Raw genomic sequence first — 144,179 nt, forward strand, 5'->3', positions numbered from 1 at the left:
ATATAGCCAATGAACTGGCCTCAAGTGTGGCAGAGAATTCCAGAGATTCACCACTCTCCGTGTGAAAAATGTTTTTCTCATCTCAGTCCTAAAAGATTTCCCCCTTATCCTTAAACTGTAACCCCTTGTTCTGGACTTCCCCAACATCGGGAACAATATTCCTGCATCTAGCCTGCCCAACCCCTTAAGAATTTTGTGAGTTTCTATAAGATCCCCCCTCAATCTTCTAAATTCTAGCGAGTACAAGCCGAGTCTATCCAGTCTTTCTTCATATGAAAGTCCTGACATCCCAGGAATCAGTCTGGTGAACCTTCTCTGTACTCCATGACAAGAATGTCTTTCCTCAGCCTTACAACGCTATGTACGATAGTGATCGCAACTTCTACTGAAGTGTGGCCGTTGGCTCGCTAGGAGCTCATCCGCCCTTTGACAGGTCTTGTTTTTGGTCCTGCTGGGAGTCCACAGACACCGCCTCACCTGGAAAACCAGGTGGGGGAGACGGTTTAGTCGCCAACTATCCTTCAACTATCAGGTTCTTGAACTGACTTGCACCACCCTCAACCCACCTGGATAATGGAACATTATAGACCACCTCTTGCACTGCTTTGGTCTTGTTTTCTAGTTTAGTTTACATTAGTTTAGAGATACAGCAACAAAACAGGCCCTTTGGCCCACCGAGTCCACGCCGACCAGCAATCCCCGCACACTAACGCTGTCCTACACACACAATTTACAATTATACCAAGCCAATTACCCTACAGACCTGTACAGTACTGTTTGGAGTGTGGGAGGAAACCGGGGCACCCGGAGAAAACCCACGCAGGTCACTGGCCCAACGTACAAACAGCACCCGTTGTCAGGATCGAACCCAGATCTCTGGCGCTGTGTGGCAGCAACTCTACTTCTGCACCACCGTGCCCTAATTGTGTTTTGCACTGTCTATTTTGTTTTTCTTTTAACTGTCTTGTAGAACTTATGATTTATGTGCAAGTTAAATGATGTGTGTTTGTCTGAGTCTGTGTGTCTGTGATGCTGCTGCTGCAAGCAAGATTTTCATTGTAATCGCACCTCGCTGTACTTGTGCATTTGACAATGGGATCGATTTGACTAGACCTTGACTTGTTTCTTCAAGGTTCTGTCTGTTATAACTGACTTCAATTCAACTTTGATGAAAGATATTGAGTCACACATCGTAACCCACAAAAGTAATGCAAAGTTATCAACAGCAATTGTCAGGAGCTATGATGGATGAAGATTGTGCCAAACATCACGTTACGAGAAAAATTAAGTTATTGACCTTCAAATCTCCAGGGAAGAACAGAGGCTAAAGTAACCATTGACATTTGCAAGTTGATTTTTTATTCTGGAAATTCTTTTGAGACACAATAATGGTAGTTATTACAAAGAGAGACACAAAATGCTGGAGTAACTCAGTGGAACAGGCAGCATCTCTGGATAGAAGGAATGGGTGATGTTTCGGGTCATGACCCTTCTTCAGACTGAGAGTCAGGGGAGAGGGAGACACAAGATAAGGAAGGGTAAGGTGTAAGAACGAGACATCAAAAGAGATGAGGATCAAAGGAAATGTAGAATAGATAAATGTCAGCTGGGAGAAGGTGACAACGAAGCAAACAGATAAAATTTAATTGGGACAGTCAACTAGTCGGAGAATAGGAAAAGGGAGGGATGGAGAGCAAGGGTTACATGAAGTTAGAGAAGTCAATATTCATACCACTGGGGTGTAAGCTGCCTCCAAGCTCCAGAGACCTGGTTCAGTCCTGGCCTCCGAACACATCTGTGTCGAGTTATGCGAGTCTTCTCTGTGATCGCATAGGTTTGCCCGTGTGATCTCATTTCCTTCCACATCTCAGAGATGTGTGGATCGCTGAGTTCATTGGCCACTCTAGATTGCCCCTAATGTCTCACTCTTCCTAGCATTCCATCCCATAATGCCCAAAGAACTCAGTGCCACCCTCCACATCCCAGCTGGAAGCTCTTTGTTCTTCTGGAAACCAAAAGCAAATGTTAACAATTGAGTTTAATTATGCAATCAAAACTCATTCCCTTCGGCCCTGAGCAATTCGATAGAGCAGCTACCTGTCCACAAGGTAATCTTTTCTTCAGTGCTAACACATTCAGCTCCCTTTTAAAAGAACTCATCAAGTCTGCATTTGCTGTGTCTCCTGGATTAGTCCTTTGTCAGCAATAACCTTTTACTATTACTATGACAAAACTACCTATAAAAACATGCCTGAAAAATGTTCCCCAATTGGTAGCACTAAACATACGGTGTAATAGCACTAGCATGTTGTATTCCTCATATCAATTTGATTTAATTGACTTCAACTAAATGAACTCCGGAGACTGAATACAAAGTGCTGATATGTTTAACATTACTGACTAGGCATGAATTTCAAGGCAACACAATCTAGTCCTTTCTTTATCTTCAAAACATTAGAAATTTACAGCCACCTTTTTACAATCTCAGTTCAGTTTAGTTTATTGTCACGTGTACCGAGATACAGTGAAAATCTTTTGTAGCGTGCTAACCAGTCAGCAGAAAGACAATACATGATTACAATCGATCCATTTACAGTGTATAGATACATGATAAGGGATTAATGGTTTGTGCAAGGTAAAGCCAGCAAAGTCCGATCAAGGATAGTCCGAGAGTCACCAAAGAGGTAGATGGTAGTTCAGCACTGCTCTGTGGTTGTGGTGGAATGATTGAACAGCCTGATTAGTGGGCCACAGGTCTCGTCGGTCGCGCTAGGCCTCGCTGCTCGGGTCCTCGCCGCACCAGGAGTCGATGTGGTTGGTCTTCGGGTGCCAGGAGTCGAAGTAAGGACAGAGCTGAAAGGAGTTTAAGAAGATCATTGTTAAAGTAAGAAACGTTGCTGTAGGAATGGGTGGCACGGTGGTGCAGCGGTAAATTTGCTGCCTTACAGCACTTGCAGAGCCAGAGGCCTGGATTTTATCCCGACTACGGGTGCTGTCTGTACGTAGTTTGTATGTTCTCCCCATGACCGCGTGGGTTTTCTCCAAGATCTCCTAGGTTTTCCTCCCACACGCCAAAGACGTACAGGTTTCTAGGTTAATTGGCTTCGGTTTGTATACTTGGTATAAGTGTAAATTGTCCCTAGTATGTGTAGGATAGTGTTAGTATGCGGGATCGCTTGTTGGTGCTGACTCGGTGGGCCGTGCTGACTCTCTAGACTAAACTAAAAGAGATTTAAAGGTGTGGAGCGATTGGAATATGAGTTTGTAGATCTGCCTCTGTGGCTAGTACACAAATAGTCGCCTAGGTTGGGCTCCATCTTGGTGCTCAACCTCCTAATTACATCATATTTGACAAATAATAAATAAATTAATGATAGCATTTTAAATAATTGTCTATCTAAAGTCACAGAACAGAGGGCCGCAGTTACTGTATATTATTTATAATGGTATCTGGATATGAGTTCAATCCTTTTTTATTATTATAATTTACCAAAAGTTATTCAGGGATTATAAAGTTGGGAACACTCACAGAATAAATTCCATACATAATAACCCTCTGATGCATATTATCTATATATTCCATCATTCTAAGCCATAATTTAAAATCAGTCAAATATGTCCCAACATTATGTGAGTAATTCTCTCGCTATGCCAACTGTCTATGCCCCATTTACAGACTATAATATAGCTAAATTACTAAAAGAGATGAACTGCTGCAGTTACACGATGAATTAGAACATGAATCAGTCTCGTTGTCGAATTAATGTTATCGGGGACAGTTTCCTTCTGACTGAGTTGCAGCAGCTGAACTCAAATTAACATCTTGGATTACAGTTGAGTTTTCTTTACCAAGATTTTACAGATGACTATTCCATATCGGGATCCAGAGGATATAAGTTTAAGGTGAAGTGGGGAAAGATTTAATAGGAAACTGAGGAAACAATTCAGTGGTGGACCTGTAATGGACTTCAAGGAAGAACCGAGAGGCCGGTAACAGATTATCAGAAATTTGAATTACTACATTTTGGTTGGAAGAATGGAAAGCTGCAAAATAAACTTGAGGACACCGTTCCAATAGAAGTGCAAGGCCAGAGGATAATGGGGTGTGTATGTGCCCAGGTCATTGAAGGTGCGGGTTGAGAAGATGGTTACAAAACATCCTGATCCACTGGTATGACTGCAGGAGTCTTGGTAAAACAATGGCTCAGCCACAACACTGTACTTTAGGAAATAAGTGAAGATTTTGGAGAGATACAGAATACATTTAGCAAGATGGGATACTTTAGTGAAGTGGATAGATTTGAATTGTTCCCCTTTATCACAGAAAATATTGCAAGGAGATCTGATAGAGGAAATGATACAAAGAACGAGGAAACTGCTCAGTGGCAGATGTATCAGTATTATGGTGACGTGGAATGAAGGGGATAGGAAATCAAACCACAAGTTACAAGTCCAGAACCAGGGGTCACAGTGTAAGAATAAGGGGTACGCCATTTAGTACTGAGATGAGGAAAAACCTTTACACCCAGGAAGTTGTGAAGTTGTGGAATTCTCTGCCACAGAAGGCAGTGGAGGCCGATTCACTGGATGGTTTCAAGAGAGAGTTAGATACAGCTCTTAGGGCTAACAAAATCAAGGGATATGGGGAGAAAGCAGGAACGGGGTACTGATTTTGGATGATCAGCCATGATCATATTGAATGGCGAGACTGGCTCAAAGGGCCAAATGGCCTACTCCTGCGCCTATTTTCGATGTTTCTATATTTTTTTAATATGTTTCTAAAACATTTTTACAAAGTGATTGGCTAGGGTCTGGAATGTGGGGCCAGAGGTAGATTCAATTGAATTGAATTGAATTGAATTGAATCCTTTATTTGTCATTCAGACCTTTCGGTCTGAACGAAATGCTGGAAATTGTAGTGTTTAAAGGAGTAATGGACTGAGGGGAGAGAGTGGGTGTGCTGGGACTGTTTGGATAGCTCCTACACGGAGCTGGTAACTATCTAATGGGCCATAGAGTTAGCTTCCTTGCTTTCACTGTTCTTTCTGTGGGCCTATCGAAAATTTCATTCAAATGATCCCTTCCACAGCACCACGATGAATCATCAGGCAAAATGAAGTCCTTGTGTGGGAGTTAAAACCGTAATTTCCTGTTATTGAATTCCATATTGAATTAATATTTTTGTAAAAGGGGTGAATTATGTTTGTCTTCCAGCCTCTTTCATGAAATAGCCTTGGCTAATTGATGAAGTCTTCAAATCGACAGAGGACTGAAATTGCCATTGATCTTATCCCTTCCATCTCCATTGAAGCTGCAATCTCTTTTCTGTAATGTGCATTCAACAGTAAAAATAAAAGACATCTTTTATGGTAAGTTCTACTGACTCTTTGATGGTATGAAAGGATATTTCTTTCAAGTGTCAATGAGCAATTTTGACACGAGCTCCTTTGGTATGCCAGGCTGTGGATCCTTCAGTACGATTTGTATAAGTGGGGACAGCCCATAACCAGAGCAAGGGAGTTGAAATATCAGCAACTTCCTCACTGGAAAGGCCTGGGTTGTAAATGGCTGCAAGCCCTGATGTATTGTTCCAGACCAGGGGTCACAGTTTAAGATTAAGGGGTAGGCCATTTAGGACTGAGATGAGGAAAAGCCTTTTCACCCAGAGAGTTGTGAATCTGTGGAATTCTCTGCCACAGAAGGCAATGGAGGCCAATTCACTGGATGTTTTCACGAGAGAGTTAGATTTAGCTCTTAAGGCTAAAGGAATCAAGGGATATGGGGAGAAAGCAGGAACGGGGTACTGATTTTAGATGATCAAGCCATGATCATATTGAATGGCAGTGCTGGCTCGAAGGGCTGAACGGCCTACTCCTGCACCTATTTTTCTATGTTTCTATGTTTTTAAGGCCTGATGTATTGTTTAATGTAGGATGGAGCCATGAGTCTTCACATAAAGATCATCAAAGAATTTCTTGATGCGATATGAGCAAAGTGGGTAAGAGTGATCGGAAAGACAGTGGTGTTCAGCTGCTTGGTGAATATGAGGACAAACGCCCACTGGTAACAAAAACTTAAAATGCTGGAAAACCTAGCAGGTCAGCAGCATCTGTGGGAATAGAAACTGTCGCTTTTTGTCTTTCTGACAAAGGATCACAAAACCGAAACTGACTGCTTCTCCTTCCACAGATGCTGCCGAGCCTGATGAATATTTCCTGCATCTTCTGTCTTTGTTTCAGACTTCCAGCAACTGAGAATCTTTTCATTTTCAAATATCCATGTGTGATGCTCCTTCAAAAATAGAAATATTTGTATTGATATAACACTTCTCCCAATCTCAGATCTTAGTGTGGTTGGCTTTCACCCAATGAATTACTTCTGATTATAACTATTGATGTGGCTCTTTAAATAACACCCCGGGAGTTTAGTTTTAATACAGTTCACTCTCGAGATATTGGAAACAGACCCTTTGGCCTGCTGAGTCCACATCTACCAGCAATCACCCGTACACTAGTTCTATCCTACACACAAGGGCAAATATGCAGAAGCCAATTAACCTGCAAAGCGGGACTTCTTTGGAATGTGGGAGGAAAGCAGAGGATTTGGAGAAAACTCATGCAGTCACGGGGCGAATGAACAAGGTTCGTACAGACAGCACCCACAGTCAGGACCGAACTTGGGTCTCCAGTGCTGTAAGGCAGCAACTCTACCGCTGTGCCACCGTGCCACTATACCTTTCAATTTGAAGCGGACCGGACTATGCATGAAGAATGGTTCGAATGAGGTATTAGTCAGGCAAGTAGTGGAAATGGAAATGTATTAGGGTAGGAGAGCACTCTTGGAAAAAATTTGCTGGAAAGCTGTGGAGAAGGAAAATAAATCAATGCTGCAATGCAGAAACTAACTGAAAATGCACAAAAAATACAAGTCCTGACAAGGCAGCTACACTTGACCAGTTTGTTTGAAATGGCCTCGAGATGTGCAATGGGAAGACATTCAACTGACGTATAATGATTTATTACCCTTGAAACTGGAGGGCAACCATTCATCTAGAATGCCAGTAATGTCCGGGACACAATGCTATTCCAAATCATTGAAACAGCTTCTGCATTAGCAGAAACAGAAGGCAGGATGCAGGCTTCCAACCTACAGATGTTGTGCAAATTTTGTGAAATGGTTTGTTCCCAAGAGAATTAAGCTTGTAAAAAAAAATATTCCATCACTCAAGAATTCCAATTTAAAAAAATAAACACTTTACTTTAGACTTTACAGATACAGTACAGAAACTGGCCCTTCGGCCCACCGGGTCTATGTCGACTAGCGATCACCATAAACTAGCACTATCCTCCTACACACCAGGGACACAATTTTAACCAAAGTCAATTAACCTACAAACCTGCACATCCTGAGGGTGTGGGAGGAAACTGGAGGAACCGGAGAAAGCCCATGCGATCACAGGGAGAATGTACAAATTTCATACAGACAGTACCCACAGTTAGGAACAAACCCAGATCTCAGGTGCTGTAAAAGGCAGCACCTCTACCACTGTGCCACTGTGCCATTGTATTTTATAATGATTTAAAAAAACACATCTGTATCTTTGGTATCGAAAAAAAATTAGTTTGCAATTAAATTCAAAGTTATATAAATAAAACATACGCATAATGTAGTCTTTATTCACCAGATGAAGCATTCAAGGCTCTGAGGACCTGATGAGATGCCACGAGCTTCCCCCACATGAAATAGTCATGCCAGCAATGAGGCCAGATTTAATTTCTATCAGAGGGCCATAAGTTTTCAAGACTCTTCCTGAAAGTGAAATGGAAGCAGAATATTCTTCGTGCCACACTGTGATACACAAGAGTGAGGAATATTACTCTGTGTAGACGGGAACATGGAGCTGAGGTAACAACCGTGATCTTACTGAATGGCAGAGCAGGTTCAAAGACCTGCAGGGCGGCACGGTGGCACAGCGGTAGAGTTACTACCTTAAAGCCCTGTCCCATGATACAAGTTCATTCCAAGAGCTCTCCCGAGTTTTTAAAAAATCAAACTCGTGGTAAGCACGGAGAATGAACGTAGCGGGTACGTCGGAGCTCGGGGACGTCTCTTATCGGCTCGTAACGCTAACAGCAGGTACTCGGGAAGACTCGCTAACGGCAGGTAAGCACGGGAAGACTCGTGAAGATTTTTCAACATGCTGAAAAATGTCCACGAGATCCCCGAGTACCGACGAGCGGCCATTACCGTAAATCTCCGAGTTCGAATCAGGGCAAATTCATGAGAGCTCTTGGAATGAACTCGTACCGTGGGACAGGGCTTTTACAGCGCCAGAACCCCGGTTTCTTCCTGACTATGGGCGCTGCTTGTACAGAGGTTGTATGTTCTTCATGTGACCCACGTGGGATTTCTCCGAGATCTCTGGTTTTCTCAAACACTCCAAAGACATACAGATTTATAGGTTAATTGGCTTGGTGTAATTGTAAATTGTTCCTAGAGTGTGTAGAATAGTGTTAGTGTGCAGGAATCGCTGGTTTGTGTGGCAAAGGGCCCATTTCCACGCTTATCTCCAAAACTAAAACCAAAAACCCACATGTTCTTCTCCTCCTTCTCTTTCATGGTGGCTTTGAATATCAAGGAAGTGACAGGGAAGGAAAAGGTTGGGTTGCCATTGGTGTTTGGGTGGTGCCAGTGGTGAATCTGAGCACAATAGAGTTTGGAGTGTTGAAGCCAGGGCATCCTTGGCCTGACTGTTCCTGGATGGCTGACAAACATGGGTCAGGTAAACGGTCATTCAAAATCTGAAGCGCTCTCTTTTCAATCGTAAGCTCCCTATCGAAAAACATGACATGCTCCACCATGCTGTCAGCTCTCATGCTGCACGCCATTAGAATCATCTGAAGATGGCTATCACCTTCTCAATAGAGATTAATCCCTCCAAAGGATGTTGTGGGGACATTACGTATGCAGGCGGCAGGAGGAACTCACGGTGGCGCAGCAGCAGAGTTGCCGCCTTACAGCTCCGGAGACTCGGATTTGATCCTGACGATGGGTGCTGCCTTTATGAAACTTGTATCTTCTCCCTGTGACAATGTGGGTGTTCTCCAGGTGCTCCAGTTTCCCACACTCCAAAGACATAAAGGTTTGTAGGTTAATTGGCTTCTGTAAAAATTGTAAATTGTCCCTAGTGTTAGGATAGTGCTAATGTGCGGGGTGATCGCTGGTCGGCACGGACTCGATGGGGTGAAGGGCCTATTTTCGCGCTGTATCTCTGAACTAAACTAAACTAAACTGCAGATGCTGGAATCTTGAGTAAAACACAATATGCTGGAATAACTCAGTATGTCATGTATCCTGTATCTATGGAGAGAATGGACAGATGATGCTTTGGGTCAAGACCCTTCTTGGAGTCTGAAGAAAGGTCCCAACCTGAAACGTCACTTATCCATTTCCTCCACAGATGCTTCCTGACCTGCTGAGTTACTCCAACACTCTGTGTTTATTATTGAGTAGATGTAAGGGTATGGTGGAAAGCCTAACATGGAGGCCTGTGTGAAGATGGGAGTAAACAGGGTGAATAAGAGTTTTAAATTAAATTGAGCAGCTATCTAAGTTACTTTGACCCGAGTAAAATTTCCCACAGTTAATTAAAAGGGAAGTGTTGGGTGAATATTGTTATAAATTATGATTTCTCACCTACCTCCATCTCCACCTCAAACCTTTAAGCCTCTCTAATTTGATAAGGATAGCCAAGTATAAGACAGTGAACAGGCACACAATGAATTAAAAATCTTCAATAATTCAAAAGAATCTGCCAATCAAAAATATTTCAGCAAATTATAGATAATGTTTTCTTCTAAATGCAGTATATCAGCTCTTCCCTACGGCAACTGTCCAGAAAATATATAAATGACACTCCCTAAGGGTTCTCTACAATATCATTTCCTCCATCATATAATTTAATGTGATTTTTTCAGTTACAGTCATTTCAATTTCCATTAATTTTATACTGCAATTTAATTTATTTTACCCTCATTTCTTTTAACTAATGTTCCCTTTACTCTGAACATCGCTAGGAATAAATAATATTCTTCCATCATAGGCACACTTTGTAGACTTACTGCGGGTAATGTCGTCGCAAATTTGCTGCAATGTATTAAGAGCCGCTCTTCCATCTGAGGTGTGTCTGTCAGTTAAAGGGAATTGTTCAAGAGGCTTAAAATCTTCATTGCTTCAAATGTGCCAACAGGTGATGATGATGGCAAGAATAGACTCCAGTTAACCTTTCAATGTTGCCCCCTACTCATGATGGCTAGTTTAGTTTAGTTTATTGTCACGTGTGCCGAGGTACAGTGACAAGCTTTTGTTGCGAGCCAACCAGTCAGCGGAAAGTCAATACATGATTACAATCAAGCCATTTACAGTGTACAGATACATGATAAGGTTGGTCCATTATCTCCTGGTACCGCATCCCACCCACCATCACATACATACAGTTGTCTCTCCTCCCCACAAATGTGCTTTCAAATCAAGGGAAATTCCTGTCTCGAGCCCTTCAGACAAAGATCACATGGAAAACATGAAATAACTCATGGGTTAGATTGAGTACAACTGTTTCTTCTGACAGGATTTCTTGTAAAGAGGCATCATTGTAAATTAGTTGCCAGACCACTCAAAGGATCTATTTCCAAAATGTGTTAAAAACCTGCTGAGGTAGAGAGTCAATTGAGATGTTCAGAAGTTCATAGTGTTAATGGACATGGAAGCAAGGTGGATAGATGACTGAAACTGAATGGGAGAACAACCTCCAGAGAAGAAACTTTTCTTTGACACCACAAAATATGTTACTGCAATTAAACACTTGACGATAATGTAAAGGTGTCCAGTTTGCAGTGTGGAAGAGAAATAGCCCCAGGCAACGACACAGTTTCTCATTTCTTGAGCTAAGCTTCAAGGAAACATCCTTCCAGTCTATGATCTAGTGAATGGTGAAAGAGGCTCAAGAGACCGATTGGCACAACTAATGTTGCCATCTTCCTCTTAGTTTAGTTTAGTTTAGAGATACAGCGTGGTAACAGGCCCTTCGGCCCACCGAGTCCATGCCGACCAGCGATCTCCCGGCAGTTACACGATTCCACACACACCAGGGACAATTTACAATTTTACAAAGCCAATTAATCTACAAATCGTACGTCTTTGAAGTGTGGGAGGAAACCGGAGATTCTGGAGAAAAGCCGGGCAGGTCACGGGGAGAACGCACAAAACTCCATACAGATAAGCACCCGTAGTCAGGATAGAAGCCAGGTCTCTGGCGTTGTAAGGCAGCAACTCTACTGCTGCACCACCTTGCCGCCCACTTTGTTGTGACTCCATGAACTCCCAAGGCCATCTGTTCTTGGCTGATTGTGTTCACTATTCGTTTCCATTCACATTAATCCTCACTTTGTTTAAAATGCAGTTCACACAGTATTGCATCCCCATACATATATATTTCTTCTCCATAAAATAATTTACAGTGATTCCCATCTGGATTTTGCCTTCATTTTATTCTCAACATAAATTCTGATCATAAACTACTTGGATGAAGTTTCTCCCTGGAGTCACTTCAGCATCGGGTATCTGACCTGAATCTGATGATGAGCACAAAACTAAACTATGGAAACAAATAAATCAAGGCATTTCTCCAGCAAGCATGGTGTTTCTGCAACTTGTAAAGTGGCTCAGCGCCCTGAAGGTTCAAATCGCACTTTATAAACATGAGGGTGTTCTGCCAGACCCAGAAATGAGTATGTATCGCATTCTTTCTCCGTGGTGCCAAATTAATTGCAAACCCTACAGCAGATAATGGGCTCGATCGTACTTTAGCAGACAGTTCAGTAAAGAACTGCTCATCAGCCCCTCAACATGAACTGCCTTCCAACACCCACATCCCTACACTAAGCGCCTTGAATATTAGAAAGGCGCTATATAAATCCCATCCATTATTATTATTACACTAACACACATAAGGGGCTATATTTTCAGTAATTAAGAAGATTTTAGGAAGATATTCATGAGTCAGGCCTGAATTCAGCACAGATTTAAAAGGTAAAATATAAAAAATCTGGTGTTCCATCTGGATCATACTGTTAATATTAATATTTTATGAAACACCAAATTACAATGTAGACAAGGTTTATCAGGCCTGCAGAGTGAAAATACTTACTTTTGTTAGCAATCATTACAATTAGCTGGGCAATGTGTTTCATTGATATTTTGCATGTCAATCCGTAGTTTATGAGGATGTTGCCAGGGTTAGAGAGTCTGAGCTATAGGGTAAGGTTGAGTAGGCTATTATTACTCTATTCCTTGGAGCGCAGGAGGATGAGGGGTGATCTTATAGATCATGAGAAGAATAGATCAGGTACATGCACAGAGTATCTTGCCCAGTAGGTGAATCAAGGAGCAGAGGATATAGGTTTAAGGTGAAGGGTAAAATATTTAATATGAATCTGAGTTTAGTTTAGTTTAGTTTAGTTTAGTTTAGTTTAGTTTAGTTTAGTTTAGTTTAGTTTAGTTTAGTTTAGTTTAGTTTAGTTTAGTTTAGTTTAGTTTAGTTTAGAGATACACGGTGGAAACATGGCCATCTTGCACACCGGGTCTGCCCCGACCAGCGATCCCTGCATGTTAACACTCTTCTACACACACTAGGGCTAATTTTTACATTTACCAAGCCAATTTTCCTTCATACCTGTCCATCTTTGGAGTGAGGGAGGAAACTGAAGATCTTGGAGAAAACCCATGCAGGTCACAGGGAGAACGTACAAACACCGGACAGACAGCGCCCGTAGTAGGGATCGAACCTGAGTCTCCGGCGCTGCAAGCTCTGTAAGGCAGAAACTCTACCGCTGCACCACAGTGCCGCCACAATGTGTGGTGGGTATATGGAACAAGCTGCAAGAGGCGGTAGTTGAGGAAGTGACGATCGCAAGTTTAAGAAAATGTTTAACAGGTACATGGATAGGACAGGTTTGGAGGGATATGGGCCTAAGGCAGGCAGGTGGGACTAGTGTAGCTGGGTCATGCTGGCCGGTGTGGACAAGTTGGGTCAAAGGGCCTATTTCCATTCTGTATCACTCTATGACTCTTTGTTAACTCTTTAAGGGAGTCATACAGTCACTGACTACAGCACAAATGGAGGTAGCTAGTGTAGAGCCACTGCCTCACAGCTCCAGCAACCCTGGTTTAATCCTGACTGGTGCCGTTATTCTCTGTTTTGTCCTAATCTTTAGCCTGTACACTTCCAGAAAAAGCCACGTGTGAGATATCCCGCCATCCCACTTTTTGTTGCTTGTAGTTCTTTCCCTTGAAGAACCAAACAACATCACATTATTAAAGCCGATTTGGTTCAATTCCTGACATGCTTGCTCCTCAGCCAGAAGACCACATGATACCATGTTGGCACTCCAGTTCGAGTGCTACTATTATTCATGTAGTGAGCCCCCATTCCGATGAATCTGGTGAATATAGCTTAGTTTAGTTAGGTTTAGTTTATTATTGGCACGTGCAGAAAATATTACAATCAAGCCATCCACAACGCACTGATACATGATAAAGGGAATAATGTTTAGTGAAGTAAGATAAAGGATAAGGGGCACAACATTTAGTGCAAGATAAAGTCCAAAAAAGTTGAATATTGAATATGCCGATTGGGCAGCAAAGTGCCGCAGTGATGGAGATGCTGCCGTACAGCGCAAGAGACCCGCGTTTGATCCTGACTATGGATGCTTGGCTATACCTAATTTGTACGTTCTCGCCATGACATGCGTGGGTTTTCACCAGGATCTCCGGTTTCATCCCACACTCCAAAGACGTTCAGGTTTGTCGGCCAATTGGCTTGCTATAAATGTAAATTGTCCCTAGTGTGTGTAGGATAGTGTTAATGTGTGGGGATCACTGGTCGGTGGGGACTCGGTGGGCGGAAGGGCATGTTTCCGCATTGTATGGTGGCACAGCAGTAGAGTTGCTGCCTTACTGCGCTTACAGCACCAGAGACCCTGGTTCAATCCTGACTACTGGTGCTGTCTGTATGGAGTTTGTACGTTCTCTCAACGACCACGTGGGTTTTCTCCAAGATCTTCGGTTTCCTCCCATATTGCAAAGACGTACAGGTTTGTAGGTTACTTGGCTTGGTATCATTGTAAATTGCCCCTGGCGTGTGTAGATAGTGTTAATGTGTGGGAATCGCTGGTCTGTGCGGACTTGGTGGACCAAAGGGCCTGTTTCCCCACTGTATCTCTAAACTAAAATAGCTAAACTAAACTAAATTATAATTTAAAGGCCTCCAATGAGATGGGATAAGTTATCCCATCACAATATTAGAAGGTACTGTAAGTGTTGAGCTCATTCTGATACACTGGCACACACTGCAACCTGAAGCAATTGTCAGCTGGCTCCTCATCTCATAGCACAAGTGGATCTTTGTTATGTGCATCATTAGTTTTCATTTGCTGTGAAATGGCTTGGGATCATGTTTTCCCTGATGCTGAATGCGCGAAGAATAAACAGACCTCATCATTGCAAAGTATGCAACTGAGTTCGCAAGCCTAATATTCCAAGGGCCAGAAATCACTTTCTATCTTCCTGCAGACCTTCATCATAATTAAATTTTACCTGGGAAGCGTTGCCCTTTTAACTCCTCTCTGTCCTGTTAACTACTATTCATGTTTCTGAATTTCATCCGACATTGAGGAACTTAGAAAAATACACAAAATCTATTGGTGATCAATTGAACAATTCAAATAGATCATTATTATTGAAAATTTAAACCAAAATCTAAAATATTTGATCCTTTTAAGAAATAAAAATGTGATATTAGACTCAATTAATTAAAAAGACGGGCTGCACAATGGTGCCCCTGGGAGATCTGCTGCTTCACAGAACCAGAGACCTGGATTCAATCCTGACCTGTCTGGAGTTTACATGTTTTCACCGTGACTCCATTGAGGTAGATGATAGGTCAGGACTGCTCTCTAGAGGTCAATTGACCTCTGTAAAATGCCCCTGGTGTAGAATGAGAAAGTCGGGTAACAAAGGACTAGTGTGAATGGGTGATCAATGGTCGGCGTGGATGGGACGAAGGATCTGTTTCCATGCTCTAACTTTTAACTCTCAATTCTACACTGGCCAATTTGTTTGAGGTCTGCCTCTTTGTTCAATCAGTTGGGTAAATGGACTCAAATTTTTCTAGTAAATTCTGTTCTGCCCATTTTTCACAGGTTTGTCCATTTTTCTGAGATATCCCTTGAAGTATGTGCCTCCCCTAAATACATATTGCATCACTATTTACATGTAATGTCTGAGTACATTTTGCTGTTCATATGTTATCATTGGCTCTATCAAGTCATTCATTCTTAAAGCCCTATTATATCTGATTTAGTTGCCTTTCGAGGTGTTTAGATGCCCAATATTATTTGTTGCCACAATTTTTGATTGCTTGCAGTTCAGTACTGACTAGGAATGCTCTAGGTATTTAGTTTTAAGAGTGGCAGAGTGTCACAGCTGACACAGATGCTGCCTCACAGTGCTGCAGACACGGGATAAATCCTACACTCTGGTGCTATCTGTGTGGAGTTTGCACGTTCTTCCTCTGACTGCGTGTATTTCCCTTGGATTGGTTTCCTCCAACATTGGCCACAGCAAATATTCCCTATGTGTCGATAAGTGATAGAATCCAAGGTGTAACAGAATGTAGACAGAAGGGACTCTGTGTGAGTAGGTAGTCAGTGCCGATTCGGTAAGCCAATGGGCATGTGTCTATACTGTGTCTCTCTCTGTGACCCTATGAGTCTCCAAAGGTTGGTGTTATAGAATTCTGAGCGACTCCAACTTAAATTGTTCAAAGTGGATTACAATAAGTTTATGGACATTCTGCTTAATTAGGCTGAAGCCTGTGATCAGAGTTATCTAAGGATTGTCTTGTTTTGTGGCAAATTATTCTTTAACTACTTCGGGAAATCTAATTTGATATGTCCAAACTTCCTTGAATGTAACCTCTCAGGTGTATTGAAAAAGATTGTTATGCCATGGCTTAAATCCACCGCTCTAATCCATTTGGTGACAGGGTTCCAATGTGACATTATAATCACTCAGAACATGCATTTTGGGTGGTGATTGATAATATGCAAGAGGGAAGAGTAAAAATACATTCATTGCCATTTTGCGACTGTTGCAACTGGTCTAAATGAATTCCTCTAGTTATGTCTCTGAATGTGTTCATACTCCCAAATGCCATCCAGTTATCTGCAGTAACACATTGTCCTCCCAGTCTGCACATGAATGTTGCCATGGTTCCGAGAAAAGCTCGACATTTGGCCAGGGCTTTAATTTTCATGTGAAAATCATTGTTGAATTCAAAGTCATTCTTTGTTGATCCTGGATGGATGTTGGGCAATGGCCTTTCCTGACCCCTCAGGGTCAAGGTAATAAATCCAGGAAAACATTGATGATCTGTATTGCCCACCACCTCTATCTCTATGTTTGATTACAGGCTGTCAATGTCCATTGTAAAATGCATAGCATTATCTGTAGATAGTGTACGTGTCCTAGATGAAGCCGGCCGGTGTGTGTCTGTGCCAATGGCTTGAAGGAGATCATTTACTCTGCTATCTACTGGACAATAAGAGTCTCCTGTGAACACCCCTCAAACAATAGGACAGGGGTGTCACCCACAAGGAACCACATGAGTGCTATGGTGCTATGTACCAAACAGAAGAACTAACATTACTATGTATAATACCAATAGTACTGAATATATAGATAGATAGTAAGCATCTATTAAGAGCTTTGCATCGTTTTCTTTTCTGTCTTTTTTTATGAATGAAGTTTATTTTTGCACTGGAAAAGGAAATTAGGACTCACTATCACGAGTCCAATACAATATCCACCCCTGGCTGTAATTCTTCAGGTACCATTAATGTGTCTGGCCTCTTGTGTATTGTGAGGAGGATGTAGAATTGCAAGGCTGAGAATTGTTCCCTGTTTAAGTATTCTCATAGTTGGTACATCTGGTAAATGTGGCTAGAGGTGTTGAGCTGTGTCAAAATGATTTTATTTTCCCTCTGTGCTTCCTAATCGATGGGCCCTGTCAGTATAGTGCTCTCCATTGTTTAATTGCCCATGTGCTTCCAGCAAATACTGTTGCCTGTCCACAATGACAATGTTACTGACGTTATCTAGAATCACAGTTCCATTGACTCTGTCCTCAACCCACAGTCTGAGACCACCCGCTTCTGTGATCCAAATGTGTTGGAAGGAATTGCAGATACTAGTTTACACCGAAGATGGAAAAAAATGTTGGTGTAATGCTGGTAGGCGGCACGGTGGCGCAGCGGTAGAGTTGCTGCCTTACAGTGCTTGCAGTGCCAGAGACCCTTGCAGGTTAATTGGCTTGTTATAAATGTGGATTGATAGTGTGGATGTGCGGGGATCACTGGTCAGTGCGGACTCAGTGGGCCGAAGGGCCTGTATCTGCTCTGTTTCTATAAACCAAACTTAACTCAACAGGTCAGGCAGCATTTCGAGAAAAAAGGAATAGGTAACGTTTCAGACTGAAGAAGGGTCTCGACCCGAAACGTCACCTATTCCTTTTCTCCAGACATGCCGCCCGACCCACTGAGTTCCTCCAGCATTTTGTTTCTATCTTCTATCCACTCTGAGATCCGTTCTGCAACACTAGACTGTGGTGTCCCCTGCCTCTCGTGTTATTTACCTCTGCAGAAGGGTTCACAAGTCCAAGTCAGCTCACCTCAAATGACACGATTCAGAAGGTTAGGACAGATAGACAGACGGCTGCCTTTTGCCATGAACTTGTTCATGTGAACTGAAAGAGCCAGCCCAGCCGGCAGAGAATTACAGTACTTTCCAAGGAATGACCATTTAACCTGTTCAGCCGCAAGGGGCCACAACCTGAGCTAAGATTGCCCACAACAAATCCTTTCACTTCCTCAGGGACAAGGATTATAGCAGCAGACTCAAGCATTCTGCATTCACCGCACAGGTGCATATGACAATAAACTCGCCTTGAATAAGGGGTAAATATCCAATCCTCTAAAAGGATTGGCCATTTAAAAATTGTTTTTTAATACTCTTTGTGCGCTAGTCACAGAAATAGATCAACAATCAAGCATTTCAATCGCTCCACTCTTTTAAATTCCTACTCCGACAGATCTATACACTGTAGATGGCTCAATTGTAGTCATGTATTGTCTTTCCGCTGACTGGATAGCACTCAACAAAAGCTTTTCACTGTACTTCGGTACGCGCGGCAATAAACAAAACTAAACTAAACTAAACCTAAGTTTTAAATTGTTCAAAAATCCGACATACTTACTGACAAAATATTTATTTGGTTGCCTGGGAACAGAGGGAATTGAGGCAGTTTGGTTGCCAATCTGTGGACAGCATAACAAGTGCATTGAAATGTTGAAGCCTAAATTGTAGGCTGAGTTGATGGTTAGGGCTGCTTTATGGTAGAAGCTTTGGCCAGTAGAAATGTCTGAAGAAGGGTCTCGACCTGAAACATCACTTACCCATGTTCTCCCGCTGAGTTACTCCAGCACTTTGCATCCTTTTGCTCAGTTCCTCTAATAGCTTGCTTTTTTGTTCAAGATTCCAGCATCTGAAGTCTTTTGTGTCTCCATTTCCTTTTATTCTCCCATACTAGAGTTTATTAACTATCTGGTTTCTACAGGAGTGTATTTTGTTGAAACCGCAGTTACGCTGAGGAGACAATCTTCTTCTTGCGTATGGCGTGCACAGCCTAAAGTTGTAGGTCAAGGGTAGACATCCAGGCCAGGACAGCATCATTTACTGGGTGGATGGCTTTGATTGCCCCCAGGGAAATGCCTCAGTGGGCAGTCATTCACGATGTGTGGGATGGTCTAGTCTGGATGTCCGCAGTCACAAGCAGGGCTGTCTGTCAACCCCCACTCATGCAGGGGATGGGCTGTTCTTGCATGGAGGGTGCGGATTCTGTTCTGGGTTAGCCATTGCTTGCGATGGAAGACAAAACCCTGTGGTTTCACTATGGGGTATGTGATGATCTCTCCGTTGTTGCTGGCATCCTTTCAGGCTCTATGCCACTCAGTCTTGGAGTCAAAGTCTTCCAGGGATTTAACGGAAGACCAGAAGGGTTTACAATGGGGAGACAATGGGAAGTATAGTCTAAGGTCAAGTGCATAGGCACTAGGTCCGGGGTGAAGTGTTGCCCTATGGTATTGAGTGGTACATTAGTGTTACGGGGTTAGTATCTAATCTTGCTGCATTAGCTTTCTGTCCTACTTTACAACAAATGGGCCTCTGGTCAATGTCCCGTGTCAATATCACCTACATCTTTCCTCTGGCTACACCATTTGCAATTTCAAATAATTTCAAGACCACAACCTGTACATAATCCCCACCCGTTGACTAACTCCAGCACCTTGTGTCATTTATTTTGAATATCCCAGGGTTGGTTTCTATAGGTTCTGGGTCGGGTGCCTTCTGCATTTCCCACTTCAGTTTGAATCATCCTCGGGTGGTGCTGGGCTAGTGTGCCCTGTCTCCCCTCTCTCATCCCCCTGGCTCCACAGTTGCTCCTCGCTGGTTCCCATCCCTGCCCTGCCTCCTGCCTTTCATTCCTTGTGTAGCAGAGCCCTCTGCTGGGGCTTTCCAGCAAAACGCACCCTGAGGAAAGTAATTCCTGTGGTAATCCTGGTGTCTGGTCCTCTCTTTGTGGTTTACAATCCAGTGTCCCTGACCTTCTGTTGGGTTCCTGGATTCGTGGGAAAATAGTTTTTATTTGTTTATAGGGTCGTGTGGTGGCCTCAAGTATGGATCCCACTCTCCCCATATTTTCAACCATGCAAGGTGTAGTCACGTCCATTGTCTCTGAAGTTTCTATTACTTAGCTTGGCAACTGTTTGCCTTCACTGTACCTCGGTACACTTGACAATAAACAAATCAAATCTAAAATTAATGACGCATCATCTCTGCCTCTTGATGCTTTCAAGAGAGAGCTAGATAGGGCTCTTAAAAATAGCGGAGTCAGGGGATATGGGGAGAAGGCAGGAACGGCGTATTGATTGGGGATGATCAGCCATGATCACATTGAATGGCAGTGCTGGCTCAAAGGGCCGAATGGCCTACTCCTGCACCTATTGTCTATTGTCTATATCTCAGGATGAGCTCAACTACCTTCCCCTCTTTTGAAAGCATCTACATGAGGTTATCACGAAGGATAGCAATCTGGACCATGCCCTCTTCCTGCTTTTACCATTCAACAGGAGGTTTAGTTTAGTTTACAGCGCAGAAACAAGCCCTTCGACCCACCGAGTCCGCACCGACCAGCGATCCCCACACATTAACATTATCCCCTACACACACTGGGAACAATTTACACTTATACCAAGCCAATTAACCTATATACCTGTACAGCTTTGGAGTGTGGGAGGAAACCGAAGATCTCGGAGAAAACACACACTGTCACGGGGAGAGAGTACAAACTCCGTACAGCCAAGCACCTGTGGTCCGGGATCGAACCCAGGTCTCTGGCGCTGCAAGCACTGTAAGGCAGCAACTCTACCGCTGCGCCCCCGTGGCCCCCCTTGTATGACTGCAAGATTTTGAGGACCCTCTGTACAAAAGGTGTTATATTTTAATCGCAATAATCAGATGCTGCTATTCTATTTCACATTTAAGAATGTTAGAATTTAGAATCTATTCCGAACGTTACGCGACACTGCCCTCTAGGTGGCACTGCAGTGTTAAAATTGTGGTATTAAAAATCCACAGGCAGTATTAATCCCACCCACTCTGGCCATTCCTATGCAGCCTCTGCTGTCTTGTTCAAGGTCATACAGTGCCTTTCCAGAATGGATAACGTTTTTTTAAACTTTCAGTTTCATTTTCAAGTTTTACATATCTTGAGCGGAATAGATGAATGGACAGAATGAACAGACAATGGGGTGAATGGAAGGAGTCTTTTACCCAGTGTAGGGGAATCAAGAACCAGAGGATGTGGCTTTAAGTTGAGAGGGGAAAGACTTAAGAACGAACCTGAGGGGCAACCTTCTAATACATAGGGTGGTGAAAATATGCAACGAGCTGCCAGTGGAGGTAGCCGAGACAGTTAAATAACAATATTTAAAAGACATTTGGAAAGGTTTAGAGAAATATGGGCCAAACGTAGGCAGTTGGGACTCGCGTAAATTAAGCATCTTGGTCGGCATGGACAAGCTGGGCCCAAGGGTTTCCATGCTGTATGATTCCATGAATCTAATTATGACAGTGATGCCTTAGTCTAGTATTAAATATTCATCCCACTTGTGAGAGACTCTTGTGTTCTTGGTGGTAGGCCCACTCCATTCAAACATTTAATAATCAATATGGTTGCTTTGATGGCTAATCCTTTAACTCATTGTGGGCAGCCACAGTGGCTTAGCAATAGAGTTGCTGCCTTACAGCGCTTGCAACGCCGGAGACCCGGGTTCAATCCCGACTACGGATGCTGCCTGGATGGAGTTTGTACGTTCTGTGGGTTTTCTCCGAGATCTTTGGTTTCCTCCCACACTCCAAAGACGTACAGGTATGTAGGTTAATTGGCTTGGTGCATGTGTAAATTGTCCCTGGTGTGTGTAGGATGGTGTTAATGTGCAGGGATCGCTGGTCGGTGGGGACTCGGTGGGCTGAAGGGCCTGTTTCCACGCTATATCTCCAAACTAATCAAAACTAAACTCTCCCAATACCTAGGTGGTCCCCATTCGCTTTACATATTCACCCAATTAACATAAACACCAGAATTGTCCGCTCATCTTGGGACCTGAACGGTCTCATGTTCTGACTCTCCACATTTTCATCAAATCCTCCCGACTACGCCAGAACGGGGTTTGATTGGAGTCAGGCAGCACCATGTTTGGTACCAGCAGACAAAAGGAAGGCAGCAACAAACTTGCTCTCACATCACAATTACCCTCGAGGAAGAATATTATTCAAAAGCAGCAGTAAACTCCCACGCCAACAGTGATTGGAAAGTTCCAAGCTCTCCGTTCCATCTTGAGATGCATTCTGTTGAATGAGCTTCCGTTTCAATGCCCTCCCTCATGCTACCTCCTATACCATGCTCCTTCACATTCTCCTTTATCGATGCAACTATTAGCAAGTGGACAGCTATCTTTCAGTAACCAGCCAGGAACCAATGATCTACAAATACTTTGGAGATGTGAAGATCATCTAAATTTTACAAAGTAACAGCAAGATTCAAAGCACCAGGTCATCCACACTGCATGTCTTGCTGCTTTGAGAAATGTCAACAATTGACTCATTACTTGGCGAATGTCTCCAGAGGGGAGAGAAAGATCATGGCTTGAAGCTCATCATTGCCATTCTCCAATGTCCATTTCTCCAATGATGCATTTGCGTCAACTTTGTGGAACAGTCAGACTTGAGGGTAGCAATCAGGACATCAGGTCTCTAATTGCACAAAATCAATACGCCAAATGGACTTGGCTTCAATTTCCACTGAGAATAAAAAGCTGAATGTATTTTGACCATTGCCAGCTGTTGCCTAAGTATCCCATTGAATCAGAATGAGATTAAGTGTCCTTCTGATTTTATCGAGTAGTCCTGATTCTCCATATTGTTCTGATTATAAATATCTGGCAGTGTACTTGATTATAAGTGTTGGTAAGTATGCTATGCATGGATTTGCAAAGTTTGTTAATGAAAAGAGCTTCTAACAATGAGAAAATGTCAGCTCCTGAGATTAATTCAAAGCATAGCAGTGTTGACCTTGAAAAGCAGAGTTTTGTAAAAATCATGAATAGCACAGTTTTTCTAAAGTTTCATGATAAAGCCCAAGCCTGGCCAAGCGAATGTCAGTGTATCTCAGTACATGTGACAACATTAAACCTTGAGTTTCTAATGAAAGCCTGTTTACTCGTGTGCATTCTCATGTCACGTGACAGAAAGTTGTTTAGATTTGAGAGCATCTAAACTTGGCTAACTTGGGGCTGCTCCTTGCTTGGATATTTAGTGTTTGAAAAGGTTCTGGGTTCTCAAGCTAATGCTTCAAAGTTTCCTGCTTACCTTGTTTCTTTATCAATGAGTTTTCACTTTATTGCGCTTTTCATTATCAGCCTGTTTGGGACTGTTCGAGATGAGAAGAACTTTTTTCACACAGAGAGTGGTGAATCTCTGGAACTCTCTGCCACAGAGGGTAGTCGAGGCCAGTTCATTGGCTATATTTAAGAGGGAGTTAGATGTGGCCCTTGTGGCTAAGGGGATCAGAGGGTATGGAGAGAAGGCAGGTACGGGATACTGAGTTGGATGATCAGCCATGATCATATTGAATGGCGGTGCAGGCTCGAAGGGCCGAATGGCCTACTCCTGCACCTAATTTCTATGTTTCTATGTTTCTATGTTTCAACAACTACTATTGCCTGTCCCCAATGATATTGCTAACGTTTATCTCCTGGTGGATTGCCTAAGTTGGCTTGGCTTCAATGATGTGGCTTCTTGTTTATCGGACCGGACCAAGCATAGACTCAGCGGCCGTTCGTTGAACACTTGCACTTGGTCGCTAAGGCCAACTGGATCTCTCGTTTGCTAACCATTTTAAATCCTCTTCCCATTCCCACATTGAAACTTTCTGTTCTGGGTTTTCTCCGTTGCTAGAGTGAAGCCGCACGCAAACTGAAGGAACAGGTCCTCATATTTGGGAGCATGGGTAGCTTACAACCAATGGTATGACCATAGAATTCTCCAATTTTAGGTAACGTCTAACAACAACCTCTCCCACATTCTCCCCCGCACCCTTACTTACCCTCCTCCCCTGTGCCCCATCTGAATTTGCACCTATATCTCTCCTCCCCTTTCATTCCTTCCTCCGGCTTCATAATTTGCAACTCTTCAATCAGTCTGTCTCACACCCTCTGCTTTAATCTTTGGCCTTTATTCCAACATGTGCCTATCAAAAGTATCCCTCACCTGTGGTCATGCTTCATCCTGCCTCAACTCTCTCCCAGCTTCCTTCTCTCCCTCCCCAACCCCTCTCCCCCCCCCCCTCCACTACTCCCCCCCCCCCCCCGTTCCCCTCCAACATTCAGTCTGAAAAAGGATCCTGCCCAGAAATGTCACCGATCCATGTTCCCCAGCGATGTTGTCTGACCAGCTGAGTCATTCCAGCACTTTGTGTCCTTTTATATAAACCAGCATCTGCAGTTTTTGTTTCTACTGCTGACCCAAGTTGTGTGAAGCTTGGATATATTCATTTGCACATTCCAAGAGCTTGCGGAAATGACAAAATTGAGTCTCTGGAAAAATATCGGCACTAAAATGTTGTTGTGGAGAGGACTGATTTGAGGACAAGGCACTGGCATCGTGTTGGATTGTCCAGAAATATCAGTCATTGAAATATAATCGATAAAAATGACAAAAAAAACAAGCTGAAACAAGGATGAAGATGCTGGAAACACTCAGCGGGTCACCCCCTAACAGTGGAAAGAGATGCATGTCCCAGACTGAAATATAGCTCTGTTTCACTCCCCACAGACGGCACCTGACCCCCTGAGTACTTCCAGCCCAATTTGAACTGTATTGATTTGAAATAAACTCTTCGGAATCATGAGGATGGTATTATGGATAGGCAACAAGATATTTTCCAGGGATAAAATAACCACAACGTTCAAGTTCAATGTCCATTAGACTGTTTATTCAGTTCAAAGTTACTGGTCAGGAGATGTTCAATTACTGGAGTCCCACCTGTCAATTACTGGCCATTGTCTGAAAAGAAAGACATAAGGAGAGATATTAGGAGTAATTGTAAGATATGCTCAGAACAGCAATTTGCAGCACAAGTTACCTCTACTCAGCTTGGGCCATGATACAGTTGAGGCATTGACCTGAGCTGCTGCCTACAGTCTGGATAAAGGCCTGGATAGAGTGAACGTGGAAATGATGTTTCCAGTGATGGGAGAGTCCAGAACCAGACGGCCCAGGCTCAGAATAAAAGGATGTACATTTAGAATGGAGATGAGGAGGAGTTTCTTTAGCAAGGGAGTGGTGAATCTGTGGAAATCATTTTCACAGACAGCAGTGGAGGCCAAGACATTGGGTATTTTTAAAGCGGAGATCGACAGGTTCTTGATTATTAAAGCATCAAGGTTATGGGGAGAAGGCAGGAGAATGGGGTTGTGCGAGAGAGATGGATCAGACATGACTGAATGGCAGAGTAGACTCGATGGGCCAAATTGCCTCATTCTGCTCCTATGTCCAATGGTCTTATGGGCACCCGAACTTTCATTTCTCTCGGCATCCTCGTGGAAAGAACTAATGGGGATAAATTCATAATCGGCACGGATGTTAAGAGCATATGTGAGTGTCAGCTGGCAAAAAGTATTCACCATTATACCTTTGGATTCAACAAAGTCTGTAGATCTGAATGAGAGGAGATGAGCATAACTGGCAGGCAATCCTTTTGCTAGATACTGTAGAATAATATGTCCCTTTTGAGTGGCAGTTCTCCACAGCAGCAATGCTGGCATTGGAAACCTAGCTTGACCAACGATGCAACTATTGTCTTTTAGCTCCCTATCTTGTTCATCATAATTCTCGTCATGATGTGTCCGCTCCCTGGTGGGATCCAGACGTTCAGACTGGTCTACTTGGACGACGTGCCATTATCATTGTGGATTTGGTGCCTCTGCGTTTATTTGGAACCTCTCTTTTAGGACTTTGCCACCTCTAGTATCTAAGATCATTCTCAAAGAGGCACACTCATGCGCTGTGATTCTACGACTTATCAAGGCAATATCTAGAGGAGCGGACGGGCGGTCACGGTGGCGCAGCGGTAGAGCTGCTGCCTTACTGCGAATGCAGCGCCGGAGACCCGGGTTCGATCCCGACTACGGGTGCTGTCTATACGGAGTTTGTGCGTCTCCCCGTGATCTGCGTGGGTTTTCTCCAAGATCTTCGGTTTCCTCCCACAGGTTTATAGGGTAATTGGCTTGGTAAATGTAAAATTTGACCCTAGTAGGGTGTAGGATAGTGTTAATGTGCGGTGATCGCTGGTCGGCGCGGACCCAGTGGACTGAAGGGCCTGTTTCTCTAAAACTAAAACTAAAACCAAAGCTATTGACGTTGACCAGAAGATACCGAGCATACCAAACATTCTGTTCATTACTAACACAAATTGAGTTATTCACACAATCTTTCTCCCATTGATTCACAAGTGAAATGTGTTAAAATAACCAGATCCCATTTAGTGTTTAAACTCAAATTAATTTGGACAAAAATTGAACAGCAAACAATTTACAGTAAATTTTGTAAATTTGAATAAATGTACAATTCAAATAAATGCTTTAAATTCTACAGTGAATTACAGTATTTTTCAAAACCAATCCAACTCCACAAAAGGAAAGAAAAATCATAATCTAAATGATAAGCTGTTCCAGTTTCATAGCATTACTTATTAAGTATTTCATGCCTCTGTATATTTTTTGGCACTGTGAGACATGTACCCATTAAAAATTATAGTTCTTGGAAGCATGAAACTGTTGTAATGGTTCTGCACTACTAAATATATCGTATAACGTTGTTGTCCAGAATCCAGCTTTTAAACATACTTGGAGATAATTGGGTGTCAACATAAAATTTCAAAAGATTTACACAGGATGAAATTGTCTCATGGAGTCATACAGTGTGGAGACAGGCACTTTGGCCAAGTTTCCCACACCGACCAACATGTCCCATTTACACTAGTCCCACTGGCCTGTGTTTGTCCCATTTCCCTCTAAACCTGTCCTATCCACGCACCTGTCTAACAGCTTCTTAAATGTTGCGATAGTTCTTGCCTCAACTCCCTCCTCTGGCTGCTCGTTCAATACATCCAGCACACTGTGCGTGAAAAAGTTACCCCTCAGCTTCCTATAAAATCGTCCCCCCTTGGCCTACTGGTGCACCTATTGTTTATTGTCTATTGTCTATTAAACCCATGCCCTCTGGTTCTCCATTCACCAACTCTGAGCAAGAGACTCTGTGCATCTACCCGATCGATTCCCCTCCTTCAATCTTTGCCATTTAACATTTGTATTGGATGAAGATTGCTGTGAGATATACAAATCCAAAACGCACAGCACCAGTTTTGCGTGGAATTTTACTTACCGAAGCTATCCAAGAGTTGAAAGCAGACACCCGGGTGAAGACTGTGGGTTTTTGAGGGGTGTTGCAACCTCTACTTGACCCGAAGCTGACTACACCAAAAACGTACCACAATCCTTCAGCGCCTTGGCAATTCAAAGGGCCACCAGAGTCTCCCTAAATTAAATAAAGAATACATTAAGCCAGTAGCAATGCTAAGGATGATTGTTTTTGTCCTTCGGCCAATAGGAGTGAGGGTACACCGTCCATCATGTTCCATCATTCAATATGATCATGGCTGATCTGCCCCTGGTCTCAACTCCTCTCTTCACATTCCCATGCCCCTCAATTCCCCAATCTTTGAAGAATCTACCTATCACCTCTTTCAATGCCTCCAGTGATCCAACCTATACAACTCTTCTGGGTCAGAGAATTCCAGATTTTCACCACCTTCTGTGAGAACATTCCTTCGTCTCAAATAACCACCCCCTGCTTGTAACCACGTTCTCACTTTCAACGTTCTCCCATGAGTGGAAACGTAACCATTTACCCTGCCACGCTCTGCGTAGGATCATGTACGTTTCAGTAAGAGTGCTTGTCTAAAGTTTTAAGAGGATTAGTTTCCCGGATCTGCATAGCATTTTCTCATAAAACACAAAGCATTCAAAGTTGACGTGTGTGCAAGTTACTTACGTTACAGCCAGACTTCTCATACCCTCCGGCACAAACCATGGTAGTTCTCACACTGTTCCCCCACCAGTCAACTTGCTTGCACGTCTGATGGTCAACAATTGGCAGTAGTGCTTGTTGCAACTCTGCTGCAGTGGGGCCACCGGCTATAAAATTGTAGGTGCACAAACATGCATTCATTGGAAGACACAACCTGAGAGAAATAGCAACTCTCACATCACACCAGTTGGTGTGTAAAAGATGTTTCACAGGGTAGGTGAAAAATCCTGTTTCTCAAAAACTAGGGTGCTTCAATTTCAAAATATCATCCTGTGCATATACTAATATTCATCTGTTAAATATGGCACCCAACAATAATTATGCATTAGGCTTAAGATAATATATATTTAACACATAATGTTTGCTGAATGTTAATCGGCCAACCTCTGCACTGAACTTCCAAGTACAGGGAGCAAATGGCAATCAAGCCCCAAATTCCTTTGACCATGTGAGTCTTAGTTGATCTTGTAAGGGGAGCAACTGTTGGGAAGTGGGACACTGCATTTCACATTGGGAATGGGTTTAGTCCGCAGGAGGCATCTTCCCTATAAATAACGGCAATCGAAAACTCAATTGACTTCATTGGGCAAGAAGGTGGAAGACAGCAATGGTGAAAGACGACAAACAGGAAAGAATGACATAAAATTGGAATTTAATGGTCTTTAGATAAATGCAGCGAGATCAGAACAAAGAGGATACAGTTTGTAACCGGTGGGTGGGAAGGGGGGGGGAAGCACCAAGTAGAAGGAGCGACCGGGGGGGGGGGGGGGACCAAGAACATAGAGGAAACCAGCAGGGAGGCCACCAACAATGATGAAGGACAACGTGGCTCTAATGAATAATTTTGTTGCTTTAGCTCAAAAAACAGGGGCAACTTTTTGTATACTTTGTGTATTGTATGCAAAAGCAAAGAAGTTCACTTGAGCCGAGGGACATAAGTATCATTGAATCATTGAATCTTTGAATGTACAGCAGGAACAACCGTTGCATAGCCCTTTCACCAAATAAATCAATGCCAGTGTATCTGCCAAAGGAAGAACCCATGATGGAAGGATCTGTTCCAACAGGTAAAGTAGCACAGAGACTTCAATTGAACTGTGGATTACTTACTGTAGAGTCTGCCCCATCCAGTGACGAAGCAGGGAAAGCCATTTTCAAATATCTCACCGGCTGGAGGAATACAAGCTGGCTTGACCTTGTCACTCAGAGTTGCCGGTTTTGTAAGTTTGATAAGAGCAATGTCATTCCTAAGACAAGACAAGAACGTTTCAGAAAGTTGCCGGGTAATAATTGATAATTTACAATGTCAACGCTTAATTTAAAGCAAGATTCAATTTAATAGATGTAACGGACTGCCCCCTGGTGTTTGGTCCCAATGAGAGAGTCCTCGATTCTTGCCAGTGTTACACCTGCAAAGCGCTTCAACCAATAATGCAGGCACAGCAATTTAAGCATCTTACCCGCAGGCCAGGCAGCTAGGCTCCCACTGAGGGTGAACAAAGATCTTTGCTGCATCTATCACCTCTTCTGGACCTTCATCCATGCTCCTGTTGTACTCACCAAGTACCACACGGTAAGAGCGGCCTGAGCTTTAAAAAAAGATACACAGTTAACGCTTGAAAACATCAATGGGCACAGTGCCTTACAATGCTATGTACGACAGTGATCGCAACTTCAACTGAAGTGTGGATGGCCGTTGGCTCACTAGGAGTTCATCAGCCCTTTGACAGGTCTTGTTTTTGGTCCCGCTGAGGGTCCACAGCCCCCTCCTCACGAGGCAAACCAGGTGAGGGAGACGGTTTAGTCGCCGACTATCTGACCATGGAGCAGGTAGCACGGGATTACATGGTACCCGTGGTGGGAGGAACTGCCCCCCCCCCCTGACTTTTATATGACCTGAATGGAAGCTTGCATTAAACGTGAAAGGGTACTTTTCATCCTCACTTCCCTTGGTGTAGTGAGAATGGCACAGAGAGAGAGAAGTTTGCTACTGTAGAAGGGGCCTCACACATACCTAGATCAGTAGATGTTTCTATTGCCAATAAACTTCATTTATATTGTAACTGAAGTGTGAGCTGTCAGAACAGTAACGTGTTGGTGGCATAGTGTAGCAACTATTGGAGCTCCAGTGAAGTGGGTTCGATAATGACGTCCGGTGCTGGCCGTGTGGAGTTTGCACGCTCTACTTATAACCATGTGGGTTTCCCCCAGTTCCCTCCCACAGTCCAAAATTCTATAGGGCAGTAGTTATTTGGATGCTGCACATTGCCCGAGTGTGCGGTAGAATCTGGGGAAGTTGATTGAAATTTGGGGAGGATAAAATGGATTGGGAAGATTCATGTTAAAAAGGGTACTCGAAGGTTAGCATGGCCTTGATAGGCCAAAGGGCCTGTTCCCATACTGTGTCCCTCTACGACACTGGGAGAAGCCGACAGTGGGAACAGCATTTTGCGATTTTTTATCACTCGAAGTAAGTACTTACCTGATGCAGTGACCTGCAGTTACCACCCAGTTACTGTCAATGAGGCTTCCTCCACAGGTGTGGGAATAATACGTCCCCCTATTCACTTCCAAGGAAACCTAATAACAAAACAGAGCAAGTTATCCTAGAATGGGAGAACGGGAGAGAAGTATTAATAAGCCAACAGACTAATACGAAAGCAAAATATTACAGAGATTGGCAATCTGAATTAAACATGAGGTGCTGTTCCTTCAGCATAACAAAATATAATGAAGACCAACTCTTCCTTTGATTAGGCACACTGCAATCTTCGCCCTCAGTACTGGGTTCAACAACTTCAGACAGTGGCTTGTAAATCCGATTAACACATAAGCAGCAGACAAGGGATTAAACCTTTATGGTTCTTGGAACTGACTGCAATTCAGTGAGGTTGTGGATGATCCTGTGTTTCAAAACCATTTGCCTCTTTGATCACAAATCCTTCCTATGTCCTAAAACCTTATTGTTTCAGCTTTGTATATCTCAATGTTTAAAGATCCAAAGTTTACAGGCATCCTTCTCTGACTTCTCTATGTTCTACCTTCTCGGCCATTTTCTTAACCTGCCTCTGGAGAAAATGGATGGGTGACGTTTCATGTCAGATCCCTTCTTCAGGGTCAGGGTCTGAAGAAGGGTTCCGACCTGAAACGTCACCCGTGCATTTTCTCCAGGGATGCTCCCTGACCCACTGAGTTACTCCAGCACTTTGTGTCTATCTTCGGTATAAACCAGCTTCTGCAGCACCTTCCTACACTTCCTAACCTGTCTGTTCCTTTACAAACTCTTTGGCCTCAGCTCTCACTTTTCCATCTAGTAAGTAAGCATGCAGGTACATCAGGCAGTGAAGAAAGCAAAAGGCATGTTGGCCATTGCAAGAGGATTTGAGTTTAGGAGCAAGGAGGTCCAACTGCAGTTGAACAGGGCCCTGATGAGACCGCACCTGGAGTATCGTGTGCAATTTTGGTCTCCTAATTTGAGTAAGGACATTCTTGCTATTGAGGGAGTGCAGTGTAGGTTCACCAGGTTTATTCCTGGGATGGCGTGACTGACATACAGTATGATGAAAGAATGGGTCGACTGGGCTTGTATTTGCTGGAATTTAGAAGGATGAGAGGATATCTTATAGAAACATATTAAATTCTTAAAGGATTAGACAGGGTAGATGCAGGAAAAATGTTCCTGATGTTCCCAAAATGTTCTGGGGGTGTCCAGAACCAGGGGTCACAGTTTACGAATAAGGGGTAGGCCATTTAGGACTGAGATGAGGAAAAATGTTTTCACCCAAAGAGTTGTGAATTTGTGGAACTCCCTGCCGCAGAAGACAGTGGAGACCAATTCACTGGATGTGTTCAGTAGAGAGTTAGATTTAGCTCTTAGGGCTAAGGGAATCAAGGGATATGGGGAAAAAGCCGGAACGGGGTACTGTTTTTGGATGATCAACCATGATCAGATTGAATGGCGGTGCTGGCGCGAAGGGCCGATTGGCATACTCCTGCACCTATTTTCTATGTTTTTATATTTCTTCAGTCTGAAGGCTCTCGTACTATCAGGCTCAGGGAAATTGTCTGGTTTTATAACCCAGGCACACTCTCTGTGTAAACACGTGCCCTTCTCATCTCCTTTAAAATTTGTGTCTCTCAATTTGATGGGGGATGGACAGTGACTGCTGTATCATTCAACACTTGCAGCTGAGGTTGGATGGTCACATTGAACTTTAGTTTAGTTCAGCTTATTGGCACGTGTACCGAGGGTTTGTTGCGAGCGAACCAGTCAGAGGAAAGACTATACATGATTACAATCGAGCCGTCCACAGTGTACAGATACAGGATAAAGGGAATAACATTTAGTGCAAAATTTTCATTCAGTAAATTCTGATTGAAGATAGTCCAGTGGTCTCCACTGAATAGCAGGGAAGTATGAATGCAGGTCCCAGAGAAAGCTAATATTGGTCTTTTTTTCTATCTGCGATGTGTTCAGTTTGTAACTCACCTGCCAGGGCCAGCTATATGGTCTTGCATTGATTCCATTGACTACCCTGGTGTATGGAAGATAGGTGGGATTTCCACAGGCATTGGCTGAAAAGACAAATGTTTGTCCCTTTAATACCTGACTCTGAAATACATTACTAATTGAAGGACAGTAAGTGACCTTAAATAATTATACAACATATTTTATAAGTCATAGGAGAAGAATTAGGCCATTCGGCCCAATCGAGTGTACTCTGCCATTCAATCATGGCTGATCTATTTTTTAATCATGGCTGATCTCTCAATCCCATTTTTTTGCCTTCTCCCCATAACCTTTGACATCCTTATTAGTCAAGAACCTGTCGATCTGCTTTAAAATGCCCAAAGACTTGGCCTCCACAGCTGTCTGTGGCAAAGAATTCCACAGGTTCACCACCCTCACCAGAACGTTAATTGGTGACATTTCAGGGTAGGGACCATTCTCACTGGATCACACTAGTTCCATGTTATCCCACTTTCTCCTCCCCTCCCTATTCACTAGGGGCAAATTTACAGAAGCCAATTAACCTGAACAAACCTGCATGTCTTTGGGAAGTGGGAAGAAATCAGAGCCCGTAGGAAATCAATGCGGTGACAGGGATCACATGCAAACTCCATACAGACACTACCTAAGGTCAGGATTGAACCCGGATCTCTGGCACTGTGAGGCAACAGCTCTACTAGCTGCGCCACTGTGCTTCCTTAATATACAGTATATATATATATATGGCATATTTAAGAAGATTTACTATCTTGAACATCAATTAACTTACCACCCGCCACAAGCAGGAGGATGAGGAGGGCTTCCATCATCGTACTCAGGCACTGGCGAAACGTGAGCGTTTTGGGCATTTTATATCAACAAAGGCAACGCAAAGTCAATCATTACTTTCCCAGACTTTGAAAACAAGCTTTGAAAATGGGGAGAAGCATTTAATCATCGTATACTTTGACACGATGACACTTCAGATTTGCACCAAGGTTGCACTGTTTTTGAGTAGTGCGTAAAACTCCGAACAAGGTATCTTCGTTCTTTCACTGAACGACTGAAGATGAGCCAAGCTGAGGAAAAAATGCCTCGTTCAAATTGGTCAAAGGATTTGCTTATTTGTGAACTTCTAAAAATGTTAGATTGGTTTAACATTTTAATTTTGTTCAGTTTAGTTTAGTTTATTGTCACGTGTACCGAGGTACAGTGAAAAGCTTTTGTTGCATGCTAACCAGTCAGCGGAAAGACAATACATGATTACACTCGGGCCATCGGCAGTGTACTGATACAAGATAAATGGGATAATGTTTCGTGCAAGATAAAGTCCAGTTAAGTCCGATTAAAGATAGCCTGACGGTCTCCAAGGAGGTAGATAGTAGCTCAGGACTGCTCTCTAGTTGTTACTAGGATGGTGCAGTTGCCTGATAACAGCTGGGAAGAAACTATCCCTGAATCTGGAGGTGTGCGTTTTCCCACATTTATACCTCTTGCCCGATGGGAGAGGGGGGGAAGAGGGAGTGGCCGGGGTGAGACTCGTCCTTGATTGTGCTGGTGGCCTTGCCACTGGAAGGAAGATTGACTTATGTGAGATATGATGATCTTTATATGTTGAGACTAAATTAAAGTTGTATGTGATAATAGTTTTTTTTTTTTTAATTCCAGACCTGGTCACTTTCTCCCAAGTTTTCACTTGAAGGTATTGATACTTTGCAGAGAGGGAGTTCCAAAGCCACTCAGGTTAATATCCTCCGGATGCAAGCCATCAAATAGTTCCTGTTTCTTCCAGGATCATATCATTTACACTAACGGACAGGAGTATTGGATCTAAATATAACATATAACCAAAGATATATACAACAGCAAAGGACACCAAAGGACATAGATTTAAGGTGATGGGGAAAAGATTTAATAGGAACCTGAGGGGTCACTTTTTCACACAAAGGGTGGTGGGTGTATGGAACAAGCTGCCAGAGGAGGTAGTTGAGGCTGGGACTATCCCAATGTTTAAGAAATAGTTAGACAGGTATATGGGTAGGGCAGGTTTGGAGGGATATGGACCAAACACAGGCAGGTGAGACTAGTATAGCTGGGATATGGTGACCTATGTAGGCAATTTGGGCCAAAGGGCCTGTTTTCGTTTTTTTTAGTTTTAGTTTTTTAGTTTTAGAGATACAGTGCGGAAACAGGCCCTTCGGCCCACCAGGTCCGTGCCGACCAGCGATCCCTGCACATTAACACTATCCTACACCCATGAGGGATAATTTTTACATTTATACCAAGCCAATTAACCTGCAAACCTGGACATCTTTGGAGTGTGGGAGGAAACCGAAGATCTCGGAGAAAACCCACGCAAGTCACGGGAAGAATGTACAAACTCCATACAGACAACATCCGTAGGCGGGAGCAAACCCAGGTCTCCGGCGCTGCATTCGCTGTAAGGCAGCAACTCTACCGCTGCGCCGCCGTGACTCTATGACTCTATGAGTACCGATCCCTATCAAATTGCACAGAAGCGTCGGTCTAGTTTGTCCACTCAGGACCAAATCTGTCGCTTTCTGACAGGAGACCCTGATGTAGGGTCTCGACCTGAAACGTCAACCATTCCTTCCCACAGATGCGCAACCTGCAGCAGTTTGTTTTATGTTCCTGATTCCAGTATCTGCAGCATCTTGTGTATCCTGTGAAGAGGCACGATAGCTGTAAGAAACTCAAATCTGAAAGAATAGCTTACAGTATTATGATTATGTAATAACACTGAAAAGCTCCCATTGAAACTTTCCTTCTCACCAAGGTTATTATGTAATGATTAAAAAACACCTCCTATCTAAAGTATACAATTAAATCAAATAAATGTGCAGAGAGACCGCAATGTTGTCAATGAAGGAGAAAAATGTGGGATGGAAAACAACAGAACACACCTGCACATTTAGATTTATCCAAGAAATGTAACAGCTACTTCCTCCACTGATATTCTTACAATGGGAAAAGATTCTGACTAACTATCCTACCTATGCCTCTTATAATTTTGTATACCTCTATCAGCCTTGGATCTTGTTTGCAGTGATCCTCCAGACGAGCCTACTATGCAGGACCTTAGCAAGTGCTTTTCCAAAGTGCTTATGGATGCATCTACCACCCTGCTTTCATCAAATACAGGGGATGAGAGATTACAACCTGCACGTGGTCCACCCTGTTTCGACGAATGCAATCAACCTGGCGTGCACAATGAAATAAGATCAAATGGAACAAGTTTTCTACAACTTTAGACTGTGCACACCATACACAAGAAGAAGAGGTTCAATTACAGGCGGTCAGCAGGCAGTTAACAAAGAGGGGAGAAGCAGGGTGATCTGGCTTTAGAGTGGCACCAGCCTCAGGGCATCCAGATTGGCTGCTGGAACAGCTAGCCAGATCTCCGGAGGCTTTCAACATGACCGCCACTGTCAGTATTTAACCTCAAATCCTTTCCAGGGCCCCACCAACCACACCCACATACATAAGGAGAGATCATGCGTATGATGATGGGATGATGCCTGTCTGTGGTGGGCTTGGCTCTGCATGGCTCCTCATGGACAATCACACTGTGTTAGTCAGGACTGTGCTCTCTCAGATCAAGCAGGAATACCTGTACTCTGGAAGAAGTTCCATTCCATCTGAATCCACCACGGTTCAGCTGATGTTCAGTTAAAGTCGATTCAGCCATTTCCCAAGTCCTAGTGAACTGCTTTAGTTTAGTTTAGTTTAGTTTAGTTTAGTTTAGTTTAGAGATACAGCACGGAAATAGGCCCTTGGGCCCACTGAGTCCGCATCGACCCGCAAAACCCCCACACAAACACTATCCTACACACACTCGGGACAATTTACGATTTTACCGAAGCCAATTAACCTACAAACATATACATCTTTGGAATGTGGGAGGAAACTGCAATTCCCGGAGAAAACCCACATAGGTCACAAGGAGAACGTACAAACTCTGTGCAGAAAGCACCCGTAGTCTGGATTGAACCCAGGTCTCTGGTCGGTAAGGCAGCAACTCTACCGCAGACCACTGTGTCACTCCGAGCTGCTGTAATGCATTCACCCTGTGACAGTGAAATGTGACTACACGTGGCACCCCAGTCGATGGTTGTTAGGAAACAATGGGGAAAGTAAGAGCTCCTTCAAATTTAGCTGAGCCTCTACTCGCTGGAGTTTAGAAGATTGAGGGGGGACCTCATTGAAACTTACAGAATAATGAAAGGCATAAATAGAGTGGATGTGGAAAGGATGTCACCACTGGTGGGAGAGTATAGGACCAGAATTAAAGGGCGCTCTTTTATAAAGGAGGTGAGGAGGAACTTCTTTAGCCAGGGGATGGTAAATCTGTGGAACTCATTGCCACAGGGGGACTGGGGAGGCCAAGTCAGTGGATATTGTGAAGGCAGTGACAGACAAATTCTTGATTAGAATGAGTGTCAAAGGGGTTATGGGGAGAAGGCAGGATAATGGGATTAGGGGATAATGGGGGGATTAGATAAGCTGAATGGCCGAATTCTATTCCTATAACTTGTGAATTTGTGGCACTATGAGAATCACCTGGGGGGAGAGTTGATGGGAATGTGGGAGAGAACTGGTAACAGAAAAATAAGTGGACGAGTGAGATAATTGGAACACAGTGAGACGATAGGGCGACTCAGAGGCACAGCGGTAGAGTTGCTGCTTTATAGCGCCAGAGACCCAGGTTCGATCCTGACCACGGGTGCTGTCTGTACGGGTTTTTGTACCTTCTCCCTGTGACCATGTGGGTTTTCCACGGGCACTCCGGTTTCCTACCACACTCCAAAAACAAACAGGTTTGTAGGTTAATTGGCTCGGCATAATCGAAAATTGTCTCCAGTGTGTGTAGGACAGTGTTAATGTGCGGGGATCGCTGGTCGGCACAGACTCGATGGGCCGTAGGTCCTGTTTCCGAGCTGTATCTCTAAACTAAATTAAACTAAACTTGAAGAGCTGCCATAGTCCAAATGGGCTGATTAGCTTTCCTTCCATGCCGTGTAAAAATATGACAATTTCTTTAAAATAAATTGATATGATCTGCAATTGGATCCTCGACTTCCTCATTCACAGACCAGAATGTTCGAATTGGTAGAAAGGTGTCAGCCTCGATAACAATCAGCACGGGAGCACCTCAAGACTGCGTGCTCAGCTCCCTGCTGTACTCACTCTATACTCATGACTGCGTAGCCGGTCATAGTGCAAACTCCATCATCAAGTTCACTGACGACACCACTGCTGTGGGACGTATCACTGATGGGGACGAGTCAGAGTATAGAAGAGAGATCGACCAACTAACCAAATGGTGCCAGCACAATAACCTGGCCCTCAACATCAGCAAAACCAAGGAACTGATTGTGGACTTTGGAAGAGGTAGAATAGTCCTGTTTATATCAACGGGTCGATGGTGGAAAGGGTCAAGAGCTTCAAATTCCTGGGCGTGCACATCTCTGAAGACCTCTCCAGGTCCGTGAACACTGATGCAATTATAAAGAAAGTACATCAGTGCCTCTACTTCCTGAGAAGATTACAGAGAGTCGGTATGTCAAGGAGGACTCTCTCTAACTTCTACAGGTGCACAATAGAGAGCATGTGGACCGGTTGCATCGTGGCTTGGTTCGGCAACTTGAGCGCCCAGGAGCAGAAAAGACTACAAAAAGTAGTAAACACTGCCCAGTCCGTCATCGGATCTGACCTCCCTACCATCGAGGGGATCTATCATAGTCGCTGCCTCAAAAAGGCTGCCAGCATCATCAAGGACCCACACCATCCTGGCCACACACTCATCTCCCCGCTACCTTCAGGTAGAAGGTACAGGAGCCTGAAGACTACAACGTCCAGGTTCAGGAATAGCCCTCTTCCCCACAGCCATCAGGCTATTAGGGACGACAGATGGCACAATGGGCTAAGTGTTCGGCTGGCAACCAGAAGGTAGCCGGTTCGAATCCCGCTTGGAGTGCATACTGTCGTTGTGTCCTTGGGCAAGACACTTCACCCACCTTTGCCTGTGTGTGAATGTGTGTGAATGTGTGTGAGTGATTGGTGGTGGTCGGAGGGGCCGTAGGCGCAGATTGGCAGCCACGCTTCCATCAGTCTGCCCCAGGGCAGCTGTGGCTACAGAAGTAGCTTACCACCACCGAGTGTGACTGAGAAGTGAATGAATAATGCGATGTAAAGCGCCGAGTATTAGAAAGGCGCTATATAAATCCCATCCATTATTATTATTATTATTAAACTCAACTAAAAAAAAACTCTGAACATTAATAGCCCATTATCTGTTAATTTACACTTTATCTGTTTATTTATTCATGTGTGTATAAATTTATATAATGGTATATGGACACACTGATCTGTTCTGTACTCATGCCTACTATATTCTGTTGTGCTGAAGCAAAGCAAGAATGTCATTGCCCTATCTGGGACACATGACAATAAACTCTCTTGAATCTTGAATCTTGCTATTTGCATGATTACCCACTACATCCGCACACTCACACATACTTCACTCTAATTCAACGGCCATCAATTCTCTCAAGCTGTTGACATTTGAAAACCAAACTATGTGTTTGTTAACCACTACTTCTGAGTAGCTGTTGTTCATCTAATTCACATTGGGGGTTTTGCACAGGAAATGGGGCTCAGACCGAATAAGAGTCATCGTTGTTCAAAATGATACCTTGTAAGGAGAGATCTGTGAATTAAATATAAGAAACGTATTGTGGTGATAACATAAGTTAAGAGGTTTTTTTCCCCCCATTTACTCCTTTCTTCTACCATGAGGGACTATATCAAAATCCATGCAGGCAATGCCAAGAAGTTTACCGAAATGAGAGGCTATTAGCTATAACGAGAGGTTGGACAAACCTGGATACTTCTCTCTGGAGGGGAGACAGACCTGAATGAAGTTTATCAAAATTATGAGAGGCATAGATAGGGTAGACAGTCTGGGGAAAAGATCAAAGACTGGGAGATACAGCATTACGGTTTAAAGATGAGTGGTGTAACTTTTTTTACACAGATAGTGGTGGGTGCCTGCAATGCACTGGCTGGGGTGATGGTGGGAGCAGATAGGAGAGGTATTTCAGAGGCTTTCAGATAGACACGTGGATAATGAGGGTTTGGAGGGATATGGATCTCGAACAGGCAGAGGAGATTAGTTTAACATCAGGTTTGGCACAAAAGGTTTGTTCCTATGCTTCACTGTTCCATGCACCTCTTCTCTTTCAATCTTGATAACATTTGAGACAGTTTGCTTCAATGTCAATAATGTTATTGTTCAGGAATTACAACATTTCAAAGAAACATTTCCACTCTAGTCGAATAAAAATCTGCCAGCATTTACAGAATGACTTAACAAAAAATCGCAAACAGCAAATTTAACTTCAAGATTTTGTTTATTGCTAATTGAACAACAAATTGATAAAGAAGGGTTTCGGCCCGAAACGTTGCCTATTCCCTTCGCTCCATAGATGCTGCCTCATCCGCTGAGTTTCTCCAGCATTTTTGTCTACCAACAAATTGATGAAGATCGTTCTCTTCTTCCATTAGTTGAAGTTCATGACCTGAAAGAAGGGAAATAAAGATTAATTACACTACTTTCCACTAAAATGACAAAATATCTCAACATCCTGCTGCACACTTGGTCTATCGTGTATGATGTACCTAACCTCTGTTACTTTTCCAAATATTGTTACCAAAGTTCACAATACCAATTTTTCTGGGGGGAAATCAATAGCTTTCTTATACCTGTCTCACCTAGAACTCAAGACTATTAAATATTCTCCTAGAACTCAAGACTATTAAGCATTTGGTAAATAAACAAAAATTGGGTATTGAAGAAAAAAAATTGATTCATAAGTTGATAAGTGATAGGAGTAGAATTATGCCATTCACCCCATCAAATCTAATCGTGGCTTATCTATGTGAACCTCATCCTCCTGCCTCGAGAGTATTCAAGAGTAAAGGAAATGAGATGTGAAGATACGGGACAGGAGAAAGAATACACTGACAAAGGTCTCGACCCGAAACGCCACCCATTCCTTCGCTCCAGGGATGCTGCCTGTCCCACTGAGTTACTCCAGCTTTTTGTTTCTATCTTTGACATGGGTACAATAGATGGTTCTTCTCTGACTTTTAGTTGTGTAACAAGAGAGAAGTATTAACATTCAACCTGTAAACGGTATGTACCTGATTAATCCAGTTATTGAAGGCAGAAACCCGGGTGAAGACCGTAGGCTTCCTTATGGTGTTACATCCGGAGGACGACACAAAACTGGCCACTCCATGAACGTACCAAAGGTCATCAGAACCTTTACAGTTCAAAGGTCCACCCGTGTCTCCCTGAATAAAACAAGATCAAACGTTTCAATGTTTTAATTCCTTTCACTATGGTAGTTGTCAACTCACACTCTAGTACAACTCTGCATGAGTTGGATGTTCTCCAAGATACATTGTCAAAATGACCCACTTCACATCGTAGTGGTGCAGCGGTAGAGTTGCTGCCTTACATTGCCAGAGACCCGGGTTTGATCCTGATTATGGGTGCTGTCTCTACGGAGTTTATACATTCTCCCCATGACTGCGTGGGTTTTCCCCAGTTGCTCCGGTTTCCTCCCACACTCCAAAGACGTACAGGTTTATAGGTTAATTGGCTTTGGTAAATATTTGTAAATTGTCCCTACTGTACAGGATAGTCCTTGTGTACGGGGTTTGCTCAGACTCGGTGGGCCGAAGGGCTTGTTTCCACACTGTATCTCTAAACTACACTTAACAAAGTGTACACAAAGATTAAATAAATGTTAGCATGCTATTATTTAATATATGATTATTACAAAAAAGCATTCTTGTCCAAGATTTTAAAGATAGAGGAGTCAGAGGGAGAAGGCAGGAACGGGGTACTGATTGGGGATGATCTGCCATGATCACATTGAATGGCGGTGCTAGTTCGAAGAACCGAATGGCCTACTCCTGCACCTATTGTCTATTTAACGATAACATTTTAATTTTGCAGCATTATGTGGACCGGCACGCCGGCAGCGGACTCCGAATCTTCTCGGTGTACAAGCTTCTGGATGGAGTCTGGGTGCTACAGTTAACTCTGTGGAAGGCCATGTCTTATCTCCAGCTTCAGTAAGCACAAATAAAGCTCTTGAATTATTACGTACATTGCATCCAGACTTTTCACCACCTCCGGCACAAACCATGGTCTTTTTCACAATGCTCCCCCACCAATCTCTGTTGCTGCAGTGGGCATATTCAATGACAGGTACATAGGCTTGCTGCAGCTTAGCTGGGAGTAGTCCATTCGCTATAATGACCGAGACAACCAAAAAAATTCAGTCCTGAAGGTGAATTGTCAGATATACCTGTATCAAAAAAGCAACCATGTAAGTTCGCCTAAGTAAGTTGCATCAGTAGTATGGAGTTTCACTAAACAGCCCAGATACCTCCATTCCTCCCTTTGGCAAAGGGTTGATTCCCACCATGCCTAGAGGGAAAAGGTGGGAATTCCCACCACGCCATTGGAAGTTCTCCGTACGGAAACAGTGTGCTTGACAATCAACGAACATCTACGAGAATTCCCGACTAACAAAGTAAAAAATAAAGCCAGATACAATCGTGGCATTTATTATTTTGGATACGTATGTGGATATTTAGAAAATGGAGGGATATGGATTATGTGCGGGCAGATAAGAGTTGGTCTTGACATCATGTTCGGCACAGACATTGTGGGCTGAAGGGCCCGTTCCTGTGGCGTGCTGTTCTATTTCTATGCACTCTGTGTAAAGAGCAAAGTTCCTCATCGCACCCTCACATATGACAGGACCTTAATCATTTAACTGACATTATTAGTCCAGCTGAATCATATTTAACTTCAGAGGCAGCTGAACACAAAAGTGTTTTTTTTTTAATACCTGTTCATACCAACCTCAGTACCTGATCCAACAATTTTAGGGGCTCGTTCAGCTTCTATCTACTCTCTATACTTCAACTCATAGAGTGATGGAATGATACATTATGGAAACGGGCCCTTCGGCCCAACTTGCCCACACCGGCCAACATGTCTCAGCTACAGTAGTCCCACCTGCCTGTGTTTGATCCATATCCCTCCAAACTTGTCCTATCCATGTACCTGTCTAACATTCACATTTTTGCTGCTTGCCACAGTCAGCTCATCTATTAGCACTGTGCTTCCCAAATTACACTAGTTTTAGTGTAAAATATCTGCGTTTTAGTTAGAAATTCCCTCCATGTGTAATAGCCTCTCTACCATCCTACTACATGCTCCTCAAAGTCTCCATTCACCCTTCTCTGTCCACCTGCATAAAGCTCCCTCCCTTCAACTTACAATCATTTAGGTTTGCTGGAAGACCAGGGGGAAAAAAGAAAAGAAATGGCTGGAAATATTTAGTAGGTCAAGCAGCATCCATGGGGGGAGAAGAATGTTCATGTTTGACATTGCTAACCTTTCACCTGAAAACAGGACTTGAACAGTTTGTGCTGACTTACTGGAAAGTCGACCCCATCCAGTGATGTAGCAATAAGCGTAATTGAGAAGAACAGTGCCGTAAGGTGGAATACAAGCAAGCTGGACATGGTCATTCAAGATGGCATGCTTTGAGAGCTTGATTAGAGCGATGTCGTTCCTGAAAAAGAATGGAAATTCCTGCTTGCAGCAAACAAACACACAGGTATGCTAACCTCATCTTATTCTCCCCACATTCCAATCATCTACCCCAGATTCCACCACACATCTATCCGCTGAGTTCAATTTATAGTCTTTAGTAGTGAAATGGGCCCTTCAGCCCATAGAATCCATGGGCGCCGTGACGCGTAAACGATATCGCGTAAATGACGCGCAAATGACGCTCAAGTGGGACAGGCCCTTTACTGTTCTAAGTAGGAAAGAACTGCAGATGCTGGTTTAAATCGAAGATAGACACAAAATGCTGGAGTAACTCAGCGAAACAGGCAGCATCTCTGGAGAGAAGGATCTCGTTTCGGGTCGAGACCCTTCAGTCTGAAGTTCAGTCTGAAGAAGTGTGTCGACCCAAAACGTCACCCATTCCTTCTCCCCAGAGATGCTGCCTGTCCCGCTGAGTTACTCCTGCATTTTGTGTCTCTGTACTGTTCTATGTTCTATGCATCTACCAAACTCAGATAAGCTAACATTACACTCAATTTCCACACTTCTACCTGTTTCAGGCCTGTATGGGATGTATCTGAGAAGTGTATGTAGCCACTGAGTTACTCCAGCATTTTGTGTATAATTAACCCTTGACTGTATTTTTGCATGCTTCATTACAACAAGCATGAAGACAATGAAATGATTCAGTAATAAGATTCAAACGGTGCCATGACTTACCCGCAGGAAACACAGTTTTCATTCCATTCTGGATGAACAAAGATGCCACTGGGATTTATGATCTGCTCTCCACCCTCATACACATGCCGTTCGTATTCTCCCAGTACCACACGGTAGGTCCATCCAAGGCTGCCAACAGAAAAGTTGCAACAAATATAAACCACATTTGCCCCTGGGATGTTTAATGTAGTTAAGTTTTAAGATACAGCATGGAAACAGGCCCTTCAGCCCATCAAGACCATGCTGACCATCAGTCACCCATTTGCACCTGTTCTTCCCAGTCCCACTTTTTCATCCACTCCTTACAAACTATGGGTAATTTTACTCAAAAAGAGGGCAATTAACCCTACAGACGTGTACATCTTTGGGATGTAGGAGGAAACCAGAGCACCCGGGGGAAACGCACGCAGTCACACAGTGAGAGCGTACAAACTCCACACAGACAGTTCCCAATGTCATGACCCAACCCAGGTCTCTGGTGACGTGAAGCAGCGGCCCCTATAATCAGGTCTTGGGGAAGAAAGGAAAGAAATATATCGATGTTGCCGCCATACTCACGAGATGCAGTGTCCTGCTGTCATAACCCAATTTGAAGAAATCAGCGTTCCACCACAAGTGTGAGAAAATTAATTGCCATATCCAACTTCTAAAGAAATCTAATAGTGAACAAAAGCATACGTTAATCTTTTCTTCTACTTGGGCACCTGGCATCTTCTCAATACAATACAATACAATTTTATTTGTAATTTGAACCTCATTGAGGTTCAAATGAAATGTTGTTTCTGCAGTCATACACACAAGAAAAAGACCCAAGACACAACACAATTTACACAAACATCCATCACAGCGCATCTCCTCCTCGCTGTGACGGAAGGCAAAAACTTATCCCTCCCCTGCACTCCCCATTCTCCTCCCGATGTCAGAGTCAAAGCCCCCGGCGGGCGATGGTAATTGTCCCGCGGCCATTTACGCCGCGCCGGGCGATGCAAGGCCGCACTCCGGGTCTTGGTGTTGGAGCCCCCGGTGGGCGCTAGCAAAGTCCCGCAGCCATTCCAAGCCGCGCGGGGCGGTGATGTAAGGCCCCGCTCCAGGTACTCTTCAACCCCGCAACTCGGGCGGGAGAAGTCGCCGTTGCGGAAGCCCCGAAAAGCGGTCTCCCACCAGGGACCCGCGGGCTCCCGGTATTACTGTCTACCAGACCTGCGGTTGGAGCCTCCGAATCTCCGGGGTCAGGTCGTAGCAGCGCGCCACCACAGCTCCACCCGCTCCGAACTCAGCCAGCTCTACGATGGTGAGTAAAGTCCGCAGTTCCGTGACTGGAGCCCTAGGTCGTTCCTGCTGGAGGCCGCTCCACGTTGCTCAGCCCCAACGATAACGGAGACCCGACAAGGAAAAGGTCGGGTTCTCCGTGCAGGGGAAAGATTTTAAAAGTTTCCCCCCCCCCACACACACACACACACATACCCCGTCAAAAAAAAATAAAAACTACATTGAAACAAGACAAAAAATAATAAAAAGACAGACGGACTGCAGAGGCCGCTGCGACGTGAGTCGCGCCGCCCACCGCCCGCCTCCCATTTCCTGATCAGCCTTTGGCTGTGCCCTGTCTTTGAAAGACATTTGTGAGTCTGTAGCAGAGGAAGCTGGAAATGCTCGGAGGCCTCTCAGCTTCCACAGGTCAACCCTGTTCATTCCACAGATACTGACTGATGTTTTGCATTTCCCAATAAAATGCAAACTGCTGGATAAACTCAGCGGGTCAGGCAGCATCTGTGGAGAGAAATGGACAGACAACGTTCGAGTCATGATCCATCAGAAACTTCCCATTTGTTTCTCCACTGTCAGAGTGAGGCCCAACGCAGATTGGAGGAACACCTCATATTTCGCTTGGGCAGCTTACAACCCAGCGGTATGAACATTGATTTCTCTAACTTCATGTAACTCTTGCTTTACCTCTCTCTCCGTCCCTCCTCCATCCCAGTTCACCGACTAGTTCCAATATCCTCCTGATTAAATATTACTGATTGTATGCCTCGTTGTCACCTTCCCCTCAGCTAACGGCACAGCACAGTGGCACAGCGGTAGAATGGCTGCATTACAGCTCTTGCAGCGCTGGAGACCTGGGTTCGATCCTGACTGCGTTTGCCGTCTGTATAGAGTTTGTACATTCTCCCCGTGACCACGTGGGTTTTCTCCGAGATCTTCGGTTTCCTCTCACGCTCCAAAGACGTACAAGTTTGTAGGTAACTTGCCTTGGTTAAATGTAAAAATTGTCCCAAGTGTGCGTAGGATAGTGTTAATATGCGGGGATCGCTGACTCGGTGGGCCGAAGGGCCTGTTTCCACACTGTATCTCTAAACTAAACACTGTACCATTCTACATTTCCTTGATCACCGTTTCCTTTGATGTGTGTTTTCACATCTTACCCTTTCATATCTCCATGCCTCCCTCTCCCCAGGCGCTCAATCCAAAACGCCACCCGTTCCTCTCTCCAGAGATGCTGCCTGTCCCGCTGAGTTACTCCAGCATTTGGTGCCCGATTGTTCCTACTCTGAATTCCAATATATAAGGTGCTTGTGCGCTTTGTGCTTAAGGGTCAGTACATTCTCACCTGCCAAGGCCAGCTGTATGGCCTTGCATCAATTCCATTGACCACCTTGGAGAAATAAGGAGGGTAACTGCTCTGCCCGCAGGCCGAAGCTGGAATTACAGGAATCAAACTTTAACAGTTAATTCGAAGCAACTCATCACAAGGGGTGGGAGATTGCAACCTTCACGTGGTCCGCCCTGCTTCAACGAATGCAATCAACCTGGCATGCATAATAAAATAAGATCAAATAGAACAAGTTGTCCTACAACTTTAGGCTGTGCACGCCATACGCTAGAATAAGAACATTGCATCATGATAGTCAATTGCAGAATTCAATTAGTTATTCCAATATAGCACTAAAGTGAAGTACAAATCCTTGTCATCTTCGAATGGGCAGCACGATGTGCCAGAAAACTCCTCGACAACAGCAGATATGGGCCAAAAAACAAAACCATCCATAATTCCACAAAGCAGGGTGGTTAGATCAACAGGACAAAGACACAAAAAGCTGCAGTAACTCAGCTGGACAGGCAGCATCTCTGGAGAGAAGGAATGGGTGACAAATCAGGTCGAGACCCTTCTTCATTTTTTTTTTCAGATCAATATTAGACATAAAGGTCAGCTGTGTAAATTTAATTTATTAGGACAATGTTCAGCACTTATTGGAACTTGCAACACATGGATGAACTGAAGTAGACAGTATCGGTTCTTGTGGACATTAAATGGAAAACTCAATTGCACTGTAAGGGAAATCTTAAAGCAAAATAGTGGTATTTATCAAAGCACATTTGCAATGACCCACAATGTTGTTACAATGCCATTAACGAAAGGAAGAAGAGCATTTCTAGGACATTGTTGTTCCCATTTAGTGCTAGTGTGCAGTGACAAAATCATACTGTGTTAACTGATTGGATGGCATCATCTGGAGACTTAGTTATAGAACCATGCAGCACAGAGATAGGCCCTTCGATCCAACTTGCCCATGCCAACCAAGATGCCCACCTGCACCAGTCACACCTCCCTGCATTTGGCCCATATCCCTCTAATCCTTTCAGTTCCATCTGTCCAAAAGTCTTTTAAATGTTTTTATTGTACCTGCCTCTACTACCTCCTCTGCCAACTCGTTCCATACATCCACCACCAGAAAATGTTGCCCCTCAGACTCCTATTAGATCTTTTCCCTCTCACCTTGAAAACCCATGTTCTCTGGTTTTTGATTACCCTTCTCTGGGTAAAAGACTCTGCATTCACCCTATCTATTCCCCTCGTGATCTTACACAACTCTATAATGCCACCCCTCAACCTCTTGCGCTTCAATAAAGTCCTAGCCTGCCCAATCTCTCCCAGGAGCTTAGGCTCCCAAGGCCTGTTAACATCCTCGTAATTCTTCCTTCCACCCTTTCAAGTTTAACAACATCTTTTCCATGGCAGGATGACCGAAACTGAACATGGTCCATGTTCTCCAGAGATGATGCCTGACCTGCTGAGTTACTCCAGCACTTGTGTCCTTTAGTGTATTAACCAGCATCTGCGGTTCCTTGTGTACACAACTGAAGACTTACCGCGCGCTGCAAGCAGTACAATGAGCAGCAGCTGGTACATTTTTCTGCTGTGTTGCCAGTGCAGGAGTTGGTCACTTTATATACTCTGCAGGCAACTATCTTTTGGATGCTTCAGGCATTTTAGTAACGTTGATGGCTGTTCACTTCCCACACAAAATGGAAAGGTAAACAGTTTGAGATTTCAGTGTCAAGGTTGCGCTGTTTATACAGTCCACCACCTGCCACAGGACTGTTTTCTTATACAGGGTCACCTTCCCCATCACCGGTTAGAGGATCGATCTAAATTCAGCAAATTTGTTGATCTCATCTTTGTGCCCCATATGTCGGGACTTTCATATGAAGAAAGACTGGATAAACGCGGCTTGTACTCGCTAGAATTTAGAAGATTGAGGGGGGATCTTATAGAAACGTACAAAATTCTTAAGGGGTTGGACAGGCTAGATGCAGGAAGATTGTTCCCGATGTTGGGGAAGTCCAAAACAAGGGGTCACAGTTTAAGGATAAAGGGGAAATCTTTTAGGACTGAGATGAGAAAAACATTTTTTACACAAAGAGTGGTGAATCTCTGGAATTCACTGCCTCAGAATGTAGTTGAGACCAGTTCATTGGCTATATTTAAGAGGGAGTTAGATGTGGCCCTTGTGGCTAAAGGGATCAGGGGGTATGGAGAGAAAGCAGGTACAGGATACTGAGTTGGATGATCAGCCATGATCATATTGAATGGCGGTGCAGGCTCGAAGGGCCGAATGGCCTACTCCTGCACCTATTTTCTATGTTTCTATATCTGAGGAGGGATGTTTAAGAAGGAACTGCAGATGCTGGAAAATCAAAGGTACACAAAAATGCTGGAGAAACTCAGCGGGTGCAGCAGCATCTATGGAGCGAAGGAAATAGGCAACGTTTCGGGCCGAAACGTTGCCTATTTCCTTCGCTCCATAGATGCTACTGCACCCGCTGAGTTTCTCCAGCATTTTTGTGTACCTTCTGAGGAAGGATGTGCTGGTGTTGGAGAGGGTCCAGAGGAGGTTTACAAGAATGAGCCCGGGGATGATTGGGTTAATGCGTGATGATCGTTTGATGGCACTGGATCTGTACTCGCTGGAGAGAAGGATGAGTGGGCACCGCATTGAAATTTACCGAAAAGTGAAAGGCCTGGATAGAGTGGATGCGGAGGGGATGTTTCCACTAGTGAGAAAGTCTAGGACCAGAGGGCAAAGCCTCAAAAGAAAAAGACGCACCTTTAGAAGAGAGATGAGGAGGGATTTCTTGAGACAGAGTGGTGAATCTGTAAAATTAATTGCCACAGACGGTTGTAGAGGCCAAGTCATTGGGTATTTTTAAGGTGGAGTTTGACAATTTCTTCATTAGTACGGATGAGAGGGGTTACTGGGAGAAGGCAGGAGAATGGGGCTGAGAGGGATAGATCAGCCATGATTGAACAACGGAGTAGACTTGATGGGCCGAATGGCCTAATTTTGCTTCTATGATTTATGAACATAATCAAGGGGATGCTGAGGATGATGTATGACAAGGCATAGTGGAATTTGATGTTAACTTTGAACGATGGTGTGAAATGAGTGTCATAGTCATAGTGACACATTGTGGAAACAGGCCCTTCAGCCCAACTTGCCCACACCGGCCAACATGTCCCAGCTACACTAGTGCCTGCATTTGGTCCATATCCCTCCAAACCTGTCCTATCCACGTACCAGTCTAACAGTTTCTTAAATGTTGGGATAGTCCCAGCCTCAACTACCTCCTCTGGCATCTTGTTTTATACACCCACCACCCTTTGTGTGAAAATGTTACCCCTCAGATTCCTATTAAATCTTTTTCCCTTCACCTTAAACCTATGTACTCTGGTCCTTGATTCACCTACTCTGGGCAAGAGATTCTGTGCGTGTACCCGATCTATTTCTCCCATGATGTTATTGTGAATCAGCATCTCTCTTTGTCGATCTTCCATTGAAGACAATTGAAGTTGACGTGATTGAAAATCAACCTCCGTCCAACAGGTACATCACACATTCCACCAACCATGTGTCCCCTGAAACATCGGTCCCAAACTTGCAACACCCTTGTGTAGGAAGGAACTGCAGATGTTGGTTTACACCGAAGATAGACACAAAATGCTGGAGACACTCAGCATGACAGGCAACATCTCTGGAGTGAAGGAATGGGTGACGTTTCAGGTCGAGACCCTTCTTCGGACTTTTGCCACGACCTTACCAAAAACCTCAGCAACACTTTCATCTGGATGCTGATTCCAGCTACTAATTACAGGTCAGAATGGAATAAATACCAATAAAACACATACTGCTGGAGGAACTCAGGGGTCAGGCGGCATCTGCGGAGGGTAATGGACAGACAACATTTCGGGTCGCGACCCTTCAGACCCTTGTTGTTCCCATTTAGTGCTAGTGGGCAGTGACAAAATCATATCATCTGATTGAGCGGCATTTTTTCGATACTTAGAACCATAGAGTCAAGCAGCACTAAGTCATAGAGATGGCTGATTGTTGCCATCTCTTATCCATGGTATTATTTGCCTGGGTGGCAGGCCAACCAAATTTTCCCACCGTATCTCAGTACCCGTGACAATAATAAACCAAGAACATTGTCAAATTCAAGTTCAAGTTGGCGTTTATTGTCACATGCACCAGTTAAGGTACAGTGAAATTGTAAGAGCTATCCGTTCTATGTTTTGGTATTCCTGTGCACATCTGACATATTTTCAAAAGGCATTGAGGTTAGCAGAGACCGCAGAAAAGGAAGCCATTGGAAGTGACTTAACTTAGATTAGCGCAGATCCAGGTTGCCTGCTCCTCTGTAGGCAGTGGAGCACAGGAAGAAGCCAACAGGACTGCAGACACTTGAACATAGACCATAGAACAGTACAGCACAGGAACAGGCCCTTCAGCCCACAATGTCTGTACCAAACAGGATGCCAAGACCAACTCTTATATTCCTGCACATAATCAATATCCCTCCAAGTCCATATGCCTATCCACTGGTTTAAAATTTTCCAACATTTATTGTGTTTTGGGAAAGTATGGGTAGATAGGAAAATGTTTGCAGTTAATTAATTTATTCCCAGAACCCACTCAAGCTCTGACACTCCTCACTGAGCAGAGAAGTCCAACATGCTGATGGAAAAATTGTTATAAATTTGTTTGGAATCTCCCTGTAATTCATACATTATTGGGAGATCCCCTGTGAGGGGAATCCTACACTCGTGAGAACCACCTAGTCTGTGATGTAAATAAAAAGGAACTGCGAATATGCTAAAGATAGGCACAAAATGCTGGAGTAACCGTTGTGGGCACTTTGATCATCTGTATCGGCTCTGATCTATTCTAAACCTTTTCATACCTCTAGTTTCCCTCTGAAGAAAGGTCTCTCTCGACCCGAAACGTCACCGACACATTTTCTCCAGTTGCTTCCTGGCCCGCACAGCGTTTTGAGTCGATCATGAGTCAGTCTTTAAGTCCAGCTACAGGTCCAATCCCACAATGATTCATGTTTCACGCTACAAATAAAAGTAGATGACAAATTAAAACAGCCCCCCTCCCCCGACAAGATGTTCTTCATATTCGTGCAAATTAAAAAAAATTCCCTTCACGAACAGACTGGGTTAAATTGCCAGAGTTTTATTCCAAGTTGCTGTGTTTTTTATGCATTTTGAAATTAATCCATGCAACTGCTTGCACTGGGTTTTCAAAGCGGTTCCATCGTGATTGTATTTCCCCTTTCTGCAATGGCTGGGTTCCGGATAGGGGTTGGGTTTTATTTTACACAGCGAATCGGAGAGCGGTGGTGGCTGCGGGCTGGCGGCCGAGCAGAGACGGCCAGGGGGAAACTGACAGTGACAGCCGCCCTGGGAACGCGGAAGGGAGAGGAGAGGAGGAGTAAAGCCGGCGACGGGGTAAGGAACGGGCCGGACAGGGCAGGGAGCTGGTGCAGACAGACCCAGCCAGACTGGGACCTGGTGCAAGCGGCACTGACCCAGCATTGGGAGGCGGTGCAGACACCGGGCCTGGACCTGGTGCAAGCGGTGCATGCATAGAAACATGGGTACAGGAAGGGAGTCGGCCATTCGGCCCTTCGAGCCAGCACTGCCATTCAATATGAGCATGGCTGGTCATCCAAAAATCAGTACCCCGTTCCTGCTTTCTCCCCATATCCCTTGATTCCGTTAGCCTTAAGAGCTAAATCTAACTCTCTCCCGGGCTGGGACCCGGTGCAAACCCCGGGCTGGGACCCTCGCAAGCGGTGCAGACCTCGACCCCGGGTCCCAGGGTCTTGCTCGCTGCCCGAGGCGGGTCTCTGTGAGGTCCCAGAGCCAGGGTCACGTAGTGTGGGGGGTGTTGCAAAGACTCCACCCCACCCCATGTAAGAGGGAGACAGTCACGACCAAATCACATTGTAGCAGGCCCCTGGTCTAGCTCAGGCCATTGAGTGTCCATCAATTCTAATCCAATTTACCAGCACTTGATCCATTGCATTGTATGCCGTGGCAATTTAAACACAGGCCCCAGGAGTCTGAAGAGGAGTAACGCAGCATCTGTGGAGAACATGATCAGGTGGCATTCAGGCTGACGAAGGGTCTGAACCCAAAGCGTCACCCATCTCTTTGATGTTGCATAACCCACTGAGTTATCCAGGACTTTGTGTCCAATATCTCCGTGTTGTTTACTGCTCATGTGACATGCCTCGGGGTATGAAAAGCTATATTTCAATGCTAGTTGTTATTCCATGTGTGTAGCCTTCTTCACAGCCTCAAAGCCAGTGCAGTTTGGAACCGATTGTATACTTTCACAGGTCATTATCTGATGTGCAAACAATACAACCAATTTGCATTCAACAAGCTCCTTCAATTATCAGTGTGATTATTTCAAGGTTGTCTGTCCTTTGGTATATTCATACCACTGGGGTGTATCCTCCAATTTGCGTGTGACCTCATTCTGACAGTGGAAGAGGCCCAGGCCAGAAAGGTTAGTACGGGGATGGAAAGGTGAGTTAAAATGTTTTGCAACCGGGAAATCGCATAGGCCAAGGTGAGCTGAGCATTGGAGTTCAGTAGAGTTAAGGGCCTGTCCCGCTTGGCCGTCATTTGCGCGCCATTTTTACGCGACCTGATAACGTGTGGGTAGCGCCGGACGGGCGCATGGAGTGGCGTGGAGGAGTGTGGAGTTGCGCGCGGTATCGCGCAATGTGCCAGGATTTTGTTCTGCACGAAATCTTCGCGCGCCACCGGCCTGTCGCGTAAATGATGGCCAAGTGGGACAGGGTGACGTTTCGGGTCGAACGGGTGACGTTTTGGGTCGAGACCCTTTTTTCAGACTGAAACATCATCCATTCCTTCTCTCCAGAGATGCTGCCAGTCCCGCTGAGTTACTCCTGCATTTTGTGCCTATCGTCAATTTAAACCAGCATCTGCAGTTCCTTCCCACAGATGAATTTGGCCTGCAGCTTGCTACTTTTCATTCACCTCTTTTTTTGAATAGGGGCATTACATCTGCAGTTTTTCCAATTGCTAGCACCACTCAAGAAACTGGAACATTAACCATAATCACCATAAATATCATAAACTGGGTAAATATCATAAATTGGGTATTCAAATGACATCACGCATGATGATACGTGCGACTGTCGCTACCAGCCTGTCCCGTAAATGACAGCCAAGTGGGACAGGCCCTTAAGCCTCAGGAAACCTGCCACAAACATCACTAGGCAAGCCCTGAAATGTAACCCCGAAGGAAAAAGGAAACGAGGTCGCCACAGGAACAGCTGGGGAAGAGGTGTCCAGACAGAAATGTCTGAGAGTGGGCTCACTGGGGAGATCTCGAAAGCACTGCCTACAACCGAGTGAGGTGGAGGACATTTGTCAATGACCTATGCTCCCTGGAGGAGCAAAGGGCTGATAAAGAAGAAGAGTAAGCTTGTGTGAATTAGTTCACGGCTTTGAAGCCTGCTGGCTTTAAGCAGTGATAGTTGGCGGTGGGGAAAAAACCACAAAACAATTGTATGTGTAAGGAGATGCGTAAGATGCTGGTTTAAACCAAAGAGACACAAAAACTGGAGTAACTCAGCGAGTCAGGCAGCTTCTCTGGAGGAAAGGAATAGGTGACGTTTTAGGTTGAGACCCTTCTTCAGACTGAGTCAGGGGAAAGGGAAACGAGAGATATAGACGATAAATAATACAAATGATAAGCAAAAATCAACGATAAGGAAAGGTGGAGTCCACAATATTTGTATATAAATCTTATCTTTTATACTATTTGGGTTACAGCTGGAAAGACGTTTGACCCTGGACTCGGTGTGGGTGGAAAGCATCCTCTGCAAGCATGCCCACTATTGAAGACTTAAACGAGGATGTCCTGATGGTGCTCCTGTTCCATGTCCCTGCGAGAGAATTAGTCCTGACGTGCCGCCTGGTTTGCCGAGCGTGGAAGGTCCTGGTGGATAAAATACACATCTGGAAAAGGAAGTGCCTTCATGAAGGATATTTCAGAAGGGGCTGGGATACATTCCCAGAGAACTGGATGAAATATTATTTCTTCCACCCTTTAATGAGAAATCTGCTTAAAAATCCCTGTGCAGAAGGTGAGTTTATTTTTCACTGGGTCTCTGATGTATGGAATTGGTTGAGTGAGTTGGATGGAGTCATGGGTTTTAGAGAGTCCAGAGGTAATCTCAGATCCGACAAATGCAGGATGAACGGTATGTTTGGAATCGATTCCTTTAAAAAATATATATTGACCATCGCTGCCCTAGTGTCACCAAGTCATATAGCATGGAAGCAGGCCCTTCGGCCCAACTTGCCCACACTGACCAACATGTCCCAACTACACTAGTCCGGACACCCCTTGTAATCTAACAAGATTTATTTAAACCCATAATAATTAGTCCTCAGTATAATAATATTCAGGCTCTGGTAACAATCTCGTCACAGGAGCAATTATGGTTTGCCCATCATAAATGCTCTGTATTTATTTGCTATCCAGTTTCAATGAGTGGATTTGCCTGAGATCAACAGTTAACTTACTAAGGACGAAAATGTACACTTTCCACTGTGTACGGTGGGGCGCAGCGGTAGAGTTGCTGCCTTACTGCGCCAGAGACCCAGGGTTTGATCCTGACTACGGTGTTGTCTGGATGGAGTTTGTACGTTCTCCCTGTGATTGCATGTGTTTCTTCCCACACTCCAAAGACGTGCAGGCTTGTAGGTTAATTGGCTTCTGTAATTTGTCCCTCTTATGTAGGATAGTAGTGACCACTGGTCTAACGTTTTAAAGTCTAAAAAGAAGGGGACTTTTTAAGAAAACAATTTTTTTTTTGGTTGATATTTAGCAGGAGGTTTCTACGGAAACTTGCTGCTTTCACTTCCTGAGGATATTATGGACTAGTTGATTCAGCCCATTATAGTTCCCTCTAGTTTGCAAGGCTAATGTTTTCCTGCAGACACAGTGTTACACTGTCAGAGATATCGTCCCATGAATACGGCGATACATCTGAGCTCTGAATGGCCTTTCATCTCGACGCAAAAGCAGAACATGCAGAAAAATGGATAATGGCCTAGCCCATATCTACCCAAAACTAAAAATCAAATGATATGGTAACTCACCCGTTGCTGCTTCTGGGATCTTGCTATGCACTCATGGCTCCTGGGTTTTCTGGATTACAATAGTAGCTACACTTCAAAATACAATGGGTTAAAATGGTGGAAGGCGCTATGTAAATGCAAGATCCCACTGAGCTATTTCCTTTAGTTTTGCCATAACTTGTTACTGACACTGTGCTATGGGTTTACAAGCAGGAGCGGACTGGCCAGGTGTCAGCTTGCCCGATGGCAAGTGGGCCCCTGATGAAGTGGGCCCCCTTTGTCTCCTGGCAACCAATATTTTTAGACCCAGTCCGCCACTGTTTACAAGACCTGATTTTAGAAGTGCACCTCCTTCCCCAGCTACGTAGTAGAACATTTGCGATGCTATGGGAAGTAAAGCTGGAAAGAGCGCAGGGAAGATTTACGAGGGTGCTGCCAGAACTTAAGAGGAGGTGGGCAGGTTAGGACTTTATTCCTTGAAGCACAGGCCGCTGAGGAGTGATCTTTTAGAGATATATAAAATCATGAGGGGAATCGATAGGGAACATGCACAGAGTCTTCTACCCAGAGTAAAGGAATCAAGAAGCCGACAACATAGGTTTAAGATCAGAGGGGAAAGATTTAATACGAATCCGAGGGGCAGCTTTTTCACAAATTGTGATGGGTGTACGAGCTGCAAGGAGGAGGTAGTTGAGGCAGACAAAAAATGCTGGTGTAACTTGGTGGAACAGGCAGCATCTCTGGAGAGACCCATCTTCAGACCTTCTTCAGGGTAGTTGAGGCAGTTCTATAATAACATTTAAAAGACATTTGGACAGGTACAAGGATAGAAAGGATTTAGTGGGATACGGGCCAAACATGGGCAGGTGGGAGTAGCGTAGATGGGACATCTTAGTTGGGCCAAAGGGCCTGTTGCCATGCTGTGTGACTCCGACTCTGACTCCATTTTGTCCCACATGATCATCAATTGCTCCACGTTCTTCCCCCCACTCACCCATTCTTTATCTACGCTGCTCACGTATGTTAGGGGCAACTTTGAGCACTGATTCAGAAGATCATTTATCACTTTGCATGTCGGAGTGGGAGATTGCAACCTTCACGTGGTCCGCCCTGTTTCGACAAATGCAATCAACCTGGTGTGCACAATCAAATAAGATCAAATAGAACAAGTTGTCCTATAACTTTAGGCTGTGCATGCCATACGCAAGAAGAAGAAGACTTTGCATGTGTGAGGGTCCACTGAGGATATGTTTGGATGTTGTTGAACGAATGAATAATTGGCAATGCAGCAGAAAGTAGAACTTATAAAACCGCTGAATTTCAGGATTGCATACCATCCACTAAAGTGCAAACAAAGATGTGACGTTGCCAACACACTCAATATGAGGCATTATGAACCTCAAGTTCCTGTTTTCATTGCCCATTTTCATTCTCTGTTCACACAGAACGATTTCAGTTTTGGACCCTTGATGACAATGGTGGGGACCATTGGAACATTGAAAACTTGCCAGGGGAACAGTCAGCTAGCTTTCCTGACAGAAATGTAAAACAATATTTTGTGACATCTTATAGGTAAGAACGTCTGTGTCTTCCCTCGCTGCTGATGTTATCATGGTCAATGTCAGTGTGATTCCTGCAACTTCAGTCAGGCCTCTTCAGTAGGTGACATGGTGGCGCAGCGGTAGAGTTGCTGCCTTACAGCGCCAGAGAACCGGGTTCGATCCTGACTACCGGTGCTTGTCTGTACGGAGTTTGTACGTTCTCCCCGTGACCTGCGTGAGATTTCTCTGAGTGCTCCGGTTTCCTCCAACACTCCAAAGATGTACAAGTTTTTTTTGGTTAATTGGCTTGTTATAATTGTAAATTGTCCCCAGTGTGTGTAGGATAGCAATAGTGTGTGTGGGGATCGCTGGTCGGCGCAGACCTATTGGGCCGAAGGGGCCGATTCTGCGCTGAATCTATGAACTAGAGTAGTCGCATCCAAACAGTCTATAACCTTCGAAAAAAAACTTCCCTTGAAATCTCTTTCCTTCTCCTTCATGTACATATCCAATCTTGCCTTCAATTTATCTTCGCAGTTTGCCTCAACCACTCTCTGTGGCAATAAGTTCCACATTCTTACCACATGTTGGGCAAAGTAGACTGGATTCACTATTGACTGACTTGGGGCTGTGAATGGTCCCATAAAAATCCACACACTAAATGGTGTCTCTTTATGCTCTTGTTTTTCTTTGGTAGCCTCTGCCGGAAATCTCAGATCGTTGATCTAATGGAAAATGGATGTTGGAGAAAATTGCTTGATGAAATTCGACCAAAAATTGTAGTGAGAGACTGGTAAGTAAGTAATGGTCCTCCCATTCAGAAATATTGATTAGAAGTTTGAAACTGGAGTGCATAGGGACGGGCCAATGACATTAAATTTTAGCAAACAATCATTGTCCTCATTTATAAATCGAGTAGAATGGATAAAGTTTGGATATGAACATTAATTAATAATAAATTTTTATTTTATTTTTTTTTTTTAATTTTCTCTTCACATTGTGTTTTTGATTTTCTGTTTTTGGATTGAATTCTGTTTTTAATTTGTGTCTCTGTGATGTCTTTATTACTTATTTTATTCCGATTATATGTTTTTATTCCGCTTAATCTATGTAAGGTGTCCTTGAGATGTCTGAAAGGCGCCCATTAAATAAAATTTATTATTATTATTATTATTAATTGAGTGGAGTAATTGTGTTAATAGAATAATTGTATGCAAAAATCTGTAACAACTTTGATAATGGAGTGGAAAATTATCAATGTTCCAAAGAAACTGAAGGATTTAGTACATGAGTGATTCCAAAAGTAGGCTGAATGATCCCAGTGAGTGTGGGAGGACTCCAAAGATTGCAGTGGTTTCTGACCTATTTAATTATTGAAGTGGTTTAGCTAGGAGATTCATAAGAAGAAGTAAGATCTGGGAGGTGGCACTTCAGCGAGTACAGGACCCATGACGTCAAACGCTGAAAATAAGTCTTTGGGACAATCGCAAGGTCCATGTAACTAATCAGGCATTTATGGAGCGGATGCGTATTTTACTGAATGTGAACAAGTTGTGCGGCACGGTGGTGCAGCAGTAGAGCTACTGCCTTACACCCGGGTTCGGTCCTGACTATGGGTGCTGTCTGTAGGGATTTCTACGTTCTCACTTGTGACCTGCGTGGGTTTTCTCCAAGACCTTTGGGTTCCTCCCACGCTCCAAAGACGTCCAGGTTTGTAGGTTAATTGGCTTGGTATATTAAAAATGTAAAAATTGGCCCTAATGCCTGTAGGATAATGTGTAGGGTAGTGTGTGTAGGGTAGTGTTAATGTGCGGTCGGTGGGGACTTTGCTGGGTCGCAGGGCCTGTATCCACGCTGAATCTCTAATCTAAAATAAGCAGGGCTTTTGTTCAATAAGGTTAGGAGCCACTGGGCTTAATGAAACGAGGTTTTGACAATTGGACAGACTTGTCTGTTTCTGTGATGTAAATTCTTTGTAAGCCTGGAGAATTGTTCGGAAGAAGGCTGTGTGTGGCTTACACTGTTGATGCATTGTCTTGCACTATGTTATTGAAGTACCTTTCTGTGTGCCCGTGGCAGGTATGCAGCGAGGAGGGACTGTGGCTGCACTTACAAGTTACATGTGAATCTGCTTTCTGAAAAGAAGGTCCCTCTCCAGAGCTACGAGTCTGACAAGATTACAATCCCCCAGTGGAGTGATGCAACCTGGAATGAGGTAGCTCATTTAATTCGCTTTTTAACCCATTTTTAAATCTAGGAATGTAGAAGTTTTGTGCATCTCTGCATGCTTACTCTAACAAATAGCAAGGTTTGGAGCAAATGTCTTTCCTACTGCTGGTGTCAGAGGTGTGTCAAAACTATTATCTGGGATAAAACTCTTCCATTGCCTCTTTTTCCATTTCCCATTCCATGTATCCTTGCGCCTGTTTCCACATCTCCTTCTTTGCTCTTCACCATCTCTTTCTCCATCCGCCCTTCCCCCCCCCCCCCCCCCCCCCCCCCCCCCACCTCCTCGCCCCGATGTGACAATTGTTCTGGTTTGGGAGTCTACACCTGGCCTTAACCAGCTATTCAACTGTAGAAGATATTTGAGCAAATCTTCTTCCTCCTCGTTGCAGATGTTTTCCAGTAGCATATTTCGCAGTATTGGGAGTCTGACATGCCTCCTCCCATGAATAGTTGTAATTCCCTCTACGGCACCGAGAACAAAGGGACCCGGTGAGGGGGCGCCGAGATCGAACGGGGTTCCAGCAGTGGATGGTGGGCTTGCTGCCACGTGAGGTGACAGGCAGTAGATTTGACTGTTCAGTAAACCTCACTTGTGCACTGCCTAGGTGAGGCCTGCTGTACAATTTTACCAGGTTGTATGCAAAGCAAAGCATTTCACTGTATCTAGGTACACATGACAATACAGTATCATTGAATTGTTGTCCTGCAGTTGGACGGGTTTTGTTAAGTCTGCCCAGACTAGCAATGTGCCTCTTCCCACTTTACTCTGCATGCTTGAGTAACCTTTTTACATGCACACCATCTATCATTTACACAACCATATGTTACATGCACACCACAACACTATCATGCAGAATATATTTTAGAATGTGTTCTTGAGTGCTATGCGATAACTAACAGTGGTACCTTTTCTTTCAGATGGTTCATGTCTTCAAAGACTATGGGCCCGGTGTTCGGTACGTTCACTTTTCACACGAGGGGAAAGACACACAGTTCTGGGCGGGCTGGTATGGAATCCGTGTCACCAACAGCAGCGTTACCATCGAACCGTGAGCTGTAGGGACAGCAGGATATGGCCGGGCATGAAGAGATACGTCAGCAACGAGTTAACAAAATGCAAAGATATCACGTGCTGTAAATCAAAATTAAAAACACCCAACATCCAGCAGGTCAGCAGAATCTGGGAAGCGATCTAGTTTTTGCAGGGTCCCTGACCTGAGATGTTAATTCTGTTTTCCTTTCTCCGCAGATGCGGCCTTGCGTGTTGAGTGTTTCCAGCACTTTCTGACTTTATTAAAAAGCTGATTTGCATTTCTATAGTCAATGCATTAATACCTTGAAGGTTCTTGATATTTGTTTTCTATGTGATTATTGCTTTCATGTGGTTATTTACTCCCTGTATAAGAACTAAGGTGGAGGTCAGTTGTTAATAGGAACAGATCACTTTCATTTCAAACGGCAAATGGTTTACTGAGCACTTCATTCTGAGTATTTCTTTCAGTGAGCTCCTCTAACATTCACGCGGGTTCTGCCCTGAGGGTGATATGCATGATGGCCATGGCATTGCATTGAGGATTTTCCATTGGAATCTCTCAAGGGCCCAGGGACCTCCTCCCAGCTAATGATAGTTGGGGCACTCTGTAACAGAGAGTCTTCGCTGAAGAAGAAAACCATTTCTCAACTTTATTTTTAATGATTCTCTATTTTGTTATATTTGGATATTTTCAGGAGATAATCCCTATTCTTCTAACGTACTCAATGGAATCAAACTAATTGTTGTTGCACAACTGAAATTTCAGTGATCTAGCTCTATTTTCCCTGCCTCTATCATTTACACAAACACAATTGATCCGTAGATGGAGGAAACTGGAGAAATCAACACAAGGATAAAAGTTGGATTTCAGCTTGTGGACTGAATGGGTTCCTCGGGGAACCAGTTTTGGCTAAATAGCCTGAATGAGCTATTTAGCTGAATAAGTTCTAGTACTTGAAGTTCCTACAGAATAATACACAATGGAGACCGTAGGTGGGGTGGAATTGTTCCGTTCTTGACCAAAGCTTCTCAAAATCCCGAATAACCTCAACATTTGTCACTTTTCACTTTATTCTTTAATTCCTTTGGTAAATATAGGTTGGAGAAAAATACTTAATGGAAACAATGTTTGGCTTGTTCAATTAGTCTTCTAACTAAAGCAGATGATGGGGATACCTGTAAGACTCTTCACATTGTGTGTATGATACCATTTTAATAAATGCAGCACGTGAATTTCATGGTCGGATATCCCAAAATAAGTAAAGGTTGTTCAAATATATTTTTCCATGAATCCGGTTCCCCTGGTGACCATATTTATATGGCCATACTTTGTTTTGGGGGTAGATATTCTTCTTGTGTATAGCGTGCACAGCCTAAAGTTGTAGGACAACTTGTTCTATTTGATCTTATTTGATTGTGCACGTCGGGTTGATTGCATTAGTCGAAACAGGGCGGACCATGTGAAGGTTGCAATCTCCCACCCCGGGGGGGTTGTTAAGTTCCTGCCTATACTTTTTTTTGGTTTTGATGCATTAATTCATTTATGTGTGTATGTAAACTCTCAAATTAGTTGGTGAAACTAAAATATGAAACACCAGATATTGCACAAAATGACAAAAGTTTCAGCTGACAGGAATCTCACCATATCTGCTTCCAATGCTATAGCAGACGTGATGGAGACATCTGAGTGTTTATGAGGTGTGCTTGATTTACTTGTGTGAGTCAGGAAGAGGTCAGCACCATAAAATAACCCCTGATAATATCCAAACAAGATAATATCTTCCTTTGTGTTTGGTTGATTGGACGCGCCCATCCAAGCCGTACTTATTAGCTGTGATAGGTATATATTTGCTTGAATCAGACAACAGGTTTGTAAGTTAATTGGCTTGGTGTAAATGTAAAAAAATGTCCCTAGTGTGTAGGGTGGTGTTAATGTGCAGGGATCACTGGCTGGCGCTGAATCTGTGGGCCGAAGGGCCTGATTCCATGCTGTATCTCTAAACTAAACTGAACTAACATGTCAAACGTTACTTTACCGAGAGAACATCCTTATTTGTTCAAATTAAACAAGAAACATTATCTGTCCTCCTAATTACTTTGTATTTATCCCATATTTGGGTAGTTCATATATTCTCCTTCCAAGGCGTATGCTGTGGGCCAGAGGCAGATCAGATTCAGGATGGTTTTGTGGGCTAGGTTCAGGTGCTCAAGTTTGTCTGGACAAGGCTAAACGTTTCCGATGTGGATGATATGAACAGCATAAAATTACCACAAGCCATTTTAAATATGAACATTAATAGCTTTTCCACTGAAACAATTTCATATTTTTGAAGGAGAAATTGCTGTTGGTGATATTGAAAATAATTACCTCGTGTGTTTGAATGAAGAAAATAAATTTGTGTTCATTTTCCTTCCAAGTCCACTGTAAATGGGGACCATCCATATCAGTCTCTGTCTTTGCTCCATTCTGCAAGCTGCTTGTGCAGTCACTTCCATCAATAAATTGCTCTTTAATAACTCAACCAGTTTAAGTGGAGAAGTTCTTTGATAAACGGTGAACATGTGCCATCCATTTGTACGTCTTGTTTGTAACCAATTCGAAGAACCTTTTCAATCAACTGAATGCGACATATTTTTTAAATCGCTTCCTGCCGTTGTTTAAACATTCACCATTAACTTCCCAGAGACATTGTTAATTTGATGCACACATTGCACTCATTGCAGTTAGGCAGTGACGGAATTTGTGCATTTGCATGCTTTCACAGCCAGAAGACAAACCTAACTCAACACCGGACAGGTCACCCAATTATGGAGTGACCACATTGCCTTTTTAGTCCTCCTACCATGGTTAAGACAAACCTGAGGTTAGTCAGTTAAACCTGTCTCTGCAAAACAGCCGGTTAGAAGTTCACCTTCTGGGTCGAAGGGAGAAAGGCCGAGGTTCTCAGCTGAATTGTAACTTCCAGCTCCTGCTGTGTGCTAGACTTGCAGTCTCCTTTGAATGATGACTTCCAATCCTCAGTTTCAAGACAAGTAAAAAGTGCCCTTACTCTGCATGGTCCCCTCAGCATTGAGCGGAGGTATCACCCAGCATGTATCCCAACATTTAGCAGCCTTCCAAGAGGAGAACGTCCTCCTCAATCTAATTAAGTGGTAGATCCCCAGGTCTAATCTATTTGTTTTTAGCTTGTTACTCCAGCATTTTGTTACTCCAGCATTTCAATTTAAACCAGCATGGTTAACATACATTCAAGTAAATCTTTTCTGTACCCTCTCGCAAGCCTCCACATCCTTCCACAAGGGTCGTGGGCTACCAGAATTGCACGCAATACTCCAAACAAGGCCTTGCCAAAATGTAAAATGACTTCCTCTTATACTGAATCGCGCGACCAATGAAGATAAGCATATCATACACCATCTTTACCACTCTATGTACATGTGTTGCCATTTTCGTGGAGCTATGGATACGAACCCCAAGATCCCTCTTGTACAAGGTTATCCAATGAATAGCCTCACATTGCTGCTCAATGTACCACATTTACCAAACATTTCTCAATTCCATTAACCAAGATTCAGTTAAAATTGTTCCCGATGTTGGGGGAGTCCAGAACCAGGGGTCACAGTTTAAGAATAAGAATTTAGGAATGAGATGAGGAAAAACTTTATTACCTAGAGATATGTGAATCTGCAGTTCTCTGCCACAGAAGGCAGTGGAGGCCAAATCACTGGATGTTTTCAAGAGAGAGTTAGGTATAGCTCTTAGGGCTAACGGAATCAAGGGATATGGGGATAAAGCAGGAACGGGGTATTTATTTAGGATGACCAGCCACGATCATAGTGAATGGCGAGGCTGGCTCGAAGGGCTGAATGGCCTACTCCTGCACCTATTTTATATGTTTCTATACAACCTGTCTGCTTCACCAAGACCTTGTGTCCTCTTTAAGACCTACCTTTGTATGTAATTTTGTATCATAGGTTTGCTTGGATATATAATACTTTGACCTGTCATCTAGTCATAAATATATAGATCATAAATAGCTGAAACAGCAAAGGTCAGTGCAATGGCACAGATAGGCGCTATGTTCTGCCACTGTGATGAATTCAGCTTGAGTAAGGAATGTGATACCTTGGAGAATGATCTTTGCACGCTTTGTGTGGAGCCAAATGATCAGTAAAGTAAGCATTCGCGATTTAAAGCACGTCAGGGTTTGTATCTTATGATGTTTATTTTCATCAATTCTGGGTCATATTCAGTCATTATTAGTACAGTATTTGGCAAAATCAGGCATTTTTTGTTATTTACAAAATAATCACTTGAGGCACATTAACTTTCTGTGTAAAGCATAACCACATTGTTCCAGGCTTGCCTTCATTATTTCCTCGACCAGGTCTCCATTTCCTTACAAGTAACCATGAGTACATTTTTGTTTCTTTCGCCTGTGCTTTTACCCACGGCGGTGCTTCAACAGAGTCACACCACTGAGCCATGCATTCCATGGATGCTTGGGGACTGCTCTAACCCACATACCGAATGTCAGGAGAGGAGCCCCTTAAAGCAAAATGAATGAAAATATAAACACTGCATTGCTTATGTTTGTTGTCACTTGCAGAGCAATAATAGAAGCGATCAAGATAAAAGTGATATTCCACATAAGGCTTCAGGGGTGATTATTCTTTTAGGTCTTTGTTGACATCCCCCCCCCCCCCCAAAAAACACAATAATCAAAATTGTTCAAGTATTAAATGAGATTAATTGTAAAATCAAGTATGCGTGTCATAATCAATATGTATCTTAGCTCAAACCATTATTTTGATGGACTGGAAGCACCGCTGCACTGGTCAACTCTGATGGACCGACGTTGGTCAATCTTAAACATCCAGCAATCGGCTCAATTAAAATAGCAGAGATGTACATAACAGTGGTACACATCATCGGTGCCCCTAACCATGGACTATTTGCCCTCCTCCCATCAGGGAGGCGGTACAGGAGCCTCAGGTCTCGCACAAGCAGGCTGAGGAACAGCTTTTTCAATAACACCATTACGCTGCTGAACTCACAGTCCCGACGCTAGCTATCTTTTATACTCTCCTATCTGTATACATTTATTTGCCTATGTACCAGTTTAATTCATCCACATTGCACATATTGTTTAACCAGTATTTTTATTTCTACTATCTTGCACTCTGACCAGACGCTAAACTGCATTTCATTGTATTTGTGCAATGACAATAAAGTTGAATCAAATCAAATCAAAGTATGTGAGAAGTATGGATTGGTTCAGACTTAAAGCTGCAGAATAATATCTCCCTGATTTGTCAGTACGTTCAGTACTCTGAATATCGATACAGCAAGATCGTGTGGAGTTGAATGTGAAATCTTTGGTCAGGTTAAGATGAAATTTGCCACAAAATCCATTTTCCATTGGCATGAGACAGGACACTACGCTCTCTTTCGTTAGTGAAACCGGATGGCAGAGGGCACAGTGTCCAACTTAGATCCTGACATTATAATTCCTCGAGTAAGTGCCCACCACAGCGGGTATCTTTTGGCTTGACCAGCATCAATAAAATAAACAGCATCTTCCCCCCGCACCCTCACGCCTCACATTCGTCTGTGTTCAGCGACACAAACTGCTGAGATCTGCTGGGGAAATGCAGGCGTGTCAGTAGAAATAAAAATGGCGTAAAGTTGGCAGCGAAAGCATCGGGTGAACGGCTTGGAGCCGGGTTATTGCTCCACAGTGACGGTGCTGTTGGTGATTCTGGCTCCATACCATCCTCCCCAAAACTGAGAGTCCTTTCCTCCATGTGTAAACTTCACGTAGCGGATACCAGGCCCATAGCTGGTGAAAGTGTTGGATACCTGCAAATTAAGCAAAGCGGATCATTACTGAATGGTTCATTGAGAGTGGCCACACTCTGGGAAATCCTGCACATTAGAGTCAGCATTCAAGCAGCATGATGTCCCATGATCTAACTTCCAATTTAAGCACAGGTTTCCAATCCATGGGTATGATTCTACATTTGCCCAATGGTTTTAAATCCTGCCTGAATCATACCTCTTTCCATTCTGCATCACTCCACTGTGGGACCTGAATCTCATCAGACTTGTATTCTTGGAGTACACTCATGTCTTCAGACAGAAGTTCGACATGTAGATCATAGAAAAACCCAGAGTCGTGCCTCCCTGCATACCTGTGGATGAAGAGCAAGCCAGTGAAGTTATCTTTCAGGGAGCGACGTAGACATCGAGTAGCGTATTCAATGTAGACGCAAGAGACTGCAGGTGCGGGAATCTTGAGTAAAACAGCAAAGTGCGGGAGTAACTCGGTGGGTCAGGCAGTATCTCTGGCGAACATGGACAGTTGGCATTTCGGTCAAGACGCTTCTTCAGACTCCTACCCGATGGACAGATGACATTTAGTGTCAGGACCCTTCTGTCCATTTCCCTCCACAGATGCTACCTGATCCGCTGAGTTCCTCCACAAGTTTCATAGCACCATGTTCAATGTATCAAGTGACATTAGACATTGCGTCCAAGAGAGGTACAACACGGAAACACGCCCTTCAATCAATCTTCGAACACCCAATGTCAATATTACCCCAATCCATTTCATGCTCCCACATTCACAATGAACTCCCCACAGATTCTACCAGTTAGTGAGCTGATTGTACAGGTCGAACCATAGGCAGCTTTTCAACTTGCTTACCAGTCCTTAACATTGATGGCAGGTTGAAGACTGTCCAGTATCTCAGTGTCAAATCCTTCTGAGAGCAGATTGATTAGTTGAGTTTTTCGACACCATCTAACAAACATAAATACGCAATAACTGAGTTCAATTCTTTAGAGAACTGTTGCACATAGCTAGTATCAGGACGGATTATTGCACCTGGTCTGTGCGGGTCTATTAATGGGATGTTAGTGTAACACTACAAAGGGATGATCATATGGCTGATTGGGTAGTGGAATACTGCTGTTAAAAAAGGCCTCGACACCACTATAAATGAAAGGTTTACCAGGATGTCGCCTGGATTAGAGGGTATTAGCTATAATAAATTTGGGAGAAAATGGATTGTTTTCACTGGAGCGCTGGAGGGCGAGAGGAGATCTAATAGAAATATATAACATTATGAGGCATAGATAGGGTGGATAGAACCTTTTTTCCAAGGGAGGCAATATCAAAGGCTAGGGGGCATAACTTTAAGGTGAAGGGGGAAAAGTTTAAAGAAGATGTGTGGGGCAAATTTCTCACATAGAGAGTGGTGGGCGCCTGGAATGCACAGCCAGTGGTGGTGGGGGAGGCAGATACAATAGTGGCATTGAAGAGGCTTTTAGGTAGGCACAAGCATATGCGGGGGTATGGATAACATGCAGGCAGAGGAGATTAGTCTAACAAGGCATCTTGTTCAGTGCAGACATTGAGGGTTGAAGGGCCTATTCCTGTGCTGTACTGTTATATGGTCTAATGAATGGTTCTGTATTGACATGTGATTGGTTCAAACAAAAACTTTGTGCAGTTCAATCCAAATTCTCTCAGCTCATACCAGGAAACACAGAGGTGGCCCCAGTTAGTTCACACCTCTGGCATGGTATGCCCGCATCTTTGCGGTCAGCTGGCTAAGAAGGCAACAGAAGCAGGCCATAACTCCAAAAGGTGCCCGTGCTGGCTTCTTGAAAGAGTTTCTACTCAGCCCCGAACTGCTGTCCGCTCTCCTTTGCCCGGCTTTGCTTTCAAAAGCTACGATTGAGTGTGGTTCCACTCCCCCTCATGGGCACTGCTCCGGTTCACAGCTCACGTTAAAATCATTCTCATTTTCCCTCTTCTTCTTCAGCTCAGATCCTTAAATTTGTTTTCGCTCGCCCCTGGCCCTCTACCAATGGAAACATTTTCTCCCCTACCTGTCAAAACCCCTTAATAACCCGGAACCATTTTTAGTATTGATCGGTAATCTCAATCAGCACGAGATTTAATAGGAACCTGAGGGGTAACTTTTTTCACACAAAGGGCGGTGGTTGTATGGAACGAGCTGCCAGAGGAGGTCATTGAGGCAGGGAATGTTGCAACGTTTAAGAAACATTTAGACAGATACATGGATAGGATAGGTTTAGAGGTATATGGACCAAATATAGGCAGGTGGGACAAGTGTAGATGGGACATGTTAGTTGGTGTGGGCAAATTGGGCCAAAGGGCCTGTTTCCATGCTGTATAATTCTATGACTCCAAATACAAAATGTTCCCTGATTCAGTTATAGATTGGTTCCAAGTGGTGGATATTGAGGCACATTCTGGGTTTAACAAACAGAACATGTCAGTGCTAGGACTTCTATCTAATCCTCCAGGCTCTGTCTTTGAGTGACCTGCAGTAGAATCCGTTGCTGCCAATGTGCAGGCTGCACAGATCGTAAGGTAAGGCAACGGGCAACGCACGGAACTGGACAAATCAAACCAAGTGACTCCACAGCAAAAGGAGGGACCTCTGCGCGACATTCCTGGAATTCTTACTCAAAAGATGTAACAAAATATTTTTGGATGCTTTGATCAGGGAAGGGTTTTCCACTGTCACCAGGAAGATCTTCCACTTTCCAACCATTCCCATCATTATCTGTAAGTTCCCAGAAGTTGAATTCCTCTGTGAAAATTGAAAGAGACAATTTGTTAATCCAAAGATCATTCAAATGGATGAACAGCATCTCATATTTCATTTGGGCAGCTTATAGCCCAGTGGTATGTGTTGATTTCTCTAACTTCAAGTAGCCTTGGCATTTCCTCTCTCTCTATCCCTCCCCCAACCATGTCGCACCAGCTTCTTGTTTTCACCCAACAAACAGCTTGTTTCCTTAATCATCGTTACATTTTTGCATATCTTTCATTCATTATTCTCTATCTCGATACATCATCGTCGATATATCTCCCATTTCCCTTATCCCTAACCAGTCTGAAGAAGGGTCTCATCCCCAAAGGCCACCCATTCCTTCTATCCAGAGATGCTGCCTGTCCAGATTTTGGTGTCTACCTTCGGTTTAACCCAGCATCTGCAGTTCCTTCCAACACACATCATTCAATTAATTCTGGGTTTGATGGGCAGGAAGTGTGAGTGCCTTCCACCTGAGATATTGTTTCCAGGGCAGGTCTTATCCTTTGCCTCCCTCTGTGGCCATCCTGCGATCAAAGATAGAGGGATACAGTGGACAATAAGCCAGAGGATGCATCAAAACCAGACCACCTTACAAATGAAGTCCACAATTGGCAGATCTTGCAATGGATAGCGGACAGGAGCAGGAATCCTGCAAGTCAGTGGACAGCTTTCTCACTCACTCATTTGTCACAAAGTCAAGGGTTCAAGTCTCACATCAAAGATTTGGTACCATAATCTAATAAATTTGTGAGTTCATAAGTCATAGCAGAAGTAGGCCATTTGGATATTGAGTCTACTCCGCCATTCAAGCATGGCTGATATATCTTTCCCTCTTCTCCTGCCTTCTCCCCGTAACCCCTGACACCCGTACCAATCAAGAATTTGTCAATCTCCACCTTAAAGTAAATCAATAATACAGACACTCTAGTGCGAGGGAGTTCTGCCCCAGTAGAGGTGCTGTTTTGTTTTGGTGAAGGTATTAAGGTGAGGCCCTGTCTGGTCTCAGGGAGATGGGGGAGATGTCTTGGCTTTATTTCAAGGAGGAGAGGTGGAGGAGGAGGGTTCTCGGGAGCGCTGCCTCATATTTACCTCCATCACTAAACCAGATTGCCAGCCATGTGTCTCATTACTCATATCATGCATAGTCGTGCTATTTGGCTGCTCCTTTCACAACAGTGAATGCATGTAACTGGCTGAAAAACACGGTCTGGCGCGTTGGCACAGCGGTAGAGTTACAGCGTTTGCAGCGCCAGAGACCCGGGTTTTATCACGACTTCGGGTGCTGTCTGAATGGAGTTTGTACGTTCTCCCCGTGACCGCTTGGATTTTGTCCGAGATTTTTGGTTTCCGACCACATTCCAAAGACCTACAAGTTTGTAGGTAAATTGGCTTGGTAAAAGTAAAAATTGTTCCTAGGGTGTAGGATGGTGTTAGTTTGCGGAGATCGCCGGTCGGTGTGACATCGGTAGGCTGAAGGACCAGCTTCCACACTGTATCTCTATACTAAACTGTTGGGAGGTTGGGAAGCAAGTGTGCCATCTTTATTACAATTGCACTTGTTGTTGCCAAGAACTATTTTGCTATCATGCAAAATCAGACAATGAAGCATTAAACAAATTGTGGGACATCACGAGATGGACGAGTTTAAATTGATCCAAGAGTTTCGTGGTGCTGGTGCAAAGAAACAGTTTCCCCTGGTGAGGGACTCATAATGTTATAGCCAGAACATTTACCGAGAGAATTAAGAAATCCTTGTTTTGTAGAGAAATTAGGAATGAATGTGGACCAAAAAACTAATTTTACTGGGGCTTTCAATAAAGAAATCAATGGATTTTTATGCACCGAAAGGTAATGAACTAAGGAGGTAAATGTGCTGCTGTGATGTCATTGTGTGGAATAGATATAAATGACTGAAGATAGGTCCCGACCCGAAACGTCACCCATCCTTTTTCTGCAGAGATGCTGCCTGATCTGATGTTACTCCAGCACTTTGTGTCTATCTTCGGGTATATAACAGCATCTGCAGTCCCTTTCTACAGCCATAAAGGGCTGTAAGATTAATCTTAGGTTCCTCTACATATTAATGCCATATTAAGTGAAACTAATGTAAGAGTCTCAACCCATGCCTTCTATCCAGTGATACTGCCTGGCCTGCTGAGAAACTCCAGCAATTTGAGTCTATCTTGGGTGTAAACAAGTATCTGCAGTTCCTTCCTACACTAATTTAATCTTCATAAAATCATAAGAGATTGGAGTAGGATTAGGCCATTCGGCCCATCAAGTCTACTCTGACAATTAATCATGGCTGAACTACTTCTCCCTCCTAACCCCATTCTCCTGCCTTCTCCCCATAACCTCCGACACCCATACTCATCAAGAATCTATCAATCTCTGCCTTAAATATATCCACTGACTTTGCCTCCACAGCCATCTGTGGCAAATAATTCCACAGATTCACCACTCTCTGACTAAAGAAATTCCTCCTTATCTCCTTCGTAAAAGAATGTCTTTTAATTCTGAGTATCACCTCTTGTCCTAGACTCTCCCACTAGTGGAAATATCCTCTCCACATCTTAGTGTATTGCATTTCATTTTTGTGTTTTTTTGTACAGAATTATTGTTGGTATAGTTATTGTTATGTAACTATTAATTGTATTGTTGTTGTTGTTGTACAAGATTTTTGTGAGTCAGCCTTGCCCAACATTAATTGTTGTTTTGGGGACTTATTTTGGTGTAGCGCGGAGGGTCCCCTGGTGGGCAGGTGGGAGACTGCATGTTGAGTTACTTGCTACTGTGATTAAAGAACTCAACTGTAGTCCAGTAATGTGTCGTAAGTCCTTGCAGATGCTGGTTTAAACCGAAGATAGACACAAAATGCTGGAGAACTCAGCGGGACAGGCAGCATCTCTGGAGAGAAGGAATGGGTGATGTTTTGGGTCGAGACCCTTCTTCTTCAGACTGGTTAGGGATAAGGGAAATGAGAGATATAGACGATAATGTGGAGAGGTAAAGAACAATGAATGAAAGATATGCAAAAAAGTATCGATGATAAAGGAAACGGCCATTGTTAGCTGTTTGCTGGGTGAAAACGAGAAGCTAGCATATCTTCATTCATTGTTCTTTATCTCTCTACATCATCGTCTACATATCTCTCGTTTCCCTTATCCCTAACCAGCCTGAAGAAGGGTCTCGACCTGAAGCGTCACCCATTCCTTCTCTTCAGCGATGCTGCCTGTCCTGCTGAGTTACTCCAGCTTTTTGTGTCTATCTGTCGTCCAGTTTTTACACACAGCCCAGAGTGACTGGAGAAATCAAAGCCAAAAATCATAGGGCTACACGAACAAAAGATTGAAAGGAGAAATCAAGCTCATTTTAGTCACAACCAAAAAAGCACTGGCACAAACCTTCACCACATGGATTCTTGATTAGATTGTTTTTCGCAGACGTGCAAAAATAAAATGCATCCCAGTCTTCTGCTCTTATAGTGTGAGTGTCCTTCGGAAAGCCTTCATCGCAAGACTGCGGGTTTAGTTCATCCACAAGCTCCTTCCACTGGGGGCAGACGAGTCTACAGATGAAAACCAACTCTTTCGGAGGGACATAGGACAGGATTTTGAGCAGCAGCTGTTCAGGTAAGGCATCTATGGCAGCCATCTTTCAAAATGGCTTCCCTCCCAATACACCACAGCTGCAAGGAATTGTGTTTAGAGAAACGGATTTAGAGTTTGATTAAAATGTTGGCATTGTGACCTAGAACATCAGAGGAACTTAATTTGAATTGAATTGAATAATTCATTGTCACATGTGACAAGTCACTGTGAAATTCTTTGCTTGCATACCCGAGGTATACAAATAGTCGCCGTGTAAAGGGCGTTTACAATGTTTCAAAGTACCCCGTGCTAAGTACTCCTTAATTCTCATCCCCCCCCCCCCCCCTTATAGGGTTTAACCCACCTTTTGGGTTAAAACTATATACAGAGCATAGAACAAAAAGCACAGAACAGGCCATTCAGCCTAACTAGTCCATGTTGGTACTTGTGCTGTACACAAAACTCTTCCCACCCTTTTGTACACTAGCTCTATCCTGCACATTAGGGACAATTTACAGAAGCCGATTAACCTACAAACCTGCACGAATTTGAATGTGGGAGGAAACTAAAGCACCCAGAGAAAACCCATGCATTCACGGGGAGAACGTGCAATCTCCATACAGACAGCACCGGTAGTCAGGATCGAACCCGGCACTCTGCGTTGTAAGGCAGCAACTCTACCTCTGCACCACTGTGCCTCTCCTGTGCCATTATGCCGTCCGATCTTCAGAACTAACAGAAAACTGTTCAATCTGCAGCATTTACACTTTGGAATCAAGTCAGCGGAACCTCAGTCGCTGAGCTGCCATAGGCAGGTAAGACGAATGTGCTCACACTCGAATGCTGAATTCAAACATCGCTGACTCATTCATTGAATCGGATGAGGGAATCGTACGAGGCAACCTGTAGAACAAAGGTCCCTCTAGAACAAAACTGCCGCCATTGCACCACGCGGCCATTTGATAATAGGCGTTGTCAGCAGGAACCTGGAAACCATGGACCATTTCCTGCACCACTTCTTTACCCAGAGGGTGGTACGTATATGTAACAAACTGCCAGGGGAGATAGTTGAGGCATGTTCTATAACAGCCTTTAAAGGACATTTGGCCAAGTACATGGATAGTATTGTATTGTATTGTATTGTATTCAAATTTATTGTCATTGTCTCAGTTAGAGACAACAAAATGAATTTCCCTTACAGGCAGTGTCATAAAAATAAAAATAAATAAATAATAATAAATAATAAAACATATTTGATAGGAATGGTTTAGCGGAATATGGGCCAAATGCACGCAAATGGGATTAGCATAATTGGGACATCTTGGTCAACATGAACAAGTTGGGCTGAAGGGCCCATTTTCATGCTCTAGGAGTCTATTCCTTATACCTGGGAGGCCACATCTCGAAATTAAACCCTGCTTCCAGTCTGCCAGCATAACCTTTGGTCAATATGAAAAAAAGAGCATTTGAAGTAATTTTGGCCCAGTTTGAGTTTAGTTTATTGTCACATGTACAGTGAAAAGCTTTTGTTGCACGCTAATGGTAAGTCAGCGGAAAGACAATAAATGATTACAATTGAGCATTGTTGGAAACATTATTCACACATTTAACCCGTCTCAAAGGGTTTTAAGGTAATCTTTAGCATGTGATGTTACCACATTCATAGTGACTTCAATTGAATTTGGTCTGTACACCAACACACTCTGTGGAGGAAATAGGTTTAATTGTTGGCAATCTCAGTTCTCCATGTTTTACTGCGCTATGTATGGGCTGCAGAAAATGCTGCTGGTTACACAGTGAAAGGGCTGGAAACGCCTTTATCATTAACCGGATCAATAGATTGAATAAATGTGGCAGATGGATGTCAATTTAAGAGATGTGAGATCACCCATTCTGGACCTCTGGAATGTAGATCGGAATATTTAATAAACTATGAAAATGGAACAATGGGGGATAAAGGATATTTGAGGGGCCAAGTTTTTTTTAATATATTGCAGTTTGATATAACACTAAAAGATCACACACGCTAGTCCCTAAATGCATAGTTGCAAATTCATGAAATATATTTTCCTAAAAGCAAAGTATTATAAGAGCAGAAAAGTGCAGCACAGAAACAGGCTGTTTGACCCATAATTTCAGTGTCAGACATGATGACGAATAAAATAAATCCCTTCTACTTGCATTGATACAGATTCCTCCTTTCACTGCACATTCATGTTCTGTTCTGAAAGTCTCTTTAACGCCATAATTGTATCTGCTTCCACCGCCACCCTGGCCTTTCAGGCAACCAACACCCTCCGCCATAAACCTGGTCCACATATCTCCATTAAACATTCTCCCTCTCAACTCAAAGCTATGTATGCCCTCTGGTATTTGACATTTCCACCTTAGCACAAGGATGCTGACAATCTACTCGATCCAAGACTCTTATAATTTTATATGGCCCCATAGTAGAAGCATTGGATGTCGCGGGGCTGGAAACTGGGAGTATCCTGAGCTAATTCTGCTCCCACCATCATCTATTGCGACGTGATGCTTTCCACTGATTGTCACCGGTAGCTTGTGTCCTTATGAGGATGGACGATGACAGTGAGGTCAACATTTGTAACAAGATGGACGCGAAAAGAAGAAGATAATTTTATATACTTCTAGCAGGTCTCTCCTCAGTCTCTGAACCTCCAGAGAAAACATCCCAGGTTTGTCCAACCTCTCATTATAGATAATAGTTTATGACCTAGGAAATATTTGGGTAAACCACTTCCGCACCCTCTCCAAAGCCTCCATGTCCTACTTGAATATGATGACCAGTTCTGCACACAATTCTCCAAATGCGGTCTAACCAAAGTTTTATGGAGATGTTTAAACATGCATGAGCTCAGATGAACAATCTTGAAAGCTGAAGGTTACATTCTGTCTGCCTCTCTCTCCAAGGATGCTGAGTATTTTGTGAATCTCTAAATACTGCTCTTCCTGGGATTACATGGTACACAACAGAGGCCACACCGTAGATCAGATCTAAACTGCAGTTTGTGATCCACAGAACCCACCACATCACTCTTTTGCTAAATAATTGAGTTACTGTAAAATTACTCTGAATTCGAAAAGCAGTAAGAATGTGAAAAAAAAATGTCACGTCTCGTTTGAAGAGCTGTAGTAATTAAACCGGTGTGGAAGAAAAGCCCAGGCCTGTTACTGCATCTAAAGTGCATTCTCACTGGCAAGACTCCAGGCCAACCTGCATTGCAGTGTTTAAAGATAGTCCAGACACAAAAGCCGTTTCTCAGTCTGATTAAAATGCAATTTATTTATGAAGGCACAATAATCTTGTATGTTGCAAATCTTCAGTTTTTTATTTCCAGCTGGCCAGATAGAAAGATACAAAAATATCCGTCTCCTCAAGCCTGTCCTGCTTCTGAGTTTTGCTTTCTATTTTTTCCTCATCCCAGGGATATAAAACACTAGCCCTTCATTGCCTAATCTCCACATCCTCACCCTCATCCACCCTTCCCCTCCTCTGTTCTTTCCAACTCAGTAATGCACATATCACAACCTTCACCATCTCCTCTTCCTACCTGGTTGAAAGAAACAAACACTTCCTTGCTGTTAACTCTGCTTGTGCGGGAGATCACTCCACATCACACGCTCTGTTACTTACAGTTTCCTGGTATATAGATCCACCCCTGGTCTCTCGGCTGCCACAGAATCAGTGCAGTGAGCAGCACTAAACTGCACATGCTCCTTGCAACATTGATATCCAGTTCCCTTGCACAGTCAGCAACCTTAATAAATGGTGCAAAAAACTCCATCCAGCTACAAGCGACATGAACATTTATTTTGGCTTCTATTGCACACACTTTCTATCTGTTTTAAATTACAGGACAAAAAATTGTAATCGCAGGACAAAAATGTTGCACATGCTTATTGCACTGTGTAGGAGATAGACACAAAAAGCTGGAGTAACTCAGCGAGGCAGGCAGAATCTCTGGAGAAAAGGAATAGGCGATGTTTGAATGAAAGATAATAATAATAATAATAATAATTTTATTTATAGAGCACTTTAAAAACAAACATAGTTGCAACAAAGTGCTGTACATCACTAATCATTGACAAAAAAGTTAATACACACCAATAATAACAGTTAAAAGATGGAGTCAGTAAAGATATTCAAAATAATGAAATATTAAAAACACTACAAGCAGGAGCAAAGTTTCATGCATGGTCAAAAGCCAGGGAGTATAAATGTGTTTTAATACTGCATTTGAAGATGGACAGTGAGGGGGCCTGTCTGACGTGCAATGGCAGAGCGTTCCAGAGTGCCGGAGCAGCAACAGAGAAGGCTCTATCCCCTCTGAGCTTCCGCATATGCAAAACGTAATGATGATCAAGGAAAGGTGGAGCCCACAATGGTCCATTGATGGCTGTGGGATAGGTGATAATGAGTTACACAGACAGGACTACCCGCTGAGTTGCTCCAGCTTTTTATGCTTATTACATTGCATTGCAACATTTAGCTGCACAGTAATGCAGCTGGTAGAGTTGCTGCCTCATAGCGGCATGTTCGATCCTGAATTCGGGTGCTGTCTGAATGGACGCTCTCCCTGTGACCGTGACGGTTTCCTCTTGGTGCTCCGGTTTCCTCCCACATCCCAAAGACGTGTGGGTTGTTGAGGGTAATTGGCCATTGCAAATTGCTTCTAGTGTGTAGGGAATGTATACAAAAGTGTGTGATCGACCTGTGATCGATGAGTGATCGACGGTCACTGTTGACCCGGTGGGCTGAAGGCCTCATTTCCATGTTGTATCTTTCAATTGATCAATTCAATCAAATTAAGCTGTACACTCATGTTCTTAAACATAGAAACATAGACAATAGATGCAGGAGGAGGCCATTTAGCCCTTCGAGCCAGCACTGCCATTCATTGTGATAATGGCTGGTCATCCACAATCAGTAACCCATATCCCTTGGTTCCGCTAGCCCCTAGAGTTCTATCTAACTGTCTTTTAAATTCATCCAGTGAGTTGGCCTCTACTGCCTTATGTGGCAGAGAATTCTTATTCCCGCATTTATATCTTCACAGATTATTTGTATGGGGAGGAACTGCTGGTTTAAACCAAAGATAGACACAAAAAGCTGGAGTAACTCAGCAGGACAGGCAGCATCTCTGGAGAGAAGGAATGGGTGACGTATTGCGTCGAGACCCTTCTTTCTCGACCCAAAACGTCACCCATTCCTTCTCCCCAGAGATGCTGCCGGCCCCTATGAGTTACTCCAGCTTTTAGTGTCTATATTCACAGATTATTTATTCAGTATTAAATATTAACAATGCCTCTTTGAGAATTTACCTTCTTAATTATTTTGGGGCTATTTATCAATCCCCTGTACATGGTAGGTGGAGGAGGGAATTGGAGCATTTGCTCATTTGTGGTGCCTCAGGGAATTGCTTCCAACTGTTGACATTGGCCTCCATCACAATTTGGGAAGCGTGCAACTGCACTTCCAGGCAGCATCACAGGGGGGCGCAGTCAAGGCAAGATGAGGATGGAAAGGTTATAAAAGCAGAGAAAGAGGGAGATGCGGTTGGATGTTGTTGCTGATGTGTTGAGATTCCTTGTGTCCCGTGTATGGGGGCCATAAATTCTCCAAATGCTCATGCTATGATGTTGGAAGAACAAGTTCATATGAGTGTTCACACTAAAACCAGAGAATTGGCATGAAACAAAGTAGAAATAAAGACAGGAAATGTTGGAAATTCTCAGCAGGTCAGGCAGAGTCTGTGGAGAGAGAAGACGGTAAATGTGTAAGGCCAAGGACCTTTCCTGATGGAAGGTCATAGATATGAAACTTTAACCTTGCTTTTCTCCTCTTTTCCCAGCCGTTGCTGCTCATAGCTCAGATTTCCACAATCTGTAGTGTTTTATTTACATGTGGAGCAAAGCAGGATCACACCGAACCTGTGGTTACACTGTACTCAATAACCGGGAAAATCTCCATTTAGCTGACCCTTGATGCCTTTCAGATGCCAGGCTCCTGCTGGAACAACAAGGGACCATTGTGAAATTCAGCCAGTGCTATCAGTCTAGTTCCAGAGGTGAGGAGAGTTTTAGTTTATAGACACAGCATTGAAACAGGCCCTTCAGCCCGCCGAGTCCATGCTGACCACCGACCGCTATGTTAACGCACTTTCTCATCTGCTCCCTACACAGGCTTTCGATGGGCCTGACAAATTAACTTCCGTGCCTGACCTTGTGACATCTCCCAGCTAGAAGAACAAACAAAGGCATCCAGAAACATCATCTCCAAGGGCAGCGCTGTGGTGCAGCGGTAGTGTTGCTGCCTTACAGCGCCGGAGACCCCGGTTCGATCCTGACCGCGGGTGCCGTCTGCACGGAGTTTGTACGTTTTCTCCGTGACCGCGTGGGCTTTTCTCCGGGAGCTCTGGTTTCCTCCCACACTCCAAACAACCTACAGGTTTATAGTTTAATTGGCTTTGGTAAAAAATGTAAATTGTTCCCAGTGTGCAGGGCTGTGCTATTGTACAGGGATCGCTGGTCGGCGTGGACTCGGTCAGCCTGTTCCCGCGCTGTATCTCTAAACTAAACTAAAAGAAACCCCCTACACCCTAAAAAGATTCCCACACCGTACTCAGTGGGAAATATTCAAAGTCTGGGAACTCCCAACCTAGGAACCCCCCTGTGATTGATTCATTCACTCTGCCGATTACAGCAGGAGAGGAGACACACATAAATGACACAGATCTGCTTGTGTTGCATGCATGCATGCTTACAGGTATACATACACACAAATGCATATACACACACATGCTTGTACGCATAAATGCATATATTCTCGAGCTCACACACCATTTATGGGATGAAATTATGACTTCCCTCCAACGCATGAGCTCAATAAAACACTGAGTGATGCAGTTACGGAAAGAGAAGCCACTGCAAATGCATCAGAAGCATAACTCAGTCTAAAGTTAACGTTTCATTTTCTCAGCTGCAGTAACAGATCTGCCCAGTAGATGGTGATGCCAACCAAGATACCAGGTAATGGGTTGTGGAGGAAGGAACTGCAGATACTGGTTTAAACCCAAGATAGACACAAAAAGCTGGAGTAACTCAGCAGGACAGGCAGCATCTCTGGAGAGAAGGAATGGGTGACGTTTCAAGTCAGGACCGTTCCTCAGACTTGAAGACCAGAGTCTGAAGAAGGGTCTCGCACTGAAATGTCACCCATTCCTTCTCTCCAGAGATGCTGCCTGTCCCGCTGAGTTATTCCAGTTGTTTTGCCTATCTTCGGTTTAAACCAGCATCTGCAGTTCTTTCGCACACAAATCTCCTTGACTGATCTCCTCCACTCCCTTGGTACCAGTACACGTACAGGGATTCCTCACTGCAGAATTTCATGCTCTGTTACTCCAGCTTTTTCTGTCTAAGCAGGCAATGGCTTCTCTTCTGAATGCTCTGTGGGACTGGCATGGAAGAGAGCTGAAGCCTGGAACAAATGAGTCAGGATCATATTGAATAGTGGGACAGGTTTGAGGGGCCGAATGGCCTACTCCTGCTCTTATTTCCTTGAACTCTAGCGTTAATAAACATTAACAAGGTCAATAGACAATAGGTGCAGGAGTAGGCCATTCGGCCCTTCGAGCATCTTATGTTTCAATAAGATAACCTCTCATCCTTCTAAATTCCAGTGTATACAAGCCCAGTTACTCCATTCTTTAAACATATGACAATCCCGCCATCCCGGGAATTAACCTCGTGAACCTATGCTGCACTCCCTCAATGGCAAGAATGTCCTTCCTCAAACTTGGAGACCAAAACTGCACACAGTACTCCAGGTGTGGTCTCACTAGGGCCCTGTACAACTGCAGAAGGATCTCTTTGCTCTGACACTCAACTCCTCTTGAAGGCCAACATGCCATTCGCTTTCTTCACTGCCTGCTGTACCTGCATGCTTACTTTCATTGACAGATGAACAAGGACCCCCAGATCCCATTGTACTTCCCCTTTTCCCAACTTGACACTATTTAGATAATAATATGCCTTCCTGTTTTTGCTACCAAAGTAGACAACCTCACATTTATCCATATTAAACTGCATCTGCCATGCATCTGCCCACTCACCCAACCTGTCCACAAGTCACCCTGCATTCTCATAGCATCCTCCTCACAGTTCACACTGCCACCCATCTTTGATTCATCTGCAAATTTGCTAATGTTACTTTTATTTCCTTCATCTAAATCATTGATGTATATTGTAAATAGCTGCAGTCCCAGCACCGAGCCTTGCGGTACCCCACTAGTCACTGCCTGCCATTCTGAAAGGAACCCTACTCTTTGTTTTCTGTCTGCCAACCAGTTTTCTATCCTTGTAGCCCCAATACCATGTGCCCTAATTTTGCTCACTAATCTCCTATGTGGGATCTTATCAAATGCTTTCCGAGTCTCAATCTTACCTGAACTACAGTAACTACCAAGAGAGGGTGGCACGATGGCACAACAGTAGAGTTGCCTTGCAGCGCCAGAGACCCCGGTTTGATCCTGACCACAGGCGATTGTCTGTATGGAGTTTGTGCGTTCTCCCCGTGACCTGCATGGTTATATCCGGGATCTTCGGTTTCCTCCCACACGCCAAAGATGTATAGGTTGGCTAATTGGCGTGGTATAATTGTGAATTGTCCCTGGTGTGTGTAGGATAATGTTAGTGCGCGGTGATCGCTGGTCAGCGCGGACTCGGTAGGTGGAAGGGCCTGTTAAAAACATAGAAAGTAGGTGCGAGAGTAGACCACCAGGTCCGTCAAGCCCGCACCGCCATTCGCTCATGGCTGAACACTAAACAGACACACTTACCCACAAACAGTAGACACAAGACACAGAACACAAGACACTACCCTCCCCTTTATACCGCTATCACCCCTCTCCACCCCAAGAACCGCGTGATCTCCTGGGGGAGGCAAAAAAACGGATAAAAACCCAGGTCCAATTCGGGAAAAAAATCCGGGAAATTCCTCACTGTTTCCTCACTGTATCTCTAAATTAAACTAAACCAAAAAGTTAGCAAGCAGTTACTGAGCAGAATGGTGGCCAAGGTGGTTCCCGTGGTTGCTGATGCTGCCCAGAGATAAATCAAAAGCAGAGCAACCAAACAACTTGAAATGTCTTTTTAAGGATCTGGTTTGTGATTTTTTTCTTTTCTTTAGCCATTTGATACAACTTCAACAACATAAGGACAGTGCACTTAGCCTTTGCTCAACAACAAACCAAAATAACTTGTTCAAAAACCTTACAATGCCATTAACGAGTAACAGAGTGTCACGACTACGTTTCAAATAAGAAAATGTTTTCTCTGTACATGATTATAAATGTTCTCTTTAATCTAGGAATGTCTTTCCTGGAACAGTTTGATGTATATTTTACATTTCTACACCAATGATTCTAGTGGGTGAAACAGTGCCAAGTTCAGAACATCAAAGAACAGGGAAATAAACATTACATTTTTTTTTTTTTAAACTCATTTTACGGGCAAGAACAAGGATGTAGGAGAGGACTGCTGAAGTGTGGGCACTGAAGGGGGCAAGTTGCAGCCCACTGTGTTAACTCTGAGACACAAGGAACTGCAGGTTCAACTTTGCACAAAATGACCAGTAGTATCTTTGGAGTAACTCAAAGGGTTGGGCAGCATCTCTGTAGATGTTGGATAGGAGACACTTCAGGTTGGGATCCTTCTTCAGGCTGAGAGTACTACCCTTGTCCTATAACCCTGCTCCTTTCTCACAAATCAACCCTCGGGCAGCTTACAATCCAATGGCATGAACATTGCACTTATCAAGTTTAAGTTGTATTGTATTGTATTCAAATTTATTGTCATTGTCTCAATTAGAGACAACGAAATGAATTTTCCTTACAGGCAGTATCATAAAAATAAATAAATAATAAATAATAAAACATATTAAAAATAAAATTGAATTAAAAAAAGAAAAGCACAAACACAGAAAGTCCACGACACAACATAACACAGTGGCCCCAAGGTGAGGAAGGCACCATAGTCCAGCCAGCCTCCCCTCCGATCTTCCCAAATGTTCATCCGTGGTCTGGGCCTTCCGAGCACCCGTAGTCGCCGCACCGGGCGGCCCGATGTTCAGGCCCTCACGCCGGGCTGGTGGAACGCCGACGCCGATCCCCGACGGTGAACATCCTCCTCCTCAGAGGCCCGGACCTCCTGATCAGCCGCCTCCCGCAGCCGGAGTCCGCAGCTCCCGAATAGCCGCCCTGATCCTTCTCTCTTTCCTGTGCAGCCCCCCCCCCCCCACCCATTTCTCCCACCATCCCACTCCTCAGCCTGTCCCCGTATACCTATATCCCTCCCTCTGGGTTTTAAATTTCCCTCATCGTCTCTCTTGCTCGGAAACCCTTCTGTCCCCTTTTCAACTCTAGCCTTTGTCACTTACCATCTAACCACCCCCTCACCTGTATCCACCTATCACGAGATAGACACAAGGTGCTGGAGTAACTCAGCGGGTCAGGCAGCATCTCTGGAGAGAAGGGATAGGTGATGTTTCGGGTCGGGACCCTTTTTCAGTCTTCATCTGCATTTCCTTTCTCCACCTATCGCTTGTCAGGCATTGTCCCACCCCCCCCTCTTTTCCAGCTTTCTCCCCCACTACTGAAGACGTGGTCTGATCCGAAACGTCGCCTGTCCATTCCCTCCGCAGATGCTGCCTGATCCGTTAACTTCCTCCAGCACTTGGTGTTTTGTTCACGGTTCCAGCACCTGTGGGTAAGTAAATCCATTCGAAATTTCTCCATGTGACCGTCTTTGACCCTCTCGTGGCAAGACAAGCAGCTGAGGGCTAATGTTCAGTTTAGTTTAGTTTATTGTCACATGTACAGTGAAAAGATTTAGTAGCTTGCTAAACAGACAGCGGAAAGACTATACATGTTTACAATCGATCCATCCACAGTGTACAGATACATGATAAAGGGAATCACGTCTAGTGTAAGATAAAGTCTGAGTAAAGATAGTCCGTGGGTCTCCAATGAGGTAGATCATAGCTCAGTCCCGCTCTCTAGTTGTTGATGGGATGGTTCAGTTGCCTGATAACAGGTGGGAAGAAACTGTCCCTGAATTTGGAGGTGTGCGTTTTCACACTTCTGTACCTCTTGCCTGATGGGAGAGGGGAAAAGAGGGAGTGTCCTTGGGGTGAGACGCGTCCTTGATTATGCTAGGGGCCTTGCCGAGGCAGCGTGAAGTGTAGATGTAGTCAATGGAAGGGAGATTGGTTTGTGTGATGGTCTGGACTGCATCCACAACTCTCTGCAATGCGCCTCCATGGTTCCTTTTTCGAGTGATCACCTACATACGGAAAGATCCAGCGGCACTGAGTTTGAAGAACAGATGAACTCCCCCTAACGTCCTGGTCAACCTTCTGCCCACCCGTTGAAACAGTGACATTCTGCTGCCTCTGACACCTTGCTCTCCGCAAAGTGACGACCACAATTCCTACATTACCGCAATGACCGCACTTCAAAAGAACTTCATTGGCTGTAAGTGGACACAGAATGCTGGGGTAACTCAGCGGCTCAGGCAGCATCTCTGGAGAAAAGGAAGGGATAATGTTTTGGGTTGAGACCTTTCTTCAGAGCAGAAATGGAATAGGTGACGTTTCGGGTCAAGACCTTTCTTCAGACCGGAAAAGGAACCGGTATTTTGGGATAGCGCAGGACCTAATACAGTGTTCAGGAGTCAAGCAGGTTTAATGGTTTCAGTATATGCATTGGGACAAAAAACAATGACATTCTTACCTGTTTTACAATGGGAGATTTATTATTTTACTTATTTTGTAATTTGGTTTCATGGGGGGTTAAATGCCTTTACTAAAAACCCTTGCCACTTCACAATGCACGGTATGCTCAATTATCGCCCACTTGTCCGGTGAGTGTCGCCGTGCCTGGGTGAGTTCAATGACTGGAGTATTAAACGCACTGCAGTGTAAGCGAGCATGATGTTCCCATTTGGACAAGACTAACGTTACTTAGCTTGAACTGTACGCTGTGTACCAGGCTGAAAATGGAGAGGAACTGATGCCCCTGCGAGATTATCAGGGCACTATCTGGCAGAGTTTGCTTCCTGGAAGAGGAAGAAAGGAAGCGTGTTTTCTGAAGAAATCAATACGGCCGTCAGTTGCTGAACAACAAACTGCTTAGAGTTGAGAAAGTTCGATGTAATGTTGGAGTTAAAGCCAAGAAAACCCACCCGGTCATGGGGAGAACATATAAACGCCGTACAGATAGTGCCCGTAGTTAGGATCGAAACCGGGTCTCTGGCGCTTTAAGGCACCAACTCTACCACTGCGCCACTGTGCCACCCCGGTGGTTGAGAATCAGGTTCACAGCTCGGGGTTGCAGAGGGCCAGCAGTATGTGTGGCCATATGGAGTGTGTGAGGTTGCAGCCTCTGTTCAAATATCTAAAGGGGCAGCTCCTTTCCATCTGGCTGCACTTCACACTCACCATCCTCACCTTTGCACATCCTGTTGCTTAGGGCTGAAGATCTCCTGGGCCTGGCCAAGCTGGGTGTCCACGAGTCACGGTGCCGGGCTGCCTACCCCTTTGCCGGGGTTACGTCTGCGTCCGGCTGGTACTTGAGAACGAATATGCGCTAGAGGATTTCCGGGACTGCTGGGCACTGTGGGAGTTGGAATACATCCTTGACAAGGATGCTGTTATAGTGATTTGAAAAAATAGTGATGAGATAATTTGGTCATTTTGTATTATGGTGGTGGATTTGTCACCATTTTTTTTGTTGTAAATATATATATTTTTTTAAATTAAAGTAATTATATTTGATATGTAAATTATTTTTTGGTTGGTTTGTGTGATGGTCTGGGCTGCGTCCACAATTCTCTGCAATGCACCGCAATGGTTCCTTTTTAGAATGATCACTTACATATGGAAAGCTCCAGTGGCACTGGTTTGTGGAAGGACAGATGAACTCTCCCTATTGCCCTGGTCAACATTCTGCCCACCCATTGAAATAGGTTGTCTGGTGATACTCACATTGCTTTATTTTTATTTAGTTTAGAGATGCAGCGCGGAAACAGGCCCTACAGCCCACCGAGCCCTCGCCGACCAACGATTCCCCGCATATTAACACTATCCTACGCACACAAGGGACAATTTTTACATTTATACCGACATACCTGTACGTCTTTGGAGTGTGGGAGGAAACCGAAGATCTCGGAGAAAACCCACGCTGTCACGGGGAGAATGTACAAACCCCGTATAGACAGCACCCATAGTCGGGGTGGATCCCGGGCCTGCGGTGCTGCAAGGGCTGTAAGGCAGCAACTCTACCGCTGAGCCACAGTGACCGCCCGTGCTGCCTTTGGAACCTTGCTCTACAGAAACTGACTGCCACACCTTCTACATTACTGCAATGACTGCACTTCAAAAGAACTTCTTCGGCTGTAAAAAGACACAAAATATCTAAATAGACATAAAATGTCTATAAATTGGACACAAAATGTAAATAGTCATAAAATATATTTTAAAAAGCAGTATGTGTGGCCCGCGCTGCAGTTCTGGAGTGTAGTTGGTGCCAGGGTTCACACTGATGTCACAGTGTGTGTGGCTGGGGTGTGGCTGGCAGGAGGTTCACAGGGATCATGAAAAAGGGCATGATTACAACCAGGACTGACATCCGGAGTTGCTTGATTCTTTCTCGCTCCCCTAAAGTTCAGTGGAAAATGTATAGCCCTGCCGTGTAACATGTAAAAATGAGTTTAGTTTAGTTTATTGTCATGTGTACCGAGGTACAGTGAAAAGCTTTCGTAGCGTGCTAGCCATTTACAATCGAGTCATTCACAGTGTAGCGATGCATGATAGGGAATAACGTTTAGTGTAAGGTAAAGCCAGCAACGTCCTATCTAGGATAGTCCGAGGGTCATCAATGACGTAGACAGCAGTTACATAAAGTGACATATAATTGAATTGAATTGAATACTTTTAGCCAGAGGACCCGTGGAAAACCCACGGGGTCACAGGAAGAACGAACAAACTCCGTACGGACAGTACCGATAGTCAGGATGGTACTCAGATCCCTGGCGCTGTAAGGCAGCAACTCTACCGCTGCGCCATCGTGCCACCCACTGAGTTACCTCATGTTTCCTTCAACTCCTCTTTATCTTTCATTCAAAGGGGAAGTAGAACATAGAACACTACAGCACAAGTGGAATTCTCTGCCACAGAAGGCAGTGGGGGCCAATTCACTGGATGTTTTCAAGAGAGAGTTAGATTTAACTCTTAGGGCTAAAGGAATCAAGGGATATGGGGAAAAAGCAGGAACAGGGTACTGATTTTAGATGATCAGCCATGATTGCATTGAATGACGGTGCTAGCTGGAAGGGCTGAATGGCCTACTCCTGCACCTATTTTGCTATGTTTCTATGTTTCTAAGAACTGGCCCTTCGGCCCACAATATCTGTGCTGAACATGATGCCAAGACCAATCTACCTGTTCATAATCCATATCCTTCCATTCCCTGCATATCCAAAACTCTGTTAAAAGCCACTATCATATCTACATCAACCATCACCCCTGGCAACCCATTCCAGGCACTCACCATCATCTGTGTTAAGAAGGTTGCCCCGCACATCACCTGTAAACCTCGTCCCTCTCACCTTATAGCTATGAGACAAATTATTTGTGTTTTCTGCAGGGAGTTGTTATATCCTGGCAGGCACTGCTTGGAAAGTGGGAAGGATGCAGATTCAATCAGAACTATCAAAAAGGGAATCGGATGCATACACAAAGAAACCACTGCAATCATGGGGAGAGATTAGGAGAGTAGAACTGAAGGGATGCCTGCACCAGAGGGCACTTTCACAATGACCAGACTGATCTGTTCTGAACTTTCATAATCTTGGTCAGCGGACAAGCTATTTGGAAGTGTAACCAGGAATACAAATAAACAAAAGCTCTCTCTCATTCGTATTGACTATTCTCTTTCTTCCTTTATTGGAATCTTTATCTATATTGATGTGGGTGTAGTAATTATTTGCCTCCAATTTTCTAGCAGAGTCATAGAGAGAGAGATACAGCAAGTCCTTGGTGACTTGTTTATATCCCTGTTCATATTCTGCTTGGGCGGCTTACAGCCCAACGGTATGAATATTGAATTCTCCAATCTTAAATTAGAAAAGCTATGCAAGTAAGTTAAGGACAATCATGAGAGGAATAGATCGGGTAGATGTACCGAGTCTCTTGCCCAGAGCAGGGGAATTGAGTCCCAGAGGATACAGGTTTAAGGTTTAAGGTGAAGGCGAAAAGATTTAGTAGGAACCTGAGGGGAAACTTTTACACACAAAGGGTGATGGGTAATGCAATGAACTGCCAGAGGAAGTAGTTGTGGCAGGGAATATTACAACGTTTAAGAAAGAGTTAGGTACATGGATAGGACTGGTTTGCTTTGGGCCATGGGCCAAACACAGGCAGGTGGGATGTGTAGATGGGACATGTTGGTTGGTGTGGCCAAGTTGAGCCGAAGGACCTATTTCCATGCTATTTGACTCTATGACTATAACCTCCCTTCACCCCATCTCTTTGCTTGCCCCCCCACCCTCGCCACCTCACTGTGCACCCATTTATCCCACTACCCCACCCCTCCCCCCTGTCTTATTCCACCCATATCGTTCCCTCTGGCTTTACATTTAACTCCTCATCTATCCTTATTGGGCACGCTTTTGCCTCTTTTTCATCTCAGGTAGCCTATGTCCACCCATCAGCCAATCTCAGCCCCTCTCATCTGCATCCATCGATCACTTGCCAGGCTTTATTCTGCCCCCACCACTTTTCCAGCTTTTTCCCTCAAAGTAAGAGAAATATCTTTAATTGTGCAGTTTACAGAACTCAGTGTTGTAGAGAAAGGCTGTGTTGTCAAGCCCCTGTCCCACGAGGTGAGTTTATCCAAGAGCTCTCCCGAGTTAAAAAAAAATCAAACTCGTGGTACTTCATTTTTCACACTGTTGAAAAAACTTCACGTGTTTCCGCATTTCCCGAGTACCTGCCGTTAGCATTATGAGCCGCTACGAGACAGCCACGACCTCCGACGTACCCGCTACGTACATTCTACGTACTTACCACAAGTTTGATTTTTTTTTAAACTCGGGAGAGCTCTTGGGTAAACTCGCATCGTGGGACAGGGCTTTAAGTTTCAGACTATTCCCACATGAGGTGTTCTCGCAGCTGCCAGCCCAGCATGTGCAATCCTTGCAGCCAGCTCTTGAAGGAAGAGAACGAGCAAATACTGCACAGATGCCACCTGAGGTCATGGTTGTTGGAAATGTGTATCAATATCACTAACTGCATCACCCTTCAATTTCCAGCACCCTTTAGTTCCAGAGCCCTGCTGTATTCTTAATTTTGAGATACCAGTCCACAAAGTCAGCTGCAGACGTCGGCGATGGTAATGGATCTGCCTGCTCTGGCCGGGCCGGAGTTCTGGAGTCCTGGCCACAGGGGGAAAATTCGACCCGCAGATCGGCGCGGAAGTTCAGCCACTTCACCCCGGCCTAGGCAACTCATTTTCGGGGGAATTTCAAGTGCTCTCACGTACTTTTGTCCGGATTAACGGAGCTGCCGGACCATAAGGTGCTGGAAAATTGGTGGTGGACCTGTTCTACATTAGAAAACTTGGAACTGAAGTTCCCTGACATTCTGCAGTTGGGTTGATCTGTCACAAGAGGCAAGGAGGACTGGATCTGATATCTTTAACCTTAAGCATTACAGTTTCTCCCACTACTGCTTAACCATTGGTAACCTTAAGGGCCTTTTCCCATTTTCGCGATTCTTTCAGCGACTGCCAGCACCCGTCATAGTCGCAGCAGATCGCCGAAAATTTTCAACATGTTGAAATTCCAGCGGCGACCAGAACAAGGTACAGCTCTTTGGGGCATGTCGCGGGGTGAGGCATGTACGGTCGTGAGTAGTCATACCTTGTTCTGGTCGCCGATGTATTTTCAACATGTTGAACATTTCCGGCGACCAGCTGCGATTATGACGGGTGCCGGCAAGTCGCCGAAAAAAACGCACCATTTTCTGCCTGTTTCAAAATGTTAGTCTTTCCTTTAATTAATGTCAATGCTGTTTTGTAATTATTACATCAAACCGAGATACTATCATGGAATTTCCTTGATAAGGAAGACTAACATTCTAGTCAAAATTCAGTTTAATTTTTACACTCATTTTATCAATAGTAACCTGCATTGAAACTGTAGCCCAATAGGAAACCCTATATAAAATGACGTTGTTGCAATTTGAGCATGAGAAAGGCACAGACCAAAGACATTTCATCATTCTTAAACATTCTTTATTTTGTCGCCCATATAAAAACATCACTTCCACAGTCTCCAAATACGTGTACAGTATACAACTTAAGGGCCTGTCCCACTTGAGCGTCATTTGTGCGTCATTTACGCAACATCATTTAGGCATCACGAGGCACGACGCGCGCATGGTGCGCATTACGCCTGCATATTGCGTGGTGACCTAGGCAGTGACACGCTGTCTCGCGAGGCGCCCCAGGATTTTGGGATGTACAAAATCTTCGCGCCATCTGCGTGACGCGCAAAAGACGCCCAAGTGGGGCAGGCCCTTAACACACAGTAAATAACCAATCTATGCTATAGGGCAGCTTTTCTCTTTTATTGTATTTATCAGCCATACATCCACTAGAGAAAGAAAACCTACGGGATTTACTGGTGTCGTTTAGTATTGTCTTTGATCGGGCGAGGTGAGATCTAGAGTCAAGAGTCAAGGGTGTTTTATTGAAATTCTTAATTTGCAGCAGTTGTCAATTAAGAGACAAAAGGTGTGAGGAACTTTCCCTCATAAACTGAGCCATTGGAAACAATGCAGGCCCCAGTCTGTCTACTAATCCACTACATCATACGAAAGGTGGATGATATTTCAATTAATTATTGGTTGTACTGAGCTCTTCCACGGAAGCATTTGAATGATATAAAAAGAGAAAGTGCACACATTGTTTTGACAATAGAGATCCAGATAATCTCATTGATTAACAAGATTGAGACGGAGGGAAATATGAGGGTTACCCCATACTATACTTTGAAAATAATTTATTATTAATAATTGCTTAGATTTATTGGTAGCAAATAAATACCTCCTTCATATTCAGAGGATATCAATGATTATTTCTTTGTATTGTGACTTGACCAGTAAAATCAGAGATTCACAAAACACAGAAACGGGCCCTTCAGCCCAAATCGTCCATGCCAGAGAAGATCTATCCAAGCTAGTCCCATTCACCTGGGCTTGGTCCATATCCCTCTAAACCTTGTCCATCCATGTACCTATCCAAACATCTTTTAGACATTGTAATTGTACCCACCTCTGCAGCTTCCCCTAGCAGTTCATCCCACATATTCACTATACCCTGTGTGAAAAGCTTGCTCCTTGTGTCCCTTTTATCTGTACACGTATACATGGGATACTTGCCACCCTTAGCCAGAGTGCTGACTGTAAGAGCGGGGAGGTTATGGTCAACTTATGAAAGATTGGTTTGGGCACAGCTGATGTACTGTGAACAGTTCCTGGGAGTTTTATAGGAAAGGATGCAGCGAAAATTCAGCAGGATATTGTCAGGGATGGGACATCTCAGTTATGGGGAAAGACTGGACAGAATGGGATTGTTTTCCTTGGAGCAGAGAGGCTGAGGGGTTCCTGATTGGGAACAATTCACAATGCGATAATGTAGATAGTAAGAAATGCATTCCCATAGCAAAGCAATCTAAAGGCAATGATTTAGAGTAAGGGTAAGAGGTTTGGAAGGGATGCGAGATAGAACTTCTTCCAGAAGTTGGGTGGACTGTGACATTCACTGCTGGAGTGTGTGGAGGAGGTAGGTACTCTCATAACATCTAAAAACTATCTAGATGATCACTTGAATTGCCAAGGCATAGGAGGTCTTGGATAATGTGCTAGTAAATGGCACTTTGAGAATATGCTAGTAAATGGGGTAAATGTAGATTGGTACTCGATGGACAAAGTGGAAGATGTGCTTCTGTGCTGTGCATTTAAATGTTTTATGTTCTAACCTGCTTCAGCGCTGTATGACTCCATGACTCTACAATTACAAACTGTGGTTAGTAATTAGACCCCCATTACATTTTTGAAAATATACAGGGACAAGATTATATTCCTCCAGCAATAACTTCCATAAGTTCGTGGAGGTTAAACATAGAATGGTGCTCTATTGTTACTGGATCCTTAAAGGGATGCTTTTGCTTGTGCAATGTCGATCTGGTCTTAGTCAATGTGGACCTGGTATCATTCACACACTGCTGATGACAATTCACAGCTCTAGGTACATCTAGTGACAAAACTGGCTCATTAAAGAATTTAAGACAAGATGCTTTTCCGGTTAATGTCCTGTTGGTTACGTGCAGATATTGAAGCTGCATTACACCTTCGGGCCCGGAGCAGTGCAGCCGACGCAGGAAGAAAATGCGCAGATTTCACAAGAGTATGGGTTCGCAGCAATCTGTTCTGGAAAGCAAAAAATATTAAGTTTAGTTTTAGTTTAGTTCAGAGATACAGCGCGGAAACAAGCCCTTCGACCCACCAAGTCCGTGCCGATCAGCGATCCCCGTACACTAGCACTGTCCTATGCACACTAGGGACAATTTACAATCTTTTCCAAAGCCAATTAACCCCTACAGACCTGTACATCTTTGGAGTGTGGGAGGAAACCGTAGCACCCGGGGAAAACCCACGTGGTCACGGGGAGAGCGTACAGACAGCATCCGTATTCTGTAAGGCAGCAACTCTACCGCTGCGCCACTGTGCTGCCCCATAAGTAGTCAAAATTGCTTTACAAACCACACATACTGAGTTCCATTCAAAACGACTTATTAACATTTCCTGAGATATCTCAAAGAAAATGGTGGAATTGTTTGTTACGCAGCATCTGTGGAGAGAGAAACTGAATCAATGTTTCACATTAAAGACCTTAGAGGAGAATTTTTCTCTCCTCCTCTGTTCTAGTGAAACATTTTCTATCTGAAGTGGGGTTAGCTCTGCATAACTGCCACTTAGCCTTCTGTTCCCAGAGTTTTTTCACATTTTCAGCATCTGAGGTTGTTTATTGATGTTCATCTCATTCCTTGGAATGAGTGGCAGAAATCGCAGGAAACTACAGGAAACTAGCACGGTCAAAAAGATCCAAGAATCGATTAATGTTAGACACATCCTAATCCAATTTAAAATCTTACATAGACTATATTACTCGAAAACCAAACTGAATAAAACATTTCCAAATGTCTCCCCTATCTGCGATAAATGTCTATCTCAAGAAGCAACTCCTTCGTATCTTGTATAAAACTTCATAAATCTTGGAAAGAAATCTTTGAAATCTTCTCAAAACTATTTAAAATAAAATTGGACCCTAACACAGAATTGATTATTTTCGGAACAATGGAAGGCTGCTCTGAGCTAACTTCATTTCAAAATTGTTTCCTTAACTATGGTTTGATAACGGCAAAAAAACCTATGCTCAAATTTTGGAAAAATGCACCGACCCCAACGCTCAAAATGTGGATCACAAACATGTCTGAAACGTTACATCTCGAAGATATGAGATTCGTTCAAGCAGGAAAATCAGAATAATTCTTAAAGATATGGTCTCCTTTCATCGATTTATTACAAGTATAATATGGTGCAACATAACTCTGGTAATTAACCGTTTCAGAACTAGGTGTGGGGTGTGGAAAGATATGAAGTAGGTATATCCCTTTTCTTTTCTGTTCTGTTTTCTCTCTTCTTTTTTTTTCTTCTTTTCTCTCCTTTTTTTTATTTTTATATATTTCTTTCTTTTGCTCTTTTTTTTGCTCTTGCTTTTCTGGGCTTCTCTTTTTTTCTACCTCGCTGTGGGCTCTTTCTCTCTATCTATCCACAAATTACCAATTGTTAACTTTTGGATCCTACACATCACTACTTTCCTTAATCCTTTCTTCTTTCTTCTTTCCTTGCGTCTATTATTTTTATATTGTTAAATTTAAAACAAGAAGTTGTACACAAAATGTATTATGTTATATGCCATGGTTTATACGACTGTACATTGTTTCTAATAAAGATAATATTTTTTTTTTAATTAAATTTTTTTTTTAAAGATCCAAGAAGAGCAATGGAAACAAAATCTACAAACAATAAACGTGATAAAATAAAAACCTTTCACCCTGTGGTGCAGTTGGGGAAAAAAGAGTGCACCAGCTAGATATTAATAATGTACACTTTCCATAACCTTGAGCATTCGATCAATCGATTGATTGATTGACACTTAATTATCACATGTGACATGTCACAGCGAAATTTGTTGATTTGCATACCATACACAAGGTATGCAAAGAGTCTCCATGTATAGGGCGCTGACAAAGTTACAAAGTGTTCATTACAGTCCTCGATGGTCCCTTAAAGTAGATATGAGGGATGATAAATAGATTCTTGATTAGTACAGGTGTCAGAGGTTATGGGGAGAAGGCAGGAGAATAGGGTTAGGAGGGAGAGATAGATCAACCATGATTGAATGGCGGAGTAGACTTGATGGGCCAAATGGCCTAATTCCACTCCTATTCCTTATGACATTATGACCTTGAGCAGGACAAGGCTACGCAAAGAGTGGTGGGTGTCGAGAGCATGCTGCCAGGGATAGGGATGGAGGCAGATACGATAATGGTGTCTTAGAGGCTTGTAGATAGGCACATGAATGTTCAAGGAATGGAGGGATGTACGTCATGTGCAAGTAGGTGAAATTAGTTCAGCTTGGACATTATATCCCTATGCTGTACTTTTCTATGTTCTATATTCTACCTCCTCCCCTCTTAATCTATTAAGACAATTGGAGGGGGCAGTAGGAGAAGCAGGAGGTACTTAATAAGAAGTGCTAATGGAGTATCAATATGTTGTCAGGCGAGGGTATCCAAGATTATGGAACCATTTGGGTATATGGAGCTAAGATACAAACCAATTGTCATACAATTGTCTGTACGTTCTCCCCATGACCTGCATGGGTTTTCTCCGAGATCTTTGGTTTCCTCCCACACTCCAAAAACACACAGGGTTGTAAGTTAATGGCTTGGTATAGAATATAAAATTGTCCCCAGTGTGTGTAGGGTAGTGTTAATGTGCGGGGATCGCAGGTCGGAGCGGACTCGGTGGGCCGAAGGGCCAGTTTCTGAGCTGTATCTCTGAACTAAACTAAACTAGGAACTAATTGAAAACAAACATAAACTCTTTCAATGGGAGGTCAAACCCGTTTCCCATTTTGTTTTCTTCGTGAGATACCAAACTTAGCTCTTGCTCCACCCTGAGAAGCTCTGGCTAAAATATAAACAAGAAAATCCCTGGAGATCATTCCCCAGAAAGAGGGCTACTGAGTGCACACTCAGACTGTACTCTCACTGCCTGAGAAGGTAGGTGCTTGCACAAGTTGTATAAAGCATCCGGCCTAACATGCATGCAAGACTATGGACCAAGTGCTAGTAGTAGATGGCATGAGGTTAAATGCCTACTTGTTGGTCAACGTAGACATGGCTGGCCGAGGTGCCTCCTTATGTGTCTCATATCCCTACAGCGCTCCCCGTAAATAATCCGTATATAATTGTTAAAATTACAAAATATCCGGTTGGCTACTTATCCTGGGATTACTTACTCAGCAAGAGAAAGACATAAGGAGCATCGGTCTTGGAACAAATGGATCTGAAGGAGTCGAGGAGGGATGGATTGTTGCACAAATCAGTGATGGCGGAGAAGGAGAAGCGAGAGTTTTTATACATGTCATCGTCCATCAGCCCTTTCAGTTGAGTAACATCGCTCAGTTGGAACTGGTAATCTCCCAACTTCGTAGGGGGAAAAAAACAACAGTGTTTAGCTACAGATCTGCAAGTTCATTTGCAATCCACATTTTAATTTAGTTTGGTTTAGAGATACAGCGTGGAAACAGGCCCTTCGGCCCATCGAAACCGTGCCGACCAGCGATCCCTGCAAACTGACACTATCCTACACACACTAGCGACAATTTACAATTTTACCGAAGACAATTAACTTACAAACTTGTACGTCTTTTGAATGTGGGGGGAAACTGGAGCAGATGGAGAAAACCCACATTGTCACAGGGAGAACGTACAAACTCCGTACAGACAGCACTCGTAGTTGAGATCGAACCCCGGTCCCTGGCGCTGTAATGCAGCAACTCTACCGTGCAGCCTTATGTTCATCTGGACTTTTCAACATCTCCCTCCATTTAAATCCATTTCTCATTTTCCTTCATTGTGGTTCAGCAGGTGGTGCCGCTGCCTCCCGCTCCTGTGACCCAGGTTCAATCCAGACTTGGGCTGCTGACCGTGCTGAGTTTGCACATTCTCCCTGTGACTGCAAGGGTTCCCTTCACGTACTCCGGTTTCCTCCCACATCCCTAGGGTGTGCTGGAAGAGGAATTGGCCACTGTAAATTGTCTCAGTGATAGTTTTAGTTAAGTTTGGTTTAGAGATACAGCTTGTAAGCAGGCCTTTCGGCCCACTGAGACCAGACCGACCAGCGATCCCCGCATACTAACACTATCCTACACACTAGGGACAATGTACAATTACACCTAGCCAATTAGCCTACAAACCTGTATGTCTTTTTAGTGTGGGAGGAAACCAGAGATCCCGGTGAAAACCCAAGCAGGTCACGGGGAGAACGTACAAATACCGTACTGACGGCACCCGAGGTCAGGATCGAACCCAGATCTCTGGCGCTGTAAGGCAGCAACCCTAGCACTGAACCACCGTGCCGGGAGGTGTGAGGAAGAGAATAACTTTCAAGGAAACACATTGGGATTAGGATTGATCGTATTGCACTAAAATGTGCTCAATGGTCTGCTAACTCATAATGGTTTCAATTGCTTGCAGATATACAGCATATCTTGCCATTTGATATACGTTGAATGGCTTGCAATAGAACATAGTGGTTGGGAGATCAAAGCAGCAGAGTCAGAGGTGCTGCCTTTCAGATGAGATGTATCTAAAGCTCTATCTGTCATCTGCAGTAGATATAAAAATATTTATGACACACGTTCTTCAATAGTTAATCTTCTGCAGCTATCCCTAGAACAAATACAAAATTTTACGGATGTTGGAATCCCTTAAAGGCAGGTGATCTAATCGTTCCTTGATCTCCCGATTGCCAAACACTTTAACTCCCCTTTCCCTTTCTGTCCTGGACATCCTCCACTGTCAGAGTGAGGCCAAACAAAAATTGGAGAAACAGCACCTCATATTTCGCTAGGCAGCTTCCAGTAGTATGAATATTGACTTTGCTAACTTCAAGTAACCCTACAACTCTCTCTCCATCCCTCCTCCACCTTAGCAATCATCGTTCACTGTTTGTATTATATAACCATATAACCATATAACATATAACATATAACTCGTTATCACCTTCTCCACAGCCAACAATGGACCATTGTGGGCTCCACCTTTCCTTGATCATTGTTGCTGGCTTTGATTTATTCTTTTGCATATCTTTCATTCATTTGGTCTCTGTACCTTTTCATACTTGTCGTTTCCCTCTCCCCTGACTCTCAGTCTGAAGAAGGGTCTCGACCCAAAGCGTCACCTATTCCTTTTCTCCAGAGGGCTTTTTTGTGTCTATCTTTGATCTAGTCCTTGCTGAGTGGCATTGTGTTGAACCTTGATGTCCTTGTACATCAGTTGCTGAAAGTAAGCATGCAGGTACAGCAGGCAGTGAAGAAAGCTAATGGCATGTTGGCCTTCATAACGAGAGGAGTTGAGTATAGGAGCAAAGAGGTCTTTCTGCAGTTGTACAGTGCCTTGGTGAGACTTGCGTAGGTTCACGAGGTTAATTCCCGGGTTGGCGGGACTGTCATATAATGAAAGAATGGAACGACTGGGCTTGTATTCACTGGGAATTTAGAAGAATGAGCGGGGATCTTATAGAAACATAATAATTTATCAAGGGATTGGACACGCCGGAGTCAGGAAACATGTTCCTGATGTTGGGAGAGTCCAGAACCAGGGGCCACAGTTTAAGAATAAGGGGTAGGCCATTTCGAACTAAGATGAGGAAAAACCTTTTCACCCAGAGTTGTAAATTTGTGGAATTCACTGCCTCAGAAGGCACTGGATGCATTCAAAAGAAGTTTAGATAGAGCTCTTATGGCTAGCGGAATCAAGGGGTATGAGGAGAAGGCAGGAACGGAGTACTGATTGTGGATGATCAGCCATGATCACATTGAATGGCGGTGCTGGCTCGAACTGCCGAATGGTCTACTCCTCCACCTATTGTCCAGCTATCTATGTATCTATGGTGCAGGTTGCTGCATATAACCATATAACCATATGGTTGTACAGTACCGTGCATCTCCTGCAATAGTGACTACATTACCGTATAACACACAAGTGACTGTAAAACACCCTGGAACATTGTGTAGTAATGTTTAGGAAGGAACTGCAGATGCCAGTGAAATGTTATTTTTCACCCATCCCTTCTCTTCAGAGATGCTGCCTGTCCCGCTGAGTTACTCCAGCTTTTTGTGTCTATCTGATGTTTTCTTTATTGCCTCACACTGCGTATACAAACCTACAACACAGCGATAATATAAAGCACAATAAAGCACATTGCAAATGTTAAGAGAGAATTATGCTCACCCGAATCAAAACAGCAGTGGAGACACCACACAGAGAGGCAAAGAACAGTGCCAAAGCTACAAGCATTCTCATGGTCGCTGACCTCTGGAGTTCAACGCTAACTGGTAGTAGGTGAGTTGCAGTGGCTTCTGTACTGCCAGAAGCTCCGAAGGTCTTTTAAAGTCTTGGTTAATGTTTATCAGTCTGAGGCAGTTCCAACTGTGTCACGGAACGAATTAAATCCGAAAAGAGTCTATAATTATCAGCCGCGCTCTCATGGGCAGTAGAGCTTCTCCAATAGCCTTCAACCAAGGAGCTGGGTTTTACAGGATAAAGATGGCAAATGTACGGCAAAATGTGCATCGTATATATGTATTATGTACGCATGTAAAACATGCATGTGTGCAGAAACCATTCACAATACATGCACATATACATGTGTACACTGCAGTAATACATTGGCATTGACTCACACACTTGGATCTTGGCTGTTGCTGGACTGGCAAATTGCTATTAATACCTTGTCTTTCAAGGTAGATGCACAGAGTCTCTTGCCCTGTGTAGGTGAATCGAGGACCAGAAGACATAGGTTTAAGGTGAAGGGGAAAAGATTTAATAGGAATCTGAGGGGTAACTTTTTCCACACAAAGGGTGGTGGGTGTTATGGTACAAGCTGCCAGATGAAGATGAGGCAGGGACTTTTAATGTTTAAAGAACAGTTAGACAGATACATGAAGAAGGGTTTCGGTCCGAAACGTTGCCTATTTCCTTCGCTCCATAGATGCTGCTGCACCCGCTGAATTTCTCCAGCTTTTTTGTGTACCTTCGATTTTCTAGCATCTGCAGTTCCTTCTTAAACACATGGATAGGACAGGTTTGCAGGGATGTGGGCCAAACATGGGTAGGTGGGACTAGTGTAGCTCGGATATGTTGGCCCATGTGGGCAAGTTGGGTCGAGGGGCCTGTTTCCATGCTGTGTCAGTATATGGCTCAATGACTCTATAACTTTCAGGTGAATTGAGAGAGCAGGAACCAGAGCTAAGATGAATGGAAGGGGAGTGAAGCAAACATTGTCTGTGGGTCCACATACCAAACCAGTGAGATTTCTGAATATGTAAAAAGGAACTGCAGATGCTGGTTTAAATCAAGATAGACACAAAAAGTTGGAGTTACTCAGCAGATCAGGCAGCATCTCTGGAGGAAAGGAATAGGCGACATTTTGGGTCGAGACCCTATCTTAGAAGCAGTTTTCGACACGAAAGGTCGCCTATTCCTTTTTTCCAGAGATGCTGTTTGACCCGCGGAGTTGCTCCAGTTTTTTGTGTCTATCTCAATAGTCGGACAGTAGAGTATTGGAGGTTTCACTGTGTACGTCACATGAATGCACTAAGTGTGTAAATTGGTTTTAAGTAGCAGAGGGAACGATCGGACAAAATATTTAACTCTGATATAATGAGGTCTGCGTAGGCAGAGAGGGAGCTGGTGATGCAGTAATTTGGTTGATAGGTTACGAGGGAAATTAGGAAGAAACAACACAAACAAAGACATTTAAATCTGTGAGGGAGGATGATTAAAAGGAAAGCATAAAATATTGAGAACAGTGCCGTTTTCATGAATCCCCTCTGTCACCCGGGCAGTTTAAAACTGGCTTGTCATCTCTGTCTTTGAGTTCACTTTAAACTGAAACCATGACTCCCATAAAATAATTTCCCCTGAAGCTTGAGAGGTGATCTTATAAAAGTATATAAAACCACGAGGGACATAGGGCAGTAGTGTGGCGCAGGGCAGCACTGTATTGTAGCGGTAGAGTTGCTGCCTTACAGCGCCAGAGACACAGGTTCGATCCTGACTACGGGTGTTTGTCTGTACAGAGTTTGTACTGTGACCTGTGTGGGTTTTCTCCGGGAAGCTCCAGTTTCCTCCCACACTCCAACGACGTACAGGTTTGTAAACTAGTTGGCTTGGTATAAATGTAAATTGACCTGATGTATGTAGTGCGTACCGTGAGTGTGTAGGGATCGCTGGCTGGCACAGACTCGGTGGGCTGAAGGGCCTGTTTCCGAGCTGTATCTCTCATACTAAAAATACATAAAAACTGAACATAGATGTGGTGAGTAGCCACAGTCTTTTTCCCCCAAGGTCGAGAGGCATAAAACTAGAGGGCATAGGTTTAAGATGAGAGGGCAAAGATTTACAGGGACATGAGGGGCAAGTTTTCACACAGAGGGTGGTAGGTATATAGAACAAGCTGCCAGAGGAAGTGGTGGGGGCGAGGTGTAATTACAACATTGTTGCTCAGGTTCATGGATAGTAAAGGTTTAGAAGAAGACACAAAATGCTGGAGTAACTCAGCTGGGCCAGGCATCATCTTTGGAGAGAAGGAATGGGCGATGTTTTGGGTCAAAACCCTTCTTCAGACTGATGTTTAGAGGGATATGGGATAAATTCAGGCAAATGGAACGCTCAGGAAGATCACTTGGTCAGCATGGTCAAGTAAGGCCGAAGGGCCTGATTATGTGCCGTATAAGTTTATGACTCATCACCAGTCATCTGGCATAAACTCCTTTACACATGTGATCTTGCATCATAGTTCTCCCTCACTTCACCTCCTTTTGGTAAATGTGGACACATATCCAGGAGATTCATCCTTATTAAACTGGGATAGATTGGCAATTCCTTTCTGAGATGCTATTCTGTCCTCTTTATTCTTCGGCTATCTCCCCACTAACCCCGAGTCTCTCTGGTGGAGAGATCACTCCAGTGGACCGTGTGTGTCTGACTCCACCTGGTGGATCAGGAAGGAAAGAGAGTTACGGGAAAACGCATTGGCTCCCTCTGTCCAAGTCCACTGCTGCCCCCTCCTGGAGTCGGTGAGAGCTGCACTGTCCAACACACCGGTGTGGGAGAAGCTGGCTAGCGGAAAGAAACATTTTCAAAAGCTGAAGTGTTGGGAAGCGAGGGCAATGTGGAATTGGGGGAGTTACTTGGTACTGGGTTTTCTCCGGGTGCTCCGGATTCATCCCACATTCCAAAGACGCACAGGTTTGTAAGTTGATTGGCTTCAGTAAAAAAAATTGTACATTGCCTTTGTAGGATAGTGCTAGTGTACGGGGATCACTAGTCGGCGTGGACTTGAGGATCACTAGTCGGCTGGCCCTTCGAGCCAGCATCACCATTCACTGTGATCATGGCTGATCATCCACTATCAGTACCCCGTTCATGCCTTCTCCCCATATCCCTTGACTCAGCTATCTTTAAGAGCTCTATCTAACTCTCTCTTGAAAGCCTCCAAAGAATTGGCCTCCACCGCCTTCTGAGGCAGAGAATTCCACAGATTCACAACTCTCTGAATGAAAAAAAATTTCCGCTTCTCCGTTCTAAATGGCTTACCCTTTATTCTTAAACTGTGGCCCCTGGTTCTGGACTCTCCCAACATCAGGAACATGTTTCCTGCCTCGAGCGTGCCCAAACCCTTAATAATCTTATATGTTTCAACAAGATATCCTCTCATCCTTCTAAATTCCAAAGTTTACAAGTCCAGCTGCTCCATTCTCTCAGCGTATGACAGTCCCGCCACCCCGGGAATTAACCTTGTAAGAACCTAGCAAGAATGTCCTTCCTCAAATTAGGGGACCAAAACTGCACACAATACTCCGTGTGGTCTCACTAGGGCCCTGTACAACTGCAGAAGGACCTCTTAGCTCCTATACTCAACTCCTCTTGTTATGAAGGCCAACATGCCAATTGCTTTCTTCACTGCCTGCTGTACCTGCACGCTTAAAGATTCATCTTTATTAAATTGGGCTAGATTAGCAATTCTCTTTTTTTTCGTCTGAGATGTTGCCCTTTTTAATCACCCCTGATTTGTTGGTGGGTGGAAATGTCAAAGACTAGAGATCACAGCTTTAAGGCGACGGGGACAATATTTAAAGGAGATGTTGTAGTAAATGTGCGACTGATGTTTTGATTTTGTGATTTATTTGATCTTTGTAATTTCAGTTGCACAAAAAAAAAATCTTAAATTCCTTTTGCTGTCTTCCCGAGACGATCGACAATAATCAGCAGATGGCAGTCTAACCCACTCTTGGGGACCGAGGTTAACGCTCTCGCTGTATCAAGAGATCCAGCAGATGGCAGCATAACCCACACATGAGGTGTCTGTCAAAGGCTAAGCGCAATGCTTTCTTCACTCAGAACCACAGAGCCTGGAGAGCAAAAATGTTTTAACTTTTTCCCTTGTAAAAAATTGCTTATACAATTACTTAAACAATGAACAATGACAATGAAGGACATTCCTTCAGGAAGCTAGATGAGGAGGAATTTCTTTGGTCAGAGGGTGGTCATAAGATCATAAGATCTTATAAGAAAAGATTCCAAAGGCACTGGTCAGGCCGCGTTTGGAATATTGTGAACAGTTTTGGGCACCATATCTGAGGAAGGATGTGCTGGCTCTGGAGAGGGTGCAGAGTAGGTTTACAAGAATGATGCCAGGAATGAGTAGGTTAACATATGGTGAGTGTTTGACAGCACACGGCCTGTACTTGCTGGAGTTTAGAAGAATGAGGAGGGGACCTCATTAAAATGTACAAAATAGTGAAAGGCTTGGATAGAATGGGTGTGGAGAGGATGTTTCCACTAATGGGAGAGTCTAGGACTAGAGGTCAGAGCATCAGAATTAAAGGACGTTCTTTTAGGAAGGAGATGAGGAGGAATTTCTTTAGTCAGAGGGTGGTGAATCTGTGGAATTCTTTGCCGCAGAAGGCTGTGGAGGCCAATTCAGTGGATATATTTAAGGCAGAGATAGATAGATTCTTGATTAGTACAGGTGTCAGCGGTTATGGGGAATGGGGATAGGAGGGAGAATGTACGTGTATGGAAGGAGATTTTGAAGAGGATTTAAATGAATTCGAAAGATACACAAGGGAGTAATGCTGAGGGTTTGTGCAAATATAAAACAGGAAAAGATTGATAGACTATTAGAAAACCATTGGTGGTGAGGGTCAGGCAGTGGGCAGAGGGCATTGTCCAGGTTCGGATTCCCAAGTGTGAAGAACTAGGAGCAGTAGATAGAGGGCAGCTGGAGGACATCATTGAGATAAGGAGTGAGAACTCAGTGATTTTACTTCGGAGTCACGTGAGTGACTACGTGAAGAACCCGCTCAGTGCGCATGCGCGGCATTACGCCAGCAGTGCAACAGCGGCGGCAGCTGGAGTCAGGCTCTCCAGCTGCGCTTTAAAACGGACCGTCAGGTAAGTATACGGTGCGTGTGGAATAACGGAGGAGAGTTGGAGTTGTGTTTGCCTTTCAGAATGTCGACACAACACAGAAAACTCTCAAAGAGAACTGCCCCCGCTTCAACTCCACCAGAGGAGCGTTCCATTCCAACGGGGCAGCAACCGGCGGCAGCGTCGGTCTCAGAGCGTTTCGCTATCCCCGCGACCGAGCCAAGCCCAGTCTCGCCAAAGCCTGCACGGCGGACTGGGAAAGCGGCCAGGAAGTCCAACCGGCCGGTCATCTCCGATTCGTCGGAGGGGGACATGTCTCCACCAAAGCGGAGGAGAGACAGCCGCCTGAGCTGCGTTCAGCAGCTCCTGGAGCAGATGCTCCACCGGGACACGCAGCAAGAGCGCTCCCGGGGAGGAAGGACAGGCACCTCCTCCACAGTGTCTTGTGCACTGCCCTCTGCTCCCTCATTACTGGAGGCTAGCATTGGTGACCAGGGCTGGGCTGGTCTGGAACAGGGGCAGGCGGACGAATTCGGGAGTATGCCAGGGGTGCAGGAACAGGAAGAGCTGTTGGGTGTGGTGGACCGCTTTGTAGCAACCCCACGGGCTGGAGCACCGCTGGAACCAAGAATGGCGGCCAGCATCAACCATCTATCCAATAAACCATTACTGGAAAAGGTGCTCGCTGAGGTGCTGAAACAACACACAGCACCAGAAAATTGTGAGGCCCTCAAAGTAAAAAGTGTCAACAGCCAAATCTGGGGGCATGTGGGGTCACACATCCGGACCCAAGAACTAAAGCTACAGCGGATCCTAAGGCTCCTGACGTCGGCCATCACAGCCTTTGCTCGTTCCGTGGAGACCACGGAGATGGATACCTGCCAGCAGGATGTGCTGGCATTAATGTGTACCACATAATTTGAGATCAACAATCTCCGGAGGGAAATCATAAGACCTGCCCTCAATCCCAAATTTGCTGGCTTGTGTAAAGCCCCAGCTGCGGAGACGGACGCGCTGCTATTTGGGAAAGATCTCAATAAAAAACTGAAGGAGACGGAGGAAGCATCAAAAACCTTCGGCCTAATGAGGGCAGGCCCCGGGACGAGCAAACCAAGACCTCCGATACCCAAGCGGCAGCACCCCACGGCATCCACCAGTCGACGTCCGCAATATGGGACTGGTGAACGTTTGGGATCCGCACATTATCCCCAAAGATCTTTTTTAGATCAGGGCCCGCAGCGGACCCCCTGGAAAATTCGCCTCCCCCCAACATTGCCAGCACGTCAGAACAAAATCTTCAGGAAAATGAAGTAACAGAATCGCCAATAAACATGGAGGTAGGTGGGTCTGGTTCCTACCAGCATATAGAGAATAAGGGTGCTTTACTAACAGGGGGGAGATTACACTTGTTTAAAGAAGCATGGGGTATGGTCACGAGTGACAAGTATATACTCAACAGCATTAGTGGATATAAAATTCAGTTTATATCAGAATAAACGCCGCCAGTTCAACATTGGCCCCAAAGGGTATTTTCTCCCTCCGTCAAAGAGCAACGGGAGGGACAAGCTGAACTGGTGAGACTTATCACAAAGGGGGTCATAGAAAAGACCAAACATGAACCCTTGGAATTTGTATCCAATATATTCACCAAAACCAAAAAAGATGGTGGATGTCGCATCATCATTGACTTAACATCACTAAACAAGTTTGTTAAGTATATACATTTCTAAATGGAAACATTTGTCACTGCTAGACAACTGATTTCCAAAGGATACTACATGGCAAGCATTGATCTCAAAGATGCTTACTATCTAATACCCATACACAAGGATCATAGCAGATACCTAAAATTTATCTGGATGGGGCAGCTGTGGCAGTACAAAGCATTGCCTAATGGTCTCACTTCAGCCCCAAGATTATTCACAAAAATATTGAAGCCAGCCATGGCAATACTAAGGAAACAAAAACATATTGTCATGGCATATTTGGATGATATCCTCATAGTGGGGAAAACAATGGAACTGGCTGTGGCAGCAGTCTCAGCTACAAAACAGCTCCTTGAAACTCTGGGGTTCATCCTACATCCAGATAAATCTAAGTTAAATCCATCCACTATCATGGACTACCTAGGTTTCACAATTAACTCAGTCCATATGATTGTTACCCTGCCAAGGGAGAAAATGATTGGATTAGCACAATCATGCAATAATTTAATGGTCAACAAAAGACCAACTATTCGACTAGTAGCAACGGTGATTGGTAAAATGGTAGCAGCATTTCCGGCTACACAATTTGGACCTTTGCACTATCAAAATTTACAAAGAGCAAAGGTACAGACACTAAAACGACATAGAGGTCACTATGATCGTGTCATGATATTACCCACGGAAGCAATATCAGAGCTACAGTGGTGGACACAAAATGTTTGGCATAGTTTTAGTCCTATTATCATCACTAACCGTACTTTAGTTCTTCAGACAGATGCCAGTGCTCAAGGCTGGGGAGCAACTAACTCCATATCCAGCACAGGTGGTAGATGGACTAACCCAGAGTCATCATTACTATCTACACTGGGCATTAACTATTTAGAAATGTTGGGCGCCTTTTATGGTTTAAAAGCATATGCATCCAATATGCAGCACTTGCATGTTCGGTTACAAATTGATAATACTACGGTGGTGGCTTACATTAACCATATGGGCGGCATAAAATCTTTATCATGCGACAAATTGGTCAATATGATTTGGCAATGGTGTGTCGAAAGACATATTTGGCTTTCAGCTACCTATCTACCAGGTAAGCTAAACACAGTGGCAGACACCAGGTCACGCAAATTCAATGACAACATCGAATGGATGTTAAACCCTAAAGTATTTGCTAAAGTTATCAAGCAATATGGAACGCCAGATATCGATTTATTTGCATCAAGACTAAATCACCAGTTACCTATGTATGTCGCTTGGGAACCAGACCCAGAGGCAGCAGCGGTAGATGCCTTCACGCTGGATTGGGGAAAGTTCTTTTTCTATGCCTTTCCCCCCTTCTGCCTCATCAGTCGGGTACTTCGCAAAATACAGATGGACTCTGCTTCTGGTATTTTGATGGTGCCCGACTGGCCTACACAGCCATGGTTCCCAGTACTACATGACATGGTGGTAGAATCACCTATGGTGTTTCCCAGTGATCCAGGACTATTAACTCACCCAGTATCAGGCATAAGCTACCCATGCCATGGAGACATTAAACTCCTGGGTTGCAGGTTCTGAACAGACCTTACCTGGACCTGGGATTGTCCGAACAAACCATCACCACCATGTCAGCATCCCTTCGAACATCCACCAAAAGGCAGTACTTAACCAGCATCAAAAAATGGGAAAAGTACTGCCAGGAAACAGGGACAACATATGAAACAGCCACAGTAACCAACGTATTGGAGTTCCTAGCCTATCTACACCATCATGAAGGGATCAGCTACAGTGCCATCAACACAGCACGTAGAGCTCTTTCTGCTTACCTCAAACCAGCAGGACATCAGGCAATGGGATCCCATCCACTGGTGGTAAAACTTATGAGGGGCATTTATAATATTAAGCCCCCCAAGCCCAGGTATACCCATATTTGGGACATCAGTGTCGTCCTGACATACCTCAGGGAATGGCCACCAGCTAGATCCCTCAGCCTCGAGCAATCAACACTGAAGACGCTCATGCTGATGGCACTCGTATCCGCTCAGAGGGTCCAGTCACTACACAAATTGAGACTGGACAACATGGTGACAACCCCAGATCAGATCACATTCATTCTACAAGGTCTGGTGAAACAAAGCAGGCCAGGAACATCCAATCCACTAGTGGTATTCCGGGCCTACCCACCAGAGCCACGATTGTGTGTGGTGACCCATCTACTACAGTATATAGACACAACCCACAACATCAGAGGGAGTGAACAAGCCTTATGGGTCAGCCACAAAAAAACCTCATGGCCGGGTAACAAGCCAAACCATCTCAAGATGGCTAAAACAGGTACTGAAAGCTGCCGGGATAGATATTAATACCTTTAAATCTCATTCCACTAGGGCAGCGTCCACATCATCGGCAGCAAGAATGGATGTACCTATTGACCTCATTCTGAATACAGCAGGATGGTCGAGGGAATCAACATTCAGAACATTTTACAATAAGCCGTTGACGAAACCTGATTTATTTGCAGCAAAGATATTAGAAGCTGCAAATATTTAATTTAAGCCCGGGGGAGCAATTTATTTTTGTTATTGTTAATAAATACCTTTTTGTTTCTTGAAAAACAGATTCATTGGGTAATTACGATAACACTTCCTCCCTCAAGAACTTCGGCAGTGAGTGAATAAAACTGTTACACGGTTTGAAATCACAGAGCTTTGAAATCTTCACGTAGTCACTCACGTGACTCCGAAGTAAAATAGTAAGATTAAACGAGAACTTACCAGTTTGAAGTTTGATCTGTATTTTATGAGGAGTTACGATGAGGGATTACGTGCCCTCCGCTCCCACCCTCATTATATGGATCAAACTGATAAATTGATGTCTCTTTTTCTTTACTATGTTTACTTCAAATACTTGTGTCTATCTGTGATTCCACACCGCTGCTTGGAAGTATGCCGCGCCTGCGCACTGAGCGGGTTCTTCACGTAATCCCTCATCGTAACTCCTCATAAAATACAGATCAAACTTCAAACTGGTAAGTTCTCGTTTAATCTTACTATTAAATCAGTTAAAGCTCCCATTTGTTACCAGAAATCAAAACATGACCTGGGTCAGTTCCTGAACTCTGGCAAGGAACAGCTCCAACATCAGCTGGGTTCCACGACAATGCTTCTCCTTAATTCCATTTGTAGTTTTGGAGAGTTTCGCTAGACTGGCTGACTCTGTGGGCGTCTGGTATTAAACCACACCACCCAAACCCGAATTGTATTGCCCGGCTGCGAAAGGCAATCGGTGATGAAGTTGGCTGCTTCAAACCAATGAGATCCAACTCACACACGGCACGGCACCGAGGTTGCCCTTCTAAAGGCTCAGCTCAGATTCAACGTACATGACATAGGTATCCATTCATTATTCAACTGTTTGTTTGCTACCTCGGGAGAATGTAGTGGATTTGTATTGTGAGCAACTGCAGGGTCTCTGACAGACGTGGGTCAGGGAGCCTGTGTGGGGAGGAACTGCAGATGTTGGTTTAAACCGAACATAGACCCAAAAAACTGGAGTAACTCAGTGGGACAGGCAGCATCTCTGGAGAGAAGGAATTGGTGACATTTCAGGTCGACCTAGTCTGAAGAAGAAGCCGCACACACCTTCTTTACCAACCTTTCCCACTACTTATCCCATTTTCTGGGATCTATGGAATTATACCTCAAGATCCTCATATTTCGCTTGGGTAGCTTACACCCCAGCGGTATGAACATTGACTTGTCTTTCCCTCTCTCCCTATCCCCTCCCCCTTCCCAGTTCTCCGACCAGTCTTACTGTCTCCGACTACATTTTAGCTCTGCACCGCCCACTTCCCTGACATCAGTCTGAAGAAGGGTCCCGACCTGGAAAGTCACCCATTCCTTCTCTCCTGAGATGCTGCCTGTCCAGCCGAGTTACTCCAGCTTTTTGTGTCTATCTTCGGACCAGGGGGGCCTGGCTGTTTCTCCATCTCAAAATCAATAGCAGAGATGGACAACGACTGCCCACCCTTCAGGTTTGTCTGATCGCTGTGGGAGAATAGGGAGGCAGTTGGTAAAGTGTATCATCCAAAAGCATCAGGGAAAATGTTATCAAGTATAAAACTCATGATCGGACTTCTCACATGCTAGTGGTGAACTACCCGATCTTCCAACCTACCCCGTTGTGGCCCAGTGGACAAGGTCCTTTTCTCTCTCTGTATCCCATCGTATTCCTCCCCGCATGAGTATCCTATCCAGTTAGTAGCCAACCTCTCCATGCCAGATGGTTGAGGTTGAATATTTTTTAGAGTCATGTGTTTGGATCATTTTGTTTTTCCATTGTCCCATTAAAGTTTAGAACAGCACAGCTCAGGAAAAAACCCTAAGACCCACAACATCAGCGCTGGACAGCGTGTCCAATTAAACATATCTCCTCCGTCTGCACATGATACATATCCCTCTATTCCACGCATATTGATGTGCCTATCCAAAAGCCTCTTGAATGCCATGATCATATCTTCCTCCATCACCACTTCTGGCAGTGTGTTCCTGGCACCCACCACCCTCTGTGTAAAAAACCTGTCCCCCACTCCATCCATCCTTCCTTCCATCCTTCCTTCCTTCCTTCCATCCTTCCTTCCTTCCTTCCTTGTTTGTTTGTTTGTTTGTTTGTTTGTTTCTTCCCAAAACTCCGGAAAACCATTACACAATAGCACGACAATTTTAGGGCCACCTTACTCACATTGCCCTGCGATGTGCAGTAGCATGTTTCGTTCAGGTTGATGTTATATTTTTAAAGTTATTGCCTTTTTAAACTTTAATAAACCTGGCAGTCGCACTCCCACTTACCGGCCGTGCCTGCGCAGTTGGGGGAGGGTTGCCATGCCCGGTATCCGCGTGTGTGCAGTTGGGGTAGGGTTTCTGGGTCTGACGCCATTTTGACATCGTCATTTTGACTTGCCTCACAACGGGAACCCGTCAACCATGCCTGCGCAGTGGGGGGGGGGGGCTATGGGCGAGTGGTGGAATATTGTGTTGGGGAGGGGGACCCAGCAGGTCCGTGCTTGGTCTAGTCTCCTTTGAACTTTGCCCCTCAAACCTTAAAGCTATGCCCTCTGGCCTTTGACATTTCCATCCTGAGGAAAACGTTCTGGCTGTCTACCCTATCGATGCCTCTCATGATTTTATAAACGTATATCAAGTCTCCCCGCAGCTTCCGATGCTCTAGAGAAAACAATCCAGCCTCTCCTAATAGCTCTCTTTGCTTTATACTTCCATAAACTAGTTATAAAAAAACAAGTGTAATTATGCAGAAAGGACAAAAAATTAGCATGAACCTGGCTCAATATGTGATGAAGAAATCCACGGACAGGAAGCAGACCCCACAAAATGGCTGCTGACTGAGCTCCATTGGTCTGTGAGATGGGCTTTACTCATTTAGTTTAGTTTAGTTTAGAGATGCAGCGCGGAAACAGGCCCTTCGGCCGACCGAGCCCGCACCAACGATCCACGCACATTAACACTAGCCTACACGCATTAGGGACAATTCTACATCTATACCAAGCCGATTAACCTACAAACCTGTACATCTTTGAAGTGTGGGAGAAAACCGAAGATCTCAGAGAAAACCCACGCATGTGATGGGGAGAACGTACAAACTCCGTACAGACCGCACCCGTGGTCGGGATCGAACCCGGGTCTCCGGAGCTGTAAGCGCTGTAAGGCAGCAACTCTACCACTGCGCCACCATGCCTCCCCATTTGAACGAGGAATGTCTAAGATAAGACTGAAGAGATTCTCAGAACCACAAATTCGGGAAACACAAATGTGTGAGCCAGTGCTTTCCCGGATCAGCCTGGTGCCAGTCCAGAGCACTCTCCCTGCATCTCCTCCCTGTTTAAAAACAAGCTTGGCATTATTTTTAACAGTAATTATTGTTTATATGGCAAATCTTGATTGGCATTGGATTTCTTCTGCTGTCAGACTCGGGAGAAGCATATTTGAAACTTACTGCTGTCGGGTAATAATTGATACTCCTGGACGCCAGGAAATACTGAGCAGCAATGGATCATCACCACATTCTCAGGGCAGACTCAGTTGGCTTCAGTTTAATCAATGTTGCTTGGCTTTCGATACCATCCTTGGACTGGGCTCTCTCCCAATGACCAAGTCCAAGCCAACCTAGTGGAGACGCCCTGTACAAATATGTTTGTAAACAGAGTGATCGGGGCGTTACATACAAGTTTGATGAAACTTCAAAGCGTTTTCCATTTCGACAACGTAAAAGGAGGCTTGAGTTTATTCCAACTCACAGTGCAATCCCATTCTCCACTAATTTTCCTTGCGATCTATTCTCCCCCCCCTCCCCCCCCCCCCCCACCACCAAGTTCTAGCATTGCCTGTACCCAAAGGAAACCCAGAGAGAATGTGCAGTCCAACATAATTGCAGTAAAACATCTTTTGTACTCAAATCCTTTCGTCAATACACGACCTGTCTGAAGAAGTTGTCTCAACACAAAGCGTCATCTATCCATGCTCTCCAGAGATGCTGCTTGATCTGCTCCAGCACCTTCTGTCCTCATGTCAATATACTGTTTTCCTTCCTAACTGTCTGCTGTACATAGAACTGTACAATACAAGAACAGGGCCATTCGGCCCATCAAGTCTACTCCTCCATTCAATCATGGCTGATCTATCTTTCCCACTCAACCACAATCTCTTGCTTTATCCGCATACATAATTCCTGACACCCGTACTAATCAAGAATCCATCAATCTCCACTTTAAAAATATCCACTGACGGCCTCCACTGCCTTCTGCGGCAATGAATTCCACAGATTCACCACCCTCTGACTAAAGTAATCCCTCCTCATCTCCTTTCTAGAGGTATGTCTTTTTATTCTGAGGCTATGACTTATTGGCCGAGACTCACCCACTACTGCGAACATCCTCTCCACATCCCCTCTATCCAGGCCTTTCACTATTCGGTAAGTTTCAATGAGGTCCCCCTCATCCATCTAAACTCCAGCGAGTTCAGGCCCAGTGCCATCAAACACTCATCATATGTTAACCCAATCATTCCTGGGATCATTCTCGTAAACCTTCATCTGGCCCCTCTCCAATGCCAGATCCATCCTCAGATATGGGGCCCAAAACCGCTCACAATACTCCAAATGACGCCTGACCAGTGCTTTATAAAGCCTCTGCATTACATTCCTGTTTTATATTCTAGTCCCCTTGAAATAAGCTTTGAGTTGCTACTGTCAATGGAAAGACTTGTGCCTCACGTGAACGCAAAGGAGAAGCGTGAAGCATTTCTCACAGACGTGGCCCGTAGACCACGTTTCAGGGCAAGGCTCGGGACATTTAACTAGTTTGTTTTCACAGTTGCCTGGGTGTGCCTCACTTCTGTGTGGGTACTTTCAAAAGAGGCAACGGCTGGCTGATGGGGTGGCAAAACAAACAACAGAGAGATCACAGAAGCACAGCAAACATCTGATTACAATCTTGGGGACGGGTGTCATTTATAGCTCGTGAGCTGAAAGCACAGACAAAAGCTCTTGTGGTTCATTTCTAAACCATGTGGCCAACTCTTCCACTAGGGTGACCTGAAGTTGCAACTGAAGATATCCAGGAAATGAGGCAGCGGCTGAGCCACATGAAGAGTCACGACAATCATTGATTGCATATTTAAGGCTGTGAACCCACGCCAACGAGCTTGACTGCTTTGGTAGAGATTGGGCCACAAACTACAAGGAAGAGGGCTTGGACTGCACTTGTTCTTGCTGCTGGCATTTGCCTCAAGGGAGAGTTAGTGGCTACTTAGACTGAGAAGTTCTTCAGGTGGCTGCCTGACCCAGGGTCTTGGACCTCATGTCGGAGAGCATGATCTTCCAGAGTGTCACTCTAATTATACTCTTGTGTCTTCATAGCTTCAGAAGGTTGTCTTCTCCCAAGTCCAACTATCAGTATCAGGGGACGTGAGGACAAGGTTGGTGGGGGCCAGTGGGGTGGGGGGGGGAGGGGAGGAAATGTTACAATCACAGATCGTTGTGAGATGATGTAGTGGGTTGGAAGTATCAGACCCACAGAGTTAGGGTCATAGGGTTGGGGGTCGCTCTAATGGAGGAGTGAAGTCTCAAACCATGGTGACCACCAGGTAAGATGGGACCTGGCATGGGCTGGGAATGGGGCAGAAGGGGGCAGCGGAGGGCTAAAGGGTGGTGTGAGGGGGGGCAGTGAAGGTGCAGTGGAGGGATACAGGCTCAGCTTCTAGAAGAAGTGATGACCCACAAATCCAAAGTCGACCTCTGAGCAGAAAACTGTCCAAATACATTTCCTCCCAGAGAGCAAACATGAGCAGTGTGTACAGTAACCTGATCACCTGGCCAGACTAAATAGCTCATTCCCAAAGAAAATTGTTTCGAAAATAACTGAGTGTGATTGATGTTCAGACTGTGTGTGTGTGTGTAGCCAGAAGATAACTTCAGCAATGAATGACTCCTCTTTCTTTGGATTATGAGTACGTGCTTTGAAAAAAAAAAAAAAAAGGGTTCTAAGTACCAAATACTTGTGTTTGAATTGAATTCTGTCTTTAATTTGTGTACTAGTCATGTCTCCACTATTTATTTCATTCCCCTTACATGTTTTTCCTCTACTTGCTAAATTTTTGTAAGGTGTCCTTGAGACTCTTGAAAGGCGCCCATAAATAAAATGTATTATTATTATTATTATTATTAAATACGTACATAACTGGGAATTAGTGGTTTTAAGGGAAGACAGACAGTTGAATGGCCGTTGTGAGCAAACCATCACTATCGGGCAGAATGAGTCTGTGACGTGCCTCTCTTCAGCCCCAGTCTGGCTCTGGTCAATGGAGCTTACTCTTGGGAAAAGGCACCTCTACTCCACCAAGGCTGCATGCTCTCCTCATGACATTACAGCGGGCAATTAATCTACCAACTCACCTGCCTTTGGGGAAAGGGAGGAAACGAGAGCACCCTGAAGAAATCCACCTAATCACATACTCAGGGAGAAGGTGCAAACTCCACGCAGTCAGCACCAGGGGTCAGGATCGAACCCAAGTCTCTGGAACTGTGGGACAGCAGAACCACTGCGCCTACTTTAACTTTGAAATTTTTTTGGAAAAGGGTCATTGACTGGAAAGTTTAACTCTGTTAATCTCCCTCCACTGATGATATCTGGCCTGCTGAATATTTATTGTATTTTCTGCTCTTATCCCTTAAAGTCGACAAACCCTGGGTCTAGATATCCATGGAAAATGGCTCTCGGTTCCTTGGATGCGGAGGTGTTATGGGGTGAGGTCTTCCCATCTCAGCTCCCTCAATGCAGCTCTGTAATCTTCCACAGTCCAAGATTCAGCGGTCCGATTGTTCAATGGTTTCTTTAGTCCCACTAAAGTACTACTACCACCATGGGTTGGTCACGGAGCAAACAGCAGTAGAGTTGCTGCCTTACAGCGAATGCATCGCCGGAGACCCGGGTTTGATCCCAACTACGGGTGCTGTCTGTACGTTGTACGTTCTCCCCGTGACCTGCGTGGGTTTTCTCCGAGATCTTCGGTTTCCTCCCACAATTCAATGACACTCCAGGTTTGTAGGTTAATTGGCTTGGCAAATGTAATAATTGTCCCCAAGTGGGTGTAGGATAGTGTTAATGTGCGGGGATCGTTGGTCGGCGCGGACCCGGTGGGCCGAAGGGCCTGCTTCCGCACTGTATATCTAACCTAAACTAAACCAAACTCTTCTTCAGTGGCTTGTCCGTGGCTAGAGTGCATTTGGCCCCATGAAAGAGATGCCACCTGATAGCCTGAACCTGAGCACAGTCTGAGATCTAGATGTCCAGGTCAGCCTCAATGTGCATCCACTTCGAACTCAAGGTCTTCTGCAGACATGAATTAGTTCGTCCAAAAAATGTGGTGATAGAAACATAGAAACATAGAAATTAGGTGCAGGAGTAGGCCATTCGGCCCTTCGAGCCTGCACCGCCATTCAATATGATCATGGCTGATCATCCAACTCAGTATCCTGTACCTGCCTTCTCTCCATACCCTCTGATCCCCTTAGCCACAAGGGCCACATCTAACTCCCTCTTAAATATAGCCAATGAACTGGCTTCGACTACCCTCTGTGGCAGAGAGTTCCAGAGATTCACCACTCTCTGTGTGAAAAAAGTTCTTCTCATCTCGGTTTTAAAGGATTTCCCCCTTATCCTTAAGCTGTGACCCCTTGTCCTGGACTTCCCCAACATCGGGAGCAATCTTCCTGCATCTAGCCTGTCCAACCCCTTAAGAATTTTGTAAGTTTCTATAAGATCCCTTCTCAATCTCCTAAATTCTAGAGAGTATAAACCAAGTCTATCCAGTCTTTCTTCATAAGACAGTCCTGACATCCCAGGAATCAGTCTGGTGAACCTTCTCTGCACTCCCTCTATGGCAATAATGTCCTTCCTCAGATTTGGAGACCAAAACTGTACGCAATACTCCAGGTGTGGTCTCACCAAGACCCTGTACAACTGCTGTAGAACCTCCCTGCTCCTATACTCAAATCCTTTTGCTATGAAAGCTAACATACCATTCGCTTTCTTCACTGCCTGCTGCACCTGCATGCCCACTTTCAATGACTGGTGTACCATGACACCCAGGTCTCGCTGCATCTCCCCTTTTCCTAGTCGGCCACCATTTAGATAATAGTCTGCTTTCCTGTTTTTGCCACCAAAATGGATAACCTCACATTTATCCACATTATACTGCATCTGCCAAACATTTGCCCACTCACCCAGCCTATCCAAGTCACCTTGCAGTCTCCTAGCATCCTCCTCACAGCTAACACTGCCCCCCAGCTTAGTGTCATCCGCAAACTTGGAGATATTGCCTTCAATTCCCTCATCCAGATCATTAATATATATTGTAAATAGCTGGGGTCCCAGCACTGAGCCTTGCGTTACCCCACTAGTCACTGCCTGCCATTGTGAAAAGGACCCGTTTACTCCTACTCTTTGCTTCCTGTTTGCCAGCCAGTTCTCTATCCACATCAATACTGAACGCCCAATGCCGTGTGCGGGCGGCAATTTCTTGGTGGCCGCCCGCGCACATGCACACACGCGAGGCTTCGGCCGTGGGCCCTGTGGATGGTAACATCGGGAGCTGACCTGGTTGGTGACCGACTCCGAACTCCAGCAACAGCAGCTTCATCCGCCCCGAATCGTGGGGTTTGAATTGGCCCGTTCGCGGGGGCTTTCATTGGCCGGCGGGAGCCTTGACGCCTCGATGCAGCAGTTTGAACCCCCAATGCCGGGTGATAGCCAAGTACTGTTGCCCAAATGTGACAAGGATCTGCTTTCACGCCCACATTCAGCTGTTAGATAGTCTTCGATGCCTTATGCCAATATTGGTGTCATATTCTCACCCATGGTGAAGTTGACCATGGGAGAGGCTCGGACATTTTATTACTCAAGTTCAAGGCCAAATTGAGAACTAGGTAAGATATAAACGTCTACTCATAAGGATAAACCATGTTAGTCAAACCATTCCCCAGGCAGACATCGAAAATAAGCGTACGCCACAACTACTCATGCTGTAAGTATAGATAAAGCAATAAGCAGAGAAGCTGAAATAATAACATCGTCACTGTGTATTCATGCACCGTGAATCTGACAGTGTCCTTGCTAGACTTGTCTTCATAACCTGCCATGTGAAGCATTTTTGGCATCGTTCGGGCTGTGATGAAGAGGCAATTGACAAGGCATGAGTGATCTCATTTCAATATTTATTGGGACTTTTCACACTAATGTTCAGAATCAGCAAGTTCTCTCTCACAGATAGACACAATGTGCTGGAGTAACTCAACGGGCCGGGCAGCATCTCTGGAGAAAATAGATCGGTGACGTCTCAAGTCAGAACTCTTCTCCAGATTTCCTCCGGGATCTGAAGAAGGGTCGCAACCCAACATCACCAATCCATTTTCTCCAGAGGTTCTGCCAGATCCATTGAGTTGCTCCAGCATTTTGGGTCTATCTTTGGAAAGGGTAAGGAGGTTTACCAGAGTGATGCCTGGATTAGGGGTTATTAACTATAGGATGAGGTTGGACTGATTTGGATTATTTTCTCTGGAACTCCGGAGACTGAGCGGTGACCTGATAGAAGTATATAAGATTGTGACTGGCATAGATAGGGTAGACAGTCAGAACATTGTTCCCAGGATGGGAATATCACTAGAGGGCATAGCTTTAAGATGAGTGGGGCAATGTTCAAAAGGAATGTTTTTTACACAGGGGAACATGCTGCTGGGGGTGGTGGTAGAGGTAGTGGAACCATTTCAAAGGAGATTTGGAGATCCCCCTCATTCATCATCACTCGTAGTTTTTCAGACAGATGAATGCCAGTGAGATCTTGTGTCTTATACATTCTATCAGTGACTACATCCATTCATCTTTGCTTTGAGTCGGTTTAGGGTTTTCAAAGGTTCTAGAGAAGATGAATCTGTGGTGTGGGCTTGGACAACCAACCACACATGTACGAAATTGTAAAAGGAAGCAGAAAATGCTGGACACATCCAGTAGGTCAGGCAGCATCTGTGGAGAGAGGTGATCTCATGCATCAACGACTGCCGTCCAGTGGCCTTGACATCCACCATCATAAAATGTTTTGAGAGGCTAGTTATGGAACACGTTAAATCCAGTCTACCCAGCGGCCTTGACCCACTGCAGTTCACCTACCGCCACAACAGGTCCACGGATGATGCCATCACCCTGGCCCTACACTCGTGTGCAGGATAGTGCTAGTGAATGGGGATCGCTGGTCGGCAGGCATGGAAATCGCTATCACAACATGGGGGGGACACAATTTCTTGGTGGCCGCCCGCGCACATGCACACACGCACACACGTGAGGCTTCGGCCGTGGGCCCTGTGGATGGTAACATCGGGAGATGACCTGGTTGGTGACCGACTCCGAACTCCAGCAACAGCAGCTTCATCCGCCCCGAATCGTGGGGTTTGAATCGGCCCGTTCGCGGGGGCTTTCATTGGCCGGTGGGAGCCTCAACACCGCGATGCAGCAGTTTGATTTTAAGGCCCTGCGAATGGGCCGATTCAGCCCTTAGAAACCGTCTGATAAAGCCCGGATTACAAAACATGGGGGGGGGGGGAACTGTTCCCCACTATCAAAGCAGGGAGGGGACGTCCCCCCCCCACCATCCCCCCCCCACCATCCCCCCCCCACCATCCCCCCCCAGGATTTCCGCCTCTGCTGGTCGGCGTGGACTCGGTGAGCCGAAGGGCCTGTTTCCACGCTGTATCTCTAAACTAAACTAGTCTGAAGAAGAGTCTCGACCCGAAACGTCACCCATTCCTTCTCTTCAGAGATGCTGCCTGTCCCACTGAGCTACTCCATCATTTTGTGGCTACCTTCTAAATTAAACTAAACATGCTCACTCCTTGGACCCATAGTTACATACTGGCTTTTGAGTCAACATGCTGTGGCTTTAAGAGTCATTCCTGGGATCTGTGTTGATAATTTAAAACCGAATGTCTGTCCTAAAAGAAAAATTCCCATGGCACAGTATTAAAGAACCTTACAGTTCCATACATATCCTGACCAACATTTAATCATCGACCAACATTAATGGAACAGATTATAGTTCTTCTCCTCATTATTGTATGTTGGATCTTGCTTAGCACGAGTTTGGTGAAGCCTGTGTTTCCTACATTATCTTGGTGACGACACTGCAAAACTATTTAACTGGTTATGGGACATCCTGAGGTCATAAAAGCCACAAAGTGCTGGACTAACTCAGCGGGTCAGGCAGCAGCTCTGGAGAAAAAGGATAGGTGACGTTTCAGGTTGGAAACCTTCTTCAGACCCACGACAGAAGAGGGAGGAGTTGTACAGTTTGATAGCCACAGGGAAGAAGGATCCCCTGTGGCGTTCTGTCCTGCATCTTGGTGGAACCAGTCTGCTGCTGAAGGTTCTGCTCAGGTTGATCAGTGTGTCATGGAGGGGGTGAGCTGTTGGAGAAGGTCAGGGAGGGAAATCTGTACTTTAGGAACCAGACAGTAGAAGATGTGGCTGCTGGTGGTGGAGAAATGTGTGAGCAGAATTGGAGGAGTGCAGGAGTTTGCAGAGCTGGGTGAGAAACAGAACTAGTGCTTCATGGCAATGACCTTTCTGCCTTTGTGTAGGAAGGAACTGCAGATGCTGGTTTACACAGAACATAGACACAAAATGCTGGAGTAAACTCAGCGGGACAGGCAGCATCTCTGGAGAGAAGGAATGGGTGATCTTTTGGGTCGAGACCCTTCTTCATTCAGACTGAAGGGTCTCGACCCAAAACATCACCCATTCCTTCTCTCCAGATGCTGCCTGTCCCGCTGAGTTACTCCAGTATCTTGTGTACATCTTTCTGCCTTTGATTTGGAGACCCGCTCTGCATGGAGTTGAAATGTGTAGGAAGGAACTGCAGATGCTGGATAAAACCGAAGATAGACACAAAATGCTGGAGTAACTCAGCGGGACAGGCAGCATGACTAGAAGGGTCTCGACCCGAAGCGTCACCCATTCCTTCTCCCCAGAGATGCTGCCAGCCCAGCTGAGTTACTCCATTATTTTGTGTCTATCTACATGGAGTTCAATACTGACAACCTGCATTCTACATAATTATGGAATGAAGAGATGCTGACATGATTATTATAATGTACTTGACTAATTTATACGTGTCAATCTGTTGTGATTCAAGCTGAGACAAATTGAATAATGTCTTTGATGTATTTTGATGGATCCTCTCTACATGCTCTATACTGTCTTATGGCAAGAATAATTAGTCTCACATCTGCTTGAAGGAGAGCAGGAGTAAATGTACACTCTCAACCTTAATTACTGCTTAATAAGTCACTAAGAAGCCAAACTGTATTTTTTAAGCTTGTATCACACTCTGTAGTTCTTTCGGTTTGCCTTCTGCTGTGTTTTTGTTTGCCCCTTTGTCTATTTTGTTCATGTCTTCCACCTCCTGCCTATTTCATTGTGATGAAATGTGTCAATTGACCTTTCTCAGTTTGTTCATCAAAAGGTGCCTCCAAAATGGTTGTTCCAGTTTAATTTAGTTTTCGAGATATAGCGCGTTAACAGGCCCTTCTGCCCCCCGAGTCTGCACCGACCAATGATTCCCGTTCTCTAGCACTAACCTACACACTGGTGATGTTACATTTTGTTTTACCAAAGCCAATTAACCTGCAGACCTGTATATCTTGGGAGTGTGGGGAGAAACTGGAGCACACGGAGAAAACCCACGCAGGTCACGGTGAGAATGTACAAACTCTCTGCAGACAGCACCCGTAGTCAGGATCGAACACGGGCCTCTGGCGCAATAAGGCAGCAACTCTACCGCTGTGCCACCATGCCTCCCTATTGTGGGGCACCCTTTCACTTATTATATTTCTGTAACTTGCGCAAATCAGTTCACTGTCCATTGTTAGTATATTGGAACAGGGCAAAGGACTCCTACACTGCACAATGCAGCCTGAGTTTTCACCAGCCTTGCCATAATGTTATTGATTTATCTGGGTTGCTCCTTTACAGGAAAGATGTGGGGGGTTTGGCAATGGTGCAGACGAGGTTTACCAGAATGCTACCTGGATTAGACGGTGTCAGCTACAGGGCAAGGTTGGACAGACTTGGATTGTTTTTCTGGAATGTCAGAGTTTGAAGGGAGGCTTGATAGCAGTATATAAAATTATGAGAGGCGCAAAAAGATAGACTAGAAGGCATAGCTATAGGTGAGAGGGAGAAAGTTTAATGGAGATGTGTAGGGCATGTTTTTTTCACACGGGGAGTAGCAGGGACTGGGAACGCATTGCTAAAGGTGGTGGTGGAGGCAGATACGATAGTGGCATTTGAGAGGTTTTCAGATAGGCACATGGAGGTGGAGGGAATAGAGGGATATGGCAGATGAGATCAGTTGAACTTGGCATCATGTTTGGCACCAACATCATGGGCCGAAGGGCCTGTTCCTGCGCTGGACTGTTCTATGTTCTATGATTAGTTGGAAAATTGGGTCGATGGAATCAAATCCTGATAAGTGTGAGGTGTGCATTACGATGCCTGGGAGGAGAGCCTGTACCACGAGTGCTGAACAGAAGGAAGCTGGTGTATAAGCCTAAAGTTTGGCTTGCCACAGTGAAACTGATCTCATCTGCCATATCCCTCTTGGCTTGCCACAGTATAGGAAGGGTGTGGAAAAGGTTATCTAGCATGTTGCCTGTAATGGATTGTTACGACCTGACTGTTAAGGGTCAGACTGGATAGCCTGGGTTTCTTTGCCTTGGATGGAGGTGGCTGAGGGGGGGGGGGGGGGACGATATGAGGTTTACAGATTTGTGGGAGGCAGAGGTAAATGTTCCCCATGGCAGAGATATCAAAGGCCAAAGGGCATAGAAATTTTTCACCCAGGTGATGGCCAGCAACTGGACCACAGAGTGTGGTAGAGGCAGATACCCTCACGAGATTTAAGATGAGCACTGGTATTCCCACAAAGCAAGTGCTGGTAACTGGAATTGGTATGGATGGATAGATGATGGTCTTATCAATATGGTGATCCTCAGCGGCTGTGTCTATGCTGCATAATTCATCATTATACGTTCCTCCAGCAAACTGAGACCACCAGCACGGAGATAAATTGAAAATGTCTAAGCTGTGACCACAGTAGCGTCTGGCTTCCTCAAGTGAGAGCCTATTAATGGGCTGAAAGACTACAGGACAAAGTCTCTCTTTGGCCTGCAGCTTGGAGAGTAAAGGAGTCCTGCCACCCAGTAGTCACCTGGAAGCCCTTTTCAAAGAGTTAGTCGACTTTCAAACAGAAACATCTGTGATCAGGCCCTGGCACTTACCATTTACACTGAGGTCAGATTTCAATGCAAGTGAAACAAACAAGTACAGCATTTATAGACCTCTCCTCTGCTTACGGAACTTGTTGGAAAAAAGGACTCTTGTTAAAGTTAGTGATTGTTGTCCTATCCTGACCAACTCTTGCCCTTGTGAACCTGCTCCCATTAAACTGTAAGTGCCAAATGTATCTCAGTGAGGATTTTGTGGAGTGTTTATAGACTCCGTGTAGGAAGGGACTGCAAATGCTGGTTTAAACCGAAGATAGACACAAAATGCTGGAGTAACTCAGCGGGACAGGCAGCATCTTTGGAGAGAAGGAATGAGTGATGTTTCAGGTCGGGACATCTAGAAAAAGGTCACCCATTCCTTCTCTCCAGAGATGCTGCCTGTCCCGCTGAGTTACTCCAGCATTTTGTGTCTGTCTCTGGTTATGGACCCAAGTGGACTCTACTTCCTCACATTCTTTCTAACCTTCAGCCTGTATTCTCTCATCCACTTACGATGATAATATTATATTGGATGAAGGAAAAATCTTTACATCGTTTTTGAAATCCCATTTCTTCTCTCTGCAAGAACTACCTGTACACTGGCTGGTCGTCCCCCAATCTCTCTAGGGAGATACTTATACAGAGCCCGAGTTCCCTCTGCCTCTTCTTTATGATAGAAACCTTGCAAGATTCTCTCCCCAGATGTGTGCACTCCTTCATAGAGTCACACAGCATAGAAACAGACCCTTCAGCCCAACTCATCAATGTCAACCAAGATGCCCCATCTAAGCTAGTCCCATTCACCAGCATTTGTCCCATATCCCTCGCAACCTTTCCTCTCCATGTACTATTCAAGTGTATTTTAAACGTGTCTTCAGGAAATTCTCAAGTCATTTTGTTTTTAGGGATTGAAAACGAAAAAAAAACATGTGAGAAACTTGAAATGAAAAGAGTGCTGAAAATACTCAGTGGGTCGGGTCGTGTCTATGGAGACGGCAACGGAGATAATTCAAGAACTGAAAAGTGAGAAAACAAACATGTTTTAAGTTGCTGAAATGGGGAGGGCTGGAATGAACAGAGACCAAAGTTGTCCAGATGCTAGAAGGTACACAAAAATGCTGGAGAAACTCAGCGGGTGCAGCAGCATCTATGGAGCGAAGGAAATAGGCAACGTTTCGGGCCGAAACCCTTCTTCAGACTGAGGCTGCCCGCTGCCTGGATTGGGGGGGGATTAGCTGCAAGGAGACCTTGGCTTGTTTTCACTGGAGCGTCAAAGGTTGAGGGGAGACCTGATAGAAGCATATAAAATTATGTCAGAGTAGACTAGTGTCAGGACGGGCCAAAGGGTCTCCTACTGTGCTATACTGTTCTATAACATAGTACACTGGGTGTTATGCAATTGTCAGATGGATGAGGGCAACTGGAAACAAAATAATTTAAAAAACACAGGCTGAAACTTTGTGAACGCAGCAAATATAGGAATTCTTAAACAAAATAGAAAACCAGTCTAGAAAATCAGTCTGAAGAAGGGTTTCGGCCCGAAACGTTGCCTATTTCCTTTGCTCCATAGATGCTGCTGCACCCGCTGAGTTTCTCCAGCACTTTTGTCTACCTTAGAAAATCAGAAATGCCCAGCCGGTCAGGAAGCCTCTGAGGAGTGAGAAAAAAAATGAGTCAATATTACTGGTGGATCTTCTTCCATCATAACTGGCCTGTTCTGACACAATCACGCAAGACTGGTTATCTGAATTTGATCAATTCAACTTTGAATCCCGTCAATATAAATATGTTTCACGTTTGCGGCCTGGCCAAGAGTCAAGCGTATTTACTTGTCAAATGCAGCAGATATGATTTGGAGTAATAAACTTCCTAGTGTGCCTGTTAAATAATTTAATTGTTCCAGTTCAAAGCCAGTGCATAGGAGGAATAACTTGACTCCCATCCCTCTTGACTCTTGCATGGATAGAAGATGAGGTGGCATTCATCAAGCTTACATTAAGTTTAGTTGAGTTTAGTTTAGAGATAGTGCGGAAACAAGCCCTTCGGCCCACCGGGTCCGCGCCGACCAGCGATCCCCGCATATTAACACTATCCTACACCCACTAGGGACAACTTTTACATTTACCAAGCCAATTAACCTACAAACCTGTACGTCTTTGTAGTGTGGGAGGAAACCGAAGATCTCGGAGAAAACCCACACAGGTCACGGGGAGAACGTACAAACTCTGTACAGGTAGCGCCTGCAGTCGGGATCGAACCAGGGTCTCCGGCGCTGCATTCGCTATAAGGCAGCAACTCTACCGCTGTGCCACCGTGCCTCCTCTGGGGAATAAGGGCTGAAGAGGGCCGTGCAAGGAGAGAGATGATGGTTCACGGGACGACTGGAATGGAGGAGACGGCTGCACATAGACTCAGTGTACATTCCGTGTACCAACCTGGGGATTGTGCCTATGTATGGTGATAGTCTTGCTGATCTGAAACAAGTATTTCACAGTACCTTGGTAGACATGATAATTTTAAAAAAAGCATTGAAATATCATATTAGTTCTTCACCACAATCCTAAACACTGAAACTGTAGCAGATTAAATACAATTATTTTAGCAGAGTGAGTGGTCAGCATTAATTAGTTAATTCATTGCTTGTGCCCATTTAGATTAAGTGCAGACATTAAGTGCATCACGCTGGTTGTTAAATGAATTTGAAATTTTGTTGGCTGCTTTGGGTGTCACTTGCTCTCGCCTGGTGTATCTGGGCAGGTGTGTGCATTCAATCAGATTAAATCGCCATTCTGTAACTTGCAGTTGATGCAGGCAGCAGTGTGGGGAGGAATTTGCAGTGAGCGTGTGGTGTGCTGGGATTAGTTGGTCCAGGCCCTTGTCTCACCTTTCCACACCCCCCCCCACCCCACCCCCCCCCACCCCCCCCCCCCCCCCCACACCACCCCATGATCATAATAAGCCCTCGCTGTTTGGAACTTCCCGAGGTCCTTGCTGAAGACAGAGGGCTGTCAGCAGAAACTGGGACAAAGGTAGCACAAAGCAAGACCCGGTCACGGTTGTGACTGAAAGCCTACAGAAGCACATCTGGAATCACACAGAAATATCAGCTGGAATTGTACTGGAGCACAGCTGGAAGCTCCGTGGACGTCTTCTTAGACCATACTCAGACACATCGGGAACCATGTGCAGGAAGGAACTACAGATGCTGGTTCAAACCGAAGATAGACACAAAAAGCTGGAGTAACTCAGCGGGTCAGACAGCATCCCTGGAGAAAAGGAATAGGTGAGGTTTCGGGTCGAGACCCTTCTTCATTCAGACTGTGAGTCAGGGGAAAGGGAGACGAGAGATCCTTTCCCCCTGACCCTCAGACATCAGGAATCACATTGCATTAGACCTGGACCATCTCCGCTGCTTGGTGGTCCAGCAGTTAATGCTGCTGCCTCATGGTCTCAGGTTCGATCCTGTGCTCAGCTGCTGTCCGTGTGGAGTTAGTGACCAAGAGGCTTTGCATCAACTCATTGAGAGGACTGCTGACATTTTGATCCAGCGTTGAAGTCGGTTCTTCCAGCAGATCTAATGTAATCGGATAAAACTGGCTAAGTTGCCTTTGGGAGCAAGTTGTGGGATGATGGTTAATTGGAAGCAGAAAACCCTCCCTGAGAAGGACATAAACACACCAAGCACGACCCCAATCCCTGCGGTTAGAAGCGTCTGCTTTTGGAATTCCCACAAATAGCACAAGGTTTAAGTCAACATTTTAAAACCATTTTAAACAACATAGGTTACAATACAGTAAAGGATTATGTTTAACCCAATCTCACTGGGCGCTTGTGCTGTAACATTAGGGAAATAAATGTTAAAACGTGCTGCGCCTCTGGTCAGTACAAATATCTCAGAAGTAAAGCAGCATTTATTTGAAAATGAGACATATTTATACAGATTATTCCTGAAATATTTGAGGTTTATTTATTTGTAGACTGTTTCTGCCCGGGAAGATACGCCAGTGAAATGGCTCTGGCTAAAATCAACACTTCACACATTAATAATAAGAGTCAAAAGCAAGTTACAGCAGATACTGAAAATCAGAAAAAGATAGAGAAAAGAGTAGAAAATGCTTCACAGCTCAGGCTGCACAGAGAGTGAGTCACGCACGCACACACAGACACGGGTCAACGTTAACTAAATCTCAAAAGAACTACAGATGTTGGAAATCTGAAATAAAAACAGAAAGGGCTGGAAACACTGAGCAGGTCAGTGGAGAGAGAGAGAAACAGAGTTAATGTGGAAGATCGATGATTCTCCTTCAGAATGGGTCTGCCTTTGTCACATATCCCTTAATATTCTTTGTTTACAATGATCTCCCACGGAAGGGATCTGTAGGTGACGCAGCATCACAAAGACAACCATCCCCCTCAAAGACCCACACCATCATGGCGAACACTCTCGTTTCATTCCTTTCATCAAGAAGGTGTAGGAGTCTGAATATCACGAGATCCAGGTTCAAGAACAACATAGAAAATAGGTGCAGGAGTAGGCCATTCGGCCCTTCGAGCCTGCACCGCCATTCAATATGATCATGGCTGACCAAGCTCCTAAACGCTACAAAGCTACCACTACCAAGCTCCTAAATGCTACAAAACACGAACTAAACTATTTTTTAAAATCCTACACCCGAGGGACATTTGACAATCTTTACCGAAGCCAATTAACCAACAAACCTGTACGTCATTGGAGCGTGGCATGAAACCGGAGCACCCGGGGAAACCACACGTGGTCACGGGGAGAGCGTGCAAACCCCATACAGAGAGCACCCATGGTCAGGATCGAACCCGGGTCTCCGGCACTGAAAGGCAGCCGCTCGAACCACTGCGCCACCGTGCTGCCCCTTTCCTGGAGCAAATGCTCAGGGTAAAGGTTGAGGGAACATTTTAAAAACCCACCCACATGCTGACACTTGCTTTTGAATTAACCTAATTGGTATTCACCACACAGGGTATCATTATAATTGGTTCATTAAGATTAATCATCCTTGTTATTGCATTTTTGTAAATTACATTTTCCGGCAGCTGAAATGCTGCCTCCCACGTCCCGCACTTCCTTTCCACCCAGGAATTATCTCTCAGAACATATGAGACAGGGACTGAGCTCGAGCAAATATTTACTTTAAAAGAATCATTAATCATTAAATGCAATTAAGTTTTTTTGTGTTTTGTGATATAAACACCAAGGTTACACGATTGAGTGGGATGTAACTGTGAGTTGTAATGTTAGCCTCATTGTTCGAGGATAATCTCCAAGTACATCGATTCTGACAACGAAAAATAAAAAGAGGCTGAAATAAGAAGGCTAGTAAAATTCAGCAGGTCAAGCAGCATCTGTGGAAAGAGAAACGGTGTTTCAGGTCTGCGATCCTGATCAGATCAAGGGCGGCACGGTGGCGCAGCGGTAGAGTTATTGCCTTACAGCGCTTGCTTGTGGCACTGGAGACCCGGGTTTGATCCCGTCTACGGGTGCTGGAGTTCGTACGTTCTCCCCATGACCGTGTGGGTTTTCTCCGAGAACTTCGGTTTCCTCCCACACTGCAAAGTGTAAATTTTCCCTAGTGTGTGTAGGGTAGTAACGTTAGTGTGCGGGGATCGCTGGTCGGTGGAGACTTGGTGGGCCGAAGGGCCTGTTTCCACGCTGTATCTCTAAACTAATCTAAACTAAATTAAATTGACAATTATCGTAGACCCGAACGGATCTGTGATTCTTCTCAGTTCTGGATTAGAGGGATATGGGCCAAATATGGGCGTGGGACTAGCGTAGATGGGACACCTTAGTCAGCATGGGCAAGTTGGGCCGAAGGGCCTGTTTCCATGTTGTAATGACTCTATGACTCACCATGTGGCTGAACCCGATTTGAAGTTGCTGAAGCCAGATTTATTCCAAGTGCTATTACCTGCAGCAGACTCTGGGTGGTGACATTGCACCTACTCGGTTCCTAAGAGCATACAGTTAGGGTGTTCCAGGGAATTAGCCACTTACAAATATAACCCAATACAGTCACATGATTTAGAGGATTGTCCTGTTTTAATTAAAGCTAGGAAAATAAATCAAAGTCTTTTGCAGAAATTCTAAATCAAAATCTTGTGTTACGAGAGAGGGTGATCCACATTCAGAGGCTTGTTTGCAAAGCCAGATTCTGTAAATGCCTGGCTTCATTATCCCAATAAATCTGTCCTCAATATGTTCCTGTTCATGTAATGGATTGGGTTTTTTATTGGATTTTGTAAAGGTTCAGTGCAAAAGTGAGGCCATCATTTTAATCCAGGTGCTGGCTGATGGCCTCATGTCCCTGTTGAGTCTTTCCTTTCTCTACGTTATATTTATGTCTGCAAAATAACAAAGCCATCCCACCTCCCACCGCCAAGCCTCTTCAGTTAGGCTCTGCCTGATTTATACCTTGAAGTCGACTCAAATGCTGCCTTATCTTGGTTACATTGCTGTCCTTTATTGAGAAGCAAATATTGAAAAGGCAGGTACATGGATAGGAAAGGTTTAGAAGGACATGGGCCAGGTGGGTCTAGCGTAGATGGGGCATCGTGGTCAGCGTGGACAAGTTGGGCCGAAGGGCTTGTTTCCATGTTGAACGACTCTACGACTGAGCAAAGAACTTGCCCCGCTCTTGATCAGATATTCAACAATTCAGCTAAGTATTTACGGAGGCTGTGACATGAGAGGAGGGTGAACTAGTCGGGTCACGGGATTACAGTGACTTTTCTCGTGCGGCTCAGCTTCGGGAGTGCGTCCAATTCTTCAACCCCCTACGAGTATGTGGAGCTGAGGCAGACCCAGCTGCTCCCCTGGGCTCGCTGCCCACCTGAAATGGCATGGTCTTGTAAACAGAGGGTGGGAGAAAGTCTTCTTGCACCCACGAGGCATCAGGCAAGGTGGGCTAATACTCCACTATCAGACAGCAGCTGAGGTCAGTATTGAACCCTGGACTCTGGCATCGTGAGGCAACAGCTCCCTAAGCTTTACCATTGTGCCGACCTTACAGTTAGTGTTGTGCAATAAGAAGGGATTAACTAACATATCCTTGTTGTACAGATGCCCCTGGGGAAAAAAAGTTACAATAATTTGATAGAATTGCACTTCAGCCATTGTTCAATAAGAAACCAGGATTTTCAATGTTAATAAAGGAAACTGAGAGGTGTTTGACTGTGATGTATTAGGACATTACACTAAATGCCAGTGAACAGGCAATGATAGAATAGAATAGAATAGAATATGTTTATTGTCATTGCACAAAACTGAGCAACGAAATTCCATTTGCTTCTCCTCCGTTAAAAGAAATACAACACAACAACCAATACACATATGTTTTATTTAACCTTTATTTAACCAGGAGAAGTCTCATTGAGATTAAAAATCTCTTTTACAAGAGAGTCCTGGCCAAGACAGGCAGCAGCACAGTTCCACAGTTACAGACAATAATTTAAAAAAAAACAACAGAGAACATATAAATAGAGTCACAGTCAGAACATCATCAAACAAAGCATGTACAGACAGAAGAGCCCGCTTCAACATCATTAAGAAGGGATTTAAATCTGTTTATAGAAACCAGCTCCTTAAGTTTCAGTTCATTCTGCAGCTGGTTCCATGCGAAGGGCGCAGCATAACTAAATGCCCTTTTCCCCAGTTCAGTACGGACTTTAGGTACAGTTAGTAAGAACAAGTCCTCAGAGCGGAGCTGATAAGTTCCTGTGCTTGTTCGAATTACATACTTCTGCAGGTATGAAGGAAGAACACCGAGGATAGTCTTATAAATAAGGATATGCCAATGATGGAGTCTGCGGGTGGACAGGGCAAACCATCCAACTTGAGCATACAAAGTGCAGTGGTGCGTGAGGGTTTTAAAATTAGTAACAAATCTCAGTGCTCCGTGATAGACCGTGTCCAAAGACTGTAGGCATTTTGAAGATGCATTCATATATAAAACATCACCATAGTCCAACACAGACATAAACGTTGCAGCAACAAGTCTTTTTTTGGCTTCAAAAGAAAAACAAGATTTGTTTCTAAAGTAAAAACCTAATTTTATCTTTAGTTTTTTCATAAGTTGCTGGATATGAGGTTTAAAAGAGAGAGAATCGTCAATTATAATTCCCAGATATTTATATTGAGACACAGATTCAACCAATACAATACAATTCAATTTTATTGTCATTTGGACCCCTTGAGGTCCAAACGAAATGTTGTTTCTGCAGCCATACATTACAAACAAATAGACCCAAGACACAACATAATTTACATAAACATCCATCACATTGCTGTGATGGAAGGCCAAAGAAACTTATCTCTCCACTGCACTCTCCCCCCCGATGTCAGAGTCAAAGTCAAAGCCAAAGTCAAGCCCCCGGCGGGCGATGGCGAATTGTCCCGCGGCCATTAAAGCCACGCCGGGTGATGCAAGGTCGCACCCCGGGTTCTAGATGTTAGAGCCCCCGGCGTGCGCTCACAGTCCCGCGGCCATTCCAAGCCGCGCGGGGCGGTGCTGTAAGGCCCCGCTCCAGGAGCTCTTCAACCCCGCAACTCGGGCGGGAGAAGTCGCCGCTGCGGAAGCCCCGAAAAGCGGTCTCCCCCCAGGGACCCGCGGGCTCCCGGTGCCGCCGTCCGCCAAACCCGCAGTTGCAGCCACCGAATCTCCGGGTGTCGGGTCGCAGCAGCGTCCACCACAGTTCCACCCGCTCTGGACTCGGCCAGCTCCGCGACGGTGAGGTGAGTAGTCGGCACCACAGCCCCCGGTTACTTTGCAGGGCCACAGAGCCCTGCAAAGTGGTGATAGGAGGGAGGTCCGAGGGCTTTGATTTAGCTTTAGTGAACAGCATGAGCTTTGTCTTGTCAGCATTTAAAACAAGTTTTAAATCACACAGGTTACGTTGCACAGTGTTAAAAGCAGTTTGGAGCTGACAGAGAGCCTGATTTGGGGTAGACGCAGAGCAATATATCACTGTGTCGTCAGCATAAAAGTGAAAATTTGCGTTCGGAGCTTTATGATCTAGACTATTAATATAAATAGTAAATAATAAAGGTCCTAGAACCGATCCCTGTGGCACACCCTTGGATACATTAAGAGAGCTAGAAGTAATACCTTCTGCTCGCACACACTGGGATCTGCCTGATAGATAGTTTTTAAACCAACAGACAGCTTGATCAGACAAACCGATGCTGCATAGTCTTTGTAACAATAAGGCATGATCCACAGTATCGAAAGCCTTTGATAGGTCAACAAAAAGGGCTGCACAGTGTTGCTTATTGTCTAAAAATTCAATAAAATCATTTACTACTTTTAAAGCAGCTGTTGACGTACTATATTTTTTCCTAAAACCAGATTGAAATTCAGATAAAATACTGTTAGTTGATAAAAAAGTCCGTCAGTTGTTGGTTTACAATGGATTCCAGCACCTTAATTAAAACAGACAGTTTGGAGATGGGCCTATAGTTGTTTAGCACAGTGGGGTCCCCCCCCTTTTAACAGTGGGAGAACAAAGGCAGATTTCCAAATAAGGGGAATTTCGTTTGTCTCCAGGGATAGATTAAAAAGATAAGTCAGAGGCAATGCAATAAAATCAGCGGCTAACTTTAGGAAGTAAGGCTCAAGGTTGTCTGGACCTGCCGATTTTTTTGTGTCTAAACATCTCAGGGCCTTATGCACCTCTGAAAGTGTAACAGCGTCAAAAGTAAAGGCTTGTCCCTCAAAAAAACAACTACTATCAGAGCAAGCAGAGGAAGCAGAGGAGCCTTGAGCTGTGTTTTGAGAGTTGAAAAGTGAACCAGAGGCAATGAAATGCTCATTAAAACAACCAAGCATGTCAGCCTTTTCATAAATTTGGGTAGAGTCTTTGACAATGCATGGAGGTAGCTCAATAACATTTTTATTTCCAGTTATTGATTTAATGGTTTTCCAGAATTTCAACGGATTGTTTAGGTTATTTGAAGTTTCAGTAAGGAAATGATCAGCTTTGGCTTTTCTAATTGCAACTGTGCTTGCATTTCGCAGCTGCCTAAAGAGCAACCAGTCTGATCCAAGACCAGTACTCCTGGCTTTAGACCATGCCACATTGCGCTCATGGAGTAAAATGGATAACTCTGACGTGAACCATGCATTATCCCTGCCCCTTATTCTATACTTCCTAAAAGGAGCGTGCTTGTTAACAATTTCAATAAAACCATCATAAAATAATTTCCAGGCATTTTCAACATCAGGAATTACATTAATTTTCTCCCAGCCAAAGAGAAACAGGTCATGAAAAAATGCTTGCTCCACAAAATGTTTCATATCCCGCTTTATGATGACACACGGTTTGGTTTTATGAACTTTTGTATTTCTTACTGTTGCAATGACACAGTGGTCACTGATGTCATTTGCAAAAACAGAAGCAGCAGAATATTTATGAGGAACATTAGTTAAGATAAGATCAATTAACGAAGATTTTTCCGGACATTTCAGATTAGGTCTAGAAGGACTGTCAACAATCTGAAAGAAATTAAACGAATCACAAAATGCTTTAAAATTATCTGATGCTGGTAGCAGCCAGTTCCAGTTTAGGTCACCAATAAGGACAATTTCATTAAAGATCAACACGAATAAAAGCTCCATTAAAGATGATAAGGTGCAGCTGATAGCTGAAGGTGGCCTATAGCAACCGACGACAGTGATGTGGTGAGTTTTTGAGATTTCCATGTCAAGAGCCAAAAGTTCAAATTGCTTACTCACTGATGTAGAGAGACGGATCTTCACATGAAACTTAGATTTGACATAGACTGCGGCCCCTCCGCCCTTCTTGGGTCGGTCAGTCCTATACACATTGTAGCCGTCAATGTTGATATCCTTGTTTAAAACTGCTTTGTTTAGCCAGGTTTCAGATATGACAATAACATCAGCATCAGTTGAATGAGCCCAGATACGAATCATATCCATTTTAGCAATCATACTGCGCACATTCAAATGGATGAAACCAAGTCCAGACCTTGATTCAAATTCAGCAGGGGTGTTAAAATTAACAGCAGACTCAGCAGAGCCTGGGCCTGGGTTAGGTTGAACATTCCCTGAAATCATATTTGTAAAACAAACAGACAGTTAGAGACAGGAGGAGACGTGTGCTGCCATCTTGGATTTTTGCCACAGAAGATGTCGAGACGGTGCAGGTTTGGAATTCCTCCCACACCACACGAAAGCCAGACCGGCCCGGTCAGCACCTGCGAGGCAGTAAGGGGGGGGGGGGGCTGTTCTGGATGCAGTTGTCAAAGTCCAGAAAGATTTTCTCCCCCCTTTTGGTGCGATAATTTCATGGCAGGTTGCCAGCCACAGTTGTGGGAGCTCGGCAGTTAGTTGATAAGACTGCTCGCAGTCCCAAAACAAGCAGAAACGTTTAAAATAAATCTCTGCAGCGTCGCAGAGATACTCCAAGATGTTTAAAGGTTCCGCTGTGCCTCCTCCGAAGTCCAAAAAAGATGTTTAAATTCACTCACTTTTGTGTCTGGACGGGAGCTCCGCAACACCACACCTCTCTGCTGCCCCATATGTACAGTTAATAGTAAAATAATAGATACATTTTTTTTAAAGTTTAAAAGAATTTAGCGGTATTCCTCGAAGTTACTTCTTGCTTCCCAGTGTTCACTATTGGAGTTAAGCTCTTTTACCGCACATGGGTAGAAACTATTTTTTAGTCTACCGGTGCGAGCCTGCAGAGACCTGAGTCGCCTCCCCGAGGGTAGCAGAGTAAAAAGGTGGTTGGCAGGGTGGGATGTGTCCTTCTTGATATTTATGGCCCTGCGCAAGCATCGGGCCTTGTATATGTCATCCAAGGAGGGCAGGTTAGCGTTTGTAATGCGCTGCGCAGTTTTTATAATTCCCCCTCAGCATTTAAAGATATAACATATGACTGTACAAAACTGTACATTCCTTTAATGCCCAATGAAACAACGGGAAAAGAGGTGTAACCATGGACAATGGGAGAAATTGAAGTTAAGGAAAAGGCTTATACTGTTGCCAGAAAAAGCAGCAATGTTGCAAGTTGCAGAATTCTGCAAAGGATGATGTAGAAACTGGTAAACAAACGGAAGAACAGGAATCAGTGAGATAACTAACTAGAAAGAAGAAACTAGAGTGTAAACCCTTCCATAGATTTGTGAATGGCAAATATCTGGCAGGAGTAAGTGTGTCCTCCCATAAATAAAAACCAGAACATTTATAATGAGGAATAAGGAAATGGCAGAGGAATTAAATAAATACTTTGTGTTTGGCTACAGAGAACACACAGAAATCTCCAAGGAATACTGGAGAACCAAGGGTCAAGTGTAAATGATGGAGTAAAAGATATAAGCATCAGCGAAATAACTCAACTGTTCTAGATAGGTTAATGAGTCTGAAAACCGATACACTCCAAGTATCCGATGATCCACATCTCAGAATATTGATAGATATGTCTATAGAGATAATGAATGGTATCATCTTCCATAGATACGGGAATGGTTCCTCTGGGTTGGAAGGTAGCAAATGTGTTTCCTGTTGAAATAGTTGACCTTGTTGGATGGAAGTGCCTTCCAACATGTGCTTTGGAGGTTATCTCAACCTTGTCCACTGATGGTGGAAGAGACCACAGTGAGCCAGCAGCCACGTTTACTGCTTTCCTTTTTGGTTATCTCATTGGCACAATCGGCAGAGATCCCATGAGATGCAAGGACCATTGAGTTGGTTGCCTTCTCGGGTGGGTAGAAAAGATACCACAACCACCACTTTCAAAATGGGCAAGAGTGATGCCCCATGATGTCTGATTGCAAAGGACGTCAGCTTTCAATAACAATGCTTTGAGCTGGTCCTTATCATAGCAGCTCATCACCAGAGCAGTGCTGAACTACTATCTACCTCTTTGATGTCCCTCGGACTATCCTTGACCCGACTCTGCTGGTTTTGCCTTGCACTAAACGTTATTCCCTTGTGAATCTATGCACTGTAAATGGATTGATTGTGATCATGTATATTGTCTTTCTCCTAACTGGTTAGCACGCAACACCAAGCTTTTCACTGTACCTCGGTACACGTGACAATAAACTCAACTGAGCTGAAGTAAACTGGTTTGCAACAAAGGATACTATCCATGCAAGCAGGCTGGGGCCCAGCTGGATCGCACGCCACTCCAAGAGTCGAGCGAGCGGACCAGATTCAACTTGCAATCGCACGGAGCGGTGGAGCAGCGGTGGGTGACACCAGTAGCTACGCTTGGCCAGACCAACCCTCCAACGCCGCCAGGACAACAGGCCAAGTTAAGAACTCTGCACTCACAGCAACTGGGGCTTAAAAATGGCACTAACTCTTGTCTGCTGTCCCAGTGTACAGTTCCTATACACTTGCACTTAATCTAACTTGTGCTTATGTATGGTAATACTTTTGCTGAACTGTTTGCAAAAAAATAATTTCACTTTATTTAATATACCACAGATATAGTACCATTATCCTTGTCAACATATATTCCCCACCCATCTTCTTCTTCTTCGCGTATGGCGTGCACAGCCTAAAGTTGTATGGCAACTTGTTCTATTTGATCTTATTTGATTGTGCACGCCAGGTTGATTGCATTGGTTGAAACAGGGTGGACCACGTGAAGGTTGCAATCTCCCACCCCCCCCCCCACCATCTTCATTGGTACAGATTCTATAGGTGACTTCATGCTACCGATTTTATGGACCTTGCTGTGCATATTTTGATTGTGTTACTTTCTGCTGTACTTCAATAGTATTTCAATGGCTGTCGAGGGATTTGGTATGTCCTGAAGTATTGATGGGCACTAGAGAAAAGTAATATTGTTTTGTTTTTAGACGGATAGCTTCATTGGGGGGGGTTAACATTGTGTAAGAATTTAGATGGGAAAGAAATATGTCATTGCATCTCAAAATTGATTAGTTTGCGTGCAGTTCTTAAATTAAAATTAAGTCTGCATTACCCCGCAGTTTAAAATGTACAAAGGAATACAGATTAGATTTCCATTAGGCTTTCAAAACTCACGGTCCTCAACTGTTTTTCTCATGTTTCCATAGAATTGCCAATTTTCTCACAACCTGCAATCTTTTCCCAGACCTCTTGAGAATCAAGGGCACAGCTATCTCAGGCACAGTGCTTTAAAGAATGGCGTTATCGTTCTTAACAGCTGGACTTCAAGGAGATAAAAAATGAAACTATCCATACATTGCAGCAAATTAGCAGCTTCAATGAATCCATTGTGACGGCCCCTTTTAAACAACGATGACTGAACACAGGGAGAAGTCTTGTGGTGGATTCAGAACTCCATACATTATCAGGGCTGTAAGCAATTTAACATCCAGGAGCTTTGTCAGTAGTTAAAATACTGGAGTACCTAGCTGGTCGGGCAGTATCGCTGGAGAGAAGGTATAGCTGATGTTTCGGGTCGGCCTGAAGAAGGGTCCCGATCCGAAACATCACCTAGTCCTTTTCTACAGAGATGCTGTGGACCCGCTGAGTTACTCCAGCATTTTGTGTCTAACCTGTTTTTAAAGTTTATATAATTAAAAAATATTTGTTGACTTCTGCAATCTTCCGAGTTAGACGTGTTACTTTGAGCTCCTTAGAAGGAAGAAGATTGGGCCAGGGATAGACCAGTTTGTTTGCCAACCCTCTAGCTTGATGGGTGGACACTGGAACTGAAGAGTTCCACTCCATAGTAGTGGAATAGTAGACCAAAGGAGAAATCCCCACAACATATGGTGATGGGATCTTCTCTTCCACCTGTGGGGAAATACACCTGAAGTTTCAACATCTTAGCTGAAGGACAGCCTCTGGCAGTGCATTTCTGTGTCGTTCAGAGCTGCCTTACAATGCCAACTGAGTTTCTGCAGGCACGTCCTAGTGGTGTAACTGGATCTCCCTCAGATCTGAGACTTCTTAGGCTGAAGATAGACACAAAATGCTGGTGTAACTCAGTGGGTCAGGCAGCATCTCTAGAGAAAAATAATCCTATGGTGCTGCCTGACCTGCTGAGATACTCCAGCATTTTTGCCTATTCTCAGTGTCATCCAACATCTGCAGTTCCTTGTTACACTGCTTGGGCTGAGTTACATCCAACACCATATGCTCGTAAAGGCACCTATTTTATATTGTAGTGTGGGATCTATTGCTTTGTTTGTATATGCATAATCTTTTGCTTTTGTTTATTTAAGCACAGCACCAGGTTTTCTGTCTCTTTAGAAGCTCATCGACGATAAGGGCAGGTTTCCGTTTTCCTGTGTTACAAAGAACGTGGACTCTGTGGCCAAGGTGCAGGATGGTCAGACTTAGTGACTGGGTCCAAAGAATTGCAGGCAATTATACATTGCATGGAACGCTCATGAGAGGAATAAATCGGGTAGATGCACAGAGTTTCTTGCCCAGAGTAGGGGAATCGAGGACCAGAGGGCATGGGTTCAAGGTGAAGGGGAGAAGATTTAATAAGAATCTGAGGGGTAACTTTATGAATGACCGCGAGGGCTGATGACTGCTGTTTAGATTGTTGTTCTTTGCTTCTGGGGTTTTCCTTTGTTGCGTCTGGGTCTATTGTGGGCTAATTAGAAACATAGACATAGAAACATAGAAAATGGGTGCAGGAGGAGGCCATTCGGCCCTTTGAGCCAGCACCGCCATTCATTGTGATCATGGCTGATCGTCCCCTATCAATAACCCGTGCCTGACTTCTCCCCATATCCCTTGACTCCACTAGCCCCTAGAGCTCTATCTAACTCTCTCTTAAATCCATCCAGTGACTTGGCCTCCACTGCCCTCTCTGGCAGGGAATTCGATAAATTCACAACTCTCTGGGTGAAAAAGTTTTTTCTCACCTCAGTCTTAAATGACCTCCCATTGTTGGGAACTGTTGGGGATAGATTGCGATGATTAGTCTGCAACTGAATGATCATTGAATCATGCAAGTCTCATGGAGCTTGAAATGAAACCAACCAGATCATTGACTTCCCGCAGCCAGTAACTTCTACACAGGAGGGCGACAATGGTAGATGATGGACCATTGTATCCATGCAGCTCTTCTGTAGATACTTGGTCATTGGGACATTAGGTTGTGGTTTAGGTTTATTATTCTAACGTGTAGTAAGGTACAGTGAAAATCTTTTGTTTGCATTTTTTCCAATCAAATCAGAGAACACTAGATATGAATACAATAATGCCAAACTCAAGCACAAAGTTAGAGCAAATAGAAAGATACAGAGTTCAGAATATAGTCTTCTTGCTGCAGTTCCGGAGAAAAAGTCCAATGTTCGCAATGAGGCAAGCAGGGATGGGGATCTCAGCTCAACTTATCTATGCTAACCATGATGCCTATCTACTCTATTCCCATGTGTCTGCATTAGCCAACGCTCCCTCAATTCCTTTACTATCCAAATACCTATCCAAGTACCAAATAGACATTGTAATTGTAACTACCCTGACCACTTCTTCTGGCAGCTTATTCCAGATATTCACCATCCTCTGTGTCAAAACCTACCCCACAGAACTCCTTCAAAATTCTCTCCTCTCACCCTTGTGTTTTAGACGCCCCAACCTAAGGAACGAGATTCTACCAACCATACCTCTGCCCCTCATAATAATTATATAAATCTCTATAGAGTTACCCCTCAACCTCTTAAGTTTCAGTGAGAATAACCCCAATTTATCCAATCTCTATTTGTGAGTGGAGCCTTCCATTCCAGACAACATCCTGGTGAATCTTTTCTGTACTCATTCTAATGCTATCAGAACGACCAGAATTGTACACAATAGATACAGCAGAGCGGAAGATACAGAGTGCAGAGTATGTTTCTCAGCATTGTAGCGTACTTTAACTGATCAGTTCCTAAGACAAAGTCCAATGTATGTGGAGAGAGGGATCAAGAGGGTGCCGGCAGTCATTGGAATCTATGGCCAGGGAACCAGTGCCGGATTTAGATGAAGAGAGGCCCTAAGCTGTTCCACTTGTGAGGGCCCCAACGACCGGACAGCCATGGCGGCCAAATCTCCCACAATTCAAAGCGAGGGAGAAAGTGCCCAGCGCCGACCAGTTGCCGTTGCAGTGCGCATGCGCAGGGCGGCCGATGATGTGCTGGCCGTGGTTGTGCGCATGTGCAAGGCGGCCTGCCGTGCCGGCGGATGAGGAGCGAGCGGAGCTCGGCGGCCCGGACACGGATAGCGGGGGGAGATGGAGAGAGAGAGATAGAGAGGGGGGCCACCCAGAGTTGAACGGTAGGTGTTCTGCCTTGGCCGGAGGCCCCCCGTTAGACCTCGAGGCCCATCAATTTTTCGGGGGGCCCCCTAAGCTATAGCTTGTTTAGCTTATAGGGTGATTGAATAATCGTAAACTCTCAATGCGTTTGGAAATCAATTTTACTCAGATGCAAGTTTACGATTATTTAAATGGTAAATGGAGCTACAGAAGCGTGTTCATTTTGCATGTTAAAACCCACCCGAGAACCATGGGCGATTTTGCAATTTTACTGACGGGTTTCTAACTTTTAATACTTTTCATATAACAAATGAATAAAGATAACAAAGTCAATAATGCCACTTTTGATGAAATGCAGCGAGCAAACGCGATAATTCCCGATATTTTGGATCTTTAAATCTCCACGAAAAATGTCCGCAATCAACTTCCGCCGTTTTTACACCTTCAGCTCCCTCTTGTATTTACCTTAGTTTCTATCTTTTTTTTGGACTGTAAATTTAGGTCGCTGTGCCTCACGGTCACCCCGACTGGCTCACTTAATTGCAGCTCAAAATCTGGCCGTTTTCGATGTTTTTAACGGGTGTGAAAGTGCGTGTTTTCCCATCCACTAACATGTACCGGAAGTGACGCTTGTCCCCCAGTTAAAATTTTCGGTCACGTGAATGGGGATTTACGCTCCAGTGACCTTTCGTGAAATCACCCTATACATAAATCCGGCACTGCAGGGAACATAATGAATTGAAATGAGAATTCACATGAGACAGGGGCCAAAGGAAGAAAGTGGTAAAGATATCTTAGGGAGAGTTCAGATGTGGGCTCATGTAGATGGGGGAATGTGTAGGGTAAATGTGGAGCAAAGCGGGGTGACACAATTCAATGCTTGTCTGATTACCTGCACATTGTGAGGATTATCTGCACATTTTCCAGTGCACTTTCTGCCACCATTCTGGCGGCCCAAAGGGTACTGTAAAACCTGAAGAATGCAACCACACTAACTGCTGGGCCAAAGCAGTTCAATTATTAAATGTGATCAAATGGATTGTGCTTTTGGAAACCAAAATTGGGCAATGCATTCAAAATGTCCAACCTCAACTATTAATCCCATCACTGTTTCGTACAAGTCCATTCCCAGCAAGGCTGTCTGACTCAGCTAACAATTAGCTGACCTTGATGAGTAATCGTGGAAACACCCGAACAAACCCTTCAGTTATTCAATTTATTAAAAAGCTCATCTCTTGGCCCAGTGGCTCTTACATTTCATCCAGTGACGGTCAACATCAGGCAAATGACGTTACTTCTAGCTGCTGTGCCTGGAACATTGCCGAATGGACAAACCACATAAAACATGCATTGACACTCGGTAGATTGAATGTGGTACTTATTTAAACACAGACTACTACGGACTAAAACGTTGCAATTTTGGCTTTCCACATGTAAGCTGTTCAGCCGAGTTACATTTTGCTGCCAGGAATCATCGACCTTAATGCAATTCTTTAGGAAACAGATGTTAACACAGAAGGAGTGCCAGTGCAAGTGTCTGCCATTTCATTTCTTCACAAAACCAATGCAAGTTTACTTTTAACATAAAAAAAAAAAAATTCAGAGCATATGGAGTAGTGATGTACTGTATGGAGTAGCATTGTAGAGTAGTGAGTATAGAATGTAGCAATCTCCCTCAGGATGTTACAATGGGCAGCTCGATATAATGGGGAAATGGTCATGTAAAAGGATGTTCATTAGTTCTAGGGGCAGAATAGGGCCATTCGGCCCATCAAGTCTGCTCCGTCATTCAATCGTGGCTGATGTATTTACCCGAGCCTGTTCCACCGTTTATTGACATCATGGCTGATCATTTGCTTCAAGGGCATTTTCCCACCCAATCCCACTATGATTCAGGTCCAAAACCATGAATCAGAGGTTGCAAACTTTATATATCATTACTCCGTATGCGACGTGCATGCAGAGAATGATAGTCGTTCACAAGCTTTTGGTTTAAGTTTAGGTTTCTTATTGTCTCCGTAAGAAGAGTCTCGACCCAAAGTGTAGCCCAGTCCTTCTCTCCAGAGATGCTGCCTGTCCCGCTGAGTTACTCCAGCATTTTGTGTCTATCTTTGGTTTAACCCAGCATCTGCAGTTCCTTTCCACACAGAGGAAAACTTTTGCTATCCAATCAAATCAGATAATGTTATACATGAGTATAATCAACACAAACTCAATTACAAAAGATCGAGCCAAAAGCGAGAGAGAGAGAGAGAGATGCAGAGTACAGAATATAGGTCTCAGCATTATAGTGTAACCGTTCCAGAGATTGATGAACATCTTCAACTGGGTTGAGCAGCTTGTGCGTGGAATGAGATCCTTTTTCCCAGCAGATATCAAACTGTACAACTCATCCCCCTTCTGTTGTGGGGTAGGCTGAGACCCCTTCCCCCTTCCCCTCTTCCCCCTTACCCCCTCCCCCCTTCCCCTCTTCCCCAATATTTGCACATCCCAATCCTGGACTTTCCACTTGTCACTATAATTCCATGTTTCATGTACCTTGTGTGTTTTTATGACTGTTGGTAGAACAATTTCCCTCCTGGGATAAATAAAGCTCTATCGTATTGTATCGTAATCCCAGGAACTACACTGAGGATCTGGAGCCCCCCACAGCCACTCGCTGTGTACCCCTTTACCCCTTGTAAGTAGTCACATCGAGTTATAGCAAATTAACAGCCAGAAGGGGCGTGTTTGGTTCTCTATGTCTTTATCCAGTCAATGGGCAGCACGGTGGCGCAGCGGTAGAGTTGTTGCCTTACAGCGCCAGAGTCCCGGGTTCGATCCTGACTACGGGCACTGTGTGTATGGAGTTTGTACGTTCTCCCCGTGACCTGCGTGGGCTTATCTAGGAGCTCCAGTTTGCTCCCACACTCCAACGACCTAGAGATTTGTAGATAAATTGACTTGGTAAACTTGTAAATTGCCCCTTGTCTGTGTAGAATAGTATTAATGTGCGGGGATCGCTGAATGGCGCCGACTCGGTGGGCCGAAGCGCCTGTTTCCACGCTGTATCTCTAAACTAGACTAAACAATCCCAACTTCCAGCTCTTAATGTGTAACCCTGCAGGTCATGACTCTTCAAGTGCACATCCAAGTACTGTTTAAATGTGACGAGGGTTTCTCTCTCTACTGCCTAATGGCGAGTTCTCACGGTGCGACCTGAAGCAAGATGTCACCCGAGTGAAGTGGTCGTGGTCCAGCACGAGTTCCGCATGATAAAGTGTTCCCACGATAAAGAGTTCCCACGGTACTCGGCAATTCTGTCATTTGTGCGACTGACTTGTCCGTCTCCCGATCTTTCCCGTTAATCGTGAATGAACATCGTGGACTGTAGTGTAGTTAATCACGTGGCACAAATGATGTCACTTTTTTTTCACACGCTATATAAATATCCTCCGTTCGTAGAATTCGCATAATTTATTTTATGGCTCTAAAAGAGACATGATTCCCACTTCAAACGAAGAGGGTGTAAAAGCTGTCTGCCACTACTTTTACATTGCAGCTGCAGGGAACAGACAGACTTATAAGATAAATTAAAGGTGACTGCAAAAACAGCACTTTTACATCTGTAGCATTGTATGTTTTAAAATCATGGATAACATTAAATTGTTCTCCTGTACATAAACTAATATATTGTTATAGTTACTCACATGAGCACCGGGGATACTCAGCAGCCTTCGTCTCCAGCAGGTTGCGCTTTCTCTCCCTATTTCTATAATCCTCTCTGGATTTGTCATAGAGAATCTCATTGAATTGGTACCACTCCACCAGTTCACCCTCTTGTTCCCTGTTGAAGTTATATGGCTTTACCTTCTGCCATCTAACCTTTATGTTCTCGTCTGCTGAGAATATTGTGGAGGCAACAGCTACTGGGGAGGCAATCTCAAATACACCCTGATCACCCTCTCCCTGCTCCAAGGAGCCCACAGGCAGTGGTATCTCTGGCATCTCCTCTTGCCTCTCCACCTGTCTCTCTTGCTGAGTTTCCTCCTCATTTACCTGCATGGCTAAAAACTTTCCGACTTTCTTTGACCCCTTTCTTTGCGATTTTCTGCGAGGCATCTCTGCAAGTCTTACTGTGAAAAAGATTCTCAAACAATGACAATTAGGTGGGACGTCCTCGATGGACACATGGTCCATTGGCGATATTGAGACCACCTCTTTTACTCACCTTATGTCCCTTCTGTCAAGCTTCCGGGTTTACCGTTCGCAGGAGTTCCCACGGTATTCGCAAGTGTCATTACGGATATCGCACGGATATCGCACTGGCATCTGCGTCCATACAATGTTGCAACGCTGTTCAAGACACTCTTGGAGAAATTCAAAAATGTTTGAATTTTCTCCCGACCTTACCAAGTCACACGACTACATGCCGTTAGCGCCACGGAGGTCCTCGGTGGTCCACGAATGCCGTACTGCTATCGCAGAAGGTTCCCACGATGTTAAATCTTGTTAGGTCTTGCTTCAGGTCGCACAATGAGAAAGCCCTTTAAGGCAGTGAAAAAAGTGTTTCCTCATCTCTCTTCTGATCCTTCCACCAATTACCTTAAATCTATGCCCCTGATTACTGACTGCTGCAAAGGACAACATTTCCTCCCTTTTATTCTATTTGAGCCGCAAAGTTTTAGACACCTCGGTTAAGTTTCCCCACAGCACCCTCTGTTTCAAAGAAAACAACTCTAGCTTATCCAATCTCTCCCCATAGCCTGACCTCCAATTTTAGCAAAATCCTTGTCCCATGCACCCACTCCATTAGGGGCATGTGTTTCCTGCAATGCACGCAATACCCAAGCTTTACTTAATGTGTGTGTGTACTCTGTTGTCGCTT

General features: G+C 44.4%; 5 protein-coding genes across 6 annotated transcripts; 1 reads left to right on the forward strand and 4 right to left on the reverse strand.

The window, feature by feature from the left end:
* Window positions 1-2,769: 2,769 nt before the first annotated feature.
* On the reverse strand, window positions 2,770-33,201 carry LOC116990297 (proproteinase E-like). Its single transcript, XM_033047804.1, has 8 exons — window positions 33,162-33,201; window positions 32,372-32,457; window positions 30,365-30,462; window positions 29,343-29,471; window positions 28,993-29,129; window positions 27,847-27,989; window positions 27,178-27,330; window positions 2,770-2,853 (listed from the first exon to the last, which is right to left on the reverse strand). The coding sequence occupies exons 1-8, from the start codon at window positions 33,199-33,201 to the stop codon at window positions 2,770-2,772; spliced, it is 870 nt and encodes a 289-aa protein (XP_032903695.1).
* Window positions 33,202-40,543: 7,342 nt separating this feature from the next.
* On the reverse strand, window positions 40,544-47,967 carry LOC116990298 (proproteinase E-like). The gene is given in 7 exon segments (XM_033047805.1): window positions 40,544-40,750; window positions 41,575-41,717; window positions 42,920-43,056; window positions 43,776-43,904; window positions 44,334-44,431; window positions 46,387-46,475; window positions 47,928-47,967. Coding segments are annotated over 7 exon segments (843 nt in total).
* Window positions 47,968-51,727: 3,760 nt separating this feature from the next.
* Window positions 51,728-62,858, forward strand: fbxo44 (F-box protein 44). The gene is made up of 6 exons (XM_033048021.1): window positions 51,728-51,852; window positions 54,220-54,533; window positions 56,979-57,105; window positions 57,772-57,867; window positions 59,154-59,289; window positions 60,222-62,858. The coding sequence occupies exons 2-6, from the start codon at window positions 54,275-54,277 to the stop codon at window positions 60,354-60,356; spliced, it is 753 nt and encodes a 250-aa protein (XP_032903912.1). The 5' UTR covers window positions 51,728-51,852; window positions 54,220-54,274; the 3' UTR covers window positions 60,357-62,858.
* Window positions 62,859-65,554: 2,696 nt separating this feature from the next.
* On the reverse strand, window positions 65,555-76,292 carry LOC116990356 (F-box only protein 2-like). Of its 2 annotated transcripts, none has more exons than XM_033047934.1 (6): window positions 76,219-76,292; window positions 72,378-72,661; window positions 68,841-68,967; window positions 67,047-67,142; window positions 66,396-66,531; window positions 65,555-66,199 (listed from the first exon to the last, which is right to left on the reverse strand). In XM_033047934.1, the coding sequence occupies exons 2-6, from the start codon at window positions 72,625-72,627 to the stop codon at window positions 66,065-66,067; spliced, it is 744 nt and encodes a 247-aa protein (XP_032903825.1). In that variant the 5' UTR covers window positions 72,628-72,661; window positions 76,219-76,292; the 3' UTR covers window positions 65,555-66,064. The 2 variants fall into 2 exon arrangements, with proteins under 2 accessions (XP_032903825.1, XP_032903826.1); XM_033047935.1 differs by lacking the exon at window positions 76,219-76,292 and adding an exon at window positions 76,136-76,212.
* Window positions 76,293-89,913: 13,621 nt separating this feature from the next.
* Window positions 89,914-98,362, reverse strand: LOC116990433 (guanylin-like). Its single transcript, XM_033048091.1, has 3 exons — window positions 98,292-98,362; window positions 95,294-95,480; window positions 89,914-92,133 (listed from the first exon to the last, which is right to left on the reverse strand). The coding sequence occupies exons 1-3, from the start codon at window positions 98,355-98,357 to the stop codon at window positions 92,048-92,050; spliced, it is 339 nt and encodes a 112-aa protein (XP_032903982.1). The 5' UTR covers window positions 98,358-98,362; the 3' UTR covers window positions 89,914-92,047.
* Window positions 98,363-144,179: the final 45,817 nt, after the last annotated feature.

This window comes from Amblyraja radiata, chromosome 31, assembly GCF_010909765.2.
Source record: "Amblyraja radiata isolate CabotCenter1 chromosome 31, sAmbRad1.1.pri, whole genome shotgun sequence".
Classification (NCBI taxonomy): Eukaryota; Metazoa; Chordata; class Chondrichthyes; order Rajiformes; family Rajidae; genus Amblyraja; species Amblyraja radiata.

Coding starts and splice junctions, on each gene's coding strand:
- LOC116990297 (XM_033047804.1), bottom strand. CDS start 33,201: ATGATGGAAGCCCTCCTCATCCTCCTGCTTGTGGCGGGTG. Junction 29,130..29,342: donor CCTAGCTGCCTGGCCTGCGG/GTAAGATGCTTA, acceptor GTCTTGTCTTAG/GAATGACATTGCTCTTATCA. Junction 27,331..27,846: donor ATGAGAAGTCTGGCTGTAAC/GTAAGTAACTTG, acceptor TATTTAATTTAG/GGAGACTCTGGTGGCCCTTT.
- fbxo44 (XM_033048021.1), top strand. CDS start 54,275: ATGCCCACTATTGAAGACTTAAACGAGGATGTCCTGATGGTGCTCCTG. Junction 57,106..57,771: donor TATTTTGTGACATCTTATAG/GTAAGAACGTCT, acceptor TTTCTTTGGTAG/CCTCTGCCGGAAATCTCAGA. Junction 57,868..59,153: donor AAAATTGTAGTGAGAGACTG/GTAAGTAAGTAA, acceptor TGCCCGTGGCAG/GTATGCAGCGAGGAGGGACT.
- LOC116990356 (XM_033047934.1), bottom strand. CDS start 72,627: ATGGCTGCCATAGATGCCTTACCTGAACAGCTGCTGCTCAAAATCCTG. Junction 68,968..72,377: donor CAAGAATCCATGTGGTGAAG/GTTTGTGCCAGT, acceptor CAATTTTCACAG/AGGAATTCAACTTCTGGGAA. Junction 67,143..68,840: donor TATTTTGTTACATCTTTTGA/GTAAGAATTCCA, acceptor TATGTTTGTTAG/ATGGTGTCGAAAAACTCAAC.
- LOC116990433 (XM_033048091.1), bottom strand. CDS start 98,357: ATGCTTGTAGCTTTGGCACTGTTCTTTGCCTCTCTGTGTGGTGTCTCC. Junction 95,481..98,291: donor CCACTGCTGTTTTGATTCGG/GTGAGCATAATT, acceptor CCCCCTACGAAG/TTGGGAGATTACCAGTTCCA. Junction 92,134..95,293: donor TTATGTCTTTCTCTTGCTGA/GTAAGTAATCCC, acceptor TTTGCTTTCCAG/AACAGATTGCTGCGAACCCA.